Source organism: Muscardinus avellanarius (genome assembly GCF_963383645.1).
Source record: "Muscardinus avellanarius genome assembly, chromosome: 12".
Taxonomy (NCBI): Eukaryota; Metazoa; Chordata; class Mammalia; order Rodentia; family Gliridae; genus Muscardinus; species Muscardinus avellanarius.
The window spans coordinates 30,506,637-30,650,815 of record NC_137798.1 but is presented as its reverse complement, the minus strand read 5'-3'; the positions used below and the strand labels follow the sequence as shown (position 1 = coordinate 30,650,815).

Below are 144,179 nucleotides of genomic sequence, written 5' to 3'. Positions count from 1 at the left end.
CTTTGGGGCTAAAATTAAATAAAATGCACCTCTAAAGGACTGCAAACACAAGAATAAAAGACTAGGTGTTTCTTCTGGGTTGCTATATCAAAAATACTCACCAATACTTTAGTATCTAAACATCTCTTCCCATATTTTTATAACTTCTATTCAATAAATTGGATAAATCAAGTTTTAAGAATATACATTTAAGCCAAGCCTGATGGCACACACCTGTAATCTCAGTACTTGGGAGGCTGAAACAGGAGGAGCACAGGTTCAAAGTCAGCATCAGCAACTTAGCGAGAGCATGAGCAACTTAGTGGGATCCTGTTTCAAAAACAAAAAATAAAATCAGCCTGGGTCTTGCACTAATAGTTTTCTTTTTCCTAAATTGCCTCCTCATGCGGAGAGGGGGGGGTTGGGGGGGGGGTCTGCTCAGAATAGCATCATCTAGACGATAAGAGAACGTGGTCTGGACGCTAGAGGGCGCCGCGCAGACGTCAATAGACGCAGGAACTGAAGCGTTCTGATGGGCTTCCTTTCCTTGCCCTCATGTACAAGTCAGGGCTCCAGGGACCATGGACCCAGAGCATTAGCACCGGACCATTTGGGTCAAGAGGTAAAAGGGCCAAAGGTAAAAGGGCCTCACCACCACTTACTACACAGCGTGAGTATAATCAAGAAACATTCAGAACGGAGAGCAAAATTGAAGGTGTGAGATGTTTTAGCAGGTATAGTAATAAAATACTAAAGTAGTCTAAGTGGCACTAAATAAGCAATACATCGTGTTATATTCACACAATGAAAAAGTAAGAAATTGTTATAATTATTGGTGTAGAAAGATGATCCTCATATAGTCCAAAGGCAGCCTGCATCAGGGCCACCCTGGGGCTTGTTAAAACTCCAGTTCCTAGGAGCGAATCCCAATTACTGAATCAGAAGCACCAGGAATAGAACTTGGTATCTTTATTTTAACAGGTTATTTCAGTGATACTTAATGCACATGAAAGTTTAAAAACTTGTAACTATGGAAGTATAGTTGATTCTGAGAGAAAATGGTCTTGATATATGGTTAGACAGAACTTATTATAGAAAATAATTTACAGTAATTTCATTAAAATAATATGGTTAACTAGATGATAGATTAGATAGATAGATGGTAGAGATATATGAAGATTGAAAAAATATGTCAAAATATTAACAGTGGTTAGTACTGAGCTTACAAGATTTTTTTTACTTATTTGCTTACTGGATACAAGTTCTGAATTTCCAAAATGAATGTATATAGCATGTGTGCCTAGGAGAGCAATAAGGATCACCTTGCTTTTTACAGAGGTTTGTAAGAGATAAATGATACAGAGCTTTGATTTACTCACACTCTGTATTAAAAAAAAATACAAACAAGGCAGCCCTATAAAAATCTTGAATCACAGAACAACAACAAAAAACTTTCAAATGAAGAATTAAAAATGAAGAGTAGCCAGGCTTGGTGGCGCACGCTTGTAACCCTGCGCTTGGGAGGCGGAGACAGGAGGATCCCGCAGGTTCTAAGCCAGACGCGCTGGCTTAGGAGACCCTGTTTCCAAATAAAATATAAAATAGGTCTGGGAGTGTATCCCGGAGGTAGAAGGGCATCCAGGAACTCCAGTACCATATATATATATATATATATATATATATATATATATATATATAGAGAGAGAGAGAGAGAGAGAGAGAGAGAGAGAGAGAGTGTAAATACAGGTATGAATATAAAATGAAGCCAGGATTAAGATTAGTATCCAAGAATATATTGCCCTAAACAAGATTTTCCATCCAACAGACAACTAAGATTGGTTATCTGTGGAGATTCATTATTTATGTTAGTCTTTTACCTATCTCTAAATTGTATTATTTGCTTTAATTGTTGCTAATTTTTAGGATTTCTAGTTGGAATATTAATATACCTTCAGATATAGCATTTGGAAATATTTTATCCCATTCTATTAGTAACTTTTAACTCTGTTTACATTGTCTTTGGATATACAATATTTTTTTTAATTTTTAGGGAGTTTGTTTACCCTTCTGTTGCCTGTGCCATTGAAATCATATCCAAGAAATCACTGCTAATTTCAGTGTTGTGAGGTTTAATGACCCAGATTTTCTTCTAAAGGTTTAATAGTCTTAAGATTTATATTTAGGTCTTTTATCTATTTTGAGTTAATATTTGTATATGGTGTTAGGTAAGGGTCCAATTTTATTGTTTTTCATGTAATTATTATTTTTCAACAATATTTAGTTAAAAGATTATTATTTCCTCCACCAAATGTTCGTGGAAACCTTGTCAAAAATAACTTGACAATATATGGAAGAATTTATTTCTAGGCTTTTATTTAACTCCAATGGTTTATATATCTGCCTTTATACCAGTACTACACTGTTTCAATTATTGTAGCTTTATATGGTTTGAAATCAGAAAGTATACATCTTCTAACTTTGTTTTTTTTTTGAGATTGTTTTGGGTATCTAGAGTCCATATTCTACATTAGGATAGATTTTTTCTGAAAAATAAATAAATAAATGTATGATAGTTTCACCAAAAAAAAAGAAAAAAGAAAAAATAATTCTCTGGTAAGAAAGAAAGCAAAAAGAAATGTTATCTTTAAGTCATCAAAATCTTGGTATCAGACAAATGAAACTGTTCTGTGAGATTAGCATTGTTAATTTTGGATAAATTGCTATAATACTAGATGTCAACCACTAAGCCAAAAATGGGAAGGAGAGATGGGGAGGGTACAGGGTGGGGATCGGGTAGGGGCTAATTGGGCGATGTGTGCATGTATGTCTACAAAAGTTTTTTTTTTAATCCCATTATGATGTATGAATACAGTGCACCAATAAAAAATTAAATTAAAAAAATAAAAACCAAAAAATAAAAAAAACATTTCTCCAAAGAAGATACTCAAATGGCCAACAAGTACCTGAAAACAATGTTTAATACCATTAGTCATTAGGAAAAGACAAATCAAAACCACAATGAAATGCCATTTCACACCCACAAGGAGGGATAATTTTAAAAAAGAAAGAAAAAAAAGTACCAGGTGCTCCCCATAATGTGGAGAAATTAGAGTTCTTGCACAGTGGAAATGAAGTGCAATGTAAAATGGTGCCACAGGTACACAAGACAGTTTGACAGTTGGTCAACAAGGTAAACTTAGAATCACCATATGAACCAGCAATTCCACCCCCAGCTGTTTTCCCAAAAAGAATTTAAAATAGACATCCAGAAAATATTTTTACTCAAAATATTCATAGCAGTACTGTATGTAATAGCACAAAAGGAACTGTTTATCAACTAATAAAAGGATAAAATATGGTATATCCACCCAATGGAATATTATTCAGCTATAAAGAGGAATGAGGTTCTGCTTCATGCTACAATGTGGTTGAGCCTTTAAAACATTATGCTGGGTACCCAGGCATGGTGGCTCACGCTTGTAATCCCTGCGCTTGGGAGGCGGAGACAGGAGGATCATGCAGGTTCAAAGCCAGCCTTGCTTGCTTAAGAGACCCTGTTTCCAAATAAATTAAGTATAAAATAGGTCTGGGAGTGTAGCCTGGAGGTAGAAGGGCTTCCAGAAACCCCAGTACCACCAAAATATAAAATAAAAAAATAAAATAAAACATTATGCTGGGTAAAAAAAAATGCCAGGCACAAAAGGCTTCATATTTTATGATTCCATTTATGCTAAACATCCAAAATAGGGAAATAAATAGACAGCCAACTTCCATTGTCTAGGGGCTAAGGGAGAAGGGGGAATGAAGTTTTCTTTTGACTTAATGATAATATCTTGCATCTAGATAGATAGAGGTGATGATTTCAAGCTGTTACGAATGTACTAAGTGCCACTGAATTGTGTATGTTAAAATTATCAGTGGCTAGTTTTATGACATGTGAATTTTATGTCAATTTTTTTTAAAAGCCAGAGATTTTCAGGGTCACTTGAGAATGATTCGTGAAAATTTAAATCTGAGAATACTGAGGATTTCCAAAAGATTCTGTTTGGAGAAGGAATAAAAATAATTCATATAGACTTATAGTTTGAGTTTGATGTGACCAGGGGCATCCAAAGTGAAGATGCCAGAAGCCAAATAAGATTGCCAACATTGCCTGGTGTGGTGGTGTGCACCTATAATCCCAGTACCTGGGAGGCTGAGACAGGAGGACCGCAGCATCAAAGCCAGCCTCAGCAATTAATGAGTAAGTCCCTTAACAACTTAGTGAGGTCCTGTTTCCAAATTAAAAAAAAAAGTAAAAAAGGGCTGAAGGTGTAGTTTGGCAATAGAATACCCCTGGGTTCATTCCCCAGCAACACAGGCACACACACACACACACACACACACACACACACACACACACCAATATGAAGCTGGGGAGAGGCAAAAGGACTGTAGCTGGGGATGGAGGTCTAATGTAGATATGTGATGTGGGCTCTCCTCAGAACCCCTTAGGTAACTGGAGAGGAATATAGTCCCATGAAAGAGTCTCGTCCCTGCCCTGGAGAAGTCTCAATGAGGGAGCTTTGCATTCATTCACCACGCTTAATGAAAGTGGAGTGTGTAATGGAAACCTTGCGCCTATGATTTGTACATTACCCAAAAACCACGCACAGACACCTCCTGGTCTGCTTTCACCTTTGTGCCCTGTGAAGTGTGAAGAAGGGCCTCCCTCACCTTTCCCAGAACTCTGTCCAAGGTGCTCATGTGGCCTAATTGGAGACATCTGTGGCTGGCGTGCTCACAGCACAGACGTGATGCTGCGGCTGAAATAAACTCAGGCCAGGCCTTTCTCAAATCTTTCCTAATATTTGACTTGAAACAAATTTCAGGACACAACTAATTAGTATTTGTGTGTGTGTCCACATGCATGTACACATGTTACTGGGAATCCAACTCATGGGCATGCTATCTCTGAGCTATATCCCCAGCCTTATTCTTTTTTCAGTACTGGGGATTAAACCCAGGGGCATTATACCTCCAAGTCATACCCCCAGCCCTATTTTTTATGCTTTGTATTGAAACAGGGTCTCACTAAGTTGCAGAAGGTTTCACTAAGTAGCTGAGTCTGGCCACAAACCTGTGATCCTCCTGCCTCAGCCTCCCAAGTACTGCAATTACAAGCATGTGCCACCACACCTGGCTCAGAACTAATATTTAAAATGGCATTCTGATTCTGGGAAGATAGCAACCAATAGAGAGAAGCAGCACATACCAGTTCTGATGACATCCGATCTCTGTTGCCTTAAAAACAGCATTCTTACAAAAGCTAGAAAACACTACAACTTTAAAATGAACAAAGGTTGCAGGAAAAAAGGACTAGAAGGCCAATAAGTAGAAAAGAAACCTGCTTGCCTCGTTACTGCAGGCACCACAAGAGCACCATCTTGTCTCACTGCACCCAACTCCAGAGATGAACAGGAAAACAACCAAACCTGAAGTAAGCGGCTGCAGATCATCAGAATTATAAGCCACCAGTTCCTCCTGCATAAACACCAGCTACTACTTACAGCAGTGGCGGCCAAGCTCACCACACCCTCCAGAGATCCAGAGAAGTGGTCAGCCATAATGGAATGAAACTAGAAATCAACTATAAGAAGACCCAGAGAAACCACATAAACATGCAGAGACTGAACACCACACTACTGAATGAAGTAGAAGAAGTAAGAAGGTCATAGAAGTAAGAAGGTCATAGAAGAAGTAAGGGGTGAAATCAAGAAATTTCTAGAAACAAATGAAAATAGAGATATAGCATATCAAAACCTCTGGGACACTTTGAAGGCAGTATTAAAAGGAAAATTCATAGCATTGAGGGCCCACATAAGAAGAACAGAAAATCACCAAATAAATAACCTGACAGACCTCAAAGCCCTTGAAAAACAGGAACAGTCTAACCCCAAAGCCAGTAGAAGACAGAAAATTATTAAAATCAGAGCAGAAATCTGTGTGGTAGAGAATTAAAAATACAGAAAATCATCAAAACCAAAAGCTGTTTTCTCAAAAGAATTAATGAGAGATAAACTGCAGTGAACTTAACCAAAAAAAAAAGAATCAACCCAAATTATGAAGATAAAAGATGAAAAAAGGAGATATTACCACTGACAGTATAGAAATCCAGATGATTATCAGAAACTACTTTGAAAAACTATACTCCAAAAAAATAGAAAATCTGGAAGAAATTGGCAACTTTCTAAATAAATACAACCTTCCTAAACTGAGTTAAGAAAATATAGAAAAGTTAAACCAACCAATAACAATCAAAGATATTGAAATAGCAATAAAGAGCCTACCATCAAAGAAAAGCCTAGGACCAGATGGTTTCTGAAGTTAATTTTATAAAAAAAAAAAAAACCTTTATAGAAGAGTTAATCCCAATACTCCTCAATCTATTTCTCAATCTATAATAAGAAAAGGACTCAGCCGGGCAAGGTGGTGCACACTTGTAATCCCCGCGCTTGGGAGGCTGAGACAGGAGGATCGCACAGGTTCAAAGCTACTTAGTGAGGCTCTCAGCAACTTAGTGAGACCCTGTTTCCAAATAAAATATAAAATAGGTCTGGGAGGATAGCCCGGAGGTAGAAAGCCCCTGGGTTCCATTCCTAGTACCACAAAAAGAAAAGAAAAGAAAAGAAAAGAAAAGAAAAGAAAAGAAAAGAAAAGAAAAGAAAAGAAAAGAAAAGGACTCTCCCAAATACATTCTAAATGCATGAAAAAAAAAGTTCAATATCAGTAGCAATCAGAGAGATGCAAATCAAAACTACCCTGAGATTTCACAAACAACAACAGATGCTGGTGAGGATGTGGCGAAGTGGGAACTCTAAAACATTGTTGGTGGGATTGCAAATTAGTGCAATCACTTTGGAAAACAGTATGGAGAACCCTCAGAAGAATGGGAACAAATGTACCATATGATCCAGCAATTTTACTTCTGGGTATCTACCCAGAAGAAAGGAATCCAAACTACCAAACTAATGCATGTGTATCTATGTTCATAGCTGCACAATTCACCATAGCCAAACTATGGAACCAGCCAAGATGTCCATCTGAAGGGATTACAAAACTGTGGGACATGTACACAATGGAATTTTACTCAGCCTTATTAAAGAAAAACACAACTACATCATTTACTGGGAAATGAATGGAACTGGAGGACATTATGCTAAGTGAGATAGTCACAAAAAATAAGAAATTAGATACTCTCCCTATTATGTGAAAGCTAGGGAGAAAATGGGTCATAGGAGGAACTCTAGACAAAGAAGGAGATACTATAGATGAGTTATAAATAAGGCAACTGAGGGGATGGGAGGGGGAATGAGAGAAATTCTCTAATGCTCATGATGTACATTAACAAACATATCAAAATCAATCACTAAGCCAAACATGAAAAGGAGGAATGGGGAGGGAATGGGGTGGGAATTGGGTAAGGGATAATTGGGTGATGTGTGCTTGTATGCCTCCACCATCTTGTACTCCATAAGCTGTATGACTACAATGCACCAATAAAAAGTTTAAAAAATAAATAAGCTGGGCATGGTGGCACACGCTTGTAATCCCCGCACTTGGAAGGCTGAGACAGGAGGATTGCACAGGTTTGAACCCAGCCTCAGCTGCTTAGTAAGGCTCTCAGCAACTTAGTGAGACCCTGTTTCCAAATAAAGTATAAAATAGGTCTGGGAGTATAGCCCAGAGGTAGAAAGCCCCTGGGTTCCACCCCTAGTACCACAATAAATAAATAAATAAATAAATAAATAAATAAATAAATAAATGTAAAAAATGGCATTCTATACAGAAAAGATGATAATGAGGCATGGTGGCACGTGCCTGGAATCTCAGTACTTGAGAGGCTGAGACAGGAGGATCAAAAGTTCAAGGCCAGCCTCAGCAACATAGTGAGACCCTCAGCAACTTATCAAGACCTTGTTTAAAAGTAACTAATTTAGGCCGGGCATGATGGTGCATGCTTGTAATCCCAGCATTCAGCAGACTGAGACCAGAGGATCGTGGTTCACGGACAGCCTCAGCTACTTAGTGAGGCCCTTCACAACTCAGTGAGACCCTATCTCAAAATTAAAAGACAAAAAAAAAAATGGCCAGGAGTGTAGCTCAGAGGTAGATTTCCCCTGGGTTCCATCCTCAGGACTAAAAAAAAAAAAAAAAAAGTAACTAAAAAGTGCTTGGGATATAGCTCAGAGGTAGAATGTCCCTGGGTTTAATCCCCAGAACCACTCATGCATGCCACATGAAAGAGATATAAAGCTCACCATCCCCTATCAGCTAGGACTGCATCATAAAGTTAGTCCATCATAGCTACTGCGAAGTCATCTAGGAAAAGTACCTGCCCAGTGCCAAGACCTGGGAGTGGCGATCCATATGTCTTATTTAATCGTCTTAACAGTCCCGCATGCCAACATTTTGCATAAACAGACCAAGGAATTTAAAGAAATTGCCTTCTGTTTCAAAGTTTATAATAAATAGTCAAACTAATACTACACATAGTTCTATTTGATGCCCAAATCTATATGTTGTTTCAGGGGAGAGAGCACTCCGGCCTGTATATCTTTTCTCTATTCTTTGTGTTTTTGTTTTTTGACTGGGGTTGAACCCAAGGGCATTCTACCACTGAGCTACACCTCAGCCCTTTTTAATTTTTGAAACAAGTTCTCACTAAGTCCCTGAGAATCTCACTGTATAGCTGAGGCTGGCCTCCAATCTTTTGTATGCTTACCTCTTCTGAGGTTTCCTTTTCCCTTTTACTGTCAAGCTACTTGATAAGTTTTATTTCCGGCCACGAACTTAACAAAGCGGAGACTCATGTGGCAGTTTTGTCAACACGCCCAGTTCTGTTGTTCAGCTTGTATGAACACTACTTTCCAGGAGCAGAAGTTCCACCATAATGTGAATTAGCTTCTGCCGTACTCCAGAGAATCTCCCACGGCCTGCCCACAGAGCAGCGGGAGCACCTCCAGGATGTTCCGTGTCGGTATAGAAAAGGTCGCAGAGCCTCTGCAGCCTCCCGTTAGCGTGCCTTGTATCTAAACGTCCCTGTAAGCTGCGGCTATTGCCCCATCCTTGCACGGTACAGTAAGGTTTGGAGCGTTTGTGAGGTTGGTCATCTTCTATCCCTAGGCCGCCAGAGTGACCCAGGTTTCTTTTGCTAATTTCTCTTCTTGGCACTTCAGAGTCAGCCCTGGCGGCCTTCACACACTTCTGTCTCCACTACTTCTAACACTTCCGGCTGTTTTTCACCTTCATCCCTTTCTCTCTTGGTTTTCTTTTGTTTCTTGTTTCATCCCTTTCTCTCTTGGTTTTCTTTTGTTTCTTGTGTTATTCTGTTGTGCCGGTTTTCTCTCCTCTGCTCCTCTTGGGATTTCTTACTTTAAGCTAAGAACATTTGGCATTTATAGTTCTTCTCCCTCAATAACAAAGTGTCTTTCCATGAACTCAGAGAACTGTGAAGCCCCATTCCTTCTGGGAGGAAGCCAGGGTCCTGTGGTCCCTGTGATAAGCTTTTTCCTCTTACTTCCAGACGCATGATGCTCCCAGAGCTGGAGTCTCCAGGTGTCCCTGACCCCTGTGTAGAGAAGGCAACGCCCTCCGGGAAGCATGATGAGAGTGAATCCATGGAGTTATTCCATCACAGTGGCACTAACTACCTCGTGGACAGAAACTAAAGATTGGGAACAAGACGTGGAGGTGAAGTGAAAAAGAGCTGACTGCTAAGAGGAAAAAGGAGCCGGAGAAGCCTTCAGTCTTAGCATCTTGAAGTCAAAAGAGGACCTCTGTTTCTCCAGGCATGATAATTCCTAGCAGGATGAGAAAGGAAGCAACAAAAAGCTAAAGAGAAGATGCCCTATGAAAAATCTCTCCTGGAAATCCTGCTGGTTGACTTTCAGGCAGAGGATTCTGGGTAGGTGAGTTTATATAGCTGGGTGTATTTCTACTCTGAGGCAAATCAAGGTTTTTTAGTAAGAAAAAAAGGGACATTGGGCAGGACACCAGCAATGTCAGTCAGAAATACTGACATTTAAAAAATACTAAATTTTATATCTTTTTCACAAATACGGTTCAGGAAAATCTTTGGGCCGACCTGAATAAGACTCATCTTGTAAGACAAAGATGGACTTTGTAATGAAACTGTGTGCTTCAGATTTGCAACTAAATACAAGGGGACGCTGGCAGAGCCTGGGTCTTAGGAAACATCTTGATGTGGTTGTTCAGTCATAGGGGAGGGGACGCAGTCAACCAGAGCTGTGGGGGTGCACAGGAAGAAACCTGCCCACCCCACTCCACAGAGTCCTCAGGCGGGGGCTGCTGAAGAGTGAGCGGGAAACCCCACAAGCCTGTTATTTTGCTTCTTCACTGTAGTTTCCTAGGCATCTGTGGTCTAGTGGTATCTCCAAGCCAGTGACAGGAAGCCAGTTCTGGAACCACGACGAGGAGGTTTTCTATGGGGCTGGGGGAGGTGGAGCTGAGATCTCTTTGGTGTACTTGTGGGGGCAGAGTTGACTGTGAGCACGTACACTACAAGAAAACATTCTCCTCCTTAATCTCAGGGAGCAAAAACAAGCAGGGACAAGCCTCATGACCCACAGACCCTAACACCTCTGAACTCCCCCTTTATCCCCTGGCCTGATGCTCCCCATCCTAGCCCAGCCAAGCCACCCTTGTGTCAGGATGAGCCATAAAGTCATTGTTCTGAGGCTTTCCCCTCTTGATTTAGTTCCAAAAGTTGTGCTCAAGGATACAATACTCCTGGTAGAAGGACTGAGACTCTCCAGCATCACCTTTTGCAAGAGGTGCCGGAGAGCTGACCTTGTACTGGCTGCCAGGAGAGCTTTAAGGAGACAGGGCACCGTCAACAGGTGCAACTTGCAGAGGAAGCTGGAAGGGGGCGGGATTCCACAGGATACATGAGAGATTACGTTTTCCTAGAAGGAACTTCAACTTGGTTAAAGATTTTCACTGTAATTGATCCATTGCGCACTCTGTAAGCAGACCACATAGGTCTCAATCCTGGGTCAACCTGGGCAAGGCTGCCTCCTCTCCTCAACGCAAAAAGAGTGAGTATACAAGTACAACCTCCTGGGGCTTTTGTGTGATTAAATGGACTCATAGGAAGTACTCAACACCATAGCTGATGCAGAATGGGTACTCAATAAATATCATCTGCCCCTTATCATTCTCTTCCTATTTCGGGAAATGCACAAGAGCTCCCTGGGTTGCTGAGTCCCTCCAGGCCTCTTTGAGAAAACAAGATTGGTCTCTAAAGATGATGATCATGTTTGCTTCAGAAGGTGATGCTCCCCAGCAACCAACCACTCTGGTTGGTTCTACCCTGAGGCCTGGGTAGAACCAGAGCAGGCTTCAGAGGGTCCAGGGGACCTGGATGTCCTGTGAGAGGCCAGGAAAGGCCAGGCCTTACCCATCATGAGACATCAAGGGAAGATCAGGACATTCAACGGCCCCCAAAAGAAAGGGAGAATTTTCTTCATGGGCGCCTACACGGCTCAGCCTAGGCTAGTGGAAATCAAAGAAGAAGGGCTTAACAATAGAGAGGAGAGGCTGAACTAGTGATCGGAGACCCTGTCGAGTGAGTACAGAGCTTATACCTGGTCCTCTAGTTGGAGGGATTCAAGGAAGAGATCAGCTCCTCTTCACTAGAGAGCGAAGAGACACCAGGGCTTAGAAACCTGAAAGAATCTTCATTCACACTGCAGATGCCAATTTCTTTTCTTTCTTTCTTTTTTTTTTTTTTTTTTTTGGTAGCACTGGGGGTGGAACCCAGAGGCTTTCTACCTCCGGGCTATACTCCCAGACCTTTTTTTTATATTTTATTTAGAAACAGGGTCTCACTAAGTTGCTGAGAGCCTCAATAAGTAGCTGAGGCTGGCTTCGAACCCGTGCAATCCTCCTGTCTCAGCCTCCCAAGCGTGGGGATTACAAGCGTGCGCCACCACGCCCGGCAACATCAGCCAATTTCTGTGATTATGATGACAAAGTCTGCAACAGATCTCTGTCCTGTCCCCAGTATATTGTAAGTGTTTTCTAAGAGAAGAAAGTGTTTTCTAATAAAAGAAAGTAAGTGATCTTGAGGCAGGAACGCCCTTTCTAATGTGTAGCATGGCTAACATAGTATCACATGTTAGCATATATGACTTGCTATTTTGCCTTCTATTCTTCTAAGCATAAAGATGTTTCTGGGTTGGGGTTATTTGGGGGAATTGATAAAAATGTCAAAATATGGAATAAACTCTATTTAATTTTTTCCTTCACTAGTTAGTATCTGCACCACCAGTCTCTCCGCAGACAACGGGTATGTCCATCCCTCAGTCTGAAGGTTAAGTTGCTGGGGTTTCCCCTGAGAAGGCCTGTCCATTGTCACATCCCGACTGATCTGGTATACCACAGCCTTCCTACCCTCTCTGCAGGATGAAGGTGCAGCCTTCATCAAACATGAGCATTTTTTCATGTGTGGGTAGGGCTTGTAAGATGATCCTAAACTTTCTCTTTTCTGGAGGCCCCATACAGCCTCAGCCATGGAGGGTCAGACCAAGATACAGAGGGAGCTCCTACCTTCTGGGCCTGAGCTCAGAGCTCAGGAGCAAAAGGCTAATGACACAACTCATGGCCTTCAAGTCTTCACAGTGTAAAGGATGTATGCTGCCTGCAGGCGAGTTGTGATAATGCTACCTGATAAAGTTGTGTAAAAAAGAAGGAAAGATAGAATGACATAAGATATAAAAAAGATAGAAAAAGAGATAGACACAAGAATTTAGAGGAAGCTGACCCTAATCCTTAAGGGGCTTTTAGAGTTGAAACCTGACCAAAGAGAATCAAAGGGCTCAAGGCATCCTAGGTGGCCCAGACAGCCCAGGAGGGCACAGCTGGAACAGTAACTGAGCATTTTCAGTAACCTCAAGCTGTCCTGCGCTGTTCTAACACCAAGTGGGAGGTCAGCTCAGGCCAGGCGTAGCACCTTGATGCCTCTCCACCCACACTACCACACTTTGGGCCTTTCAAGAAACTTGGTTTTTATGTGATAGGAAATTTGAAGCTGTTAAAAGTTTTCTTTAAAAGGAGAAACACATAATTAGATTTTAAAATGAAAATCGCCACCAGGCATGGTGGTAGACACCTGTAACCCCAGTACTTAGGAAGCTGAGTCAGGAGGATTACAGGTTTGAGGCCAGAAATATTAATAGCTTTAAAAAGGAGGTTGGGAATGTAGCTTGGAAGTAAAATGCTCCTGGGTCCAATCCCCAGTAGGGAGGGGGAGGGAGTGAGGAAGGAAGGGAGAGTGAGAGGGAGGGAGGGAAGGAAGGAAGGGAAGAAGGAAGGAAAGTTGAGAGGGAGGGAGGGAGGGGAAGAAGTGCACACTGCTAACTCTGAGAAGGAGATGGTTGAGAAACCAGAGGCAAGGAGACCCAAAGAGAGATTCAGTCATGACCTGCCCAGAGCCTGCTGTGGAGAGGGGCAGGCTGGGACAGTCTGAAAGATGCTTAGATGCAGAGATTAACCATCCTTAGTAATAGAGCCGGTGTGGGTAGTGAGGCAGAGGGAAGGTTTCAGCACGCTAGTCACCAATCACCAAGCAAAAGGAAAAGGAAGGAGATCAGATTCATGGGCAAAGACCATGAGTTCTTTTTCCATATATTGAATTCTAAATACCTCTGAGATATCCTACTTGATGCACTTAGTAACCAGTGTGCTATATGGCCCAAGGGAGATGATTCTTTAGGAAATATAAATATGGAGACCACCTGAGCTCCTAGATTTCTAAGAAATCTAGAGAAAATTATCTAGGCACAGTGTCTGACAAGAAGCCAAGCAAAGGACTGAGGGGCTGAGGTGAGCTAGATGATAACATTCAGTTCCTCCAGGAAATGGCACAAATTCCCGCAAACTCTTACACATGCCAAGACCCCCTGTAGTCCTGGCAGGAAAGAGAACAGCCCACAAGACCAGCCCGAGGAGCTGACCTTTCCAAGAGGGCTGCACAGGGCACTCAGGAGTGGAAAGCTGGTGAGACGCTGACTTTCCCTGCTCCCATAGGTGCAAGGACCTCGCTATTCTTTGCTACATTTTCTTCCCCCGTTGTCCTTATTGTCAGAAGCCAACCATGGAAGGAAATGCTACTACAGAGACGCAGGTTTAGAAGCCACGTGAGAAGGTTGGATTGGAGAGTTAAACCCCGGGCAGTCTGGGCTGTTGACACAGGAAGCAGAAATGACCCCAGGTTTTCTTCATTTGGTTTTTCTTCGACTTTTTAAGGATGGTTTATCCTATACTACCCCTTGAAAACCTCATTTGCACTCAATATTTTTAATTAATTGCACTTCTTAGAGAAACTTGTTCACATTGTACAAATTCCAAAAGCATTAAAAAATAAAAACCCACTTCTCACCTCTGGCTTCTAGTCATCCTCTTTCCCTCCCTGGGAGACTTAAATCCATAAAATATTTTTGAATCTTATTCCTGATGATACATGTAAGTATAGTTCTTCATTTTAACTGATGTGTAATATTCCCATGTATAAAAATAACTACCCCTTCTTAGGCAATTTCTTTTGTTTCTAATTTTTGCTAACAAAGAAATGGCAAAGAGCATTCTTTAACATGTCTCATTTACATATGCCAGTGTTTCTCTAGGATATGTCTTTAAAGTAGAATCCCTGGATTATACAGGACACACACTTCACATGTCTTAGATAGCACCCAATTGCCTTACAAAGTTATTTTCCTAATTAATACACAACATTCAGTATTACAAAACAATGATTTAGTTAATTTAATAAGCAATGGTAGATGATAGCTGTTTTTACTATCGTTTCACTGACTATTGGTGAGGTTCATGATCTTTTCAAATATTTATTGGCTCAGCCGGGCGTGGTGGCGCACGCTTATAATCCCCGCGCTTGGGAGGCTGAGACAGGAGGATCACGCAGGTTCAAAGCCAGCCTCAGCTACTCAGTGAGGCTCTCAGCAACTTAGTGAGACCCTGTTTCCAAAGAAAGTATAAAAAAGGTCTGGGAGCCCAAAGGTAGAAAAGCCCCTGGGTTCCACCCCGAGTACCACAATACACACACACACACACACACACACACACACACACACACACATATTAGCTCTTTGAGTTTGTTCTAGGAATTGTTTGTCATATCCCTTGCACATTTATTTTTCAGTTGATTGTTTTCCTTAAAGTTTTTAAACAGTTCTTTATATATTCTTATGCCAATTTTTACAAAGTAGATCATTATAAACATTGTCTCCCAATGCAAACTTCCCTTTGCACATCACGATGCCTTGGGTTGAATAGAATATTTAATTTCCAAACACTCTAATTTATCAATTTCTGCCTATTGTCTTTGAATTCACATATTTGATGGAAAATAGAAGATGTAATTTAGGGCATAATTCCTCTTTATTTCTTATAATGCTCCAGAAGATTGATGTGCGAGCCTCACAATAATTTTCTTGAATAGATCAGAGAACATGCTCCACCTTAGACTGTTTCCTTGCATAACTGGCAAATAATAAGTCCTCAGGGAGGTCTTTTCTGGCCCCTAATAAAAGGTCAGATTAACCTGTCTCTTACAAATTTTTTTCTTTCTGGATACTTGCCATGTATGTATCCCTGTTCCCCAAGATTAGAAACTGAATCTGTTAGCATTTACCATTTAATTCCCAGGGCTTTGTAGAGTCCCATACACAAAGAAATTAACATATTCTTGGGAATGAGAGTTGCTTGGAGCTGGACATCCCAGCTCCATCTGTATAATGCAAAGCTCTTCCCTAGGGGCTGACCCTGCAATGTAGCTATGATTTAGCCCCCCCCCATATCAGTTCATACAGTGGAAATTTTCAAAATATGCAAGAAATGGCATCTGTGCACGTGTGCTCTAAGGCCCACGGTGATCGTCTCTCTCTGAGGTTCCTGCTGTGGTTCCAGTGACTGTAAATAGTCAACGGCTCTTTCACAGAGTGAACCTTGAAGGGTGACTCATGGTTGGGGCAGTTAGTTGCAAGTGTGTGGTTATTGAGCAATCACAATGAGTTCTCAGCCACAGCCCATCCCCCAGCATTTTGCTTTTTTTTTTCTATGACATATTTTCAAGGAATTACTATATTTTTTATTACATCTGGGGATTGGTAGGGGGTGACCATATTCATTATTGTGACTGACTCAGGCCCTATTGGAAAGACTTCCATCCACCTAGGAGCCACAGAGCAGGGTTTTCAGCACATGGGGCCCACCGTGCCCACCGCTGCCTGCTTCAGGTTTCCCTGAGAATCTTCTCTGGACCCTCCTTCCTTCTGTCCGGTCAGGGTTCAGCTTGGAAGCAAAATGACATTGATATGAACTGTCAGGCATGGGGTGTACAGATGTTTTCTGAAATTAGGGGAAGACTGGAATGAAAATCACATCGAAAAGAGGGATTTGAGTGGAATTCCTAATGGTAAAAATTAATTCTTTCTATAAAAGATAACACTGAGGAAATATAATTGGCCTCCACTTTTAGGATGTCATGTTTCTTGAAAGGAAACTTAATGGTGGAAGATGGAGACGTGCACAAAGGGGTCTGTCTGAACATGACACAAGTTAAAAGTAACCAAGAATTTAAAATAAGCAAAGGAGATGCAATCAAATAATCCAAAGAGAGACACAAAAAGTGAGCGATAAAGTTTATGTTGCATGGACAGGGAAAAACACAAAAGTACACTTGGAGACAACTAATTAGTTCAAAAATACTTCTCCAAACCTGCTTCCATGGAGATCCCAGGAAGTTCCTGGAAAGTTTCTTTACTATTACTCATTTTTAACCATCTTCAGATTAATTTTCTTTTTATAATGAAGGTTGAGCCCAGGGGCATTCTAGCTCTGAGCTATGCCACAACCTAAATTTAATTTTAATTTTAATTTTGAAACAGTGTCTCATTAAGTTGCAGAGGGACTTTGCTAAGCTGCTGAGGCTGGCCTCAAACCTGTAATCCTCCAGTCTCAGCCTCCCAAGTACGGGGACTACAGACATGGGCCACCACACCCAGCCACCTTCAGATGATCTAAGTAATTTATGAACTATCACTTTATACCTCACGCCGCTCCTAACATCCACATCATTTCTGCTCTGCATCCTTGCCTCCCATCCCCATCACTCGCTGACACCGCAAAGCTCTCCCTATCTGTGGCTTCAAGGCTGTCATTGAGAACCCCATGTGCCCATCCACTTATTCTTGGGCTGATATTATGACTATCTGGTTGCCTAATCACACAGCTCTAAAGCAAGGTGGACAAACCTGTGGACAGGTGAAGGAAGAGACCACCTCTTGGAGTTCGTCCAGCTTCTTCTCATGTCCCTGGAGGACTGAGCACCAGCAAGGCCTTTGTTATTGAGGAATTTACCAGGACAGGTGACTCATTTTCCCAGTGAGATGCTTTGCCTGTGGAAGGCACGGGATATGCTTCCTTCCCTCAGAGGAGCTGAGAATCTCTGAGTATTGTTTATAAGTCACCAGTGCTGGTTTTACTCTACCAGCAGGAAGGATACAAGTGAAATTCCTCCTCAGTTTCCCAGAAATTCATTGCAAAAGGGAATAAGAAAAAGCCCTCTGTCACAAACTTTGGTTAAACAGAGGAAGAACCAGCCAAAGACTACCAGGAGAGGATTCTTTTAGGAAAAATGGCTTAGTGCAAAGATAACCAGGGGAATTATCTTGTCATTTATGAGAGGACATCCTCTGAGCTTTAGCTTTTACCATGAGACAAAAGAAAGAATGCCCACAATTGTGCTTTCCCACTCGGTCCTAACCTGAAGCGAGATTCAGGTTGTAATTGATGGTTTTTTTTAACTGTTATTGGTGCACTGTAGTCTCACATCGTAATGGTGATCATGGTGACAGTGGCATACAAGCACACAGCACTCGGTGGGCTTCCCCAGCTCCCTCCCCACTTCCCCATCTTGGGTATTGAGACTGACATTGGTATTCTCACATATACATACAATGTCCATGGATGGGGTGCCTTCATTGGTCTCCCTCTTCCCCTTTCTCCTACACCACCTCCCCGGCTCCACTGGAGTTTCTCCTCTATTATCTGAAGTCCCTCTGGTATCCTGATTACTCCCTAAATTCCGCATAGGAGAGAAAACCGACCAGGAAGAAAAATGAATTGAGTGGAGGAAAGATGCAATGAGATGTAACGCATTCTATGACCACAACCAACCCCTACTTCAGAGACGTTGCCAACAGACCAGGCAATTTTCTCAAGCAAGAAAAAAAAATGATAGAAATAAAATGATTATTCACTCATTACTTAGGTAATCTGAAGATGGTTGAAGAATGAGTAATAGAAAAAACATATTTTTTCCGGGAACTTCTTGTGCTCTCCAGAGAAGCAAGCTTGGAATAATCTTTTAGGATGAATTCATTGTCTCCAAGTGCACTTTTGCATTTTTCTTGGTCACCCAGCACATGAGACTCCAAGAAGAAATGCAAGAGGCATGACAGGGAAGGAAGCACACTCAGCATCTGCAACAAAACATTGAGTTGACTGCTTTCTAGGGAAGGGAGAGCCGTGTTGTGGAGAAGAGTGCCTATGAACCAAGCAAGAGCTAAACGTATGTAGGACAAAGCAAATATGAAATCCAGAAATGAGTGGGAACCAGAAGTGATGCTGTTTGGGGGTGGGGGTTGGCTGCATTCCAGCTGTGGGAGCATGAACCCTGGGGTGAAGTCGCAGCTGGGCAGCAGCTGGGCGGCTTTAGCATGCCTCTCCCGGGTCCACATTCAGAGCCTTAATGTGCTGACTCACTGAAATCCAAAACCAGAGAGGCGACGTAATGTGGTTGGGGTATTGCCTGAGAAAGGAAGAGGAGGCGAGGAAGAGGAAGGAGAAGGAATAGGAAGAAGAATGTGAGAGGCAGAATAAAAGGGAATGAGCCAGGTGTAGTGGCACACACCTATATAATCCCAGAATTTGGGAGGCTGAACCAGAAGGATCACATATTTAAGACCAGCCTCAGCAATTTAGAGAGACTCTGCAACCTAGCAAGACCTTGTTTCAAAACAACAAAAGAAAAAATAGAAAAAGGATAGGGGTAGAAGCCTCTGGGTTCAATCTCCAATATGAGAAAGAGCATCATTGAAGTAGAGGGAGATTTACAGAGCCTGGCCCTGGATGATAAGTATTAGGATACAAACATTTCCAGGGAAAGGACCAAGAGGGGTTATCCACAGAGAATTATATCCCAGGATATCAGCTCTCCCTTCTGTTTTTCTTCAAAAATTAACAGAACCCTGGAGCCCACGCTGCCCCTGTCAATTTGATTCTGATTGCCCACAGCACTGAGACGCCACAGGCTTTTCACGGTGGACCATCAAGAGCCAGCTTGGCCTCTGCCCTGATGAACTCCCCTGAACAAGCATCCCAGGGCCAATCTCAGGAATACTTGAGGGCAGAGCAGCAGGGCCAGAGAGCCAGCGTTGAAGGTGGAGAAGGAGCCCCCAGGGCTGCAGACTCACCCCATCTCTGTCCAGTGCTGCTTTTAGACCTGCCCCCTGCATCTTTCCTCTTTAATGACTATGGGCTTCCCTGAAAGGCGACCATTGAAGGAAGAGAGCTGCAGGAGAATCCCAGCATTGTTGACTGTGAAGAGCAGCCTGGAGAGAAGGTGTGTGTGTGTGTGTGTGTGTGTGTGTGTGTGTGTGTGTGTGTGTGTGTGAGAGAGAGAGAGAGAGAGAGAGAGAGAGAGAGTGTGTGTGTGTGTGTGTGTGTGTGTGTGTGTGTGTGTGTGTGCTTACTGGGGACTGAACCCAGGGGCACTCTACCACTGAACTACATCCATAACTCTTTTCATTTTTTTATTTTGACACAGGGTGTCTCTAAGTTGCCCAGGCTGGTTTCAAACTTGCAAACTTCCTGCCTCAGCTTCCAGAGTCTCTGGGGTTACAGACACTGCCTCTGTTTTGCATTCTTGTGGAAAAGATGGGCCTTCTGACTAGATGAGGAATGGCTTGAATAATTTCTGTGGGTTTTACAGATGGCATTAATTAGGTTAAGGAAATTTCTCTCCATTTTGATCTGCTAAGCTATTTTTGTTATCATGAGTGGATGCTGAATCTTATCAAATGCTTTTTTGTTGACTGAGACAGTTTTGTGACTTTTCTTTTAAGTCTGTTTGTGTAGCAAACTATATTAATTGCTCTTTCTAGTGTTAAATAAGATTTGCATTTTTGTGTGCATGTATGTTATTGTCAACATGATTTACATTATGAAGTGAAACTATAATGCACCAATAAAAGCACATTATTAAAAATCTGCATTTCTGTGTGAACCTAATTTCCCCATGATATATTAACCTTTTTACACATCACCAGACTAATTTCGAGAACTGATATTTCATGTAGAGTTTTTGTGTCTATGAGTCATGAATGTTGTAGACCTGTAAATTTCCTCTCCTGTTCTGTTCTTTGTACTTGGATTACACCAGACATAAAATGAGATGGGTAGTATTTCTTCTCTTTCTCTTCTCTGGAAGAATTTGTTTGAACATTACATGTTTTTCTTTTTTTAACTTTATCAGAAACTAATAGTAAAAGTCATCTAGGCCGGGCATCGTGGCTCACGCTTGTAATCCCAGCGCTTAGTAGGCTGAGACAGGAGGATCACACAGATTTGAAACCAGCCTCAGCTACTTAGTGAGGCTCTCAGCAACTTAGTGAGACCCTGTTTCAAAATAAAGTATAAAATAGGTCTGGGAGTATAGCCTGGAAGTAGAAAAGCCCCAGGTTTCACCCCTAGTACCATCAAAAAAAAAAAAAAAGTCATCTAGGCCTTTTCCCTAGGTGGAAAATTTTTTGACTGCTGATAAAAATTTCTCTGAAATTTGCACTTTTTTTTTGAGTTGATGTTAGGCAGCGAGATTCCTATATTGTCTAAAACTTCAAATTTATCGGTATAAAGTTTTTAATATTTTTGGCTTCTCTTTGAAAGGTCTGCAATATTTATAAAAATATTCCCTTTCTCATTCTGATATTAAATATTTGGGCCTTCTCTCTTTTTTATTAGTTTCTCCACAGGTTTGTCAATTTTATTAGCTTTTTCAAATAGTTAATCTTTGCTTTATTAAATCTCTCTATTGTATGTTTTCCTGTTTTTTTATTAAATTCTGCTATCTCTTATTATTTCTTCCTTCTTCATCTCACTTATTAATTTCTAACTTCTTAATATATGTATAATCCCTCAATAATTTCAGTTTTTGTGATATGAGTTTTAAGATTAAATTTTCCTGCATCTATTTTAGGTATTCCACAATTTTAATAAGTACTGCTATTATTATTATATATAAGACATTAATTTTTTAATAAATTTTATTTTGACTTACGGGTTATTTTATTTTTTTAACTTTTTTATTGGTGCATTGTAGTCATATATCTTAAAGGAATACAAGATGGTAGAGGCATAAATGCACTTGTCACCCAATTAGCCCTTACCCAATTCCCATCCTATGGCCTCCCTGCTCCCTCCTTCTCATGTTTGGCTAAGTGGTTGACTTTGACATGTTAATGTACATCATGAACATTAGAGAATTTCCCTTTCCCCCCCTCCCCTTACAGGTTATTTTAAAGTTCATTACTTCTTTTCTAATATTGTGAAGATTTTTCCCAGCTAACATTTTATTAGTTTCCAATTTACTTATGTTGTGGCTAAAAAACATTTCAATGATTTTCTTCTTTGATATTTCTCAAGATTTACTCTGTGGCCCAGTATATGATCAATTTTGGCTAATGTTTTTATGTGTCCTTATAAAATAACTATTCTGTAGGGTGTGAATATATAATTCTAGAACTATTAGGCCTATTGTGTTAAAAGTTTTGTTTCCGTCATCTTTAGTGTGTCAATTCTGAAATCGTGGTGAATTTATTTATCTCCTTAGAGTTTTTTCAGTATTTGTTTTGTGTTTTCTGGTCATGTAATTTGATACACTGAAATTTTTTTACTTTTTTATTGGTGCATTATATTCATATATCATAATGGGGTAAAAAACTTGTGTGGACATACATGTACACATCGCCCATTTAGCCCCAACCCAATTCCCACCCCTTTCCCTCCCCATTCCTCCTTCCCATGCTTGAGTTAGTGATTGACTTCGATATGTTTAAGTACATTGTGAACTTTAGAGAATTTCATTCTTCCTCCCTTCCATCCCTTCATTTAGGTAGTCTTGATTGCTTCTCTATAGGATTTCATTTTTCATCTAGAGTTCCTCCTATGACCCATTTCTCCTTAGCTTTCACTTATTAGGGAAAGCATCTAATTTCTTATTTTTGTGAGTGACTAATCTCACTTAGCACAATGTCCTCCAGTTCCATCCATTTCCCTGAAAATGATGTAATTGAGTATTTTTAATGGCTGAGTAAAATTCCATTGTATATATATATATCCCACAGTTTTAATCCATTCATCTGTTGATGGACATCTTGGTGAGAAAGTGGGATTAATTTCCAATTTTCTGCATATGGTTAACCAGTTTTGCCAACACCATTTGTTGAAGAGACTATCTTTTTTCCAGTGTATGTTTTTAGCCCCTTTGTCAAAAATCAATTGGCTAAAAGTGTGTGGACTTGTTTCTGGGTCTTCTATTCTACTCCATTGGTCTATGTATCTGTTTTTTTTGCCAGTACCATGCTGTTTTTATTACAATGGCTTTGCAGTATAGTTTAAAGTCAGGTATTGTGATACCTCCAGCATGATTTTTGTTGCTCAGAACTACCTTGGCTATTCTGGGCTTTTTGTTATTCCAGATAAATTTAAGGACTGATTTTTCTATGTCTGTGAGGAATGATCTCGGTAGTTTAATGGGCACTGCATTAAATCTCTGGATTAGTCAGTCACAAAAAATAAGAAATCAGATGCTTTCCCTAATAAGTGAAAGCTAAGGAGAAATGGGTCATAGGAGGAACTCTAGATGAAAAAGGAAATCCTATAGAGGAGCAAGCAAGATAACCTAAATAAGGGGATGGGAGGGGGGAAAAAGGAAATTCTCTAAAACACGTAACGTACTTAAATATATCGAAGTCAACCACTGAGCCAAGCCAGGGAAGGAGGGATGGGGAAGGAATGGGGTGGGAATTGGTGTTGGGGCCTACTCGGCTAGACCGGGATGGGGCGGTGGCTCAAGATGGCGCCTAGGCATGTTGCCAAGTCACGGGGCTCACGAGGGTGGCGGTGCCCTGAGCCTGCGCAGTGAGCCCTATCAGGCGCCCTATGGATGATCAGTGACACAGCGCCTCGTGCTACCACCAGCCTGCCTATGAGAGGGTTAGAAATGTGCATGCCCTAGCTGTGGGAAGCTTGGGGTTGGTGGAGTGATGAGGGAGGGGTTATGAGACTGATATATATTTGCCTGCTGTGCGCATTGAAGGGGAAGCATTAAAGAAGAAGTATCATCAGCAGACTCGGCGTTTGTGTCTTCTTTCCCGGGGCTCTGCACGACGGAGCCTTAGGGATGCGACAAATTGGGTATGGGTTAAATCGATGATTTGTACATGTATGTACACACAAGTCTTTTACTCCAATAGGATGTATGAATATAATGCACCAATAAAAAATTTTTAAAAATAAAAGGAGCTGTATACATTTCCTGAACCTGTGTATCGATCTCTTGCTCTATGTTTGGAAAATTTTCTGCTATTACTTCTTTGAAAAGATTATTGTCCCTTTGGTTTCACCTTCTTTTCCCGCCTCTATTCCGATTATTCTTAGGTTAGCTCTCTTAAATTGGGCCCATATTTCTTCAATGTTCAATTCTTGCTCTCAAATTATTTTTTCTAAGTTATAAACTATGCATTCGTTTTTGGAGTGATCATCTTCTAGGAGTGAGATTTTATTCTCCATGTGGTCTAATCAATTGTTTATAGTTTGAATTGATTCCTTTACTTCAATGATTGCATCCTTTATTGTTTTCAGACTCCAAATTCTTTTCAAAATTTCTTTATTATTTCTAGAGTTACATTTCTGATTTGATCTTCTGGAGATCTCTGCATTTCTGTGTTATCAGGTTCTGATATTGTGGGGTTGTGGGAGCTCATTGCTCCATTGTTGTTCCTCCTTCCCATGATTTATGAAGTTTGTGCCTTCTCTGGCTTCTTCTTAGAGTCATCACAACTTCACTTATGGTGCTCTGGATCTCTGGGATTTGTGGTAATCTCAGCTGCCACTACTCCTTTACTGCGTTGTATCGCAAAGTCTCAGACCCGGGGAGTTTGTCAATGCTGCACGAGACCCTGGGGGCACCAGGTTGGCTGTTTTCCCATGGGGAGCTGCGATTAAGGTGTGGTATCTCTGCCACCACTACTCATTCACTGGGTTAAACTGCAATATATCAGATCAAGGGAGTTTATCAAAGCTGTGCAATTCCCTGGGGGTGTAGCGCTAGGATTTCTCCTGTAGGGGGCTGCAATTTCACTTACATTTTTGGTGTGCACTGGTCTGAAGCTCCCAACTGTTTTATAGGGGTTTGTTTACTTGCTTGTTTGTTTGTTTGTTTGTCTTAAAATTGTATTTTTAGCCGGGCTTGGTGGCTCACGCTTGTAATCCCCGCACTTGGGAGGCGGAGACAGGAGGATCACGCAAGTTTGAAGCCAGCCATGCTGGCTTAAGAGACCCTGTTTCCAAATAAAAAAATATATATAAGGCCGGGCGTGGTGGCACACGCTTGTAATCCCCGCGCTTGGGAGGCAGAGACAGGAGGATCGCGCAGGTTTGAAGCCAGCCGTGCTGGCTTAAGAGACCCTGTTTCAAAAAAAAAAAAAAATAGGTCTGGGAGTGTAGCCCGGAGGTAGAAGGGCTTCCAGGAACCCCAGTACCACCAAAACAAATTGTATTTTTAGAGGAGCTTTAGGTTTATAGTGAAATTGAGAGTAGGATACAGAGGTTTCCATGTACCCAGGACCCTGCACATTCACAACCTCCTTCATTATCAACATTCATCCCCAGTAGTACATCTGTTACAAATGATAAACAAACACTGACATATAATCACCCAAAGTCTGTATTTTATATAGGATTCAATACTGATATTTTACATTCTATGAGCTTAGACAAATGTATAATGACATATATTTATTACCTATAATCACACAAAATAATTTCACTGTCCCCAAAATCTTCTATATGTCACATACATATTCATTCCCACATCCCCCTGGCCTCCCCAACCACTGATCCCTTTACTGCCTCCTGAGTCTTGCCTTGTCCAGATGTGATATAGTTAGAATCATGTAGTATGTGACCTTTTCAGATTGGCCCGTTTCCTTTAGCAATACACATTTAAGGTTCCTCCATGTCTTTACATGACTTGATAGTTAATTTCTTTTTCTCTCTTCCTCCCTTTCCCCTTCTAACTTGCCTTCACTTGAATAAATTACTTTTAATTTTCTTTTTTTCCCATTCTACTTATTTGGAAGTTATGCACTCTGTTTGCATTCTTTTAGTGCTTACATATAAATATAGTGCATTTCCTTATCAAAGACAAAATTTAAGCAACAGGTTTGCCCCCATCCTTGAAAATACAATAAACTCAGCATCTTTAACCTCATTTATCTTCTCTCAACATTGCTGTATTTTAACTTTACCCTATTTTAATGCCTTAGGAATTGTGATTATCATTTTATATAAACAATTTTCATTTTCCTTCAATAGCTTTCAGTTATTAGATTATTTTTGTTTTCCTCCTGTGATGTATTCTAATAATTTTCTTCTGAGCTCTCTTCTAGTTAGTAATTCTCTTTTTTGTTTTTTAATCTGCAAGCAAACTCATTCATTTCATTTCTAACTTTATTTTGTTTTTTCATTTTTGAAATTTTTATTTAGTTCTTCATTGAATCTTGTGACACTTCATATTTTTCTGTTCTCCCCAATTATTTTCAAGTTTGTAGGACAATATATATTAGATGATCCCATAATTTCAACCATTTGCTGACCTGTCATGCTTAGAGTTGTTTCTGCTGGTTCTCATTCATAGCTTCATGTTTTCTGTCTTTTTTTTATGATATTCAGCTTGTTACTCTTAAAAAGGTTTTATGTTACAGCAGACTCCAGCGGACGCTACTTGCTCCATAGTCCCGCCAAGGAAGGTTGCTACTCCATGCAGCTGCTGAAAAGTTTGTTCCATAGTCCTGCCACAGAAGTAGCTGCTCCAGGAAGATGCTGAAAAATTGTCTCCTCACACAAAAATGACATAAAGTCAGATATGATCATTTGGGGAAAAAATTATATATTTAATATGTGGGGCAATTGGGGAGGAGTTAGCTGACAATTATCTTGAATCTCCTACAGTCAGTATTGCTCTTATAAAAAATATTAAACAAGTCATCATAAAAGTCAATCAAACACAGAAGTTAGCAATTGTCATGGTTACAATAAGGAAAGTCAGTGAGGCAGACGGGTAACAAGCTTAGAGGAAGGAGAGGTTAAACATTACTGGGTGAAGAAGACATCAAAGACCACACTTTATCAATTACATCAGGCCCCTTGAAAATTTGTATTCTTGCAGACAAATCTCACCGGCCAATGCCATGTATACAGCTTCGGTCAGTCCGAGATGTTAATTCCAGCGTGCAGTTCTAAGATGCTCTCACCATTAGGTGTGGTGGGAGACAGAGTTTTCTATTGACTCCCCATATTAATCAGACCCAGATCCTTGAACTTTTATCTCTTGTTCCTCAAGAAATTAGCAAAACCTAAGGCCAAATTGTTAGGTGGCAAGTATCTTTAGGGCAAAATTAACTTGGGTTGTCTTGACTTCTACTTAACTTTCTGGGATTCAGAATAAATCCAAAGTTTGACAGTAGTTCCCCAATATTTTGTCAGTTCATCAATGATTTAAAAGTGTCATTTTGCCCCTGACTATTTTTAATTGCTTTCATTTAGCTGGTTGGCCCAAATAATCTAGACTGCCAAGAAGGAGACAGAGGTCTTCAATCCACCTTGACTTAGTTTCTATTGTGAGAGACATTGTTTAAATATGTGCTCTAGTCAATGCCCTATAATTTTGATGATGATTCCTTACCGCACAAAGAAATAGTTAAGGGACTATATTAAATTGTACTTCCTTTCCTAAGCACATGTAAAAATAAAACTGGTGTTCCTCAGTGAAAGGTTCCTAAAATGCAGTCATCAATCTGTGCAAGGTATTTCTTGACTTTGAATTCATCTTCTTCCTGTTTTTTGTTTTGTTTTGTTTTGTTTTGTTTTGTTTTGTTTTGTTTTGTTTTTGGTGGTACTGGGGTTCCTGGAAGCCCTTCTACCTCCGGGCTACACTCCCAGACCTATTTCTACATTTTTATTTGAAAACAGGGTCTCCTAAGCCAGCGCACGCGGCTGACTTCGAACCTGCACAATCCTCCTGTCTCTGCCTCCCAAGCGCAAGGATTACAAGCGTGTGCCACCACGCCCGGCTCTTCCTGAATTTTAAAAATTCCCTTTTGCCAGGCGTGGTGGCGCACGCTTGTAATCCCTGTGTTTGGGAGGCAGAGACAGGAGGATTGCGCAAGTTCAAAGACAGCCTCACTGGCTTAAGAGACCCTGTTTCCAAATAAATAGTATAAAATAGGTCTGGAGTGTAGCCCGGAAGTAGAAGAGTTTCCAGGAACCCCAGTATCACACAAAAATTAAAAAATAAATAAATAAAAATTACCTTTTATGTATTTGGGGGAACATCTCCCAACACTTTGGAAAAATCTATGGGTAATGCATTATTCAGCTTTCCATCACTGGGAAAAAAAACACCTGAAAAAAGTCAACTTAAAAGGAAAAAATAATATTGGCTCACAGAGCAAATCTGCACTCCTCATGGCAGCTAGGAAGAGTGGGGGGAGAGAGAGAGAGAGGGAGAGGGAGAGGGAGAGGGAGAGGGAGAGGGAGAGGGAGAGAGGGAGGGAGGGAGGGAGAGAGAGAGAGAGAGAGAGAGAGAGAGAGAGAGAGAGAGAGAGAGAGAGAAGAAATAGAAGGAGGAAGAGGAAGAGGAGAAGGAGGAGGACTGGAAACAAGACACACCCTTCAAGGACATGCCCTCAATGATCTACTTCTTCCCACAGACCCCACCTCCTAAACTTTCCACCTCCTCCAATAGGCCATCACCTAGGGGCCAAGCCTTCCACTTATAAGCCTTCAGGGGACATTCAAGATCTAAACTATAGCTGGATGTGGTGGTGCACGCTTGTAATCCCAGCATTTGGGAGGTTGAGAGAGTAGGATTGCAGTTCGAAAACAACCTCAGCTACTATTTAATGAAGCCCTTTGTAACTCAGTGAGACCCTCTTTCAAAATAAAGAATAAAATATAGGGCTGGGGATATAGGTCAAAGGTAGAATGTTGTAAAACTAGGAAGCTAAGGAGCAGCTCAGACCCACCCAGCTCATCCAGCTGAGCCCAGATCACCCCCTAGCTCCTAATCCTTGTTCTTTTTGTAGTTCTCTTTGACCCTTAGCAAATCACTTAGAATGACCCCATTTGTAGCTCCTGCCCTCCAGATGACCTTGACCAGAGCCAACATCCTCTACACCTAGTGCTCCCTGAACCTGTATTTGTTCTAGCAGTGTTTTTCCAGTGAACAAGCAGGAACTCTCATTGAGCAGGACTTTGATCTGTCTCATGCCTTGCTTAAGAGAGGCCAGCACCTACCAGCTCCAGAACAGAGTCTTAAAAATGACAAGCAGGACCTTTCCCTAGAACGCTCAGCCCTGCCTCAAGGGTGCTCTGCCGAGGGACTCACATCCAGGCCACTGTCCTACCTGAGCTCAGAGTGCATTGGACAGCCCACTCACTCAGTAGCTTCATCCCCTCTTGACCAATACCTTGGTCACCAATGGTAATATGGCCGGTAGTCTAGAGCCCTTGTTGCATGCCTGGGCTCGAGCTACTTATTGAATAAGAAAGGAATTCTCCGCTGCAGGAAAATAAAACACTACTTTTGCTACTAATCTGCAAACAAATGGATATTGAATATCCATCCACTAAGTGCCAGGTGCTAGAGGTTCAAAATTAAGAATGGTGGGCACTGCCCATGCCTTCATGAAACTTAGTCAAGGGACTTTCTTCAGAATGTCTTGTTTCTCAGTCCAGGTTGATCTGATATGCCTGAATGTCTGGAAAATCCATGTAAATGACAATCGTCTTGTTAAAGGATAACATTTCTTTTTTTACAACTTATAATTTTCATACACATTGTCACACTTGAGCCTAGAACAGCCATGTATGGGATTGGAAATGACATGGAGACTTTCTGGCTTGAGGTTTCCAATTTGATACTCAGTGGAGCCCTGCCCCTTGCTGAGGCAGTGGTGCAAGGAGGAAAAATATGACCAGAAGCACTGTTTCTTTATTGTTTACATGTAGGGTACCCTATGGGGTATAGACTTCAGCATAAACTCTGACATGAAAGAGATACCTCAAATCCTATCATCCTAAATTAATACCATGTTCAAGGAAGCTTATGTGGTATCAGAATAAAATTGTTCCCAAGCCCACAGTGACTTCAGTGTCAGCCAGTTAGCTTGAAGGCCACACCTGTGCTATGAGACTCTGTTAACACTGGGTCCACCAGTTCCTGAGCCATTCTAGCCAGGCATGACCAGAAGCCATTCCCTGCCAGTCCTAGTGCCCATCTAGGCTGCTGCTAGGCTGTTGTGGATGCATATCCCATCACCAAAGTATACACATGTTACCAATACCCAACTCATTTTCACATGGCCAAATATCACCAAAATATACACATGTCACCAATTCCAAACTTGTTTTCACATGGGGGAAATATCTTTCTATAGGTCCCTGTCACCTCAGAGTTAAGCCCCCTCATATCTTGTTGCTCATCTTGATCACCCTCACAACTGGAGAATAGTTGACCGCAGACATTCTGTGTGAGTGCTGAAATTACTCCTGACGTAAGATGGACAAGACCATGCTTAAAAAGATAAAGTGAAGGAATTCGATCAAACAAAAATCATACAACTATACACATGAATGCACTAATATGTATGTATTTATGCATATGTACGCATGTGATGATACATAAAATTATGTGTATTTTAATATGTATACATATGTGTAAATACATATATAAAGATATAAGTATAGGTTTATGTAAACAGATATATAAAAATGGAACAGAGATATATAAGTCTGTCCAAGAGATGAAGAATTTCAAAAAGCTATCTTAGCCCATATATAAGCCATTTGAAGAAAGGATTCTAAAGTTTAAAATGTTTATATAAAGCCAGGCATAGTGCCATATGCCTGTAAACCCAGTACTTGGGAAGCTGAGAAAACAGAAAATAGGTTTGAGTTTATTTTTGACAACTTAGTGAGAACCTGTTTTAAAAATGTGGGGGGAGTTATCTCAGAGTTAGAATGCTTCTGGGCTAAAATCCCAGTGCCAAAAAAATTTATATGAACATATTATTTTGAATATCATTACACAATATAGTTACAATGTGTAAATAAATAAATAAATAATTTAAAAGATTTTACTGTAGACTTTTCATAGATTAAGATTATGAAGCCCAGAAATTAGCAATTGAGCCACATGATTAAAGAGAAGACCAGGGCTCTTAACTCCTAGATCAAGTTTCTTCCAGATTAGATTCAGACCTGTAAGAAGTCCTAAAAGTGATCTCATCCCCACACCCATGATACACTCTACAAACCATGATAAACATCCCCACACCCATAATAAGTACTCAAGTGTTCCCCAGAAACTGTTGCAACAGCTCCCTGAAGAAAACCATTTGGGCTCTCTAGAGCAGACATCCCCAAGAAAAACTTTAGTTTTAAGATAACTTTCCTTTACTAAACTTAAATCTGCTTACTTTGGCTTATTTCTTGGAGGTGGTAGAAAGGGAAATTTTTCAGTATGGATGTCATGCATTTTGTGTGTACACACACACACTTTCTAAAATCATGTGACTTTGGGCACATCATTTAATATCTTGAATTCTGTTTTATCTCAAAATGTGCCAAATGGTAACTCCTGTGTAGATTGTGAAGAATTCAATAAGAGAACACTGTGTGTGTGTGTGTGTGTGTGTGTGTGTGTGTGTGTGTGTGTGTGTTACCATAGGTCTTGTGGCTTAGTTCTTTTCTCTTTGAAAATCTCACCTTTTCTCCAGCTCCTCAAAGGAGCAGGGAGATTATGCTATATTGCTATATTCTTGTCCCTGTAGAGGTTATAACAGATTAGAGGGGGAGAAAAGAGCTTGTCCCAAGAGTATGCCCAGCGGGGGCTCTGCTGAGTGTGCTGGAGGCAAGGGTCTTCACTGTGGAACTAACTCCCAGCTGACTCATGCAGAGAAAAGACAAGCAGAAGCCTGGAGTACACCACTGTTACCCTGAAACAGCTGAAGGATGCCATTTGGTAGCAGAACTCTTTTAAATATAAATACGATGGAAGAAAAAAAACAAGGAAAGAGATAAGGCAAGAGTGTTGAGAAAATGCATGGTATGGTATTAGTCCATACCATATTTCAAAGTACGCATGCACGTGTGTGTGTGTGTGTGTGTGTGTGTGTGTGTGTGTGTGTGTGTTATTTACCCTTATGGGTAGATTCAATACTTTCATTAATTTAGAAACCTGAGACAAGGGAAGATAAAAATCATATGTTGGAAGTTTCCTTAAATGATTCAGCATAAGGGACACGGAGAATGGTGTTGTAACTAGTTCCCAATTAAGTCACCTGCCACTATGCTACTGGTACAGTGCTCTCACAGACCCAGAAAGTTTCTGCAGTAACTTAGTTTTCATAGATAAGACTTTAGAGGACTGCCCAGAAAGAGTCAGATCTCTTACTCTGTTCACGTACGTTTCTCCTCAGTTATTGGCCTAAAACAAAGAAACTAAATTGCAGAGGGGTATCTACGATGAGGATGTCATACCAATCATGAAGATAGAGAGGGAATGTGACACAAGGATTATTAAACATGAATTAGATAAATAGAAAGAAATGGCCATCCGTTTTGCCATCATATACTAAAGATTCTGGTAAGTGATTCAGCAGCTTCCCTCTGACTTACCCCAAACCAAACCATTTGCCACATCCTATGCAGATATGGTGTTAAAGTATACAGCATGAAACCCTGAGAAAGAAGATAAGAGAAAGAGTCCATCACTCTAAATGGTTAAGGTTCAGACTTAAGGCCCAGTGGAAATAATGCCTTTGAAAAAGAAGTGGCTTTGGTGAGCAAAGTTTCTAAAGTAAGCACATGACAATGTCTACGATGTCCACTTTCAACCAAAAAAAATTACAAAAATTACAAAGAAACAGAAAAGCATGACCCAATCACAATAAAAAGAAATCTATACGAAACAGTCTTGAAAAATATCATTCACCGAGAGACAAAGACTTTAAACTGACTACCTTAAAAATATAGGTAGCTCAGTGGCAAAGTGCCTGCTTTGCAGGTGCGGAGCTCTGGGTTCAATACCCAGTTCCAAAAAGACAAAAAAAAAAAAAAAAAAAAAAGAACTCCTTTAAAAACATTGAAAATGTTGAGGCAAATTCTGGGAATAAACAAAAGAAAATAAGAACTCATGTGTATTAGTCAATTTTTTGGTTGCTGTTCCCAAAATACCTGACAAGCACAATTTAGAGGAAGAAAGGTTTATTTGAATATAATGATTGTTTAGGTCAGTCCATGATAAGCCAGCTCTAAGGCAGGGACCATCGTGGCAGATCTTCAGAGCATGGCAGAGAAGGAAAAACCACACTTACCTTATGGCATCCAGGGAGCAAAAACTAAGAGAGAAGGAAGTGAGGGACAGACACAGTCCAAGCCCAGGTCCCCAGTGACCCACCTTCTTTTGTGGCACCCCGCTACCAAATCTGATTGTATTGCCCATATTTGAGGTGTGGTGGGATATTTTAAACCCAAACCACAGCACAATATATGAAAAACTAGAGAATATTCATAAAGAAATATAAATTCTATTTTGGATACGAGAAAGTGTAATAATTGAAATGAAAAATTTACTAGCAGTGTTCTGCTACTGCAGATTTGAGCAGGCAGAAGAAAGAATCCAGGAAGCAGATGGATAAATAAAACAATTTGAAAAGTAGAAAAAAAAAAGAATGAAGAAAATGAACAGTCTAAGGGACCTACAAGAAAGGATCAAGAGTACCGACATATGTATTGTGGCAGTCCTAGAAGGAGAAGGAAGAAAAGATAAAAATTTTTGGAATAAATTATGTCCCAAAACTTGCTAATATGATGAAATAAAAGGATATATATATATATATATATATATATATATATATATATATATATATATATTTCCAGCCAGGTGGGGTGGCACATAACTATAATTCCAGTACTTAGGAGGCTAAAACCAAAGGATTACACCTTAGTAAGACCCTACTTCAAAAATTAAATGCCCCTGAGTTCAATTCCCAATACCAAAAACTAATAATAATAAAAAGAATATACACAGCCAAAAACTCAAAAATTACAAGCAAGATAAACTCAAAGAGATCCACACTGAGTCACACTATAATATTATTGAGAGACAAAGAGGGCATCTTTAAAGAGGCAAATGAGAAGTGGTCCATCATGGATAACTCAACATGATTAACAGTTGATTTCTCAGCAGAAACCCTGAAGGAAAAAAGGCTGGAGAATGATACATTTAAAATTCAGAGCATGGGTAACTGTTGAGTAACACTTCTATATCTGGAAAAACTGTCATTCAAAACTAAAGGATAAATAAAGATATTCCCAAATTTTAAAAAATAAAGGGACCATCCATCCTAGTAAGAAGTGCTAAAAGGTGCCGGGCTTGGTGGTGCACGCTTGTAATCCCCGTGCTTGGGAGGCGGAGACAGGGTTCAAAGCCAGCCGCGCTGGCTTAAGAGACCCTGTTTCCAAATAAAAATATAAAATAGGTCTGGGAGTGTAGCCCTAAGGTGGAAGGGCTTCCAGGAACCCCAGTACCACCAAAAAAAAGAAATGCTAAAGGGTGTCCTTCAGGATGAAACAAAAGGACTCTAGATGGTAGTGTGAAATCAAATGAAGAAAAAATGCCTTTGGTAAAGATAACCGTGTGTGTGTGTGTGTGTGTGTGTGTGTGTGTGTGTGTGTGTGTGATAGTATTGTATTTGGGGTATGTAATATCTTTCTATGTCCTATATGATTTAAAAGAAAAATGCATAAAACGATAATTATAAACTGTGTTAATTGGCACATGATGTATAAGGATGTAGTTTGTGGCAATAACAACATAAAGATGGAAATAGATCTTCATAGGAATAGCATTAATATATGCCACTGAAGCTAAGTTGGCATTAATTAGAACTAAATTGGTATAAATTTTGGGTGTTAACTGTATTCCCCAAAATAACCATTAAGAAAGCAACATTTAAATTTTTACATAAAATGAAATGAAGAGGAATTTTAAGAAATAGATGAAAAAAATCAATCAAACACAAAAGAAGATGGTATTGGGAGATTGAGAAAAAACATATATAACATAAAATGACAAGTAAAAGAGCATAAGCAAGTCATTATCAATGGTCACTTTAAATTTAATTAAACTCACCAATTAAAATCAGACATTAGCAGAATGAATTTAAAGTATGATCCAACTAAATGTTGCTTTCAAGAGACTAACCTTAGATGCCACTACATAAAAAGGGTGAAAGAATGAAAATATATATTTCATAAAAATAATAATTAGAAGAGAGCTGGAGTGGCTATATCAATGTCAAACTAAATAGGCTATAAGTGAAAACTACTTTAAAAGACAAAGAACAAGCCAGGCATGGTGACCCATGTTTGTAATCCCAGTACTTGGGGGTCTGAAATAGAAAGATTTCAGGTTTATGGCTAGTCTTGACAACTCAGTGAGGCCCTCCACAACTTAGTGAGACCCTGTTTCAAGGGCTAGGCATGTAGCTCAGAGGTAGAATTCTATTGAATTTAATCCTCAGTACCATAAAAAGATAATGACATTATATGTTGGTTCAAAAAGTCAATACATCAAGAAGACTACATATATATTACATTTATACTTAATATACCATATATCTACATATGCATATATGTATATATATACACATGTACATATATACATATACATCTATAGATACAATATATAGATATATATGCACCAAACATGAGAACTCCAGAAATATGAAGCAAATACTGTCAAAAATAAGAAATAAATTTGACAATTCTATAAAAATAGTTGTGGACTTAGCCGGGCATGGTGGCACACACTTGTAATCCCCACGCTTGGGAGACGGAGACAGGAGGATCACAAAGGTTTGAAGCCAGCCTCACTGGCTTAGAAGACCCTGTTTCCAAATAAAAAAAAATATATAAAAAATATGTCTAGGAGTGTAGCCCGGAGGTAGAAGGGTTTCCAGGAACCCCAGTACCACTGGAAAAAAAAATAGTTGTGGATTTTAATGCTTTGCTTTAATAGTAGCTAGAACATCCAGGCAGAATATCAATAATCAGGTGTTGTGGTATGCACCTGTAATCCCAGTACATAGAACGCTGAGACAGGAGAGTCTCACTCAGATCTGAGGTCAGAATGTGGTAAATTAGAGAGACCTTCTTTCAAAATAAAAAGGGTTGGGGATGTACCTCTGAGGTAGAATACCCCCAGATTCAGTCCTCAGCATTATACACAAAAAAGATCAATAGAGAAATATAGTATTTGTACAGCACTATAAACCAACTAGACATAACAGTATACTGAAAGCAACAGAATGCACATTCCTCTCAAATGCATATAAAATATTCTCTAGGATAGACCACATATTATGCCGCAAACCAATTTTCAATATGTTCTAGAAGACTGAAATAATACAAACCATTTTCTCCAACTATACTGAAATACAGGTGGAAGTCAATAATATAAGTAAAATAAATTTTCACAAACATAAAAATATATAGAAATTGAACAACACAATTATATAGCCAATGGATTAACAAAGAAACCACAAAAGAAGTTAGAAATACTCTAAGATGAATAAAAATAAAAACAAAATATAAAAAATTGATGGACACACAGACTACAGCTGTGAATCTGTACATATATAGAAGAAAGGAAAGTATCTGCAAATACTGACTCCTTTGGATGTGCAAGAGATGCTTCTAAAGTCTCCACAACGTTCATTTCTTTTCATGTTCACTTTTTTTATTTTTATGTGGATCATACTGAAAATGGCATACACAGCTAGAGTCCATGTGTCCATTACAAAATAAAGTTGGTCTTCCCTTTAAAAAGAGTCAATCACTAAGCCAAACATAAGAAGGAGGGAGGGGGACAGAATGGAGTGAGAACTGGGTAAGGGATAATTGGGTGATGTGTGTGTGTCTGCTTCTACCATCTTGTACTCCATTAAGATGTACAACTATAATGCACCAATAAAAATTTTTTGAAAAATAAAAAAATTGATGGTATACAGCCAAATCAGTACTGAGAGGAAAATGTAAGTGCCTTTATTTTAAAAGAAGAAAGATCTAAAGTCAACAACAAAACCTTAAAACTGAAAGAACTAGAAAAAGATCAAACAACTCAAACCAACAAAAGGAAGGAAATCATAAAGATTAGAGAGAGGTGGGTAGTGGGTTAGGGCCTGAAGGGAATCACACCAAGACCTGTGTGTCTTTGTTTCTATGACTTTGAACCTCACTAAGATGTATGAGTACAATGTTCCAATAAAAGATCAAAAGAGATAAGCAAAACTACAAGGTGGTTGTTTCAAAAGATCAATGAAACTGACAAACCTTTAGCTAGACCAAATAAAAAACAAAAAAGATGACTCATTACTCAAGTCAGAAATGAAAGTAGAAACACTACTACCACTCTTAGAGATATTATAAGGATTAGAAAAGAACATTTGTACACCAATAAATTAAATAATCTACATAATATGGAAACCAGTACAGCCCAATACAAAGGGGTAAAAACAAGGTAGATTATCGACCTCTGCACTTAGTAAGTGAACTATCTGGAGACAAAGAGGCACTACCTAGCATAATGGTGCATGCTTGTAATCTTAGTATTTGAGAAGCTAAGACTCAAAGATTGAAGGTTCATAGTCAACCTCAGCAACTCAATGAGACCCGCTGAAACATAGTGAGATCCTGTTGCAAAATAAAAAATAAATAGGGCTAGGAGTGTATCTCAGAGATAGCATACCCCTGAGTTCAATCCCCAGTACAAAAAAAAAAAAAGACTGTCCAGCCAAACCACCCAGCAAACCTCTCTTGCGGCTGAATGCCTGAGGACCTAGAAACTACAGGCCTTGCCTACAGGGATCTAAATGGTGACAGTGGAGCTCATAAATACCGTGAGTTTACAATAACAGAGAGAGCCTGAATGACTGTAGAGACTCATGTGACAATGAGAAAATTCAAGGGATCTGTGAGTTTGCAAGCCATCCTTGTGTAGCTGGGAGCAGGGGCTACAATTGGACACAGCAGACATGTGAATTATCAGAAAGTCCCTGGGAACATTCAGACAGGACCTGCCCCTGTGGTGTCTCCAAAAAACATCACAAGCTCATCAGCAATGGTCTAAGGGGTGAAATAACTCAGTCAACCATGCCACAGGCTTGAGAGCTATAAATTCTCTCCCAGTGGAGTTTGGGCACCATGAATACAGAGGCCAGCATCCTGCAATGTCTCATGTGATTGCAGCTGCCCAGAACAACAGTGGCATCCCTAGGGCTAAATAACTCAGACATCCATTACCAAGGCTCAGAACTAAAAATTCTCTTCCCTGGTGGAGTTTTGTCCCCCAAGCAAGGAGGACAGGGACTTACTGGGTTTCACATTGTTACAGGGCCATGAGATTTCCTTTGGTTCTTGTCTCCCAGAAAGAAAGATTTCGTGAGGAGGATGAAGATAGGGTAGGCAGGAAAAGGCTTTATTGAGCAGGTTCCATATGAGGGTTGCCAAGTAGAGTAAAGAACAGAAAGGGGCCAAAAAGAAGTCTGTTGCATGGTGAGTCTTTTTATACTGTCCAGAAACTCTAACCCTCTTCATATAATTTGGGTTTCATGACACAGCTTAGTATGATTGCTCATTATTGCATCATTTGAGAAATCTAAAGCTACAGTGTAATAAGCTAAGAATCTCTGGCCACAGAAGGGCAGGGCAATTCCTGCACTTCCTTTCAGGAAGGATTTTCTATGTCCTTTTCTCTGTCCTGTTTATTTCTAACTACCTAATAACATGATCACAGCTGGAAGAGCAGCAATGGTGTCTGTGTGGCAATTTGAAACCAACAGCCATGCTACAGGCTTGGAATGCAACAATCTCTCTGCCAGCAGAGTTTGGGCCAGTGATCATGTATGCCAGCAGCTGGTAGTATTTCACATGATTGCAATCAACAGAATGGGGTATTGTTCCTAGAGCATTAAAACTCAGAAGGCTCAGAATGTTATAGTCTCTGGCCCTTTTTATTATAGGCCTAGACATAATAGAAGCCTGCCACCAAACAGAAACTTCTGCTTGCCTGCACTGACTAAGACTTTTATCCTATTGAAGAGGATCTCAGTAACTAACTCAAAATTCTGATTATATGATACAGATTGGTTGAGAAAAAATACATACTCCCAAGCACATAACTTATTATAAAGAAACAACAAATACTTGCACACAAGGAAGAGGATGTCAAGACAACAATAATGCAAACCTAAGAATCCTGAAAACAAAAGTACAACCACCAGTGAGGAAACTATAAAGTCCAACAACTCAAAAAGAATGAAGATCACCAATACAAAACTGTAGAAAATGCCAGAAGAAGCCAGGTATTATGGCACATGCTTATAATCCCAGTACTTGGGAGACCAAGATAGGATGATCACAGGTTTGCAGCTACTTAGTGAGGCCCTCTGCAACCTAGTGAGACCCTGTTTCAAAATAAAAAATATAAATAGGGCTGAGCTTTAGCTCAAAGGTAGAATGCCCCTGGATTTAATCCCCAGGAGAGAAAGAATTCTATTTTTCAATATGATCAAAGATATTAGACATGAAATCAGAGAAATTATACAGGAGAAAGTACACAGGATATGATAGAACATATCAAGAAAGAAACTGAGGCCCTAAATAAGAACCAAAAAGAGGTCCTTAGCAAGATGAAGGAGACAATACATGAAATAAACACCTCAATAGAAACCACCTCTTGAAGATTAGACCACATGAAAAATAGTATCACTCTGAGAAGACAGTTGATTCAAAACTGACCACACAGTCAACAACAGAGAGAAGACAATAAGACTATATGACCAGAAAATACAAGAAATATGGGTTAATATGAAACTACCTAATTTATGGGTAATGGGCATTGAAGAAGGTCTAAAAGCATAAATCAAGGGCATTAAAAACATCTTCAGAGAAATAATATCAAAATTTCCAAATATGAAAAACAAGATGAACATCTACACACAGGAGACAATCCGAACCCCAATAAGACAAGATCAAAGAACTTCTTCATGCCACATAATAATCAAAATTACCAAAATAGAGGTCAAAGAGAGAATCTTAAGTTCATCAAGAGCAAAAGGACAGACATCATTCAGGGGCAAAACAATAGAAATCATTCCAGACTTCTCAACCCAAATTCTAAGAACCAAAATGGCCTAGTTTGATGTACTACTCCAAAACCTGAAAGAAAAAAAAAAACTTCCACCCAAAACTTATTTAACCAGCAAAAATATCATTCAAAATAATGGAGATATAAAAACTCTTCAAGACAAGTAGAAACTAAAAGTTTTATGACTACCAAGTCAGCACTAGAGAAGATACCTAAAAAAAATGGAAGAAAAAATGGGAACCTCTGTAGACATCCTGCCCACGGTGATGGGGACGAGCCTGCCACACAGTGAGGCCGGGTCTGGAATCAGCGAGGCTGGGCTCAGAGCCTGCCACACAGTGGGGCTGGGACTGGGGCCTGCTCCACAGCAAAGCGCCAGAGGGTCCCTGTAACAGTGTGGCCAGGAAGCACTAGAAGCTGCTGCTGCCTTACCTCATCCCTCAGCAGATCACAAGATCCAAGTGACCTCTAGTTTAAAAAATTGGTTGTGAGTGGATCATCTTGTCAAAGTTACTCACTTTCTGGCTTTCAGGATTTCAGTAAGTGGGAATCAGTGGGGAAATTAAAAGAAGTACTTCCAAGGAAGAAAGAAACTGTAATTGATCGGATGTGGAGAAATAGAAGCTCTAATACATTATTGGTGGGATTGCAAATTAATGCAACCACTTTGGAAAAACAGTATGGAAGATCCTCAGAAGAAGGAAAATGAACTTACCATATGATCCAGTAAAACTACCTCTGGGTATCTACCAAAAATAATGAAAACCAAAACACCAAACTAATGCATGAACCATGTTCATAGCTGCACAGTTCACCATTGCTAAACTATGGGACCAGCCTTCAACAGATGAGACAGGAGGATCACATGAGTTCGAAGCCAGCCTCAGCTACTTAGTGAAGCTTTCAACAACTTAGTGAGACCCTGTTTCCAAATAAAATATGAAAAAGGTCTGGGAGTATAACCCAGAGGTAGAAAGCCTCTGGGTTCCAACCCCAGTATCACCAAAAATAAAAATTAAAAAAATAGGTGTCTGGGAGGGTAGCCTGGAGGTAGATGGGAGGTAGGAACCCCAGTACTACCAAACAAAAAAAAATGGCATTTACAGTGAAATGTCACAAAAAAATAAGAAATCAGATGCTTTTCCTAATGTACAAAAACTAGGGAGAAATGAGTAACAGGAGGAACTCTAGATGAAGAAGCGATCCTATAGAGGAGCAATTAAGGTGACCTATCTGAGAGAATGGGCGAGGGGAAGAGGGAAACTCTTTAAAGCACATGATGTACTTAAACAAACATATAAATTCAATCAGGAAACCAAGTATGGGAAGAAAGGAGGGAGACAGAAGGGTTTAGGGCTTGGGTAAGTGCTGATTGGGTGATGTGTGCATGTATATCTCCACAAGTCTTTTATCCCATTAAGATATACGACTAAAATGCACCAACAAAAAATTATTTAAAAAAAAGAAAAGGTGAGGACTTCCAGGAAGATGGTGACCAAGAAAAGCGGGGCTTAAGAGCTCCGCTAACAACAAATATCCATTACCACAAAATCAGCGCCTTTCAAAGCCAGAAAACAACATCACCAGAGAAACAAAAAAAATCACCAGGCTCCAGAGAGAAAGCGGACTGAGAACAGAGCCACAGAGGAGATCCTCACGCCCGAGGACGCGGCAGCGGCAGCAGCACCATACTGCCGGCGAATTCACGGGACGGCCACAGCAAGCCAAGGGGAGCCGCTGCGGAACAGCCAGGCGGGATTTCTCGGCGCAGAGGACATCTAAAGCTCCCAGTGTCTGAGCTCAGCACACTCTGCAGGGATTCAGAGTAGAAATCAAAACCAAGAAAAGAACAAAACGCCAGCCCAACAGCCGAGGGCGTAGCAGCGGCGCCATATTGCCACCGGCGGCAGCAGCACCGAATTCACTACAGCTACATCTGCGTACTCAAGAACAATGAGTCAAATTGCGGGCCACAGCGGAGAAATCCCAGTACTGTACTCACTAGGACTTGACCCAGTGGGAGAGGGGCGGTGGCAGTGATATCACACCATAGGAGAACGTGCAACCTGGCACCCCCCACAGTCTAAAGCAGCCTCTATCGACTCTCTGGGTCGGAGACTCTGTGATACAACCCAGTAAAGGAGTAGTGGGGTCTGAGATACCACAGACTCGAGATCCAGAGCACCTTAAGTGAAGTCATAGTGACCCAAGGGAAGAACCCAGAGAAGGCACAAACTTCCGAAATCATGGGAAAGAGGAATAATACTGGAGCAATGAATGCTCACAACCCCACAACATCAGAACCCGATAAAACAGAAAATCAGAGATTTCTAGAAGATCAAATCAGGAAAATAACTGTAGAAATAATAGAGGTGCTTCAAAAAGAACTCAGAGAGAGCCAAAAAGAGATAAAGGATGCAATTAATGAAGTAAAGGCCTCAATTCAAAGCACAAACAACCGATTAGAACACATGGAGAACAGAATCTCGCTCTTAGAAGATGATCAACCAAAAATGAATGCATAGTTTCTAATCTAGAAAAAAATATCCGACAGCAGGAATCTGATATTGAAGAAATATGGGCCCATTTTAAGAGAGCTAACCTAAGAATAATCGGAATAGAGGAGGGAAAAGAAAGTGAAACCAAAGGGATCAACAATCTCTTCAAGGAAGTAATAGCAGAAAATTTTCCAGACATAGAGCAAGAGGTCGATACGCAGGTCCAGGAAACTTATAGAACTCCCTTTAGACAGGATCGGAGAAGAGGATCCCCACGCCACATAATTGTCAAAATGACCAATGTGGAAGCCAAGCAGAGACTCTTAAAGGCAACAAAAGCAAAGGGCCAAGTGACATTCAGAGGCAAACCAATTAAAATCACTCCAGACTTCCCAAACCAAGTTATGAGAGCCAGAAGGGCTTGGAGTAACATATTCCCAATTTTGAAAGAAAACAACTTCCAGCCAAAAATTTCCTACCCAGCAAAACTTTCTATCAAATTAGATGGAGAAATAAGAAGCTTCCATGACAAACAGAAACTGAAGGAATTTATGTCTTCAAAACCAGCGCTAGAGAAAATACTCAAAGAGATTAACTACAAAGAAGAAATAGGTAACACACATCAGAACTAGAGAAACAAGATTTTCCATCCAACAGACAACTAAGATTGGTTATCTGTGGAGATTCATTATTTATGTTAGTCTGTTACCTATCTCTAACGGGTATTGTTTGCCTTTATTGTTGTTAATTTTTAGGATTTCTAGTTGGAATATTAATATACCTTCAGATATAGCATTTGGAAATATTTTATCCCATTCTATTAGTAACTGTTAACTCTGTTTACATTGTCTTTGGATATACAATATGTTTTTTATTTTTTAGGGAGTTTGTATACTCTTCTGTTGCCTGTGCCATTGAAATCATAACCAAGAAATCACTGCCAATTTCAATGTTGTGAGGTTTTATGACCCAGATTTTCTCCTAAAAGTTTATAGTCTTAAGATTTATATTTAGGTCTTTTATCTATTTTGAGTTAATGTTTGTATATGGTGTTAGGTAAGGGTCCAATTTTATTCTTTTTCATGTAATTATTATTTTTCAACAATATTTAGTTAAAAGATTAGTATTTCCTCCACCAAATGTTCATGGAAACCTTGTCAAAAATAATTTGACACTATATGCAAGAATTGATCTCTAGGCTTTTATTTAACTCCAGTGGTTTATATATCTGCCTTTAGAATAGTACTACACTGTTTCAATTATTGTAGCTTTATATGGTTTGAAATCAGAAAATATATATCTTCTAGCTTTTTTCTTTTTCAAGATCGATGTGGGTACCTAGAGTCCATATTCCATATTAGGATAGATTTTTTTTTTCTGAAAAATAAATATATAAATATATGATAGTTTCACCTAAAAATAGAAAAAAATAGATTCTCTGGTAAGAAAGAAAGCAAAAAGAAATATTGAAATGTTATCTTTAAGTCATCAAAAGCTTGGTATCAGACAAATGAAACTGTTATGTGAGATTATCATTTTTAATTTTGGATAAATTGCTATAATACTAGATGTCAACTACTAAGCCAAGCATAGGAGGGGGGGATAGGGAGAGAACGGGGTGGGGATCGGGTGGGGGCTGACTGGGCAATGTGTGCATGTATGGCTACAAAAGTATGTATCCCACTATGATGTATGAATACAGTGCACCAATTAAAAATAAATATGAAAAAAAAGAAAAGGTGATCATAACAGAGATTTTCTCTGGCTCTCTTCAAACTAAAAAATAAAAAATAACACACAAAGAATAAAAAGAAAAAAATTACCATAACCAGAAAAGGAATAAATTCCACCAGATGAGCAACTAAGCAACTAACTCTACTAAACAATATATAACTGAAAATATTAGAAAACAAAAATCATCTATTTATAATAACACTGAATTTTATGTCTCAACTCCCCAAATAAAAAGCATAGGCTGACGCCGGGCGTGGTCAGGTAAACCTCAATATATTAATAATGGGACACTATAACATACCTCCACACTACTAGATTGATCTTCCAGACAAAATATCAGTAAACACTCTTCATATCTAATGAACACTATAAACCAAATGGACCCAATAGATATATACAAAATCTTTTTTTTTTTTTTTCTGGTGGTACTGGGGTTCCTGGAAACCCTTCTACCTCCGGGCTATACTCCCAGACCTATTTTTATATTTTTATTTGGAAACATGGTCTCTTAAGACAGTGAGACTGGCTTCAAACCTGAGTGATCCTCCTGTCTCCGCCTCCTAAGTGTGGGAATTACAAGTGTGCGCCACCATGCCCAGCTACATACAAAATATCTATCCAACGATTGAAAACACATTGTCAGCTGCTCATGAAAGCTTTACCAAAATAGACCATACTCTCTGCCACAAAAAAAGTATCAGCAATTTTTAAATGTTTTAAAAGTATCAGAATTTTATGCATTTTTCAGATCATAATAAAATAAAAGTAGAAATCAACTAGCCAGGTGTGGTGGCATACAGTTGTAAACTCAAAGGATCATCAGAAACTAATTTGAAAATTTATACTCCAATAAACTAGAAAACTTAGAATAAATCTGTTGATTTTTTTTCTATGACACATACAACATATCTAAACTGAACCAAGAGGATTCAGAAAAACCTAAACCACTCAATAGCAAGTAAAGAGATACAAACAATTATAAACCTTCCATAAAAGAAAAGTACAGATCCAACAGATTCCTATCTGAATTCTTTATAGGAAAAACCTTTATAGAACTAAACCAAATCCTTCACAGATTAGTCCATGAAATAGAAAGAGATGAAATTATTACAAACTCCTTCTTTAAAATCAGTAGCACTTCAATACCATAACTAAATAAACATACCCCAAGAAAAGAAAGTTATAGACCAATATCCTTGATGAAAATAGATGTGAAAATTCTGAAGAAAATACTAATAATACACATTCAAAACCATATCAAGCCAGGCATGGTGGCACACGCTTGTAATCCCAGCACTTGGGAGGCTGAAACAGGAGGATCACACAGGTTCAAAGCCAGCCTCAGCTACTTAGTAAGGCTCTCAGCAACTTAGTGAGACCCTATTTCCAAATAAAATAAATTTTGGTCTGAGAATATAGCCTGGAGGTAGAAAAGCCCCTGAGCTCCACCCCCAGTACCACAAAAAAATCATATCAAGAAAATTGTACACCATAATCAAGTTGGTTTCATTCCAGGGATGCAAGTCTGGTTCAACATATGGAAATCAATATATATAATTCACTGCATAAATAGAATTAAGGACAAAAATATCACATGATCCTCTCAATAGATCCTGAAAAAGCATTTGAAAAAATTCAATACCTATTCTTGTTAAAACACCACAGAAAATGGGTATAGAAAGAACTCTTCTCAACATCATGAAGGCAATATACAATAAACCCAAATCCAACATCATACTGAATGGGGAAAATCTGTGAGAATTCCCTTTAAAATCAGAAACAAGAAAAAGATACCCACTATTATCATTCCTTTTTTTTTATTAATGCACTATCATCACACATCATAATGAAGTTCATACATGCACACAGCACTAAGTGAGCTTCCCCCCCTGGCTTCACCCTGCTCCCTCACCCTCTTTGTGCCAGCTATTACTCAGATAGAAAACTAATATCCAGAATATACAAAGAACTTAAAAGACTTAACACTAATAAACCAACCCAATCAATAAATGGGAAATTGAACTAAATATATACTGCACAAAAGAAGAAATACAAATAGCCAATGAATATATGAAAATATATTCAACAGCATTAGCAATCAGGAAGATGCAAATCAAAATTACACTGAGATTCTATATAACCCCAATTAGAGTGGTCATCATCAAAAAGTCAGACAATTAATGTTGGCATGGATGTGGGGAAATAGGAACTCTTATACACTGTTGGTGAAATTGCAAATTAGTGCTGCCACATGAAGATCAGTGTAGAGATTCATTCTCAGAAAACTGAAAGTGGATTCACCATATGATCCAGTTATACCAGTCCTAGGTAATCTCCAAAGGGATTTAAATCAGAATATTATGGTGATACATGCATATCCATGTTTATGGCAGCACAACTCACAATAGCCAAACTATGGAACCAGCCTAGGTGTCCATCAACAGATAAATGGATTACAAAATTATGAGATATAGACACAGTGGAATTCAATTCAGCTATTAAAAAAAAAGAACAAAATGTCATTAGCAAGAAAATGGATGGACCTGGCAAATATTATGTAAAGTGAGATGAGCCAGTCACGGAAAGTGAAGGGTCATATGTTTTCTCTCATATGCAGAAGCTGGGGAGTAATCAGGATCCAGAGGGACGGTAAGTAATGGAGGAAAACCCCAGCTGAAGTAAGGAGGGATCTAGTGGGGGTTAGGGGTGAGGGAGAATTGGTGAAGGAAACGTTTCTAGTGACATTATGTCCATATGTGAGAACACCAATGCCAATCTCAATGTCACGTGTGGGAACGGGAGGGAGAAGGAAGGGAACTAGGGGAAGCTCACTGAGTGCTATGTGCCTGTGTGCCCCTATCACTCGGAACTAGATTATGATGTGAAATAACACTGCACCAATAGGAGTATATGAAAAATTAATGAAGTATTCAGAGAATGAAGAGATAACCTATAGAATGGGATAGAGTATTTATAAATCAAGTGTCTTATAAGAGTTTAGTATTCATAATATGTGAAGAACTCTTAAACTCAACATTGAAGTGAAAAACAATGCAATTTCTAAAATGGGCCAAGGGCTGGAATTACCATTTTTCCAAAAATGGGCAAATGATCAGCAAACATTGGAAAAGATGCTCAAGGTTGTTAATAATTAAGGAAATGCAAACCAAAACCACGTCATCTGACTTCCCACCCACAGCAATTGATTAATAATAATAATAATAAAACAAGTATTGGCAACCATGTGAAGAAATAGCAACCCTCACATATTGCTAGTAGGAATTTAAAATATTTGGTGCTGGCACTATGGAGAATAGTTTGGCAGTTTCTCGAATAGTTAAATGCTGGATTACTATTTGGTTCAGAAATTCTATTCCTAGATATATACCCAAGAGAAATAAAAAGATCTTGTCCACAGGGAAATTTGTAAACAAATTTGTATTGTTAGTTAGGTGTGGTGACACATAATTTTACATTTATCATAATCTTTTTTTAATTTAAAAGTGTAGATATTACATGAGAAAAAACTGTTAGATCATATTTTCAGATATGAAAGATAGTTATTGAGTGATAAGAAATAGGAAAGTAATCTTGTTTTCTCTTTGCTTATTTTTTTATTTTACCACAACTTTAGAAATAAATTACATGTTAAATTTTAATAACTAGGAAAGACATACTATGGTGATATGCACTAATCGATTTTGTGAATGTGTGTACAGTGCTGGAGACTGAACGCAGAGCCTTATGTTTGCAGTACTCTACCACTTAGCTACATTCCCAACCCCTTTTTATATATTTATTTATGTGAGGGGGGGTACTGGGGTTCCTGGAAGCCCTTCTACCTCCGGGCTACACTCCCAGACCTATTTTTATACTTTTTTTAAATTTGGAAACAGGATCTTATTATGTCATCCAAGATGGCCTCAAACTCATGATCCTCCTTCCTTAACCTTCCATATCGCTGGGAATAATAGGTTTCTTCTTTCTGTCTTTCTTTCCTTTGTTCATTTGTTTGTTTTGGTTTTTGTTTTTGCAGTGTAAGGGCTCAAACTCAGTCTCTTGCATGTCAAGCAAGTGTGTTACCACTGAGCTATATTCTCAGCCCCTAACTAATCTATTTTAAGTGTGGAGAAAATGCTTGAGCTTCAGAGCTGAGGATAAAAGAAAATTGCATTTTATATACAACATTGTTCCAAGTATTTACAATACACTTCCACTGTCTATAAAAGACAGGCAAATAGTGTTAGTTTTCTTTGTAATTTCTAAATTTCCTTAATGAGCACATATAACTACAACCAGAAAAGTAATTTTATTACTAAATGGGTCACTGTTGGGCACATTAAGCTAAAGGCTTTGGTAGGTTCAGATGGCTGGCTACTAACAAGGAGGATGTTTACACTGGAATTATTTATTTTGAAACATAATATTCCTCCTAGAAAAATTGTAAAATACAGACTATATATGGAAACCAAAAAAAAAAAAAAAACAGAATCTGACTATTTCAAGATACAGTTGACTTTTGAAAAACATGGGAACAAACTGGATGGATCCATTTATATGTGGATTTGTTGGGGGATGGGAGAGACATTTGCAATAATTTGACAAAAGAACTTCAAAGCGTAGAAATATCAAAAAATAAGAAAAAGATTTTATGAATGCATAGAATATATTTAGATAGTCTATTTGACACTTCTTACCATAAAATATGCACAAATCTATTAAAAACAGTTAAAATTTAGCTGGGCATGGTGGCACACACTTGTAATCCCAGTACTTGAAAGGCTGTCAGGAGAATCACAGGTTCATTCCCAGCCTCAGCAACTTATTAAGGAGATATATATATATTTGGTGCATTGTAGTCATACATCTCAATGGGATAAAACAAAAACTTGTGGAGATATACATGCACATACCACCCAATCAGCCCCTACCCAATCTCTAACCCCTTCCCTCCCCCTCCCTCCTACCCATGCTTGGCTTCCTGATTAACTTTGATATGTTTAAGTACATCATGTGCTTTAAAGAGTTTCCCTTATCCTCCCTCTTATCCCCTCAGATATGTCACCTTCATTGTTCCTCTATAGGGTCCCTTCTTCATCTAGAGTTCCTCCTGTTACCCATTCTCCCTAATATTTTGCACATTAAGAAAAGCATCTGATTTCTTATTTTTTGTGTGAAATTTCATTGTAAATTCCATAATTTTGTTCTCCCTTATGGCCAGGCAAAATTCCATTGTGTACATATCCCATGGTTTTGAAATCCACTCATCCGTTGGCTGGTTCCACAGTTTGGCAATGGTGAACTGTGCAGCTGTGAACATGGTTGCTCATGCATTAGTTTGGTATTTAGGTTTTCATTCTTTTTGGTAGATACCCAGAAGTGGTATTGTTGGATCATATGGTAAGTTCATTTTCCTTTTTCTGAGGATCTTATATTCTCTTCTCCAAAGTGGTTGTACCAACTTGCCATCCCACCAACAATGTATTAGAGAATCTATTTCTCCACACTTATTCCCACTTACTGAAATCCTGAAAGCCAGAAGGTGAGTAACTTTGACAAGATGATCCACTCACAAGCAATTTTGTGTGTGTGTGTGGTACTGGGATTCTTGGAAACCCTTCTACCTCCGGGTTACACTCCCAGAACTATTTTTTATATTTTTATTTGGAAACAGGGTCTCTTAAGCCAGCAAGGCTGGCTTCGAACCTGCGTGATCCTCCTGTTTCCACCTCCCAAGTGTGGGGATTACAACCATGTGCCACCACTTTTTAACAGAGGTTACTTGGATCTGGAAATCTGCTGAGAGATTAGGTTAGGCAGCAGCAGCTTCTAGTGCTTCCTGGCCACACAGCTGAAGAAACCTGCTGGTCCTTTGCTGTATAGCAGGCCCCAGTTCCAGGCCTGCCACGCAACAGGCTCCAGGCCTGGCCTCGCTGGCTCCAGACCCAGCCTTGCCACGCGGCAGGCTCTAGGCTTTGCCTCACTGGCTCCAGACCTGGCCTCGACAAGCGGCAGGCTCTGGTCTGTCACTGTGGGCAGGATGTTTACAGAGGTTCCCATTTTTCCCTCTATCTATCTATCTATCTATCTATCTATCTATCTATTTTTTTTAAGTAGGAGAAAACAGCACATGTCATTTGTAGAAGCTGGGAGCCCAATTTCCTAGCAGCAATGGATTTTATCTCCCCACTGAAAGCAGAGGCTCATAGTCTCACCATGGAGAGCAGGATCCGCTGCTCCAAGCACACCCTGGCCCCCAGCACAGCACAGAGGAACACTGTGGCCATGAGCTGAGATCTCCCGAGATGCCCAGCAGAGCAAGCTGGCCCAACAATACGGGCGGGGCTCCCTCCAACTTGCCCCATTTTTCTTACATAGTATTTTTTCCAGAATTCCTGCACATGCACAGCAGGAGCAGTCTAGTTTTGGGGAGATTTCTTCAAAAATTCAAGGTGGATTGGATTGGATCTGTCTGCCTCTCTCGAATATTGGCTGCTGCTGCTGCCACCATCTCGGTCCATCTCCACAAAACTTTTTCTTACATAGTATCTTGTCCAGTGTTCCTGAGCATGTGGGGCAGGAACAGTCTACTTTTGGGGAGATTTCTTTAAAAATTCAAGGTGGATTTGATTGGATTTGTCTACCTCTCCTGAATACTGGCCTCTGCCGCCTTCTTGGTCTCTCCTAGAGTATGTTGTTGCTAAGTATTCCTGTGCATGTGTGGCAGGAGCAGTCTGCTTTCTGATCTCTTCTGGGATATCCCTCCAAAAATCACTTTTCTTGCAGTGACAGGCACTGTGCTGCCATCTTGCCTCTAATTCCTCCATTTTCTACTCTATCTCCTATATTTCAGATAGGAAGTCATGACTGGAAATGTTTCTGAGTGTTGTCCCAATCAGCTATTAAATCAAAATCTGTTGTCCAGGGTTTCATAGAGGGATGAATGTCCTATTTAGCCACTGCACTGCTCTGGCTGTGGTTGTCGTTGCAGCCACAGCCATCGCCATATTCCTCCCTCTTCTTCCTCCCTCTTCAATATTTTTCAATAAAACAGTACATGTCTTTCGCAGGAGCTGGGGCCCAAGTACTTAGTAGCAATGTGTTTTATCTCCCTGCCAAGAGCGGAGGCCCACAGCTTCACCAACGGAGAGCGGGTTCTGCTGCTCTGAGCGGACCCATCCCCAGTGCTGCGCAGAGGAACGGGGTGGCCAGGAGCACCCTTGGCTCCTGGGACATGTGGCGCCAGTCGAACCGATTGTGCAGGGCTCCATCTGACACACCCCGAACATTTTTTTTTTTATATAGTATGTTGTCCAGAGTTCCTGGACATGTGGTGCAGGAACAGTCTTTTTTTTTGGAAAGATTTCTCCAACAGTTCAAGATGGATTGGATTAGATTTATCTACCTTTCCAGAATACTGGCTGCCACCGCCGCCACCACCACTGCTATCTGTGCCATCTAGGTCTGTCTCTTCTCTCTTATATTGTAGGTAGGAAGTCATGGTTATAAATGTCTCTATATGTTGTCACAATCAGATATTAAACCAAAATCTGATGTCCGGGGTTTCTCAGAGGAATACATGTCCTATTTGGCCACTTCCAGCTATTGTTGCTGCAGCTGCCGTCTTGGCTCCTCCTTGTCCTGTTTCAAAATAAGAAATAAAATAGGACTGGAGGTATAGCTCAGAGGTAGAATTCCCCTGGTTTCAATCCCTAGTACCACACAAAAAAAGTTTAAACTTATCAGAACTTAACATATACAAACAGAGTATGTGTGCCACCATCCACAGTGGATAGAAATGCAAAGAAACACAAAGAGGCTGTATTAAATCCTAACTGCATCTGCATTTAGTACATCCTGTAACACTGTAATAATTCCATAGCCCCCTGCCATTGTGTCCAGTGCAGTATTTTTCTTTAAAAAATTGGTAAGGTTACATTTACCATGTGTATTTGTAATTAAATAAGGTTTAAAATTCCCCGGTAGCCAGGCATGGTGGCACATGCTTATAATCCCAGCATTCGGGAGGCCTAGACTGGAGGATCGCAGTTCATGGACAGCCTCAGCTACTTAGTGAGGCCCTCTGCAACTTAGTGAGATCCTATTTCAAAATAAAGAATAAAAAATAGGGCAGGGGGTGTAGCTCAGAGGTCAAATGCCCCTAGATTCCATCCCCAGACCTGTTTAAAAAAAAAAACCTGTACAGGCTATGATGATGAAGAGGTTTCCAGGGGGTTAGTAGGTGTTAGCCATGTTTTTTTGTTACCTTGTGTGTCACTCTGCTACTGCCCTTTCCACACTGTTGTCTGATCAATGATATTTCTATCTCTTCTGCAAACTGTGTTCAGCTCTCTAAGAGGAGACAAGGTCTCCAACATGATTGGACTAAGCACAAGAGATGGGTCTAAATGCACCTCTGCTTCAGAAATTATCCTGCATGGCACTGATGCCATTGATGATTCTGTCAATGGGAACTCAGGCTTCTGGGGCTCCAGGACCTCTGCTGGCCAGTACCACACCCTACAGTCTCCACCTTGTACCCATGGGTTTCTGCTCTGAGCTGACAATGGTGGTTCATCCTGAGTCATTAGCAGTGGGTACCAATGTGGTTTCTGTATGATTCTCACACGATTATTCTGAAGACGTCATCAGGCCAAGGCAGTGGGGGCAGGGAGCTTTCTTAGAAACCATCTGTAAAAAAGCACCATCAAACCAGAAGAATGGAAGGTCACCAAGCCCACTCCACCCTCTTCCTCTGCTTGGGGCTAAAAGAGAGCAAGGACCAAGCTCCAGGAGCTCTGAGCTGTGCAGCCTCCAGGAAGATGCAGCACCTCCTGCTCCTCTTGGCCTTCTTTCTGACATCCAGGGCAAAGGCAGGTGAGTGCCCGTCCCTACCCTCCAAGTCCCAACCCCATCCCACAGCAAGCGCAGAACTCCTGCCCCTTCTGCGCAACCCTGATTTGTCTATCTACCCAGAAAAGCTCTGCGCCCCAGACCCAGACCCACCGCAGAATCCCAGCCATGGCCCTGGGTAGGCTGTCAGCAGGAATGGGAAGCAGATGTATATTCTTAGAGCCCGAGAATATGAACCCACCCTCATCATCTGGAATGTGGAGCTTTCCTATAAGTGCATGGCAGAGGGAGGGAAACTGGAAAGGAGAAAATATTGACTTCTCCTGGACAGGGCAGAGCTGGCTTGGCCTGTGTCTGGGATGAGATATGCCCCCCACAACTGCAGGGGTGAGAAGTCTGGAGCTCAGTGGAACCCAGAAGGGGTGGACCTCTGTCCCCAACACTGTTTTTGCCTTTGCTTGGTCCCAAACCACCCAGTCCCTTTCTCCAATTCTCTTTGTGCCCAGGCCTTTTGTGCCACCATCCCCCATTTTCCTGTCTGAGCATCTGTGTCATACCCCAACTTTTCAGCTTTCCAGAATCCCACCAGCACTGCCCTACCAACGCTCACCCAGAGACTAACCAGAGCCAATAAGCTACATGCCAGGCACTAGGAAACAGGCTATGAGCACATCTAGATAGATACTCAAGTACTGGCCATTATTACTAACCCGCATCAGCCTAGACATCACAGGACTTGGATGGGTCTTAGAAACTTCCTACAAACAGAAAAGTCAGGAGAGGAATTATGAGGAGCCTCTGGGATGTCATTGTCCCTGGACAAGTGTGCTTACTTCCACATATCCAGGCAAGAAAATTCATGGCCAAGACCTGCTTTCCTTCCCTTTTCAAAAGAGAAAGCTGGGACCCCTTCCCTCAGCCCCTCCAGCTCTAGGCCATCCCAGTTACCCTAATGCCCAGCGTTTTAGACCCTCAAGCAGATGCCCTCCCATGGACTCAGTGGGTGTACACACAGACTGGCTTCTCTTTCAGTGGAGATCATCGGAGGACATGAGACCAAGCCCCACTCCCGCCCCTATATGGCCTATCTTCGGATCTTTGATAAAAAGTCTACAATGAATTGTGGTGGCTTCCTGATAAGAGAGGACTTTGTGCTGACAGCTGCCCACTGCTGGGGAAGGTGAGAGGCAGAGACCCATCCACACATGTGCCTGCAAACATTCCAGGACCCCTGCCTTCTTCCTGGGAGCTACCTGGCTCTCAGGGACATGTGTGCAGGAGATCCCTCTAGGGGTGGAAAAGAGGGTTGACCATGTCCTATTGGACGAGGGGTAGGTTGGGGCCAGAGGTATTACTGAGTAGAAAAGACCAGAGAGAAAAAGCTACCATATGCAGACCTAGGGGTATGTGTTGTCTTACTAGTGAAAGCAAGCAACAGATACCTCATGTGAGCTGGGCATGGTGGTGCACACCTGTAATCCGGATACTTGGGAGGCTGCGACAGGAAGATCACAGATTCTACACCAGCCTCAGGAACTTAGCGAGGCTTTCAACAATCTAACAAGACCCTTTTCAAAACAAAAAATAAATGAGTCTTTGGGTATAGCTGAAAGGCATAATGCCCCTGGGTTCAATTCCCAGTACCACACACACACCAAAAAAAAAAAACAAATTTCTCAGTTTTTCTGGGGGTGATCAACCTCGAGAACCTCTGATGCAGTCAATCCTGGCTTCAGAATTCTACCTCAACTGCTACAAGCCAAGGGCACTGTTCCAGCCCAGGATCCTCCTGCCCCTCAACCTCCTCTCAGAGGCAGCCTTGCTCTGCTCCCACCAGAGCCTGCTCTTCACAGCTCTGGGCTGTATCTTATCTTCTGTGCCTCCACGTCTTCCCTACCCTCTGTGCAGGTCAATAAATGTCACCCTGGGGGCCCACAACATCCACAAACCAGAGAGGACCCAGCAGGTCATCCCTGTAAGAAAAGCCATCCGCCACCCAGACTATAATTCTAATGACTACTCCAGAGACATCATGTTACTGCAGGTGAGCACACCCCGGCTGCCCCTGCCCTGCCCTGCTTTCCTTCCCACCTGGTGACCATCTCAGCTGGACTTTCTTGCCTCCTTCCCACAGCTGACAAGGAAGGCCCGGCTGACTGCAGCTGTGCAGCTCCTCAGGCTGCCCCCGGGCAAGTCCAAGGTGAAGCCAGGGACTGTGTGCAGCGTGGCTGGCTGGGGGCGCTTGGCCCTCATGGGAAGAAACTCGGACACACTGCAGGAAGTGGAACTGACCGTGCAGGAGGACCAGGAGTGCGAAGCCTACTTAAACAGTTATTACACCAGTGCCTACGAGATATGCGTAGGGGACCCGAAGACAAAAAAGGCTTCCTATAAGGTGAGACTGGACATCCAGCTGATGTAATTACTGCTGGTCCCAGAATTCTACTTCAACTGCTAAGAAGCAGAGGCACCGTTTCCCAGACCAGGGACTCTTCACAGTCTCCCCTCAGCCGCAGCCTTGCTCTGCTCCAGCTGAGCTCTGGGGAGAGGGGTGTTTGGAGGAGATCAGGAAACCCAAGCAGTGGGGGATTTCTTCACCCACTAAGCTGTGAGCGTTTTCCTTGGGAAGAGAATTGGGAGGGAACTAGGGCCTCTGCACTTACCAAGGGGCCTCTATGGAAGCTGCTTCCCTGGAACATGAGTTTCCAACACACCATGAACTCAGGTCACAGGTGGTAGAAACCTGTGCTCTCCAGGTGTGCAGTAATTACAACCAGGTGGCTCCTCAGAGTTGGTGGCTACCTTGGTCAGCAGGATCGTCCCCCGTGCCGGGTGTCAGCCCCACTCACCTGCCTCCATGTCCTTAAAAAGTAGCCTGGAACGCATGGTCCCTGAACCTATACAGGGAAAACTTCCAGGACCTGGGGGAGAGGACAAGGCTGGCTCCAGGGGCAAGGTGAATCAACAAGAATGTGCATGTCATACCTCACAGCCAAGGGCACCAAGAGCCTGCTGATCTCCCACACGCAGGCTGTCCAGGTCACCCTTGTCTGTGGTGGGTAAGGCAGAGAGGACAGGTCCAGGAGGAGCACTGACGAAGTCCTCCCTGCTCTCTATTTACAGGGAGACTCCGGAGGCCCCCTGGTGTGTAAAAATGTAGCCTATGGCATTGTTTCCTATGGACGAAATAATGGGACATCTCCACGAGTCTACACCAAAGTCTCCAAGTTCCTACACTGGATAAGGAAAACCATGAAAAGTCGCTATGTGGGAAGCTGACTGACTGAGCTCCCTATCTGTGGGGAGGAGGGGTTGTTGGGGATTGAACCCAGGCGTATTCTACAACCAAACTATACCCCCAGCCCATTTTATTATTTTTTATTTGGAAACTGAGTACCATTAAGTTACTGAGAGCCTCGCTAAGTTGCTGAGGCTGGCTTTGAACCTGAGATCCTCCTGTCTCATCCTCCCAAGTACTGGGATTACTGGTGAGCACCACCATGCCCAGCCGAGCCCCCGCTTTAACCACCACTTTGCTGGAGCTGAGTCCAGAATTGCATGGGGAAGGTACCAGAAATAAATGTCTCTTCGCTGGGAAGGCTGCTTCCTTTTTTATTCATTGTTCTTCATTCACAGGGACCAACCTTGTGCCCAGCGGGCCAGAGCCACATCCCGCTGTTTTCTGCTCCCCCAACACGCCTCCAAAGCCCCATGCAGAGCTGTGACCCAGCTCCTTCTCACCCACTCCATCTCTCCAGGGCTGCCACTGAGCACCACTGAGAGAAAGCATGGACAGCTCTTGTCCTGGGGCTCAGGGTGGACCTCTTACCTCCTCCCCTGGGTTGTATGGCAGAGAGGAAAGGGACAAGACCCTGGGTCCTGGAGGCCAAGAAGGAACTGCTCAGGGACTCAGCCCCACACCCTGGGCAGGATAAGGGCCCTCCTGAGTGGGATGTTTCTCTCCCACATCTTAGGGTGAAGTGGGAGGGTTCTGTGAGTAGCCCCTCATTTCCAACCTAGAATGAGTGTCTTCCCCTGCCCTCCTCTGAGATCAGGGCCAGCTTGGCCTCCCACCTCCTGGCTACCCCTTCTTCATGCCTGTTCTGAGTTCTCGGAGTCTGTCATCACCTCTCCAGACCAAGCTAATCTGAGCTGGCCCCTTCCTCATATTCCCCCACCTAGGACACCCAATGCCCCATAAAATTCCATTAGGGCCTTGCCACCAGTGTGAGCCCAGCGTGTACCCAGGCAGAGAGGGACCTCATAAGGACCAGGCCAGCGCTGCCACCATGCAGGGCCCATGGAGGACAGGGTTGGCAGCTATCTCTCCAAATTTTCTGCCCTATCTTTCTTCTCAGGACCAGCACAACCCCTTGCGTTCAGCCCAGTGCCCTCCCATGTGCTCAGAATCCACCACCAGGTCACTCAGCAGCTTGAGCCCCTTTCTGCCTGTCCCCCTTAGTCCTTGCTGGCCTCTAGGCTATGACTATGGTCACCTAGGCTACATACATTTTTAAGTTTAAAAGGCCTACCCTCAGCTACCATATGACCCAGGTATACCATTCCTCAGTATTGACCCAGAAGAATTAAGGTAGGCATACATACTATGGCAATACGTGCATACCCATGTTGACAGACGCACAGTTCAGAATAGAGAAGTTATAGAAGCAGCCTAGGCGTCCATTGGCATATCAATGGGTAAAGAAAATGTGGTATATGTACACAGTGAAGTTTTATTCAACCATTAAGAACAAGCCAGACATGGTGGCTAATTACACCTGTAATGTTAGTACTTGGGAGGCTGAGATAGGATTGCAACTTAGCAAGAATCTTTCCAACTTAGAGGAATCCTTTTTCAAAATAAAAGAGGGCTAAGGATGTAGTTCAGAGATAGAATGCCCCTGGATTCAATACCAAGTACCAAAAGAAGAAAAAGGAGAAGGAAGAAGAGAACAAGAAGGAGGACGGAGGAGAAATAACGTCATTTTCAGGAAAATGGGTAGAGCTAAAGAGCAGCATGTTAGGCAAAATAAACCAGTCTCAGAAAGTCAAGGACCTTCTGTTTTCTCTGTGGAGAAGTTAGACATAAGTGAAAGCTAGACAGAAAAACAAAAGAAAAGAAATGGGGAGACTTATGAAAATACAAGACAGGCCAGTAGAGTAGACAAAGGGGAGGAGGGGGAAGGAGAAGGGGAGGAAAATGAAAGGTACTGGGAAATTAAATTGACCAATTTACGTTATGTGCACGGACAAATATGTAACAATTATTCCCACTATTTTGTATAATTATAATTCAACAGTTAAAACAAAACACTTAAGAAAAGGGCTCCTTCCTCTCAGGAGAAGCACAACGTTTTCCATCAATCAGCAAACAAAAATCCACTGAGAGCTAAATAAACGCCACACCTTGGGGAAATACGGTAAATGCAGCGACAGACCCAAGTGAAACTGAAAGTGTTGAAGACTGCAAATTCTTCACATAGAATCAAAGTAATACAAGATGTTGCTTGTTTTTTGAGGGAGGAATAGACATTAGTATCTCTGTTTTTCAAGCTTAACATCATCTTTCTGGACAAATAGGAAATACAGGGTTACTTTCCTATATTGCTGTCCCATACACCACTGATTTTTAATAGCCCAGGAGAGAAGTACAGAAATGGGTTCAGGTGCCGTACCACGCAGAATCCGCCCGGCAGAGAATGGTGGAATAGGCTGCTGAAGACACCAATGGCAGCTGAGAGGCAGCAAGATTCAGATGCTGTCCGACAGGATGTGGTGATGCTTTGAGCCAGCAAGGGAGACATGGCGGTGTTTCCCCGCAGCTAGAGTGCAGGGTTCTAGAAAGAGAGGGGTGGAAGTAGGGGTTGCCCCTCTGGTTACTATGACACCTAATGACTCATGCACTAGGGTTTTTGCTTCTCTCCATAGTCTTGCTTTTTTCTGGTCTAGAGGTCTTAATTCCTAACCAATTGTGAAGTAAATGGGTTACTCGAGGACCTAGGTGATGGATCCTGATTTCCAAGTGAAGATGGGATTCACTGAGGTACCTGTCTTTTTTATGACTCTTAGCAAAAATTGGTGAAAGATTACTGTAGTCTAGTAGTGGAAACCCAGTAAGGCTCTTCAGGATTGAAATTTTGAGTCACTGTGTCAGATAAAGAATTCTACCAGGGAGGATACTTGAGGTGAGCGTCCTCTCTACAGCTTCTCAGAAGTCATTTCCTTCCACTCCTCACAATGATATCCCAGCTGCCTTGACCAGGGACCCTAACCACCTCTGTTTGGTCAACTCCCTTGAGAGTGAGGCCCTAGTCACCAGAAGACAGGGCTACGACAGCTGAGCTGAGATCTACGTACTGGTGACCAACACTGTCTATCACAGGAGGGAGTGGATAGTTAGGATTTTGACACAGGAGTGTACTGCTGATCCCCACTCTCCTTGACATGTTATTTAATGTTTCTTGGCCTGTCTGTCCTCTTTAAAAGTGGCTAATAATACCTATAATAATAGCTATAATAATATAATGATAATAAGAAGCCACATTAGAGTGGTTAATAATAGCTCATAGTATATCTCTTATTGCATATATTTGTGGAGTACAAATCAATTTTAGAATATATATATATATATATATATATATATATATATATATCAGAGTAATTAAACCAAGCTGAATTCCATAATCATCAACTCAAATACTCTTTTTGGTAGTAAGGGCATTTGAAGTTTAATGTCTTTGCAATTTTAAAATATACAATACCTTATTAACTTCAGTCATCATGCATTAAAATACACCTCAAAGAACTATTTCTTCTGTCAAACTAGAAGTTATACTCTTTAGAGTTTTTTCTTTTTTATTTTGTTTCTTTGGAGTTTATTTGTTGTTTGTTTGTTCGTGTTTGTTTTTGTTTTGTTTTGACTTTCTGTCCCTCCAAAACCCATTATTTCTTGTTTTATTTCTTGTCTTTTGAACTTACAGTCTTTAAGAACTAACTTCAGCAGAGGTGTAGTCTCCTAGCCATGCATTCTTATTTCTGAGTGCACATCCGTATTACATATGATTCATAAAACTGTGTATAAGTTGATTTGTCAACAAAATACTACATTTTATAAACAACTAAATAAACATATTAATTTTAATAATTTTTATTTTGCAAGCTTTGCTCATGTCCCAAATATATAAATCTAGTTCCTAAAAAATCTCAAAAGCCTATAGTACCTAAAAAAAATATATATCCTGCCTGGTATGGTGGTACATTTCTATAATCCCAGCTACTTGGGAGACTAAGGCAAGAGGACCACAAGTTTGAGGCCAGCCCTCCTCGCAAGAAAAATAAATTTGTGTGTGTGGTACTAGGGATTGAACACAGGGGTTTTCTACCTCTGAGTTAGCTCCCAATCCTATTTTATTTTTTACTGTTAAACAGGGTCTTGTTACATGGCTGAAGCTGGCCTTCGACCTGCAATCCTCCTGTCCAGCCCCCAAAGCCCTAGGACTAGAGCTAAGGTTTTTTTTTTAATTTTTTAAGGTTCAGAGATGTAGCTCAGTGGCAGAATGCATGCCTACCACGCATAAGGGCCTAGGTTCAATCCTAATGCCACAAAATAAGTCAAATAAACATCCCTGAAAATGATCGTCTTTGTCAAGGAATTCTTTCCACTGAAAAAGAAAAAAAAAAAATTTCCCCAATTCAGTTTTTGTCAACATAATGCAGTACTTAGTACTTAGTATTAAATGAGAAAATACCTAACAAACAAAACAGGCAGCAATTCTATAAACTGCCTATATTTCATCCTCACAGAATTCATTTAGGCAGATACTTAAAGACTACTTTATTTTTATTCTTTTTTTTTTTCAGTACTAGGGATTGAAACCCAGGGGCATTATACCTCCGAGCTACACCCTCAGCCCTATTTTTTTTATTCTTTTTTTTTTGAAACAGGGTCATACTGAGTTGCAAAGGCCCTCACTAAGTAGCTGAGGCTGTTCACGAACTGTGGTACTCCAGACTCAGCTCCCGAATGCTGGGATGACAAGCGTGCACCACCACGCCCGGCTCTTCTTCTTTCACTTAAACACCCTAAAGCCTATGGCAGACAGTTCTCTCCTAAATGACTGCACCTGGACATCTTCTGTTCCACCAGCTCTTCTTGCAGCATGACTTGAGCACTCCCCTCAGAGGCAAGGTCCATGGAAACCTCCTTTTTAATGTGGGCTTGGGCTTTAGAGTGTAAGGACATGACTTCTCCTTGGCTCCCATTACTGGGAAAACACTACTCTGGGAAAGCCAACCACCATGTTCAAAGGAACAACCCCAGGAAAGGAAAGGAAGCTCCCAAATAGCAGCCAACAGAGGCGCCCATGAAGGAGTGGGTGTGGCTCCAGCCCCAGGTCTCAGGCCAACCCTACTGAGGCAGAGGGGAGCAAGGGCGAGCTAGCCATCAACCCTGAACCATCCAAGCTTCCTGGACACAGGCAATGTTCTTACTCTTTGAACCCACAAAACTCTTAGCTGCTGCGATGCACCCTCTTCAGCAGTACACCCACACCACTGTGTCCACACCTGTGACCTCACCTTTGCCGTCCTTTTCTAATCTCTAATGTTTCTGTTGTGTCCTCTGTTGAGCTAAGGAATCTTGTCTTCATTATCCCTGAGCCATTATCCCTGAGCCTTCCACAAAAATCTCATCTCCAAAATCCCTGAGCCATCTGTAAATGATCATCTTGATGCCCAAGGAGATGAAGTTCTTTCTGGGTCTGTCCTAATGAGATCCAGGGTTCCGAGGCACAGGAAACACCACTGGCCATTACAATGTCTCCACCGCAAACATGGGGCGGTGAGTTCCTGTTCTCTGATTCTGTGGTCAACACTGAATATAAAGCTATGGGTGCTCATGTGGTGACTATGTCCTTACTCTTGGGTCTCAGGTCTTGATCAGACACTCGTGCAAGGCTGAGACAGTCTTCAGTCGAAAGCTCTACAACCCCAGAAGGGAACAGTGGGGATTAGAAGTCAAGAAGGAAGCACTCACCGCTCAAAGGAGGCCGGCCTTCCTGGGAAGATGCAGCCACTCCTGCTCTTGCTGGCCTTTCTTCTGTGCCCAAGGATCGAGGCAGGTGAGTGACCATCCCCACCAACAGAGGCCCAACCCCGTCCCCCAGCCCTCTCAGAGGCTGCCCTCAGACACATTGTGGCTCTGGCATATCTTCAGAAACTTTCTGAACACCAAGTCTGATCTTACCCAAAGACCACATCTCATGCTGGGTAGAAGCACATCAGGATGGCAGGGCAGAAGTCTAGTCTGTGCAAGCGCCGACGCCCTCCTCTGTCCATAACTTGTCATCTGGTAAGCAGGACCATCTTATAAGGCTCGAGGATATTGGAAATGGGAATAAGAAATGACTCATTGCCCTAAAAAGGGGAGCTAGAGAAAGGGGCTGGCATCTGTCATCAAGATAAGGCCCACTAAGTTTTTACCTGAATCCCTTAAAATCAACTCTCCATCTCTACACCCTTCTCCAAACTTTGTCATTCTTATATAGCCCAGGAAAGATGCCTAGGATCGATGTGATCTCAGAGTTGTGGGAATCCTAATCCCCACGACACATATCTTTCCCTTCCTTCAGCCTCAAGTTCTCTCTGGTCATTTTTGTGTTTCAGATGAATGTAATGGCCACTGTCAGGCCCCAATCTCCCTCCTGCCCACAATCCCACCAGTACTATCTGACTCAATTCTCAACCAGAGGCTAATTGGGAGCTGTTCTTTTATGCAGTTGTGACATTGACTGGGCCTGGCTCTAATAGGTAGAGATAAATGCCACTGGGCCTCTTGAGCTTTTATGCTCAGCAACCAGTAGCAGCTCAATGGTATCTCAGTGGAAAACAAGAAGGCACAGAAGACCAGGAAACTTCAGAGGCCTGATTCTCCAACATTATACAGACATCACTGCTTGATCCATACCTAAATCCTAGATGTCCACACAAAGGTCTGAAGCAGGAGTGGTCCCTGGGGACTCCCTTCTTGGTTGCTGCTGCCTGTTGTGGACACTACCACCCACCCTACTCCTTCCCTCCCTGTAGCTTATCCCTTCTCCTCTTCTTCAGCTTTTATTTCCGTGAACACCGAAGGCAGGATAAATTTCTCTTTCAGAAAAAATCATCGGGGGCCATGAGGCAGTGCCTCATTCTCGACCCTACATGGCATTTCTTTGGATCAAGACTTTGGATGAATGGGAAACATGTGGGGGATTCCTTGTGCGAGAGGACTTTGTGCTGACAGCAGCTCACTGCAAAGGAATGTGAGTTCACACTGGTACCCTCACCCTTCTGTACATATCCTATGGCAAATACTTTTCTTGGGAGCTGAAAATCTGAGCCCCTTAGTAGCACAGAAGAGGTCCTTGGAGAAGAGGATAGTTTGGAGAACGTTTGGACCATGTCAGTGCAAGTGCCTTGTTACATAGAAGGAACATAGTGATTAAAGATGGCTGGGAAGAGACTGAACTTGTGCCCTGGAGCCCAGCATGCAAAGCTGAGAAATTCAGAGTCTTACTGGAGACACTGGGCTCTGAGCATGACATCTGCTCCAAGAACCCACCTGGCCACCAAGAAGCAAAGGTTACAGGGATGCTCGTCCCCAGAGCCTGCATCCCCTACAGTTCCTCCTGCCCTGCCCTGCCCTGCCCTGGGATACCCATTTTCCTTCATGGTTTCTGGGCTCTATCCTCTATGACTTTCTTTCTCCCGCTCCTCTCCTCTTGACTCCTCTCCTCTCGTTTCTTATCTGTACAGGTCAATAAAAGTCATCCTTGGGGCCCACGACATCAGGAAGAAAGAGAGAAGCTGGCAAGTCATCCCTGTGAGAAGAGCCATCCCACACCCAGACTATAATTTTCAAACAAAATCCAATGACATCATGCTACTGCAGGTGAGGCCCATCGCTCCACTAATTCCTGCATTTCTTAAGCCTGGGATTTCTGCGACCTCCTATTTTCACCCCCCTTTCTACTAGGACCCCTTCTCTTGTCACAGAGCCATGAGAAAGCCAACCCCATGACTGTCTAGAATTTATGTGGGCCAGTGGTTCAATAGATTCTCCCTTCTCAGCTTGTCATGGTGGCGCACGCTTATACTCCCAGCATTCGAGAGGCTGAGACAGGAGGATCCCAGTTCTTAGACAGCCTCAGCTACTTAGTGAGGCACTCCATAACTTAGTGAGACCCTGTTTCAAAATTAAGAATAAAAAATAGGGCAGGGGTGTAGCTCAGAGGTTGAAAGCCCCTGGGTTCCATCCCCACACCCCCCCCCCAAAAAAAAATCTCCTTCTCTGCCTTTAGTTGGAGAAGCAGGCCTCCCTGAATGACAAGGTGAGGCTCCTCAAGCTGCCCACAAGCAGAGACCAGGTTACACCCGGGATGGTGTGCAGTGTGCCTGGCTGGGGACGCATCAGCATGGAGGAGAAAACAACGAAACTGCATGAGGTAGACCTTGAAATACAAAATGACCAGCTGTGCAGAGCTCGCTATACATACGATCCCACCATCCAGATATGTGCGGGGAACCCAAAACAGAGGAAGGATTCTGTTCAGGTAAGTCACCAGCGTTGTCCCTGCCCTATCTTGGGTGGGTACAGCAGAGCTTTGAGGAGATCCGGAGCAGTGGGAAGTAACTGCACCTCGATATGCTCAGCCCTTCCACTACTTCTGTGTCTGGTCCTTCATTCCTGGGGAGTGGGGCCAAGGCAATAGAGACTGACAGCACCATAGCCTTTCCATGGCCAGAGGCTTCCTCGGCTTGAAGAGATAGATCTAGCCTGGGTCAACCAGAAGGAATACTGAGGGTCAGGCTGGAGCACTGGGAAAGAGGGAGGTGGCAAGGTCTTCCCTACTTCTCTTACTTCTGTTTTCTCTTTCTCTCCTCTCTCCTCTCTCCTCTCTCCTCTCTTCTCTTCTCTTCTCTCTCTCTCTTCTCTCTCTCTCTCTCTTCTCTCTCTCTCTCTTCTCTCTCTCTCTTCTCTCTCTCTCTCTCTCTCTCTCTCTCTCTCTCACACACACACACACACACACACACACACACACACACACAGCCCTCTAACAGAAATCACCCACCCTGGGGAGACATACAGCTCAGTACTTCCCCTCTCTGCCCACAGGGAGACTCCGGGGGTCCTCTCGTGTGTAACAACATGGCCCAGGGCATTGTGTCCTCTGGAGATGGTGGGTCACCCCCAGGTGTCTACACCAGGATCTCAAGCTTTCTGCTCTGGATTAAAAATACAATGAGATAGACCCACCAAACTACAGGGACAAGACTGAGATGCCTCTTTGATTGGAGCTCGTCATCTCTGGAGCACAGGTCCAAGTGTATTGGGTGGAAGAAAGACTATCATGTACTTAATAAAATTTCATCTCTAAAGTAGAAGTGATTGATTCTTTTATTCGCCAAAATAACTTTCCAAAACTGACGATTTTACATCCAGCAGCCATCTGCTAACACTTCTGATTTGATATTTGTTTCCCCAACCAACATACCCCACTTTCTACCTCCAGAAAAGGAAATTATTTCATGTTGATACCAGTTGCCCTGTCCCGCTCCAACAAAAATAGGGAGACACGTCCCCAGGAAAAATGATGCTCTCTCCATGAACCACTCACCCATATTGCCCCCTTGTCTTAATTATTCTATAATTATAATCCTACCCAACCCCACTTCGGTGCCCATATGACAGCATAACTAACACAGAATGGGGTGGGAACTGGGTAAGGGCTGATGGGGTGATGTGTGCATTATGCCTCTACCATCTTGTACTCCATTAAGATGTACAACTGCAATGCACCAATAAACATGTTTTTAAAGAAAACTTTAAAATTTTTTTAAAAAAGAACACAAATTTAAGCCACGTGTGGTGGTACATGGCAGGAATCCCTGTACTTGGGAAGCTGAGACCAGAGATCACAGGTTCAAGGCCAGCTTCTGCAAATGAGCAAGACCCTGTTTCAAAACAAAAAAATAAAAGGGGCTGAAAGTATAGCTCAAGGTAGGATGCTCCTGGATTTAATTCCCAGTAACAAAACAAAAAAAAAGCAGAACAAAACATAAACGCAGATTTGGAAATCGAGTTGCCTGAGAAGCCCTGGGGCAGGAGGTCACTTTCTTAGCCTACTGTAAATTGGGGGAGAGCTAGAGATTAAACACCTGAGCTGCAGCCTCCTTTTTATGTTTACTTGAAACAGGCTTTTACTTAGGAGTTGTATTTATTTGTATGGATATTTTTTCACCTAAACTATATAAAATAATAAAACTTAGGGGTGCAGTGTCTTCGTTAATGAAAAAACTTAAATAGTTGAAATATCTGAGCCCATTAGGGTCACACAGCCAACTGTTTACAAATTATTAAAAATTATTAATACTTTGCCAGGCGTGGTGGCACATGCTTATAATCCCTGCGCTTGGGAGGCAGAGACAAGAGGATCACACAGGTTCAAAGCCAGCCTCAGCTACTAAGTGAGGCTCTCAGCAACTTAGTGAGACCCTATTTCAAAATAAAATATAAGATAGTTCTGGGAGTATAACCTGGAGATATAAAAGCCCCTGGATTGCACCCCTAGTACAATAAATAAATAAATAAATAAATAAATAAATAAATAAATAATTTTCTGAATTAAAAGCTTTTTATAAAGATTGATTTTAATGTAAGTTTAAAAATTGTTAAGACAAAAGGAAGCAAAACAGAAGATATTTATAGGTATGTGAAAGTATTTTAATGAAGAAAGTTAGAAGGAAGAGGGAAATGCTTTTAGATAGAAGAAGGAAGAGGGAAATGCTTTTAGATAGAAAAGCATTGAGATATCCCATAGTGGGGGGAGAAGGGGGGAGAACAAAAGGAAGAATATTAAGCAAATCATAGAGGGTTTGAGGAAGTTGTAAATGATTTGAAAGTATAAATTTTATAAAAGAGATTTTATATGTGTAATAAAGTTGGTTATAATTAAAAGAGATTATTTAAAGGGTTTTGTAAAAGTCAATTTTAATGCATCAGTTCTATGTTTAAAACAATTAGATTTTCTTGAGATTTATCTGCTCTTGGTAAAATTTTACAAAAACTGATCTAAAGAGAAAATTTTATTTTATTAAGATGATTTCAAATGTTCTTAATATTTTTTTTATTTATTTATTTATTTTTTTTTTTTTTGGTGGTACTGGGGTTCCTGGAAGCCCTTCTAGCTCCGGGCTACACTCCCAGACCTATTTTTATATTTTTATTTGGAAACAGGGTCTCCTAAGCCAGCGCACGCGGCTGGCTTCGAACCCGCGCGATCCTCCTGTCTCTGCCTCCCAAGCGCAGGGATTACAGGCGTGCGCCACCACGCCCGGCAAATGTTCTTAATATTTAAAACATGGTTTTCTGATCTTAATAACATTCACTAAGAACTAACGTAGAGAAAGATTGTGTTTTAATCAGGATAAACTCTTAAACCAGGTGTAGTGGTGCCTGCCTATAATCCCAGTACTTGAAAGGCTGAGACAGGAAGATTGAAGGTTCAAAGCCAGCCTCAGCAACTTAGCAAGACCCTCTCTCAACATAAAAAATCAAAAGGATTAAATGTGTAGCTCAGAGGTAGAATGCCCATGGGTTCAATCCCAGTGTCCAAAAAAAATACAAAAATGATGTTTTATGTTTACTGTAATGGTAGGCCTCAGATTACTTAGAAAACTTTATCTTAACAGATTCAAGGTTTAAGTGACTATTTTTCAGCCTATTAAACTCACGCTGAATAAAGAACTATTACTTTGGGTTGCTGTAGTATAGTATATTTGAGACCCTATATATCTATATATAGGGTAAAGATACATATATATACTAAAGATGTGTGTGTGTTTGAAAGCTAAATATGCTGTGTGTCATATATATATATATATATATATATATATATATATATATATATATATATATATATGCCAGGCGTGGTGGTGCACACTTGTAATCCCCGCACTTGGGAGGCGGAGACAGGAGGATCGCACAGGTTCAAAGCCAGCCGCGCTGGCTTAAGAGACCCTGTTTCCAAATAAAAAAGTATAAAAATATGTCTGGAAGTGTAGCCCAGCAGTAGAAGGGTTTCCAGGAACCCGAGCATCAATATATACCATGCAAGGTAGCCAATAACTGCCCTTTTATTCAATGTGCATTGTATATGACCTTAAGCATATAAAATGGTTAATGATGTTTTTGAAACTTCTGCCATCTATATATTTGCGAATATTAAAAAAAAAAACTGCCATTTTTTTTGGGGGGGGGTGTTACTGGAGATAGAAGCCAGGGCTTTCTATTTCTAGGCTTCACTCCCAGACCTATTTTTTATATTTCATTTGGAAACAAGATGTCACTAAGTGCTGAGAGACACAATAAGTAGCTGAGGCTAGCTTTGAACCTGTGTGATCCTCCGATCTCAGCCTCCCAAATACTGGGATTACACCATGTGCCACCACTCCCGACTAAAACCTGCTATTTAAAACCTAGTTTACGCCGGGTGTGGTGACGCACGCTTGTAATCCCTGCACTTGGGAGGCAGAGGCAGAGGATTGCACAGGTCCGAAGCCAGCCTTGCTGGCTTAAGAGATCCTGTTTCCAAATAAAATATAAAAAATAGGTCTGGGAGTGTAGCCTAGAAGTAGAAGCATTCCATCTCTAGTACCACCAAAAATATAAATAAATAAAAATAAATAAAACCTGTTTTACATCTGTTTGCTTTGACTAAATGTGATAATTTGAATTTATAATGTTCCCCTTGATCTCATGAAAACAAGGTAGCAATATTTTTTTTATTTTTTTAAATTTTTTATTGGTGCACTGTATTCATACATCATAGTGGGATACAAAAAAACTTTTGTAGACATACATGCACACATCGCCCAGTCAGCCCCCACCTGATCCCCACCCCATTCCCTCCCCATCCCTCCTTCCCATGCTTGGCTTAGTGGTTGACATCTAGTATTATAGCAATTTATCCAAAATTAAAAATGATAATCTCACATAACAGTTTCATTTGTCTGATACCAAGCTTTTGATAACTTAAAGATAACATTTCAATATTTCTTTTTGCTTTCTTTCTTACCAGAGAATATTTTTTCTTTTCTTTTTAGGTGAAACTATCATATATTTATATATTTATTTTTCAGAAAAAAAATCTATCCTAATATGGAATATGGACTCTAGATACCCAAAACGATCTCAAAAAAGAACAAAGCTAGAAGATGTATATTTTCTGATTTCAAACCATATAAAGCTACAATAATTGAAACAGTGTAGTACTGTTCTAAAGGCAGATATATAAACCACTGGAGCTAAATAAAAGCCTAGAGCTAAATTATTCCATATATTGTCAAGTTATTTTTGACAAGGTTTCCATGAACATTTGGTGGAGGAAATAATAAGCTTTTAACTAAATATCGTTGAAAAATAATAATTACATGAAAAAGAATAAAATTGGACCCTTACCTAATCCCATATACAAATATTAACTCAAAATAGATAAAAGACCTAAATATAAATCTTAAGACTATAAACTTTTAGAAGAAAATCTGGGTCATAAACCTCACAACATTGAAATTGGTAGTGATTTCTTGGATATGATTTCAATGGCACAGGCAACAGAAGGGTAAACACAAGGTAGCAATATTAAAAGCAGGGCTTCATTACTACAGAAGTATCCCTGGAGGTTTTGTCTTGGGTACTATATATGGTCCTCTCCTCTCTCTCTCTCTCTCTCTCTCTCTCTCTCTCTCTCTCTCTCTCTCTCTCTCTCTCTCTCTCTCTCTCTCCTCTCTCTCCTCTCTCTCCTCTCTCTCTCCCTCCCTCCCTCTCTCCCTCCTTCCCTCCCTCCCTCTTTGGCTTACAGCCTCCATGATGTGTGAGCAGAGCCTTGCTCTCCCTCTCTCTGCTTCCCTCTGCCATATCCTGAGCTTCAGACCCTGGTCCATATGGACTGAACACAGAATCTCCAACTAAATGTAAGCAAATAAATCTTCCTTCCTCTAAGTTGTGTGGTCAGTTCTTTTGGATTATAGTAGTAAGGATGTTGACTGAGACACTAAATAAATGTTTTATTATTGTATAATAGAGATAACACTATTCATCAGATAATAAGCCTATTTCTGATTATTAACACTGTTCCCTAAACTTATAATAGATCTAGATCTATTCTATGTGTTTTTTCAATGTTGTTAACCTACATAGAGCTGTAATTATAGTTATCTAGCTGAGCCATTACTTCTAAATTTTATCTCAATAGTAAAAGTTATGTTAATATAAATGTTAACTTCTTGAGAGGCTGAGCTGAGGATCGCGGTTCACAGACAGCCTCAGCTACTTAGTGAGGCCCTCCGCAACTTAGCGAGACCCTGTTTCAAAATAAAAACTGAAAAATAGGGCAGGGGGTGTAGCTCGGAGGTAGAATGCCTCTGGGTTCCATCCCCAGACCCACAAAAATAAAAAATAAAAAATAAATAAATATATATATAAATGTTAACTTCTATGCAACTATGATTTTAATTATTACGGGCTTCTTTGTAAGTTAAACATGTTGTGTTTCCCAAATATGTTATAAAATGTAAATTCTGCTGAGCATGGTGGCACACGCTTGCAATCCCCATGCTTGGGAGGCAGAGATAGGAGGATCACACAGGTTCATAGTCAGCCTCACTGGTTTAAGAGACCCTGTTTCCAAATAAATAAAAACAATATAAAATAGGCCTGGGAGTATAGCCCAGAGGTAGAAGGGCTTCCAGGAACCCTTACCACCAAAAAATAAAAATACCCCAGTACCACCAAAAAATAAAAATAAAATAAAATGTAAATTCCAAGAGGACACTTTACCAAGCTGATTATATATATATATATATATATATATATATATATATATATATATACATATATATATGTATATATGTGTATATATATGTATATATATGTGTGTGTGTGTGTGTGTGTGTGTGTGTGTGTATATATATATATATATATATATATATATATATATATATATAGTGATACTGGGTACTGGGGGGTCAAACCAGGGACTTTTCTACCTCCAGGCTATACTCCTAGACCTATTTTATACTTTGTTTGTTTTGAGGTTTTGTTTTTTCTGCGGGTCTGGGGATGGAACCCAGGGGCATTTGACCTCTGAGCTACATCCCCTGCCCTATTTTTTATTATTTATTTTGAAACCGGGTCTCAGTGAGTTGCAGAGGGCCTCACTAAGTAGCTGTGCTATCCTCCTGTCTCAGCCTCCCAAGCGTGGGGATTACAAGCATGCGCCACCATGCCCGGCTTGGAAAATAGTTTAACAACAAATACAAAAATATCCTTAAAATGTGCATAATTTGATTTACTGATCCTACTTGAGGCATTTTTTTGCAGTACTAGGTGATAGGTCAGATCCCCCCTTCGTTCCCCCATGTGACCCCTCAGCAGGGACAGGAGGCAGACCCCAGAAGCCAAAAGCAGAGATATCATGAGACTCTAGGTGTCACGAGACTCCAGATATCATGAGGCAGACTCTAGAGGTCGCAGGATTACAGATGTCACAAGAGAATCAACATGCCTATAAAACATCGGTACTTCTGATCCCCCACATGACTCAGTCAATCAATCAGGACTATGCACAGCTCTCCAGACATGTGGCCCGTCGCTCCCTTCCTCCATGGCCGGCTGACTCCCCAGAGGGTGTCAGGTCATGTCCGATAAAGCAGTGGTCTCTGATCACCTGGTTGGTGTTTTTACCTCCCTCCTAAACTGCCTAACTCTATTTTCATTCATGTAATTGGTGCCAAAACCCAGGACGTCTGAATGATTTTTTTGTATTTTTTTCCTTTTATTTTTCTTTCTCTCTCTTTTTGAGCCCCAAACTCTCCAACCCACCAGCTGCTCGCCCGTGAGGTCCTGTGCCAGTGCTTGGCCCACAGCCATGGCTCCACCCCCTGCCACCAAGTGCAGACCGCAGCCGCATTCGGGCTCCAAGCCTAGCGGTTGCTGCCAGAACCTCTGCCCGTGGCTGCAGCTGGCAGCTCCTCCTGCCCTGCACCAGTCTGGCTGGCCAGTGCATGGCTGCCACCACCACCAACACCACCACAGCAGCCTGTACCATTCACTTTTGCTGCCCACTGCTGCACAAGCTTTGAACTCTGGCTGCTGCCACCACGCTCTGGTGCCACTGCTCTGGCTGCCTGCCACACTGGCTGCCTGCTGCACCAGCCACTGCAGCCACTCAGGCCTCACCACGCACCCCACAGCTGTGTGCCCACTGCCGCTATTCAGGCTCAGTGCTCCTACATCCTGCAGAGGTCTTTCAAACAGGGTAAGCTCCCTCCCCTTCCCTTGGTCAGCAGGTTCTGGCTTCTTGGGTCCTCTGCCGATCCACTGGTACCCCCAAAATCCAATCTTTTGGTGACCCATTGTCCTCTGGATGACCAGGTCATCCTTCGGTTTTGAGAAGGTATTGAGATGTCTTTCCCGATCTCTTAACCCCCATTTCCAAATGATTGATCAAGAAAATGGAGACACCTGTTTCCTGTTCTTCATTCTCACCTGCAGACCAATTATGGGAAATAAAACCTCCAAACTAGCAGAGACATATGCCCTGAGCATCTGTCTGGTTAATATGAGTTGGATAATGGGTTGCAGTGGCCCAAGAATGATTAGCAACTTTTACAAGCACTCTGGTAAATGGTCAGAAGTCTTTATGTCCACGCTTTCTTTTTCCTGCACTCCTGTCCATGCAAATGCTCTCCCTCATCAGCCGCCATTTTCCTGTCAGCCGCCATTTTGTGATGGCACATTGTCACTACCTTATGATGTTACAGTCGCCATCTTGGTCACCACGTGACAGCGCACAGACACCACCTGGTGGTCTTTCTGGGTTACAGGCTAACTCATGGTCACCCGCTCCAGCCTGCAATTTTGCTGAGTCACAGGCACAGTTGTAATTTTGTGCTGATACGTGGATGCCAGTGTCTGACCCAGCTGGGTTACAGGCACCTCTTTCTGAGGATCCTGATCCACAGGATCTCTCCTCACCACCCTGGTCACCATCCTATTCTAGGACAGTCTCCCACTCTAACCCGCTTCCCCCCGCCCCGCCCCGCCCCAGTCATCCTCCCTTAAGGGACCAACTCAGGAGACTTTTACCCTCTATACACGCTTAGATCCATCTACTGAGTCAGGATCTGTGGTACTGGCAACTCATTCTATTGGGCAATCAGCCCCTGATATTCAGAATAAATTTTTTTTTAATTTTTTATTGGTGCACTGTATTCATACATCATAGTGGGATACAAAAAACTTTTGTAGACATACATGCACACATCGCCCAGTCAGCCCCCACCTGATCCCCACCCCATTTCCTCCCCATCCCTCCTTCCCATGCTTGGCTTAGTGGTTGACATCTAGTATTATAGCAATTTATCCAAAATTTAAAATGATAATCGCACATAACAGTTTCATTTGTCTGATACCAAGCTTTTGATAACTTAAAGATAACATTTCAATATTTCTTTTTGCTTTCTTTCTTACCAGATTATATTTTTTTCTTTTCTTTTTTTAGGTGAAACTATCATATATTTATATATTTATTTTTCAGGAAAAAAAAATCTATCCTAATATAGAATATGGACTCTAGATACCCAAAACGATCTCGAAAAAGAACAAAGCTAGCAGATATATATTTTCTGATTTCAACCCATATAAAGCTACAATAATTGAAACAGTGTAGTACTGTTCTAAAGGCAGATATATAAACCATTGGAGTTAAATAAAAGCCTAGAGCTAAATTCTTTCATATATTGTCAAGTTATTTTTGACAAGGTTTCCACGAACATTGGGTGGGGGAAATAATAATCTTTTAACTAAATATTGTTGAAAAATAATACTTACATGGAAAAGAATAAAATTGGACCCTTACCTAATCCCATATACAAATATTAACTCAAAATAGATAAAAGACCTAAATATAAATCTTAAGACTATAAATTTTAGAAGAAAATCTGGGTCATAAAATCTCACAACATTGAAATTGGCAGTGATTTCTTGGATATGATTTCAATGGCACAGGCAACAGAAGAGTATACAAACTCCCTAAAAAATAAAAAAAATTGTATATCCAAAGACAATGTAAACAGAGTTAAAAGTTACTGATTGAATAGGATAAAATATTTCTAAATGCTATATCTGAAGGTATATTAATATTCCAACTAGAATTCCTAAAAATTAACAACAATAAAAGCAAACAATACAATTTAGAGATAGGTAAAAGACTAACATAAATAATGAATCTCCACAAATACCTAATCTTAGTTGTCTGTTGGATGGAAACTCTTGTTTCTCTGGTTCTGGTGTGTGTTACCTATTTCTTCTTTGTAGTTAATCTCTTTGAGTATTTTCTCTAGTGCTGGTTTTGAAGACATAAATTCCTTCAGTTTCTGTTTGTCATGGAAGCTTCTTATTTCTCCATCTAATTTGATAGAAAGTTTTGCTGGGTAGGAAATTTTTGGCTGGAAGTTGTTTTCTTTCAGAGTTTGGAATATGTTACTCCAAGCCCTTCTGGCTCTCATGACTTGCTTTGGGAAGTCTGGAGTGATTCTAATTGGTTTGCCTCTGAATGTCACTTGGTCCTTTGTTTTTGTTGCCTTTAAGATTCTCTGCTTGGCTTCTACATTGGTCATTTTGACAATTATGTGGCGTGGGGATCCTCTTCTCCGATCCTGTCTAAAGGGAGTTCTATAAGTTTCCTGGACCTGTGTATCGACCTCTTGCTCTGTTTGGAAAATTTTCTGCTATTACTTCCTTGAAGATATTGTTGATCCCTTTGGTTTCACCTTCTTTTCCCTCCTCTATTCCAATTATTCTTAGGTTAGCTCTCTTAAAATGGGCCCATATTTCTTCAATGTCAGATTCCTGCTGTCGGATATTTTTTTCTAGATTAGAAACTATGCGTTCATTTTTGGATTGCTCATCTTCTAAGAGCGAGATTCTATTCTCCACGTGGTCTAATCGGTTGTTTGTACTTTGGATTGAGGCCTTTACTTCATTAATTGCATCCTTTATCTTTTTGTGGCTCTCTCTGAATTCTTTTCAAAACACCTCTATTATTTCTACAGTTATTTTTCTGATTTGATCTTCTAGAAATCTCTGAATTTCTGTTTTATTGGGTTCTGATGTTGTGGGGTTGTGGGCATTCATTGCTCCAGTATTATTCCTCTTTCCCATGATTTCGGAAGTTTGTGCCTTCTCTGGGTTCTTCCCTTGGGTCACTAAGACTTCACTTAAGGTGCTCTGGATCTCGAGTCTGTGGTATCTCAGACCCCACTACTCCTTTACTGGGTTGTATCACAGAGTTTCAAACCCAGGGAGTCGATAGAGGCTGCTTTAGACTATGGGGCGTGCCAGGTTGGGCGTTCTTCTATGGTGTGATATCTCTGCCACCACCAATCCCCCACTGGGTCAAGTCCCTGGGAGTGCAGTACTGGGATTTCTCCTCTGGGGCCCACAATTTGACTCACTGTTGTTTAGTACGCAGATCGCAGATCGAGCTGTAGTGGACTAGGTGAATTTGCTGCTGCTGCCGCCGGTGGCAATATGGCGCCGCTGCCACACCCTCAGCCATGAGGCTGGCGTATTTGTTCTCTGGTTTTGAGCTCTGCTCTGAGTCCCTGCAGCGTGTGCTGAGCTCAGCCACTGGGAGCTTTAGATGCTCCCTGCGCCGAAAAATCCCGCCCGGCTGTTCCGCAGCGGCTTACCTTGGCTCGCTGTAGCCATCCGGTAACTCGCCGCTGCCGCCGGCAGTAAGGCACTGCTGCCACGTCCTCGGGCGTGAGGCTGGTGTATCTCTTCTGTGGCTCTGAGCTTTGTTCTGAGTCCCCTTTCTCTCTTGAGCCTGGTGATTTTTTTGTTTGTCTGGTGATGGTGTTTTCTGGCTATGAAAGGCGCCGATTTTGTGGTAATGGAGATTAGTTGTTAGCAGGGCTCTTAAGCCCCGCTTTTCTCGGTCGCCATCTTCCCGGAAGTCCAGAATAAATTTTAAAAGGCTGAGGACGGTCCTCAAACCCCTATCTGAGATTTGGCAAACAATGCATATAAAGATTTTAGTTCCAGAGAGGAACAGGCAGAGAAGAACATATACTCCAACTTTGCCAAAAGGCCGATTTGCAGGCCTGAGGCCTGGTAGCTACCCTGTGGCTGGCAGTGGTGGCTCAGCCCTCTGGAGTGCTACCTAGGGGTGGAGGACAACAATGACAATTACCTTCAAGAGCCTGTCTCAAGTTCAGCAAGGCCACGCCCACCAATCAGACCATGCCCAGCATGCGGCCAGGCGGGCCACTGGAAAAGTGCCCTTGGAAAAGTGGTGAGCCCCAGGTGCCTCAACACAGGAGGACCACCCTTTCAGACCAGGCCCCGCCACTATCCCTACTCAGCCTGGCCGAAGACTGACAGCTCCCAGACTCCTCAACCTTGATCATCCTTGACAGCCCAGGGTAACTCTCAAGGTAGTTGGTAAGCCAGTTGCCATGCACTACAGGCCCTCTTTAATAGGACAAAATTGTTCTGCCTGAGCCTTGGGCCGGAGATAGTCATTAGCCTAATACATAATTCCCTACACGTGGGACCTACGGCGCTTAGCATTTCTTAAGCCCCTTGTTTTATTCTCCTCTCCTGTATCAGCTGATTAGTAAAGTCAGTGCCTCCTGTTCTACTTGTGCTGCTGTTTCTCCTCAAGGAGGCCTTTGCCCCTCTTTTCCTACTCACCAAATGAGAGATGACACCCTAACAGGTTGGGTAGAGGCTTTTCCCTCAAAGGACGGCACAGCCAGCATGGTGGCCAATGTTCTATGTTCGAACATCATCCCTCAGTTTGGACTCCTTAATTCCTTACAGTCTGATAATGAACCACCTTTTATTTCTAAGGTTACTCAATAGGTGGCACAAGCTCTTGGTGTTTCTTGTAAGCTCCACATCCCATACCGACCGCAGTCATCAGGAAAGTTAGAAAAGATGAATAGGATTCTTAAAAACCATCTAAAAAAAAAAAAAAACTCTGGAGCTGCGGGTATTGTGGCCTGAACTAACTACTACTAGCTCTGGCCACCCCTCAAAGCCCCACCTTCATGAGCCCCTTTGAATTGCTATCTAGTCACCATTTTTGCTTAATCACGCTCTCCTTTCAGACCCCCCTCCTTTGGCTTCCTGTCTCCCTTACTTGTCTTTTCTCAGGCATCTTCTTAGGCAAAATGCTGATGGATATCTTCCCCAACCTAGGACTGAAGAAGCAGCTCCACAACTGGCACTCAAGGCTCTTAAGCCAGGGGATCAAGTCTTCCTCAAGTCGCTTCAACCAAAACATCTCCAACCACAGTGGACTGGTCCTTTTACAGTGATCCTCACCACACCTAATGCAGCGAAACTGCTGGGGGACCCCAACTGGCATCACCTTACTCGGCTAAGAAGGGCTCCATTACAACAACCTCATGACAAATTCTCTTGTAAAGTGTTGGGGCCCACTAAGCTTCATTTTTCTCAGCATAATTCTCTTTAATGTTTTTATTTTAGCAGGTTGACTTGTTTATATAGTATGGTGCTCTCCCTCTCTGGATGCCAGACAGCCATAACTCCTCTTCTGTTAAAGTCTATTTGAACAAACATTACCAAGCTGTCCAGGGTAACCTCCAACTCCCGCTGCAGCCATACTCCCACCTGCCCACTTCCAAAGGACTTGACCTCTCATGGCCAAGGGGCCCCTATGATGTCCCCTGACAGCAGGAAATAGCTTGGAATCAGTCTCCACCCATTATCACCAAAAGGCCGGGATGATAGGTCAGGTACCCCCTTTCTCCCCCACATGACCCCTCAGCAGGGAAACGAGGCAGACCCCAGAAGCCAGAAGCCAGAAGCAGAGATATCGTGAGACTTCAGGTGTTACGAGACTCCAAACATCACCAGACAGACTCCAGAGGTCGTGAGACTACAGATGTCACGAGAGAATCAGCATGCCTATAAAACATCGGTGCTTCTGATCCCTTACACGACTCAGTCGGTCAATCAGGACTATGCACAGCTCTCCAGATGCATGGCCCATCAGTCCCTTCCTCCATAGCCGGCTGACTCCCCGGAGGGTGCCGGGTCGGGTCCAAATAAAGCAGCGGTCTCTGATAACCCAGTTGGTGTTTTTACCTCCCTTCTAAACTCCCTACCTCTATTTTCATTCATTCACTAGGGATGGAACCCAGGGACATTCTACCTCCAAGCATCACCCTCAGCCCTATTTTTTTATTCTTTATGTTTTGAAACAGGGTCTCACTGAGTTGCAGAGGGCCTCACTAAGTAGCTGAGGCTGTCCACGAACCACTATCCTCCTGTCTCAGCCTCCCAAATGCTGGGATTACAAGCATGCGCTACCATGCCCAGCAAGCACTTATTTTTTAAATTGGATAAATATTTAAAGATGTTTATAGAGAGTTGTTCAACAACATTGTTAATACGGGTTGAAAAAAAGAGAAAGTAAAAGGGGATTGCTTTAAGTAAATTATGTTGTGTTTACATGCTACATCCCTATTAGAATAAAATGTAATTATTAAAAATTATGCTATTTAACTCCCCACTCCTTAAGTGTGGGTTGAACATAGTAAATTTCTTCCAAAAATAAAAGTATAAAATAAAAGGAATAGCTTTACAGCAAAGAATCTGGCAGATGCTACCTCAGCCATGTGCTCAAGGTGAGTATCAGCAGCCATGAATCATGTTGACAGAAAGTAACCTTGACAAAGCATGGTGAAAATGGCAGCTTACCTCTGTGGTCTTCCCCTGAAGCCCCATAACTCCAACCTCATTATGAGAGAAGACAAATCCCAATAAAGGGATATGTAGAGGTCAGTAAAAGCAAGGAAAGTATGAGAAACTGTCACAGCCAAAAGGAGCCTAAAGAGACGTGACACTGAAGTGTGGCTTCCTGGATAGAAGCCTAGATCAGAAGAAGGAAACTAGGTAAAAACCAGAGAAAGCTGAATAAACTGTGGACTTTGGTTAACAATAATACATCAATATCATCACTTGTAACAATATACCTACTAAAATAAAAAATAATCACAAAATTGGGTGTGGCATTTATGAGAACTCTTCATCTCCATAGTTTTTCTGCATATGTGAACTGTACGAACCAACAAACTTTATTAAAAAGTAAAAACAAGCCGGGCGTGGTGGCGCACACTTGTAATCTCCGCACTTGGGAGGCGGAGACAGGAGGATGGCACAGGTTTGAAGCCAGCCTCGCTGGCTTAAGAGACCCTTTTTCCAAATAAAAATATAAAATAGGTCTGGGAGTGTAACTCGGAGGTAGAAGGGTTCCATCCTCAGTACCACCAAAAAAAAAATAAAAAATAAAAACAATAATGCTATAAATGGAATTATTCTCTTCCCTTAGAAAAGAATGCACTCAAAAAAAAAGAAAAAAATGCACTCCATATATTTTAACTAAATATCAGAAGACTTTATTAATAGCAGAAAAATACACCAAAATTTTAATGGTAGTTGTCACTGGTAATTTTAATCTTTTTATTTGCTTAATTTTAATATATTTAAATAAAAAATACACGTGGTGGCACACGCTTGTAATCCCCATGCTTGGGAGGCAGAGACAGGAGGATCGCGCAGGTTCGAAGCCAGCCGCGCGCACTGGCTTAGGAGACCCTGTTTCCAAATAAAAATGTGAAAATAGTTCTGGGAGTGTATCCCGGAGGTAGAAGGGTTTCCAGGAACCCCAGTACCACCAATAAATAAATAAATTAATTAATTAATTAATTAAATAAAACATGCTTATAATATATTTTAATACTATCATGAAGCACTTATTATGTTTTAGATTAAGTGATTAAATATAGCATACCAAAGAATATATCTGATATTATCACTAGCAAAAGAATATTTTATATAGAGATATATATACATACACATATGTGTGTTTTTCCATAGTAAATTTATTTTAATGAAAATTTGCCTTGATATCCTATGGATACTGGGTGATATTTTCTGTCACTTTTCAATACAACATCAACCTTATTTTTAAACCACCACCTTAGAAAAAAAACTTAACTGAAGATAATAAATGGTTTTGTTGAATATTTGCCATTGATCTGTGTGTTTAGACAATGGGAAATAATTCTGGGCATAAAAGTAATGCATATACATACTAAGATAGTTACATACAAAGCATGTAAATGAGAAAATTAAAATTACTGAGATCCTACCACCCAGAGATCTTCACTGATGTTCAAGAGCACTTCCTTCCACAGGTATTGAAAGGAGCTGCTCCTCCCTGTATTTGGATGGGACTAGAGTTCATGCCTTCCTGGCCATCACTTTCCCTTCTATCTTCATATGGGGGAAAGTGTTTAGATACATTGTCTGCAATTTTTAAGGACATACTGTGATTGGGAAGCTCAGGACCATCAGAGACAGAGCTGTCTGGACAATGGACAGACAATAGTTGGTGGACAATATTATTAGAATGATCAGCATCCATTTCTCCATTACCAAGTGACAGTAATTAGCGTTTCTTGAAGGGACTTTGCCAAGACATCCTGCTGCCTCGGCATCTATGTGTTGAGACCCCACTCCACATAGTTAATTCGGCAAAAAGCCCCGAGAAGGAGGTGTCGTCTCTGGCCAAAGTACCCCCCACTTTTACTATTATTCTTTTAACTCTCTACACGAATTGCTCCAATGATGTGAAATCAGGACTATGATGAAATTGAGTCCGTGGAAATAAAATCTCTAATAATTTGCCTAAACGTCCTTGGCTCTGCTCAATAATAATAAAAACTGGCCAGAATTCAGATGCTGTGATAAGCATTCCAGCTGCAGCAATCACAAATGGCCTCCGACCCTCATTCCAATCACTAATTTAGGTTAAGCTATTAACTCCGGTAAGGTAGCTCAGTTTAAGGTAACTTTGTTTACCCTTGAGATCCTGCCTAGAGACAGAAAAGATAAAAACCTTGTGTGTGACCTTAAAGCAATTTAGTTGATAAACAACTTAGTTGCCCAAATACAATAGACTCAAGGAGAAAGATTGGTGACTTTTACGCCCAGTGTAAATATTCCTGGAGACAGAGACTGACCGCAGGGTTATAAATGAATATGACAAAATAAAGGACAGACGTTTTAAGTATATATGTATGAAGGAAAGGAAATACCGTAAGAGTAAGAAAAGCATTTTTGCATGAAGAAGAGCTTATCATAAGAAAGTCCCAACTGGGAAAGAAAGGAACTAGAAAGTTAGAAGCAGGTTGCAGAGGGTTTGTGACAGGGAAATGGATTATTAAAGATGGATAGACCTTTAATAGGCTTGTGTCTAAAGAAGAGTGTTCAGCAGTTAAGGAAATACATCTGACAATTAAAACCAAGAACCTTGTGGTGTTGTTTGTGGTATTTTGTCTGCCAAACTGTGTTGTGAGTTTGCTTAAGCTTTCAGATTTAGAAGATAAGATGCCAACACCTGAAGAAACTCCATCACATCCACCTGAGTCACCACATCTCTCCACACTTGCTATATGAACTGAGCCCAAAAGATGGAAAGTTCCAAGAAAGCCAAAGAAGATTCCCCGAGAAACCCCCAAGCCTTGGCCATGCTTGTTTATTTTGGGAAGTGGCCCCCTGGGACTGCTTATCTGCAAAGACCTTGGAAAAGAATCCGGAGTCAATCTCTCGAAGGCCAACAGCCAGCTGAAGGACTAGTTTTATTACCTTTGTTTACATGTCATTCATTATTATTTCACAATGATTACACCCACCTCCCTTTTCTCTTATTATTAACTTTACTGGTGAAGGGTATAAATTTTGGAGTTTTTTGTAATATAGTGTCATTGGCTCAAGAAGCCTTTGTCCGCCTCAGATTCTTTCCCAAACGTCGTACCTAAAAACTTAGGGAATTCATAGAGGGGAAAGAATCGCTGCAGATAAGTTTCTGCAGGACATCACCTGCCTTTTGCCCCATCTTTCTGAGGCTCCCGGCCGCGAGTGGACTTGCCCCTCCCACAAGGACTGAGCCCGTCGGTAACAGGACTTCCCTCCCACATCCGCAGGCACTCTGGGGTTGGTCCGTCTCCCCTGCGGCACAGGCCACACAATTTTAATCGATTAGATGATCCATTTTGACCCAGTGAATATTGAGTCCAGGACTTTTATTCAAACCTGTGAAATAAGAGAAACTCACTTTGTCCCGGAATACTTATTCTTAAAGATTAAATTCTAACTATTTCAAACTTTGAGGCTGTGATGATGGTAAGATAGGAAACCAGGTTGTTACTTGGATGTGTTCAACTCCACATGTTCACAGAGCAAGGCCAGCCTCTGCCTCTATCACCAGGCAGACTTCACCATAGCCCAGTGTTCCACACGCAGATTTCCAGTCTACTTCAGCCAATTATTAGCTTTCTGAGGACAGGATCCATGCTTCTCTTATCTCTGGATCTAGCCTGCTAAATGATCATTCATGATCATATTAAAATGGAAGAAGACTCACAAGCTGAGACAAAAAGAAAGTCTTGGTTTCCTTCAGCCACTGAGGAGCTTGAGGGGTGTCAGCCCATCTACTAGCTGCAGCCACAGCCTCAACACCTACCATCTTCTTGTTCTTTATTCTTCCTTTCGCCTTGTGACTCACCTTGTGGCCACGGTGTCATTTTCACCTAAACCAGAATGCCTTGATGATGACGCCCATCAAGCCAGAGGGGCACAGGAAGGAGACATCTGTGAGGTCACTGAGCCTGTGCCTCCTCCGTGCCCCTCGGGGCTGTCTGCTCTGACCTGGGCATCTCTGACTGAGGCAGCCTTCCTGGGAGGATGCTACCGCTCCTGCTCCTGGTGATCTTGCTTCTGCCCCTTAGGGCTGAGACAGGTAAGTGATCACCCCTCTTTCAGAGGCCTGAGCCTTGTCTTTCAGAATCCCCTATACCCTTGATTTTTGCCCAGCATCGGCCAGGAATTTTTATTCTCAATCTATACCCAGAAACTTTCTGAACCCCAGCTCTTATTCCAAACCTAGACTTAGAAGTCTGAGACTGGCTAGAAACTCAACAAGATTGGTGAAAAGGAAGTCATTCCTTAGAAAGTTTACAGGTGTTAGCCTCTTCTCAGACTTGCTCTCCATCATTCGAAGAGTAGGTTGTCCTAAGAAAGACACTTGGTAGATGATAAGCTGCAAAAAGAGAAATAATTAAAATCCCTCACTCCAATCCAAAAAAGGGCAGTTCAGATAGCCTAGCCACAGGGGGGGAGGGGGTCTGTGGTTTCATTATTCAGTGTCCTCCACCCTCCCTCCTTCCCAGGAGAGAAGCTCAGGGTGCAACTGAGCTCAGAGGTGGCTAGATGCCTTGTGACAGGCAGAGATGCCAACATGGCACCGTCTACATGCAATTTCTTCTGTCGCCTTGGTTTTATCTAAGCCTTTGCAGTCAGTTTTGGTTGGCTTCTCCCTTCTGCCTTCTCAGGCCCCCGGCTGCACCCCAGTCTTTGACAACACCCTCCTCCCACATCTCTATGGCCCTGAATCCCACCAGCACTACTCCCACCAGGCCCTCGCCAAAGGCCAATTGAAGATCATGGATTCATGCAGCCAAGAACATTTGTGGAGAACCCAGGATGTGTTGGGCCCCAGAACATGACAATTTTAGAAAACCCAACTTCAAAAGCTCATCAGAAGGTTATTAGAAAATAACATCAATCAGGATGTTAGCAGCGGCTCAGAAAAGTTAGCTGGGCGTGGTGGTGCACACTTGTAATCCCATCATTTGGAAGGCTGAGACAGGAGGATCACGGTTCGCGGACAGCCTCAGCTACTTAGTGAGGCCCTCTGCAACTCAGTGAGAACCTGTTTCAAAATAAAGAAAAAAATAGGACTGAGTGTGTAGCTCAGAGGTAGGATTGCCCTGGGTTCCTTCCCCAGTACCAAAAAAAAAAAAAAAAAAAAAAAAGAAGTTGTGGAGGCTCACTAGGAAAGGAGGAATCAAAGCCTGCTGCCCAGGACCCTCTGAGGTTCTGCTGCCATGAAGGTAGAACCCATCGACTCCACATATGAGCCTACAGTAGAAGGTGGAGGACAGGCACAGTGTCCGCCTTCTCAAGCAGGGTTCTGAGGTTTGAGGTTCTGCCAGCAAAGAGTGCCGCCTACAGGACCTCACAGGCCCCACCCCTGCTGCCTACGGGGTGCATCCTCAGTCACCATTTCTGGGTCCCTCCAGACCACAGCCGCTCCCAGTCACCCCATCTTCCAACCTTTTCTTTCAGAGGAGATCATCGGGGGCCACGAGGCCAAGCCCCACTCCCGCCCCTACATGGCATTTGTTCAGTTTCTAGCTGAAGGGCACAGGAAGAGATGTGGTGGTGTCCTGGTGCGAGAAGACTTTGTGCTGACAGCTGCTCACTGCTGGGGAAGGTAAGGAGCGGCAGCCAGCCCTCAGTGCCGGACCCCCACATGGACCCCTGTCTTCTCCCACGGATGACAGCCTCTGCAGGGCTCCCAGGTGAGCCCCTGAAAGCTCATCAGAGAGCAGGGTTGAGTGGATGAAAGGTTGGGGAACAGGGCAGGTAAGCTTTGGGATCACGGGATGAGGGGCGAGAGCAAGTGTCAGGGCAGAGAGTCGACCGCAGTGAGGGAGGCTGAAAGGGTCTATTGAGGATCCCAGCGCTCGCTGGGGTAATTTCACAATGCTCCCTAACCACCAGAGGGAGCCCTGGGAAGCCCTACTCCTAGTGTCCTTGAGAAGTAGAGGGCACAGTCACTCAACCCTGGCGCTGGGGGCCTCAATTTCTCTCAGCTGCAGCCCGAGGCCTGCCCAGCTGGAGCCTGCTCTTCACAGCTCTGGGCGGTATCCTCTATGACTCTGGGTCTCCTATCCCCACTCTGCTCCCTGTGCAGTTCAATAAATGTCACCCTGGGGGCCCACAACATCAAGGAACTAGAGAGGACCCAGCAGGTCATCCCTGTGAGAAGAGCCATCCGCCACCCAGACTATAATCCTAATGACTTCTCCAAGGACATCATGTTACTGAAGGTGAACACACCCCTGCTGCTCCGCCCAGCTGGCCCACTTCCCTCCCCCATCCTGACCACCACTGGGTCCGGGCTCAGAGGCCACTGTCTGAGCTGGGCTTTCTTGCCTCTTCCCCATCAGCTGAAGAGAAAGGCCAAGCAGACAGCGGCTGTGAGGCCCCTCAGGCTGCCCCAGGGCAAGGCCCACCTGAAGCCCGGGACTGTGTGCAGTATGGCTGGCTGGGGACAGATGACCCAGACGGGCTCTTTAGCAACTGCGCTGCAGGAGGTGAAGCTGACCGTGCAGGAGGACTTGGAGTGCACCTCGCTCTTCCCCAGATATTACAGCTGCCACACCGAGATTTGTGTGGGGGACCCAAAGAAAAGCAAGAATGGTTTCAAGGTGGGCTTTCCAGTGTCTCTAAGACAGAACCCAGCAAGAGAGGAACTTTGGGGAGCCCGGGGTCTGAGAGTGGCCTTGCCTTCCTGCCCTCGGCGCAGAGCTTGGGCAGCCTGGGCTCCTCAGGAGTCACGAGACTGAGACTGACCTTCCTCCAGGGCATCTTTTCTGGAGCAGAGGCAAGAATCCTGTCTTTAGTCCATTCCCTGGTGAACAGGAGTGGGAGGTTGGGGAGGATCATTCATCCCAAAGAAACATTGTTGCCAGAATGTCCCCGAGATGGCAGGGAGAGGTATAGCCTGGGTCACTGGAAAGAAAAGTCCAGGTCAGGCTGGAGGCCTGTGGCTGAGGGAGGCAAAGGGGGCCCCGTCTCAAACGCCCCGGCCCCTCACAGAGGCCACCCAACCCTGGGGAGGCAGAGTGGGCAGGACCAGGAGGAGGCCAGCCCTGTGCTTCTCTCTGCCCACAGGGGGACTCCGGGGGCCCCCTCGTGTGTAACAGAAGGGCCCAGGGCATTTTCTCCTATGCACAAAGAAATGGGACCCCTCCAGGAGTCTTCATCAAGGTCTCCCAATTCCTGTCTTGGATTAAGAAAACCATGAAGCACCTCTAACACCAGGCACGAGACTGAGACTGACCTTCCTCCAGGGCATCTTTTCTGGAGCAGAGACAAGAATCCTGTGGGGGTGGCAGTAAGAGTTGCGGGGTTGTAATAAACACAGCTCTATAGTGAACGTGACTGAAGTCTTACTCTCTGCGTGGCTTTAGGCCTGTGCCAGCTCTGCTGCCCCAGGCTGCCCTCTGCTGTCAGCTCTGGGTTTTGCTTCCCTACCTCATACTAATTTTTTTTTCTTTTTTTTTTCTTTTCTGTATTGGGGATGGAACCCAGGGGCATTCTACTCTGGGCAACACCCTTCCCCCAGCCCTATTTTCTTATTCTTTATTTTGAAACAGGGTCTCACTGAGTTGCAAAGGGTGTCGCTAAGTAGCTGAGGCTGGCTGCAAACCGCAATCCTCTTGTCTCAGCCTCCCGAATGTTGGGATTAGAAGCATGTGCCACCACGCCCGGTTCTCAGTGACTTCTCAACCACACATTTATCTTTTATGCTCAGCATTCCAAGGCCGGCTTCCCCACCGCACAACCAGGCGTTCCAGGCATTAGCAAGGCGTCATTACACACTTAGTCACACACCGTGGCTACTTAGCTCTCCAAAACTGGGTCTCTCTAGGCCTTAGGAATTCCTTACCATCTCTAAGCCAACCACATTCATCAAGCCCCCATCAACAGGTCAGAGAATAAAGCAGGCAGTGAACGGGGCTGAGTTCACTTGTGAGGTCGGGGGCCAGGCCATAGGCACTAGGTTCCCTTTCCGAGGGGTGTATGTGTGAGTGTGTGTGTGTCTCAAGGGGCTGGCTCCCTACCACCCCTGCCAGGACTATCTGCAGATTCGGAGCTGAGATGCCACTCTGAGGACATCAGAGGCCCAGCATAGAGCTACGTCATCTTTCCTCTCTGGCTGTCCTTTCTACTCCAGCCCCAGTTTGCCATCTGAGTGCCTCTGGCCACCAGCTCCTACCCCTCCAGTCCACCCTGATTTAAGTCAGGCTTTCTCTCATCTCCCTGAGTCTGTCCCAGCCATACATGGGCTTCCAGCCCACCAGACTCTCCCACTTCCCACTTAGGTAGGGCCGGCTGAAGCCCTGGTTCCAGCCCAGCATCACTAAGAGGCTCAGGCAACACTTTCCAGGAATGGCTCTGCAGCCCCTTTCACCCTGGCCAGGCAGGAAACACATAATCCCTCCCTCTGCTGGCAACCTGGAGTTATTGCAGTCTGTGAGCCAGACACTTGATGCCCAACCTCTCTCTCTCTCTCTCTCTCTCTCTCTCTCTCTCTCTCTCTCTCGGGCACATAATAGGCTCTGCCCTCACCTTTGGAAAACTTACAGTAATGAGAAACATCCTCTAAGTTCTCCTGTTTCCTCACCATTTGGCACAAATAGATATTTATTTAGAATCCACAAGAAATCTGATTCTGAAAATAATTAAATTCTCTGGGCTCTCCCTGTGTTGTGCATGGCAGTGTCATATGTGTGACCTTCCTTGGTCACAGAATAGCAGTTGGAAGAGACTTGGAGACCCTCAGACCCTGAGGTTTCCAGCCTGTGCCCAGTGGAGCCCATGTCCAGAGGTGTGAGAGGAAGGACAGAGCTGGAGCAGCCTCGGGTTTGTTTATTCTGTATAAATAAAGCATGAACCTTAACCACAACTCTCCCAGCTCGAGCGTGGGACACATAATTGTGACCCCTACGGCTTTATTCCGGATCTTGTATCCCTCACAGTGGCCACTGGCGAAGTACATGTACTAGAGCTTATAATAAATTCACAATAGCTAGTAGGCACTGAATCAAGTGAGACCATTAAGAAGTGGATATATATTCTTTACAAAGAATAGCAGACCAAACACATGGATATGGAAAGCAAACCCAGCACACTGAAAAACAAGGGAAAAACACATGTCCAACTGCCAAGGGTCCCCCTGGGGATCCCAACTCCGGTGACAGCACAGGCAAGAGCTAAATGCAGGCACAGAAACGAGCAAGTGGGAAGCTAAGCACGCAGGAGCCAGGGCCAGTCACTCAACAGAAACACAGAGGCCCCAGAAAGCCAGCCACGGGGAGCTCCACGGGGTCCCAGGGTGCACGCCAGTGCCGGCAGCGGTGTCTGAGGGTTCTGCCGCCGGGTGCCAGGGTGTCGGCGTGGAGGAAAGTGCCTGATGGGTCAGTCTTCCCCCTCACACCATACAGAAACATGGAGCATGGGGTGCATTCAGAAGGAAAAAATTACCCTACAATGACCATAGATAGCATCATGAAAACTGCACTACCTTTGCTGGTACATGTTTCCTTACAAGGATCTCTACATACATTTACGTTCATTTCTCTCTCGTGATCCAGTGGCTTTTATTTCTAGGACTTTGTCCTATAAAAGATCTGAAGTGTGTGTGTATGTGTGTAGGGGCTGTTATCTGTAAGGTTGTTGACTACAATGTTGTCTATTTCAAAACTGAAATCTATTCATTTCCAAATAGGGAAATGATAGACTGTGGTACATTCATCTTATGCATTAATCAGTCATTAACACCTGCATTATCTACCATTGTAGAAAAGTAGGTTGAAAGCATTAAAAGAATAGATATTAAGCCAGGCATGGTGGTGCATGCTTATAATCCTAGTACTTGGGAAGCTGAGGCAGGAGGGTCACAGGTTTGCAGCCAGCCTCAGCAGCAATTTAGCAAGGCTCTCCATAACTTAGTGAGATCCTATTTCAAAATAAAATGTTAAATAGGGCTGGGGGGTGTGACTCAGATAGAATGCCCCTGGGTTGAACCAGTACCACAAAAAAAGGAAAAATTTTCACAAAAATACTTACAAACATTTGGGGAAAATTAAAATCTCACTAATTAATCCATACATCTCAAAATATCAATAATTTTTGTTTACCTGATTTGGAAAATTTTTCAAAAATAAAACATTTCAATTCAGTATAGATATTAAGAAAATGGTATTTTTATACCTTGTACACAAAGATCCATAAAAGACCAGAAATGCCAAAGACGCTGAATCTTTTCTCAAATCATTCTTTGCAGCCGTCATGATGGCACATTCCTGTAATCTCAGTATTTGGAAGGCTGAAACAGAAGAATCACAGGTTCAAAGCTTCAGCAACTTAGCAAGGCTCTCAGCGACGTAACATGACCCTGTTTCAATTTTTCTTAAAAAACCGGCCATGGTGGCACACACTTCTAACCCCAGTACTTGAGAGGCTGAGACAGGAGAATCACAGGCTCACAGCCAGCCTGTGCTACTTAATGAGGCCCTCAGCAACCTAGTGAGACCCTGTTTCAAAATAAAAAATAAAGTAGGGCTGGAAGTGTAGCTTGAAGGTAGAAAGCCCCTGAGTTCAATATACAGAACCACAAAAAAGTATTTTTTTAACATTGGTCTTGGTGTATAGCTCAGAGGTAGAATGTCCCTTGGTTCAATCCCCAGTAACACACACACACACACACACACACACACACACACACACACACACGACTGAAAGGTTTTGTGCATCCCCCATATACTTTAGGATTCTCCTGGGGTTTGGTCTTTCCTTTGTCACCTGCTGCTCTTCCCTGCAGGGACAAAAACATAGGACAGCTCTTGGTAGGAATGCATCCTGCTCCCCACAGACACCTGTGGTGAGAGGATGTCTCTCCCCAGCCTCATCCTAGCACCGACAAAATGGAAGAACTACTCGATCATCAACAGAGATTTCCCAAGGTGCTCCCAAAATGTCCTCTGAAAAGTGACATTATGAGCCGGGTGTGGTGGTGCACACTTGTAATCCCAGTACTTGGGAGGCTGAGACAGGAGGATCGCACAGGTTCGAAGCCAGCCTTGGCTACTAAATGAGGCTCTCAGCAACTTAGTGAGACCCTGTTTCCAAATAAATATAAAATAGGTCTAGGAGTATAGCCCGGAGGTAGAAAGCTGCTGGGTTTCATCCCCAGTACCACACACACAAAAAAAGTGACGTCAAGCCAGGCGTGGTGGCACAGGCTTGTAATCCCAGTAGTTGGGAGGCTGAGAGAGAAGGATTGCAGGTTTGCAGACAGCCTCAGCTACTTAGTGAGGCCCTTTGCAACTCAGTGAGTCCCTCTTTTAAAATAAAGAATAAAAGATCGTGCTGGGGGTGTAGCTCAGAGGTAGAATGCCCCCTGCGTTTCATCCCCAATATCCCCCCCACACACACACACACACAGTGACATTAAGGTAACCCTAATAAGGAAGGAAACAGTTTAAATAATGTTATATCCATATATGAAGGTGTCCCCACCAAGCTCACCAAATGCACGGGGGGGGGGGCACGTGGAAAGGAATACACCAGTGGCACACACATATGCATATACCACTTTGAATGTCACTATGATGGATAATTACAATGAACCAGTATCAGTATTAAAAAAAAAAAAAAGCCATGAGGATCCAGAGTGCCTCTGCAAAGACATGAGTCTTCTGCAAAGACATGAAGAACTAGATTGGTTATTAACTAGAGCAGAATCAGAGAGAGACTGGGGGATCTGATCCAGCAACAGCTGGCAACTGCCCGCCCAGAGGGTTTGCACTGCCTGTGGTGGCTGTGCAGCCAGGAAGGAGATAGGAAACACCTGGCCTTAATGTCCCAACATCCCAAAGGAGAAAAAACTTAACTGCAGGAAATGTAATAAAACAGTCACAGATAGATGTAACCAGCCATGGATATTGTGAAACAGTATTACTTGTTCAAGTATCACAATTTCAATTAAAAGATTCAAATGTTTAAGAAAGTATGTGCTCCAATGTACCTTATGTGTTCTCTTTTCCACTCAAATGTCCTAACCCCCCCACCCTGTGGAAAACATATTTTTTAAATGTAATGTACCATATACAGACATGAAATCTTCACAAAGTATAAATATATATATATATATATATATATTTTTTTTTTTTTTTTTTTTTTTTTTTTTGGTGGTACTTGGGGTGGAACCCAGAGGCTTTCTACCTCCGGGCTATATTCCCATACCTTTTTATATTTTATTTGGAAACAGGGTCTCACTAAGTTGCTAAAAGCCTCACTAAGTAGCTGAGGCTGGCTTCGAACCCGTGCGATCCTCCTGTCTCAGCCTCCCAAGCATGGGGATTACAAGCGTGCACCACCACGCCCGGCTAAATATATAATTTAAAGACTGACTATAAGGTAAGCACTACATTTTATGTCAAGAAATGCAGGATGACCATTTCAGAAGTCTCTCATGAATCTCCTTCTGGTGAAAAGACGCTCTCTGCCCTCCAGTCCCAGAGTTAAATATTATTTTGACCTGTGGTCGCCATTTTCTTGGTTTTTTGGTTTTTTTTTTTACATTTCTCAGGTGTGTATGCATTTCTATCGATATAGTTTCACTTTGTCTAGTTTTGAACACTATATAAATAAAATCATATTAAACGTAGTCTTCTTGGGTTCTGTCTACACATATCTGTGTGATTCCGTCAGGTAACTGCCTGAGACAAGCATTCAGTTATTTTCATAGTTACACAATGCTCCTTTATGTGAATATACCCTGCCTTCAAGAACAGTACTCAAGAACAGTGAGTCTAATTGTGGGCCACAGAGGAGAAATCCCAGTACTGTACTCCCTGGGACTTGACCCAGTGGGGGAGGGGCGGTGGCAGAGATATCACACCAGAGGAGAACGTGCAACCTGACACCCCCCACAGTCTAAAGCAGCCTCTATCGACTCTCTGTTCCCAGTGCAGGGCTATCATAAATAATACTGCTAAAGCCTTTTTGGACAAATATCTAATAGAAATCCATGTACGTTTCTCTAGGGTATTCACCCAGGAGTGGGTGGTAGAACCCGTATCTCACTGTATTTTAAACTGGTGCTTTCCTGCTACCTAGTGAGAATAACACCTTTTTATAGGGTTTATTGGTTATTTGGATTTTTTTTGTTTGAGATATGACTATTAAAGTTTCTTGCCTATTATTTTATTTAATTGGCTAATTTTTCATACTATCTTTTGAAGTTCGGGGGGCGGGGGGGTTGCTGGGGATTGAACCCAGGGGCATTCTACTGCCAAGCTACAACACCAGCCCTATTTTTTTATTCTTTATTTATTTTAAAACATAAGGTCTCACTAAGTTGCGATGGCCTTACTAGTAGCTAAGGCAGGCCATGAACTCGAATCCTCCTGTCTCAGCCTCCCAATACTGGGATTACAAACGTGTGCCACCACATCCAGTTTATTAAAGTTCTTTATAATCTGAATTTAAGTTCTTCATTGATTACGTGTTCCAAGTGTCTTTACCCACTCTACCAAAGACATTTGTTTCTCTCAATTTTAATATACCAAATTAATCAGTCCTTTTCTTCATGATCAATACTTTTACATGCAATATCTAAAATCTTTTTCTATCATGAGAATATTGTTATGTTTTCATTTTTTATTCACACTTAGATCTATAACGTACCTAGAATGAATTTTGGACGTGGTATAAGATATAAAGTCAGGCTTATAATTTTTCCACATTGAAAATATGGATCCCGGGACTTCCGGGAAGATGGCGACCGAGAAAAGCGGGGCTTAAGAGCCCCGCTAACAACCAATCTCTATTACCACAAAATCAGCGCCTTTCATAGCCAGAAAACACCATCACCAGAAACAAAAAAATCACCAGGATCCAGAGAGAAAGTGGGCTGAGAACAGAGCTCAGAGCCACAGAGGAGATAACCGGCCTCACGCCCGAGGACGCGGCAGCAGCGCCATACTGCCGACAGCAGCGGCAAATTCACCGGACGGCTACAGCAAGCCGAGGTGAGCCACTGCGGAACAGCCAGGCGGGATTTCTCGCTGCAGGTAAAATCTAAAGCTCCCAGTGGCTGAGCTCAGCACACGCCGCAGGGATTCAGAGTGGAAATCAAAACCAAGAAGAAATACGCCAGCCTCACGGCCGAGGGCGTGGCAGCGGCGCCATATTGCCACCGGCGGCAGCAGCAGAGAATTCACCGAATCCAGTACAGCTACATCTGCGTACTCAAGAACAGTGAGTCTAATTGTGGGCCACAGAGGAGAAATCCCAGTACTATACTCCCTGGGACTTGACCCAGTGGGGGAGGGGCGGTGGCAGAGATATCACACCAGAGGAGAACGTGCAACCTGGCACCCCCCACAGTCTAAAGCAGCCTCTATCGACTCTCTGGGTCGGAGACTCTGTGATACAACCAAGTAAAGGAGTAGTGGGGTCTGAAATACTACTGACTCGAGATCCAGAACACCTTAAGTGAAGTCATAGTGACCCAAGGGAAGAACCCAGAGAAGGCACAAACTTCCGAAATCATGGGAAAGAGGAATAACACTGGAGCAATGAATGCTCACAACCCCACAACATCAGAACCCGATAAAACAGAAAATCAGAGATTTCTAGAAGATCAAATCAGGAAAATAACTAGAAATAATAGAGGTGCTTCGAAAAGAACTCAGAGAGAGCCAAAAAGAGATAAAGGATGCAATTAATGAAGTAAAGGCCTCAATTCAAAGCACAAACAACCGATTAGACCACATGGAGAATAGAATCTCGCTCTTAGAAGATGAGCAATCCAAAAATGAACGCATAGTTTCTAATCTAGAAAAAAATATCCGACAGCAGGAATCTGATATTGAAGAAATATGGGCCCATTTTAAGAGAGCTAACCTAAGAATAATTGGAATAGAAGAGGGAAAAGAAGGTGAAACCAAAGGGATCAACAATCTCTTCAAGGAAGTAATAGCAGAAAATTTTCCAAACATAGAGCAAGAGGTTGATACACAGGTCCAGGAAACTTATAGAACTCCCTTTAGACAGGATCGGAGAAGAGGATCCCCACGCCACACAATTGTCAAAATGACCAATATGGAAGCCAAGCAGAGAATCTTAAAGGCAACAAAAACAAAGGGCCAAGTGACATTCAGAGGCAAACCAATTAGAATCACTCCAGACTTCCCAAACCAAGTCATGAGAGCCAGAAGGGCTTGGAGTAACATATTCCAAACTCTGAAAGAAAACAACTTCCAGCCAAAAATTTCCTACCCAGCAAAACTTTCTATCAAATTAGATGGAGAAATAAGAAGCTTCCATGACAAACAGAAACTGAAGGAATTTATGTCTTCAAAACCAGCGCTAGAGAAAATACTCAAAGAGATTAACTACAAAGAAGAAATAGGTAACACACACCAGAACCAGAGAAACAAGAGTTTCCATCCAACAGTCAACTAAGATTGGTTATCTGTGGAGATTCATTACTTATGTTAGTCTTTTACCTATCTCTAAATGGTATTGTTTGCCTTTATTGTTGTTAATTTTTAGGATTTCTAGTTGGAATATTAATATACCTTCAGATATAGCATTTGGAAATATTTTATCTCATTCTATTAGTAACTGTTAATTCTGTTTACATTGTCTTTGGATATACAATATTTGTTTTTATTTTTTAGGGAGTTTGTATACTCTTCTGTTGCCTGTGCCATTGAAATCATATCCAAGAAATCACTGCCAATTTCAATGTTGTCAGGTTTTATGACCCAGATTTTCTCCTAAAAGTTTATAGTCTTAAGATTTATATTTAGGTCTTTTATCTATTTTGAGTTAATATTTGTATATGGGATTACATAAGGGTCCAACTTTATTCTTTTCCATGTAATTATTATGTTTCAACAATATTTAGTTAAAATATTATTATTTCTACCACCAAATGTTCGTGGAAACCTTGTCAAAAATAACTTGACAACATAGGGAAGAATTTAGCTCTAGGCTTTTATTTAACTCCAATGGTTTATATCTCTGCCTTTAGAATAGTAGTACACTGTTTCAATTATTGTAGCTTTATATGGTTTGAAATCAGAAAATATATATCTTCTAGCTTTGTTCTTTTTCAAGATCGTTTTGGGTATCTAGAGTCCATATTCCATATTAGGATAGATTTTTTCTGAAAAATAAATATATAAATATATGATAGTTTCACCTAAAAAAATAGAAAAAAAAATATTCTCTGGTAAGAAAGAAAGTAATAAGAAATATTGAAATGTTATCTTTAAGTCATCAAAAGCTTGGTATCAGACAAATGAAACTGTTATGTGAGATTATCATTTTTAATTTTGGATAAATTGCTATAATACTATATGTCAACCACTAAGCCAAGCATGGGATGGAGGGATGGGGAGAGAATGGGGTGGGGATCCGGTGGGGGCTGACTGGGCGATGTGTGCATGTATGTCTACAAAAGTTTGTATCCCACTATGATGTATGAATACAGTGCACCAATAAACAAAAAATAACAAGGAATGCAGGAATCCTTGCTGGTAACTTCAAGGTGGCAGAAATTGCTTTTAATAGAAAGACATTGCAATGTACTGTGTATGAACACAACTGTTTACTTTTTTAACAAGTACTTATTGAGTTCTTATTGTGGATTAGATATTATCAAACTTGCAATTTAGCTTCAGAATTTAGATATGAAATAAATACTTAAAAACTCTGAAAAAAAATATGGATCCCTGTAGGATACCATAAGATTTTTATTTTCTGAATATCATTTGTTAGAGAGAAAATAAAAAGTGGTCTGTACAATGATGAAAGATGTAATCTCTTTCACAAATTAAATACCTGTGTGTGTGTGTGTGTGTGTGTGTGTGTGTGTGTCTGTGTCTGTGTGTGTGCATGTGCACACGCACCCATGTTCACACAGGTGTGGAGTCTTTGTTTCTGGTCCATTAGTCTGTCTCTATACCTCATCAGTATAACTTAATCACTATGGATTAATTTGCTAAAGCAAGTCCTCCCGTGTCACTCTCATTCTATTAACAGTGGCCATTTTTATTCTTTAAATATATTTAGAAGCTGAGTATGATGGTGCACACCTGTAATCCCAGCATTTGGGAGGCTGAGACAGGAGGATCCTGGTTCAAGGACAGCCTCAGCCACTACTTAGTAAGGCCCTTTGCAACTCAGTGAGAACCTGTTTCAAAATAAAGGATAAAAAAAAATAGGTCTGGGAGTGTAGCTCAGAGGTAGAATTCCCCCGGGCTCCATCCCTAGTACCACAGAAAAGCCCTGAGTAAAAAGACTTTAAAAAAAAAAAAGTCTTCAACTATCTCATAATTTTTTTTTTTTTTTCGGGTCTGGGGTTGGAACCCAGGGACATTCTACTTCCGAGCTACACCCCCAGACCTATTTTTTATTCTTTATTTTGACACAGTGTCTCGCTAAGTTGCAGCGTGCCTCACTAAGCAGCTGAGGCTGGCTGCAAACCTGAGATCCTCTTGTCTCAGCCTCCCAAGTACTGAGATTACAAACGTGCGCCACCAAACCCGGCTTGTCTTATAATTTTTTCTGAGGGTTTGTGAGGACTCAAGTGACCCAAGAAAGGAATTATCAGTGTCAGAGCCTCATTCTCCCTTTTTCTTTCTCGGGCAGCATCTTCCACCAACTCAGGAGAGTAGCTGCTCAATTCACTTTGGCAATTTCTGGAAAGAAGCGGAGGCGACAGGAACCTCGCAAGGAGCCTGGGGCCAGAGCAGGAGCCAGGCAGACCATCTTTCCTCCCAAACCCTTGGACTTTTTTCAGGTGTCTTCACTCCATCCCATACCACCCTATCACACCCCAACGTCTGTGTGTGTGTGTGTGTATGTGTGTGTGTGTGTGTGTGTGTGTGTGTGTGTGTGTGTGTGTGTTACTGGGAATTGAACCCAGGGGCATTCTACCTCCAAGCTACACTCCCAGCCCTTTTTTTTAAATTGGAAAGGCTGGCCTCAAGCCTTCTATCTTTCCTGTCTCAGCTATGCACCGCCATGCCCAGCCACCCCAACATCTTAAATTCACCATATATATATAAATAAGCAATGCAGGGAATTTGTATTCAGAGGGACCCTTGAAATTCCAAAGGACTGAAGCTCTAATCCCAGAGGCATAAGGAAAAAGAGAAGGTAGGCAGCATTCATGCCTTATCAGGGTTACCAGGGGCTTCAGTGGACAGAGGGTCCTGGGACACAGTGTTCAAAGGCTCCTGCCTGCTGTCCCGAGTTCCCATCTCAGCTGTCAGCACTGACTCAGCACTTGGAAGTCATGACCTTGGCTTGGATTTCTCCCTCCCCACCCAGATCACTGGCAGTTGGTGGTCAAACCCCCTGTGGAGCCCTGGTGATGAAACCTATCACACCCCCAGGAGAATGGGACAGTGGATTCTCAAGCCCCCTCCCACCCCTTCCTTCCTCTCTCGGGGACTAAAAGTCTGGCAGGAGGAGGCACCAGCGCCAAGGACGACGGGACGGCTTCCAGGCAGGATGCAGGGGCTTCTGCTTCTGCTGTCCTTAATCCTACTGCCTGGAGCTGAGGCAGGTGAGTGACCCCTCCTGACCTCAGAGGCCTCAGCCCATCCTGTAGACTCTGGAGCCACACCGCCTTGGCACATCCTAATCCTCTATCATTGAGCAAGTTATTCATATTTCCTCGGTTTTCTTGTCTAGAAAATGGGAATAATATTAATACCGACCTCACAGAGTTGCTTTGAAAGTTAAAGTAGTTAAAGTACAGAAGAGCCTTAGAGGTGGCCTCGGCACATAGAAAGTACTATATAAATAAGCTCTGTGTGAGTTCATTCTGCGGCCCATGTGGCAAAGCCCAGGAGGTGAGGGTGCTCATGCCTCCGTTCTTAAATGCTGCCCATGAGCTGGGAAGCTCCCTGAGGAACAAAGCACCAGGGAACCTCAAGGAGCGCCCCTGCTCACAGCAGAGCATCTTTCCTCCATGCTGGTCTAGTCTGGAGCAAGCCTTGTTCTTCCCTGTGGCGGAGGAAGAGCAAGCTGAGCCCGGCGTGGAAATGGGTCTTTCTTCAAGCCAGCAGGGATTCCAGCAGGGCCCCCAGGGGAGCCCTCCTCCAGGGCCTGGAGCCCCACAGACCCAGTCCTTACCAACAGCCCCTCCCTGCCATGCGTCACCTCTCCTGGCCTCCCCACCCTCCAGCCTTTCTAAAGCCACCAACCTGGTGGGCGCACTGCAGGCTCTCCACACAGGGGTAAGTATGGAATGCTCCCTTCCAGGGAAGATCATTGGAGGCCAGGAGGCCAGGCCCCATTCCCGCCCCTACATGGCGTATCTTCAGGTCCAGAGTCCAGAGGGTCGGCACTCGTGCGGGGGCTTCCTGGTTCGAGAAGACTTTGTGATGACGGCAGCTCATTGCTGGGGCAGGTGAGAGCTCGGGAGCTCCCCAGGGAGCCAGAGGCACTGGCCAGAAGAGTCCCAGGGAGGAGCCAATGGAAGCGTGAAGCAGAGACCAGGTAGGACAAGGCAGGGGGAAGGTAACCAGCCAGTGTAAATGAGAAACAAAAATCATAATCAAAATGAACTGGAGGAGATGGACAGCGCTCACTGGGGCTCGGCACAAACCCAGAGGATTTCTCAATTTAATCTGGAGGAGCAAAGCTTCAGGTCACCATTTCCAGCCCCAGCTCTGGGCTGCTGAGACACAGGGCAGGGCTCTGCGCCAGGGCCCTCCCGTCCCCCCACTCACTCCGGCTACGTACAGTCTTGCCCTGTCCACGCTGCACAGTGGCTGGCCCGTAGACCCTGCTGCTCATACCTTGCTGCTCCCGGGCTTTTCCTTCACAGCCTTATCAACGTCACCCTGGGAGCCCACAACATCCTAAGGCAGGAACGGACCCAACAGCACATCACTGTGCTCAGAGCCATCCCGCACCCCGACTACAACCCACTGATCATCCAGAATGACATCATGTTGCTGCAGGTACTGCGAGTCGTGCCTGGTTCTCCAGCCTAGCCGCTTCCCTCTGGGTTCAGTAGCATCACTGTTCCCTGAGACCACAGGAGAGGAAGCCAGGACAGGGTCCCGGGGTGGTGGTGGGGGAATGGAGTGAGCACTGTCCAGGCAGTCAGCAGAAATGCCCCCCACTCTTCCCCGCAGCTGAGGAACAGAGTCAGGACCAATGAAATGGTGAGTCCGGTGGCCCTGCCTCAGGATGAGGAGAGGCTGCAGCCAGGGACCCTGTGCTCCGTGGCTGGCTGGGGCCTGGTCAACCGGGACAGGAGCGCCAACAGACTCCAGGAGGTGGCGCTGAGAGTGCAGGAGGGCCAGGCTTGCAGCCTTCGCTTCAGAACCTACACCAGCCAGTCTGAGATCTGCGTGGGAAACCCTGAGGAGAGGAAGAACGCCTTCAGGGTAGGTGCATGGACATCTACCATAGTCCCTGGGACCAAGGGGCCTGGGCAGAACTGGGGCCACAGGAACAGACTCCAGCCCTACAGCTTCAGCCTGGGGGCCAGACCATCGGGGAGGGGTAATTATTTCATCAATCCAGTCTCTGGAGGAGTGGGTGGAAGACCCATAAGCTGTACAAAGGGGGAAAAGGAGGCACCTTGATTCAGACTGAGCTGCAGGTAGTAACCATAGTGGGAGGCTGAATCCCAGAGGCTGAAAGATCCAGAGTCTTTACTCCTGCTCCCCACACCCCATCTCACACACAGCAACTGCAGGAGCCCACCCGCCCTGGCCTTCTCTGGGAGCCAGGGCTTTGGTGTAGAGAGCAGGGAGGCCCGGCTCAGTGCCCTTTCCCTCTCTGCCCGCAGGGGGACTCCGGAGGCCCTCTGGTATGTAATAACAGGGCCCAGGGCATCGTCTCCTATGGCGACAGAAGGGGGACTCCTCCAGCTGTCTTCACCAGAATCGCAAGCTTCCTGTCCTGGATCAACAGGACAATGGAGCTCTTCAAACCACAGGATCAGACTGAGATCCCCTATGACTGATTCCTTTTCTCTGGGGCTTAGTACAGCTCCTGGGAATTGCCAGAGCCTAAACAAATGTCACATCTAGAGTGTAAATATTTGTTCATTAAACATCATTTTGTACTGTCTTAGTCTGTGTGAACTGCTATGACAAAATACCACATATTGGGTGGCTTTGAAAAAAACTTTTTTTTAACAAGGGATTGAAACTCTGAGCTATACCCCTGAGCCTTGTGTGTGTGTGTGTGTGTGTGTGTGTGTGTGTGTGTGTGTGTGTGTGGTACTGGGGGTGGAACCCAGAGGCTTTCTACCTCTGAGCTATACTCCCAGACCTATTTTATATTTCATTTGGAAACAGGGTCACACTAAATTGCTGAGAGCCTCACTAAGTAGCTGAGGCTGGCTTTGAACCTGTGTGATCTCAGCCTCCCAAGCGCAGAGATTACAAGCTTGCACCACCATGCCCGGCTTATTTTTTATTTTGAAACAGGGTCTCACTAAGTTGCTGAGAGTCTTGCTAAATTGCTGCAGCTGGCCTTGAACCTGTAGTCCTCCTGTCCAACTTCCCAAGTACTAGGATTATAGGTGTGCACCACTGCATCCAGCAAGAAAAATTATTTCTCACAATTTGAGAGGTTGAGAAGTCCATGATCAAGGCTCCGGCAGACTCAGTGTCTGGTGAGGGCGACATTTGTCCTGGTTCATGGACAGTCATCTTCTTGAGGTGCAGAAAGGGCAAGGGAGTCCTGTGGGGTATCTTTTATAAGAGTAGTCATTCCATTCACTAGGGCTCTGCCCTTATGACCTAACTACCTCCTAAGAGCCCTACTCCAAACACCATTACATTAGGTCTCAACGTTTAAATATTGGTCTGACAAAAACATTCAGTCTACATTAAGTATACAATAAATGTGTGCCGGAATGGAGCTGAGCTCCTCTAGGAAATGAGGTCTTTCCCCAGGGTAAGTGACTTGCCCCCTAGACCCTGGGTATCAGGATGAGTTTCTTCCTCCATTTAGCCATGCATTCCCCTCTCTCCTTTATCTCACCTTCCCCTACCAGCTTGGAGAGCATTAGAAGGACATTTACAGGTCTCAACCTGTGGGTGAACCCCCTTCTCCATATTGAGCTATGCCCAGGTTCAAGCAGTATGCCATAATTGCACAATTAAGACAGAACAAAGGGAAAGAAATGAAATTCTGTTAAAGGCTCAATTTAGTGTATGGTAGAGGCAGTATCTCAAATAAATAGAAAACAATACGCTTTTAATAAATGGTATTAGAATTACTAGCTATTTAGGTTTGAAAAGAGAGATAAAACTGGGTCCACTCCTCATATCATACTCCAAAACAAACCTCAAGTGGCTCAGAAATCTAATGCAAAAAAATTTAACTATACAAGTACTAGAAGAGATAAGAAACAAAAAGATGCACATATTTAAACAAACACTCATGTTCACAGGAGCACAATTCGTAGTAGCCAGCTGACAACCGTAGCTCTTGTACCATACTAACCCACTGTACTGCAAGTCAACACTGACATTTTTCAGTGTCATGAAGGTCTGTCTGCTTCACATTTTTGATACTATGAAGTTATACAAATTCCACATAAAACATTGACTAAAATAACAATTCATTTTCCCTAAACATTAGCTCATGACTGCTTAAATTAATATTATATTCAAATAAAAGATTAAACTAATCATACAATTTAAAACCAAGCTTTAGACCTTTTAAAGTAACTGTGCAGAATTAGCTGGGAGGTTTTCCTAGGTACATCAAAATATTAATTACCCCTTGCAGAGTGACATTTACCATCTGAACTTTTGCAGTTTCTATAATCTTAAGTGGAATAATCACTGAACAGATATTTTATCAAATCCAACTGGTTTAAGCCGGGCGTGGTGGCACACACTTGTAATCCCCGCGCTTGGGAGGCAGAGACAGGAGGATCACATAGGTTCGAAGAGAGCCGCGTGCGCTGGCTTAGGAGACCCTGTTTCCAAATAAAAATGTAAAAATAGGTCTGGGAGTGTAGCCCGGAGGTAGAAGGGCTTCCAGGAACCCCAGTACCACAAAAAAAAAAAAAAAAAAAAAAAAAATCCAACTGGTTACATACAGAACTGCTTCGGTGAATTTTGTCATTATTTTATCTGTAACTCTTATCAGAAATCCATTTGTCTAATAGTCAATGTAATCCATTTGTCAACAAAACTTTAATCAACAATACATCTTGCCGGGCGTGGTGGCGCACGCTTGTAATCCCCGCGCTTGGGAGGCGGAGACAGGAGGATTGCGCAGGTTTGAAGCCAGCCATGCTGGCGTAAGAGACCCTGTTTCAAAAATATAAAAATAGGTCTGGGAGTGTAGCCCGGAGGAAGAAGGGCTTCCAGGAACCCCAGTACCACCAAAAAAAAAAAAAAAACAATACATCTTTAACAATCCTCAGTCTTTCTGTGTTTGCTAACTGCCTGCCCATAGGAATTACCTATTACTTACATGTTCTGGGGGATGACAGTCTCATTATTAAATGTTTGCATTGGCAAATGGGAAGAACACTTGCTGGTGGAAGGGGAGGAGGGGAGAGCATATCCCCCATCAGTCTTTATCTCTGTGACAGTTACCTAGACCCCCAGAGCACTGCCTGGTCTCAGACTCCATCCTGCAGAAAACCAAGGGCAGAAATATCTTATTTGACACCTTTCTTGTGTGTGTTGTGGGGGGCAGTGTACTGGAGATTGAATCCAGGGGCTTTCCACTTCTGAGCTATACCCCCAGCCCTATATTATTCTTTACTTTGAAACAGGGTTTCGCTAAGTTGCAGAGGGCCTTGCTAAATTGCTGAGGCTAGCCTTGACCCTGCAGTCCTCCTGTCTCAGCCTCCCTAGTACTGGGATAACAAATGTGCACCACCATGCCCAGCTTCAATTTACACCTTTTTTCCCCAGTAAACACTTCCAAGGCAGCTTCTTGCCTGTGGCTGCCCCACAGGGAAGGTTTCTGCAGACTTCCAAAGGCACTCGATACCTACTCATTCCCCTTGCTTCTCCAAATCCTCCGGCAGCCCACCCCGTACACAAGCCCACATTCAGGCACAAGCCCAGGACTTACACACTCCCCTCACCGCCTCACCAGGCCCTGACTCTGACATGGGCGGGGCTGTGCTCCAGAGTAATCTTCCTCTGAGGGGAAATGCTTAGGTAGCATTTGGCTGCCTGCATGCACTGTTGAAAGCTTTATTGCCTTTAGAGAAGTTTCCCTGAGCTCTGAAGCTCAGCTCTGCCCTGCCCCCCTGAGCCCCCTCCCCGCCCAGTCTTCTGAGGCCACCTGCTCCCAGGCGCTTCACCCTGTGATCAATCACTTCCCCCTCCTGCTCCTTCTCCTCCCCCTCCCCCCTCCTCCTTCTCCTCCTCCCCCTCGATTCCTCTTCCTCCTCCTCCTCTCCCTCCCCTCCCCCTCCTCTTCCTTCCCTCCCCCTCCTCTTCCTCCCCTCCCCTCCCCCCTCCTCCTTCTCCTCCCCCTCCCCCCTCCTTCTTCTCCTCCCCTCCCCCCTCCTCCTTCTCCTCTTCCTTCTCTTCCCCCTCCCCCCTTCCCCTTCTCCTCCCCCTCCTCTTCCTCCTCCTCCCCCTCCTCCTCCTCCTCCTCCTCCTCCTCTCTCTCCCTACAGATCCCAACAAATGACTATGAGGGGCAGTCTCCTTTCTGGAACCTGTCTTAAAGGAGAAGAACACTGTATATCATTATGCTTTTTTCCCCCTTTAATATTGTGGATTGAACCCAGGGGCATTCTACCTCTGAGCTGCATCCCTAGCCCTATTGTATTTTTTAATTTTTGAAACAGGGTTTTATTAAGATATAGAAAGCCTAACTTGCCAAGGCTGGTCTTGAACCTGCAAATCTCTCTCAGTTTCCCAAATACTGGGATTACCGGCATATGAGACCATGTTAGTCTCATACTTTTCCTTTTTTTTTTAACATATGACTATTTTTCTCCAGGAAATAATTTCAGACATGCCACATATTTGTTTGTTTGTTTGTTTGTTTGTTTGTTTGTTTGTTGTTTGGTCTTGGGGACTGAACCCAGGGGCATTCTACCTCTGAGCTATACTCCCGACCCTATTTTTTGTTCTTTATTTTGAAACAAGGGCTTACTAAGTTTCAGAAGGCCTCACTAAGTGGCTGAGGCTGCTCACGAATCCTCTTGTCTCAGCCTCCCAAGTACTGGGGTTACAGAGCTTATTCCACATATTTAAAACCTGTGTTTTTGTGGTGGGGTGTGGTCTTAAACTCTTCCCTCTCCTCTTCCTCCAGGGCACTCCATGATTTGAGCTGGAGGACATTTGAGCTTGATAAGCTTTTCGTGAACTCAAGTGTATTTTCCTTGGTCATGTGGAATGACGCCAGCAGAGTATTGTGTGATTTATTTTTAAAAATGGAGCCGGGCGTGGTGGCGCACGCTTGTAATCCCCGCGCTTGGGAGGCAGAGACAGGAGGAGCGTGCAGTTCGAAGCCGGTCTTGCTGGCTTAAGAGACCCTGTTTCCAAATATAAACATAAAAAAATAGGTGTCTAGGAGTGTAGCCCGGAGGAAGAAGGGTTTCCGAGAACCCCAGTACCACCAAAAAAAAAAAAAAATGGAAATTGTAGTATTTATGTTTGAATTGTATAGCCTTACCTTTCTGTTGATTTCACCCCAATTGTAGTTACAGAAGAGTAGGAGAGCAAAGCCCAGGGATCTGCAGAGTGTAGATGGATGTCACCCCAACACTGGGTTCGTCGGTATTTGTCCTTCTTACTGTTGTATCTCCAGGGTCCAGCACCACCCCAGGGTGCACTACCACACACTCATGCTCACAACTATCTATATTTTATTTTGTTTTGTGTGTTTGTGGTAGTGGGGATTGAACCCAGGGGCATTCTACCTCTGAGTTACACCCCCAGCCCTTTTTATTTTTTATTTTGAAACAGGGTCTCACTATTTTTTTTATTTTTAAACAGGGTCCCACTAAGTTGTTGCTAAGTCTTCTCCAGTCTCAGAATCCCAACTACTGGGGTTACAGGTGTGCTCCACCATGCTCAGCAATTTTAATTTTATACACACACACACACACACACACACACACACACACACACACACACATAGATATATTGGCAGTACCACGGATGGAACCCAGGAGCATTGTACCTCTGAGCTTCATCCCAGCCCTATATTTTATTCTTTATTTTGAAACAGGGTCTCACTGAGTTGGTAAGGGCCTCGCTAAATAGATGCGGCTGTCCCTGAACTGCAATCCTCCAGTCTCAGCCTTCCAAATGCTGGAGTTACAAGCATGTGCCACCACACCTGGCAACCATTTATCTCTCTCTCTTTTTTTTTTTTTTTTTTTTTTTTTTTTTGGTGGTGGTACTGGGGTTCCTGGAAGCTCTTCTAACCTCTGGGCTATACTCCCAGACCTACTTTTATATTTTTATTTGGAAACAGGGTCTCTTAAGCCAGAGAGGCTGGCTTCGAACCTGTGCGATCCTCCTGTCTCCGCCTCCCAAGCGCGGGGATTACAAGCGTGCGCCACCACGCCCGGCACCATTTACATCTTGAGAGATGGAGGAGCAGAGTCTTCCAGTCAGCTGCCTTCCCCTGGACAAACTTCCCCTAAACTTAACTTCCAGGAGGATTCGTTTTTCACCCCTGGAGTAAGGCATCTCCAACAGATTCTTGAGATGAAAGGATATGGTATACATCAAGTTTATTACAAACTATCTGTTTTGCAGATGTTATCAGTAAATATTTACTCTCTTTTCTTGTCCTTTTACTTCTTATGTCCCAGCTCTGGAACCAGGAGAAGAAATCTGCACCCGGAAACCTAACAGCCCTTAGTTTGGGACAACTATCTTTCTTACTGTTCTTTCAGTGACAGTCTACCCTCCTCCCAGGGAAAACTCTGTTCTACATACACTGTCTTCAGGTGGTTAAGAGTCCATTCATCTCCCACGATCCTCTCTTTGGGGAATTCACCTTATAGGCCAAAACTGGGACTTCCTAGCCACAGCCTCCAGCTGAGCTAGCCTGTCAGGCCATGAAAAAAAAAAAACAACAAAAAAACAGACCGGAGCTGGGTGCAGTGGCTCACGCTTGTAATCCCAGCATTCGGGAGGCTGAGACAGGAGGATCGTGGTTCACGGCCAGCCTCAGGTACTTAGTGAGGCCCTCTGCAACTCAGTGAGACCCTGTTTCAAAATAAAGAATAAAAAATAGGGCTGGGGGTGTAGCTCAGAGTTAGAATGTCCCTGGGTTCCATCCCCAGTACCAAAAAAAAAAAAAAAAAAATAGACCAGTGGGAGGAGAAATCCAATCCTCTGACCTAGTGAGCATGCCAGGAGACATTTAGGGTTGGGGGCTTGGTTTCTGGAAGTGATGCCAGAGATCTATCCACTGCAGACACCATTGTACTCAGGATAGTGAGTTTTATAGGAAAGACAGAGGAGAAACACCACACGGTAGTAATCACCCTTAACTAGAGCCCTCCTTTCCTTAGAAACAAGAACGGGAGCTGTCTCAACAGGCCTCAACCCTCTCTCAGTTGACTCTGAGGGCATTCATTTCCCATCCAGATGAAGAAATTTGTTTCTTATCTCTTTATCTTCCAAAAATACCCAAAAGTACAAGGACCTGGGCCTCACTCTTCCATCAGAAAATGCTCAAGGGAATGTAGGAAAAAACTGCCTCCTCGTAGAGTCATTCTAGGGACTGAGGACCGAGGGCTGCGTGTGATCACCCAGCCCCGCCCCAGCTCGGCCTCTGCCCTCTCCACTTTCATCTCTGTGTCACCTCCGTCCTGAGTGTGTGAGAAGTTTTCTCACTGCCCAGGAGGCGCTGATTGATAAAGGAGGTCATGACCAGGTATGAGATATAAAGTATGACCATGTTGGAGAGTCTTGTATTTATGTAACAATCTCTTGCAAATCCATGGAGACAACATAGCATGATGTTTGCCAGGGTTAGGGGTGGGGTGGATGGTGGAAATATATTGTTGCTACAGTGGTGCAGAATTTCAATTTAGGATGATGTCTACAAAGGGTGGTGGAGACAGTTGTACAACAATATGAATGTAGTTATCGTCACTGAACTACACACATAAACAGTTAAAATGGTAATTTTTATGTTTCAGGTATTTTGTCACAATTTCTTTTTTTAATTTTAAAGAATCTCTTATAAAAAGAACTAAGATGATGAAATAAGATGTTATCTGGAGGAAGTAGGCAGCAACCACCCTTGCCCAGGGGAGGCATTGCTGGGCTTCTTTTTCCTTTTGAGCATAAATGACCAAGAAGAAGAGGCCCCACATCTGGTGAGTATCACGCACACCCTCACAGGACCTTAATTCCAACTTTCTCCCCATAAACATGATGCTGAACTGGCCCTGAGACTGGCCCAGAGCAGCTGTCTGAACAGGGGCTGGGCTGGAGAGGAGAAGGTGAGTTCAAGCGTGAGGGAAGAGGCATGGGGAAATCTTGTCCATTTTTCTGAATTTATCCTACTTAGAAATGACTGGGATTCATGGGTACACATACTGATTCTTTTCCATCAAATTTGATAAATACCCATCCATTATTTTTTTCAAATTCATTTCTGGTTCCTCTGTCCTCACCTTCTGGAACTCCCTTTACACATATATTGCATATAGTATCCCACACGTGTCTGCGCTCTGATTATTTTGCTTCTTTCTGTTCACAAAGTCCTAAGGCAATTATAAATTTGTTAGTAAACATGTCACAAAAGCAGCCAAACTTCTCTCCCTACACAATGGCTGAGCTCAGACACAGAAGCTCCTGCCCTTGGTCAGAGCAGCAGAGTTATAATCAGCCCAGTGTGGGTCCACCAAGACAGAAGGGGGACACACGAACACAGCTGTCTGCCATTGTTAACTGGTCCTCAGCAAACCCTGGGAAAATGGGTTCCTGAGTCACATGTAGGCTGGAAGCCCAGCCCAGAGACTGTCACAATAACTCAAAGGAAAATTATTTATCAGAAAAATGTGATAGCACTATCAAAGATACAAAAAAAAATCAGCTGCAGAAACTGTGAAAACACAGTTCTATGTGACAGGATGTGCTCGAATGATAAACAGCTGCTGTAGGGGAAGTGTTATAATCTATCATCTTTGATTTTCTATGCTCAGAAAACTTCATAAATTTTACTTTAGCAGATGCTTAGTAACCCAACATGCCATATTTTGCTATTAAGTAACAAAATATGTTATTTAATAATTACCCAACATTGCTGAATATACTTATGATTTGCAAAGTGTGGTGGAAGGGGGATGAAGGAAAATTAGTAAAGTTACCAAGGCAAGAATACTACAGTACCAAATACTACAATACCAAGGCCAGATGTGGGGCCTCTTCTCCTTGGTCATTTATGCTCAAAAGGAAAAAGAAGCCCAGCAATGCCTTCCCTGTGCAAGGGTGGTTGCTGCCTACTTCCTCCAGATAACATCTTATTTCATCATCTTAGTTCTTTTTAAATTACAAGAGATTCTTTAAAATTAAAAAAAACAATCAGGTCTGGGGCAGAGAACAAGAATGGGAGCATACTTTACATATTCTAACTTTGGTGTAATGATTGACCCCACAGTACAAGCACAGCAGACGTGCTATGCCTGGCTTCACATAAGATTTCAGAAGTCTTCTTGACTCTATGTTGAATTATAAAAGAATCAAGAAAAATAATCTAAAATGTCAGGCTGACTATAGTCTCTGTAGAAACATCCTTTGAAATACTACATCCCAAAGCTGACAGTGGTGGCCAGGCGTGGTAGCACACGCTTATAATTCCAATACTTGGGAGGCTGAGACAGGAGCATCTGGGTTCGCAACCAGCCTCAGCTACTTAGTGAGGCTCTTTGCAACTTAGTGAGACTCTGTTTCAAAATAAATAATAAAAAAAATGAGACTGGGGTGTAGCTCAGGGGTAGAAGGTCCCTGGGTTCCATCCCCAGTACCACACACACAAAAAAAGCTGACAGTGTCTGAACACCTGGGTACAGGGACCTGCAGAGGAAGCCGTGGCTGACTCCTCACCAGAGGAAGGAAGCTGGGAGAACAGTTCTGCAGGCAGGTAGGACAAGATGACAGGAGAAACTCAGAATGAGTAGCAAACCTGTTTCTTCTCTTGGTCTCTCCTTACTGTCCCCAGCTGAAACTGAGGTGTTTCAAACCTTTGAAATATCAAGAGATTGAGAAGAACATTGATTTTGTCAGAACGACCTGAGGCCATACAAGGTGCTCAAACACAGTTGCCTGTTATATCCCTCCTGTGAAGCTCTCTTGTTCCAGAATTTCCTTATCTCTAATTTCCTTATCAACACCCCACTCCTCACCCACCCTCACTCCTCACTCACCCTCACAGTTTGCTGGTGTTCAAATTGATCAAGAAATGTCTGGGGAGCATGCCAGACCTGGAGAAACTGGGCCCGGTCGTAAGACCCTGGGTCCCAGGCGGGGGTCAGGCAGGGCACGCCAGACCCCGGAAGAGCCGGAGCCCGGGTCACAGGACTCTGGGCCCCGGGCCGGACCCCACGGAGCACGCCAGACCCCTGGAGAAATCAGGGCCTGGGCATAAGACCCTGGGTCCCGCGCGGGGGTCAGGCGGGGCATGCCGGACCCCGGCGGACCCCGGAAGAGCCGGGGCCCAGAGCCCGGGCAGGATCACGCGGATCATGGCAGACCCCTGGAGAAACCGGGGCCTGGTCGCAAGGCCCTGGGCCCCGGACGGGGGTCAGGCGGGGCATGTCAGACCCCTGGAAGAGCTGGGGCCCAGGCTGCAGGACTCTGGGCCCCAGGTAGAGTCGTGTGGAGCAAGCTGGACTCCTGGGGAAACCAGGCACGGGTCACAGTGCTACTGAGTGCCTGAGCCCACAACCTCTTCAAACCACACATACTGTCTTCTCTTATTTTAAAAAAAAGGAAAAGAAAAAGAAAAAAGAAAAATATCAGAGAGGGGTCAAGAAGGCCGTGGCAGATGCCAGGGTACTGGAGATGAGACAGAACTTATCCAAATGAACTGGAACTTTTGGAAAAAATTTCTCGCGAAGGAGGACTGCTTCTTATCTACATTGTTAAGAATCTTGGACATCACCTGTAAGGAGAGAGTTTAGCGGAGACCTAGGAGAAAGGTGGTGTTGAAAGTGGTCTCCGCAATGGTGGTGGAGACTTGTATTCAGGAGAAGCAGAAATCGGATCCTACCAACCTTATTTTTTTGGAGAAATTACACCAAATGTCAAATGCTACCGTCACGCATGCTTAGGAATACTGGACAACATTCAGAGTGGAAAAAGAGCTTGGGAAAGATTTGAAATGGTGGAGGCAGTGGCAATGGCAGTGGCCAGTACTCAGGGGAGGCAGAGATCTGATACATTACACCTGGAACCTTTGAAGTAATACCCCAAGAGGCAGAATGCTACCACCACGCACCCTCAAGAACATGGGACAAATGGCTGGGCGAAGAGGGTGCTCAGATTGGAGCCTGCCGAGGGGTGAGGCTGGTGCTGGAGCCTCCGAGGCCAGGATTGGAGCCTGCCGAAGGGTTAGGCTGATGCCGGGGCCAGCAAGCCAGAATCGGAGCCTGCCATGAGGCAAGGCTGGTGCTGGGGTCTTCGAGGCTGGGATCGGAGCCTGCCGAGGGGTTAGGCTGGTGCCAGGACCAGGAGGCTGGGATTGGAGCCTGCCGTGAGGCAATGCTGGTGCTGGGGCCTCTGAGGCCGGGATCGGAGCCTGCCGAGGGGTTAGACTGGTGCCAGGGCCAACAGCCAGCATCGGAGCCTGCCGTGAGGCAAGGCTGCTACTGGGGCCTCCGAGGCCAGGATCGGAACCTGCCAAGGGGTTAGGCCGGTGCTGGGGCCAGCAAGGCCGGGATTGGAGCCTACCGTGAGGCAAGGCTTGTGCTGGGGCCTCTGAGGCCGGGATCGGAACCTTCTGAGGGGTTAGGCCAGTGCCGGGGCCAGGAGGCCAGGATCAGAACCTGCCGAGGGGTTAGGCTGGTGCCAGGGCCAGCAGCTGGCATCAGATCCTGTCATGAAGCAAGGCCGCTACTGAGGCCTCCGAGGCCGGGATTGGAGCCTGCCAAAGGGTTAGGCCAGTGCTGAGGCCAGCAAGGCCGGGATCAGAGCCTGCCGAGGGGATAGGCCGGTGCCGGGGCCAGCAAGGCCGGAATTGGAACCTGCCGTGAGGCAAGGCCGGTGCTGGGGCCTCCAAGGCTGGGATCGGAGCCTGCCAAGGGGTTAGGCCGGGGCCAGGGCCAATGGCCGGCATCGGAGCCTGCTGTAAGGCAAGGATGGTGCTGGGACCTCCAAGGCCAGGATCAGAGCCTGCTGAGGGGTTAGGCCAGAGCCGGGGCCAGCGGCCAGCATTGCAGCCTGCCATGAGGCAAGGCCGGTGCTGGGGCCTCTGAGGCCAGGATTGGAGCCTGCTGAGGGGTTAGGCCGGTGCCGAGGCCAGCGAGGCTGGGATAGGAGCCTGCTGTGAGGCAAGGCCGGAGCTGGGGCCTCCAAGGCCGTGATCGGAGCCTGCCGAGGGGTTAGGCCAGTGCCGGGGCCAGTGGATGACATTGGAGCTTTCCGTGAGGCAAGGCTGCTACTGAGGTCTCCAAGGCCGGGATCGGAGCCTTCCTTAAGGCTAGGCCGGTGGTGGGGCCGCCGAGGCCAGGATTGGAGCCAGCCGAGGGATTAGGCTGGTGTCAGGGCCAGCGAGACCAGAATCAGGGCCTCCCATGAGGCAAGGCCACTGCTTGAGCCAGCAAGGTCTGGATCAGTCCACCAGGTAGCCAGGCCACTACTGGGGCCGTCAAGAGTAGGATCGGTACTTGCAACATGGCATGCACAGAGAAATATCGCAGAAAATAAAAACCAGATGCTTCCCCTAATCAGCAATAACTAGAAGGAAAGGGGCACCAGGAAGAGGTCGAGCTATAGAAAGGGCCCTATAGTGAAGCAATTAAGGTGACCAATCAGAGGGTATGGAAAAGGGGAGGATGGAGCCTCTTTAAAAAGCAAGAGGTACATAAACATATGTATCAAAGTTAATCACCAAACAAGCATGGGATTGAGGGAGGGGGAAGGAATGGGATAGGGACTGGATGAGGGCTAATTGGATGATGTGTGCTTGTATATCCTCTCAAGTCTTGTATTCCAATGTGATATATGATTATAATGTACCAATAAAAATAAATTTAAAAAAAAAAAAAGAAAAAAAGAAATAGCTGCAGCACTAGCTTTTGGCTAGGGTGTCTTAAAAGAGACCAGTGCTTGGCATTGATAAATTTTTTAAAAATTATTGGGCTCTTGAAAAAACTAAGCTCCACAACAAGGGTAGGTTTGGATGGAGGACACTAATCTAGGAAATTGAATTACAGATTGCTGCTCTATCTGGTGATCAATTGAACAGAATCTGACCAAAGGAGAAAGGACCCTACATCTGCTTAACATCAGCACACCCACCCCGGTGGTCTCACCCTTCTGAGAGCCCAGTACTCCACCAGGCGGTGGTGGCCACGCTCACCAGAAATGGCCTAGAATTATGGGTCTTGCAACACATGAGCCACACGCCTTTCTGAGGGGAAGGGAAGGCAGATGGTGAAGGCTGTTTCTGGAGGATCACTACAAGTCAGGAGGAAATTAGTGGTCACTGAGTCTGACCTCATCACTTCACCTCAGGGATTAAAAAGCTGGAAGGAGCAAGCAATTGCCACTTTAGACCTGATCATGAGGAGGTAGAAGGAAATAGGCAGATAAGGAAAAGGCCTTGGTAGAAAAAAGTTAATTTCCTGAGTTTCCTGAGGGGCGACAAATGCCTGAAATTTCAAAGGCTCAGAGATAAGAAGGATCAGAGCTTCACAAAGCCATCCTGAGTTTCCTAATCAACAAACCCACTGAGCAAGTCTGGCATTCCTGAAAGGAGACCCTTCAAAGGACTTGCAAATGCCCTATGCAAATTCTCCTTGGCATCCCAAAAGTCACCCTAACCAAAAGCAAACTTGCAAGCGGTCAGGCATTGGCCAGTCAGATGGCAAAAGGGGGACTTTCCCGCTCTGGACCCCCTCCCCTTTTGGGGAGCTGTTCTCTCTCTCGCAGGTCAGGTCGTGTTGGCCCTGAGAGAAGGCAGAGTGCATCTGAGGGCACGTGGCTCAGGCGACTCTCGAGTAGTGACCTGAAGGCCTCTGCTGGACATCATGGCTGGCCAGGCCCCTAGGGGTGACCTGCACCTCTTTTCTGGCAGATCGCGTGGACTCTGGGAGAAAGTAGTTTGCAACTGATGGGCACTTGGCTCGGGCGACACTCGGGTAGTGACCCTGAAGGCAGCTACTGGACCCCGGAGTTCCGACCGCCCCTATGGGGTGTTCGGCCACTTTCCTCTATTCCCTTCTGGCAGATCGCGTGGACTCTGGAAGAAAGCAGCCTGCACCTGAAGGCAATTCGGCTTGGGCTACTCTCAAGTATTGTCCTGAAGGCAGCTGCTAGACCCAGAGTTCCAGCCCCTTTGCGGGTGTTCAGCCACCCTTGCCCCATTCCCTGCTGCTTCCAATAAACCTTTTACTCCCCTTCCTGAGGTCTGCGGGTGTCATTCTTTGCTCACCGTAGACAAGAACTCGCCGGGTTTTCTCTCAAGAAACCCCCGTTTCAATCAGACTGGGAGAAGATGCTGCCTCTCCTGTTCTTCTTGGCTTACCCGGCAGCACTGAAGGACGGAAGTTACTGCCCCCAGGCTAGAGGCCTGGTGTCTGGCCGCAGGAATGCTTCCAGAGTGCCCAGGCAGGCTATCTCGCTCTCATTCTCACTTTTTTTTTTTTTTTTTTTTTTTTGGTGGTACTGGGAATGGAACCCAGAGACATTCCACCTTAATGCCTTAATGTTATACCCCCAGCCTTATTTTATTTCTTATTTGAAAACAAGGTCTCACTGGGTTGACAGGGGTAGAGAATGGCCAGGTAGAGGTTGTGGTGGATCACAAAGCCTGCTCACCTCCCTCCCCACTCAGGGCCAAGGCAAATAGTGACTGTATTAGCCAGCACGTATTTATTTATTTATTTATTTATTTATTTATTTATTTATTTATTTTGGTGGTACTGGGGTTCCTGGAAACCCTTCTACCTCCGGGCTACACTCCCAGACTTATTTTTTATATTTTTATTTGGAAACAGGGTCTCCTAAGCCAACGAGACTGGCTTCAAACCTGTGCGATCCTCCTGTCTCCGCCTCCCAAGCTCAGGGATTACAAAAGTGCGCCATCACACCTGGCTAGCATTTTAACAGCTATAATCTAAAAAAACTGACCACGTAACTCAGAGGAAGGAAGATTTATTAGCTCATGGTCTGGTGAGGCGAGGGATCATGGATCTCAGGGCATGGTGGCAGGAACTGGAGAAAGGGAGGTACCAGTGCAGGCTTTGTTCTCACATCATGGAGACCAGAAGCAAGGGAGAAAGACAGGAGGAGGAACCATATATAATCCCCAAGGCTACAGCCCCAGGGACCCACCTTCTCCAACTATAGCCTACTGGCCTGGGCCACTGCCCAGACAAATCTATTACGATGGATTTTCCACTGGTGAGATCACAACCAAGCCCCACTTCCAACATTGCCAACCCTATTTCTGTGAAGACTGAGGAGCACCCCAAATCCAAACCATTACAGTGACCAATCACCCCTTCCCTTCTGAAAAGCCAGGCTCTTGGGGAGGAAAGCAAAGAGTCGGTAGAAAAAAAGCCTAAAAGGGGAGATGTGTCCTGACCCTATCTGTAGCCTTCTTGTCCATAGGGTTCCCCACACACAGCTGGATGGAGTTGTAGCCCCAGATGTCCCCGCATTTCTGCTCATCTTGCACTTCCAGGTTCAGTTCTTGAAGTGTGTTTGAATTTTTGCCATTAGCCATTTCCTCCCAGGCTGTCACAATGCACTGCACTTTTGTAGCAGACAAGCTTTTCCTAAGCAAGCTCTATGTAGCCTCATCATCCAGTATTCCTGCCCTTCTTCCATTAATCTTAATACTGAAGACTTGAAGTGTCTCCAAACACCGTCTTTGCATAAGCCATTATTACCAGTGATGAAATCTAAACCATTCAGATCTCGGCTCAAATGAAGCTGTTGCCCCCTTGCCAGGACAGACCCCCAAGAGCTTCTCTTTTCATCCTGCATATCACACATCTCTCCATTGCAGTATGGTGCTAGTTGTACTGTAATTAGGGGCTTGCATTTGTATCTCCAGGGACACTAGTGTTTATCAAGCTACTTTTTGACTGATAGATCATGTGCAGGAGGGAATGAATGGCATTTGATTCTGAAACCCACAGTCTGGGAGAAATGGAGAAGTGATAGTCCAGCCAACACAAACATGGTCATTGAACGATCTTGTATGATAGCAAAGGAAAAGGAATAGAAGTTCCAGTCTCGGGAAGATGGTGTTAATTGTGTGTCATGTGACTATGAAGGAATCCAGACCACATAAAAAAGGTCATAAAATAAAGGGAGTGGGGCACCTGAAGGAATATGCAAAGTAGTGGCACATGCAATTCCAAAACACAAACTGAGGTTGTACTAACTACCGCAGCCTTCAATTCCCTAAGCATATATACTCAGGTATCAGAGTATTTCTCTCACAGGGCTGGGAAGAGCACAGAAAAGCTGCTCCATAGAACAAGGGCTGGGAGCAGAATGGAGGGTCCTCTGATTACTCAGATGTCCTAATAGGATTGGGACAAGTGCCATGAGGTGTTTTTTTTCCCCTTGGCTCCTTTGACTCCTGGTAAAAAATAAAGGAAGACAACGTAGTCCAATAAGTCCTAGAAGAGGTTAGTGATCATGGGGTGAATAATATAATAATACACTTGGGGTATTTACTATGCCTAATACTCTAGCTCCCCCCCAAAAAAGTGTCTTATATAACAGATGGGAGAGGGAGGCACTAACAGTAATGTAGAAACTTGTTCAAAGTCAAAAAGGTAGTAGGAGTGCTGCCAGGATTCCAGTGTAGTCTTATTCCAGAGCTCCTAGTCATGTACTTCATCCGGTTAGCTCCCAGGTACATGGCCGTATCAATGTGATCTTTACCTTTCATTGTGATATTTGTTTTGGCAAATCCACTTATCTCTTCTCCTATGTCATTCCCTTTAAAAGTATTGATCCTTCACAAGAGATCTTGGTGCCTAGAACATTCCACCATGGCAGCATCAATAGATCAACAAAATGTTCAAAACAAACTAGAAAAGATTTTCTGGATGGTTGTGTTAAGACAAAAGGAAATCCCAGAATAAGGAGAAGAATCATTATCAGAGAAGCCATTGTCTTCAAATACTGGGTGGGAGGGGTTAACGGAAAAGTCCAAAACTCGCTCTAATTGAAATTGCAGAAGGGGAGAGCACAGGAGGTGCCCTGAGGCTGGGTCCTCTGACTCCTCCCACAGTGTCACACTCAGCTCATCCTGGCAGCAACCACAAATCATGAGTTCCGTGCAGGCACATGAAAAGCACAGCTGGTGCCCTACAGACCTCCTCCAACAGACCCTAGATGTGAGACGATCGCCACTGATACAGGATTCTAGGTTGTGGGGAACCGTCAGTTGCTGGCCTGGCCAAAGGTTGAGAGATGATAAAGGGACAGACAGCATCACAAGATGTATAAGAGAAGCATCCCTAAAGGAAGAGTCTTCAGACAGATCTATGGACAAGAGGTAGTTGAGAAGTCCCTAGCATGAACACTCCATGAATAGAATGAAAAGAGATGATACAAAGCAGGGAACATTCAAAGACAACGGTCCCCAGATGTACAGTGAGCTGGCAACCCAAGTGGGAAAGCAAAACAAGGAACTCTCCCCAGGATCTCACCCTGCAGGAGCACTCCCACCAACATAGAAGGGGCCTCCCCGTCTTTTATTTCCCGGGTTACCTTGTTCACTGTCACTCACTAACAGAGACACAATTTAAGGAAGAGAGAGATATTCAGGCATAAAGGAAGGAGCCCAGAAGTCCAAAGACTAAAAGCTCATCTACAATGAAGATCAGAAGCAAAAAAAAAAAAGACTTTTGAGTAAGACTAAATAAAATAAAACTACAAACTATAGAAAAAACAAATTACCCATTCCCTATCCTTGAAAATAGAAGGTCTCATTGGGGGAGGCTGTCTTTATACATGAAACAAGCAAGGTGTCCAGTAGTCAGCTTTAGTTTCAATATAAAATTTATAGAAATAATAAGGAACTTCTGGAGAGGGAATGTTCACTGCATCCCATAATCACTAAGGAAGATGTACAATCATGGGAAACGCCAATGCGGATGGAGCCATCAGGGTCAAGCTCATTGCCTTCCTCTTACCTGCATGTGTTAGCCTCTCTAAAGAAGCCTACAAGGAGCAAGGTACAGTGGTTCACTCCTATAATCCCAGCTACTTGGGAGACTGAGGCAGGAGAATCACAAGTTTAAGGCCAGCCTGGGCAACTTAGCAAGACCTTGTCTCAAAATTTTCTAAAAAAGAATTTTTAAGGGGCTGAAGGTGTAGCTCAGTGATAGAATGCTTATCTGGTACCAGGTTCAATCCCCAGTATTGAAACAACAACAACAATAAAAAGATTAGTGGAATGGAAAATTTATGAGGTTCAGAACCTGACAAATTAAATTTTGAATCTTGCTGCTTTGTAACATTCTGAGCTTCCACTAAGTGTTTCATAATTGTGTATAGTAATACCCAAAAGGTATGTTATTAAGATTAAGTGAGAGCCAGGCGTGGTGGTGCACGCTTGTAATACCAGCACTTAGGAGGCTGAGACAGGAGGATCGCACAGGTTCGAAGCCAGCCTCAGCTACTTAGTGAGGCCCTCTGCAAATTAGTGAGATCCTGTATCCAAATAAAAATATAAAATAGGTCTGGGAGTATAGCCCGGAGGTAGAAAAGCCCCTGGGTTCCACCCCCACTACCACAAATAAAAAAAGATTCAGTGAGAGCCGGGCATGGTGGCGCACGCTTATAATCCCAGCATTTGGGAGGCTGAGACAGGAGGGTCATGGTTTGCAGACAGCCTCAGCTACTTAGTGAGGTCCTTTGCAACTCAGTGAAACCCTGTTTCAAAATAAAGAATAAAAAGCTGGGCATGGTGATGCACGCTTGTAATCCCCGTGCTTGGGAGGCTGAGACAGGAGGATTGCACAGGTTCGAAGCCAGCCACGCTGGCTTAAGAGACCCTGTTTCCAAATTTAAAAAAATATAAAATAGGTCTGGGAGTGTAGCCCGGAGGTAGAAGGGCTTCCAGAAACCCCAGTATCACCAAAAATAAAAATAAAAACAAAACAAAGAATAAAAAATAGGGCTGGGGGTGTAGCTCAGAGATAGATTGCCCCTGGGTTCCATCTCCAGTACCACACACACACACACACAAATTAACTGAAATATGCATGTTATTAAGATTAAGTGATAATGCCCCTGTCAGTGCCAAAAACTTTGTGAATATTCAATAAATTTTCCCTCTTCCTTCCTACCCTCGCTGCTACATTTTATTCTTTTTGTTTTTCCTTTTTCCCCAATATTTTTTTTTTCTTTTGGTGCTCCTAGGGTTCCTGGAAGCCCTTCTACCTCCAGGCTATGCTCCCAGACATATTTTTATACTTTTTTATTTGGAAACAGAGTCTCTTAAGACAGTGTGGGTGGCTTCGAACCTGCGCGATCCTTCTGTCCCCACCTTCCAAGCGCAGGGATTACAAGCATGCGCCACCACACCCAGGTCCCCAATATTTTTTAAAGAAGGTGCCACATGCAACGCCTCATGTGGATGTGTCTGGAGTCTTGGAAGCTTGACTACCCTATGTTCTCCTACAAATTGGCCTTGAGAGTTTGTTTGGAGGTTCTAGCAGGAGAGCGTAGCTACTCATATGCCCTTGACTGAAGACTGGTGCTCCTCTATTTGGAGAAGGTCGTCCTCGTCAACCGAGCATGCAGCTTTGGGAGGACGCACAGGAAACGGTGAGGGAGGAAGGGGACACCCACCTAGCCAGCCAGATCAGCCGAATCAACCCTGGCAACCAATGTGGTGACAGATGTCACAGCCAGATCACCCTCACATCCCTATTTTTCTAATTCTTTATTTGGATACAAAGATGGGCTGATCTTCCACTTTTGCCAGCATAAACAATGGCCTGCAGGTCATATCAGGCTTCCACCTCTTTTTGTAAATGAAGATTCACTGAAGCCCGGCTGCCGAGACCACTTGCTGCTTCTCAGCATCTGTGATGGTCTCCCATGCAGTTAATCGGCTGGTCCTCAACATGAGTGAAAAAGCCCTGAGAGAGAGTCATCTCTGGCCAAAGTACTCCCCCACTCTTAGATATTCTTTCATAACTATTATTCTTTTAGTAATGATTCTTTTAACTTTCCACACAAATTGCTCCGGTGATATAAGATCAGGACTGTGAGAGAAACTGAGTCCGTGGAAAATAAACTTTCTGGTAATTTGTCTAAGCCTCTAAACATCCTCGGCCTTGTTCAAATGGTAATAAAATCTAGTTGGAATTTAGATGCAGTGGCAGCATTCCAGTAACAGTAATTACAAAATGCAGACTTCCCCTCTATCTCTGACCTTCATTCTAATCATTAACTTACAACAAAAGCCCTAAGAGGGAGACAACCTGGTGCCTCTGTTTACCCCTCTCTTTGTGATCCTGCCTAGATACAGAGAAGACAAACATTGGGTGTAACATCAAAGCAACCTAGTTTATGAGCAACTAATACTACCCAATAAAATAGAGCTGAAGGCTAGGAAGATTCTTGACCTTTACACCCAGTATGAGTGCTGCCCGAGACAGGGAGGCACCACGTGGCTAAGAAATGAATATGTCAGAACAAAGGACAGATATAATAAATGTGTAAGTGTGAAAGAAAAGAAATATGGTGAGAATAAGAAAGGATTTTTGTATGAAGAAGAGCTTATCATAAGATTGTCCCAAATGGGAAAGAAAGGAATTAGAAAAATTAAAAGCAGGTTGCAGAAGGATTGTGGTATGAAAATGGATTATTAAAAGAGGAATAGGCTTCTAATAAGCCTATCGTTTGAGGAAAAGTGTTCAGCAGCTAGAGAAGTACATCTGACAACTAAATCTAGAAACTTCATGTTATTTTTTGGTGGTTACTTGCCAAACTGTGTTGTGAGTTTGCTTAAGCTTTCAGATTTTAGAAGGCAAGGCGGACGACACCTGGGAGAATTCCATCACATCCACCTGGATCGCCACATCTCCCCATGCCTGCCATATGGACTAAGCCCTAAAGATGGAAAGTTCCAAAAAAGTTAAAGAAGATTCCATGAGAGGCCTATTCTCCAAGCCCTGGGCGTGCCCATTTCTTCTGGAAGTTGCCCTTTGGAACTGCCTGTCTGCAAGATCTGGAGAAGATCCAAGCTAATCTCTTGGAGCTAATCTCTTGAATGCCGGACTAGTTTTTTTACCTTTGTTTACATGTCCTTCACTATTGTTTTGCAGTGATTGCACTCCCCTCCTTTTAATTACTACTAATCTCACTGGTGAAGGATATAAATTTTCTGGGTTCTTGTAATAAAGTGTCACTAGCTCAAGAAGCTTTTGTCCATGTCAGATTCTTTCCCAAAGCGCTGTGAATAGGAGCTTAAAGAAATTTATTTCATAGAGGGGAAAGAATCGCTGCAGATTAGTGGCTGCAGAACGGCACCTGTATCCTTGCCCATCTTTTCTGAGATAAATCGATCCTGAGTGGACTCATGGCCATTCCGATTGAGCAGCCCTCAGCACCCGGCCACACCCAGTTGTTCACAGGAGACCTATGACTGTTTTTGTGTGACAACAGCAAAGGTGAAGAGTTGCCAGAAAGTCAGTATGGCCCTCAAAGCTGAGAGTAACCTTTGCAGAAAAACTTTGATGGTTTCTCTTCTAGATTCTTCTCCATTTATGTTGTTGTTGTTGTTGTTGTTGTTGTTGTTGTTGTTGTTGTTGTTTGAGGTTCTGGGGATGGAATCCAGGGGCATTCTACCTCCAAGCTACATGAACAGCCCTATTTTTTATTCTTTATTTTGAAACAGGGTCTCACTGACTTGCAAAGGACCTCACTAAGTAGCTAAGGCTGTCCTTGAACCATGATCCTTCTGTCTCAGCCTCCCAAATGCTGGGATTACAAGCGTGCACCACCACGCCTGGCTTCCATTTATTTTATGTATTACTGTGTCTTTGGAGAGTGGCTTTGAAAGAGGAAGGTCCATGCCTCATCCCAAGAGTCAGAACTCTTTAGATCTGACCACAGCTTCAACAACAGTAGAGAAGAGAATGGAGCCATGAAAATTTCATTCGTGTGTGTGTGTGTGTGTGTGTGTGTGTGTGTGTGTGTGTGTGTTATATCCTGATAAGGAAGGAAACCAGCCCAGAGTAAAAAACAAAACTGGACGAGGCGGTTCTGTGGTTTCCAGCCCCCCCCCCATGTATTCTACTTCTGGGGCTATAAAAGCAGGGGCCAGGGAGAGGAGAACACACAAAGCTGATCATGGGCAGCTTTGCTGGAAAAACACAGGCCCTGCTCCTCTTTTTGGTCATTGTCTCACCTGGTGCAGCTGGAGCAGGTGAGTCTTGCCTGCCCTTCCCTGTCCTCTGGGTCTTCAGCTCTCATCCCAGATTTGTTGTCCTGGGCCAGAAAATAACCTAACAGGAGGATACAGGGTCCCTTTGCAAGTGTTCCAGGGGAAATCTCTGCCTGGAGGGGTCATCCTCTTTCCTGGAGTTCATGGCAGTTACTTCAAAATCAGAAAACTGATTCCCTTTCACCTCCTTTCCTCAAAATACCTACAATTCTGGTTCATGGCCCTTCTCCAACCTTACCCTTGTATTGAGGAGGTCAGAGTAAGGACATGAAGAAATGTCTATATGAAATGACAGCTCAGGTACAAGACAGATCATCCTGAAAAGTGTTCTAAAAAAGTAAGATGATGATTCACAGGCTGGACTGGGATAGAAACAGAGAAAGAAAAAAAGAAGGCATGCGGAGGGGCTGAGCTACCAGATGAGGATGAGGCTCCGGGGCAGACCCTCAGCTTTAAGCCCATCTTTCTTGCCCAGTTCTCTGTGGGCAGGCTCTGTAAGCCTGCAAGCAGGGCCCGGGGTTTCTCTGTTCCAGAGGAGATCATCAGTGGCACTGAGTCCAAGCCACACTCCCGCCCCTACATGGCTCACCTGGAAATCATCACCCCCTGGGGTTTTGCAGCCACCTGCGGCGGGTTTCTCATAAGTCAACAATTTGTGATGACGGCCGCTCACTGTAAAGGAAGGTAAGACACTTTTGACTTATTCTGTCGTGGTGTGAGGAAATAAAGAAAGCAAAATTTGATACAGCTGTGAGGCTGCCTGAGGAGAGGTCCTCTGCCCTGCTCACCTCTGGGTGGCCGGCCATGTGTGTTGGGAGGGCTTGGGCAGCTCTGCTTGTCATCTCCATCTTCAGAGGCAGCGCTTTACACAAGGCAGCCTGGGCTGGGCAGAGCCAACACTGGCCCTCTCACCTGCAGAGCCCTCTGGGTCCTGTGTCTGCGGGAACCCTGCCCTTCCTGAAAAGGCTGTGATCCCTGGGAGGGACTCTGTCCCATGTGAGCTACTGCTTCTTTTCTCTGCATCCTCCTCTTCCTCTCCCTCCTTCTCCTCATTCCATACTAAGGACTGAACTCAGGGGACATTCTACCTCCAAGCTACACCCCAGCCCTATTTGTTTTGAAACAGGGTCTTGATAAATTGTTTAGGCTGGCTTCAGTCATGTCATCCTCCTGTCTCAGATTCTCAGGTACTAAGATTACAGGCATGCGCCACCATGCCTGGCTTCCATGTGAACCCTGAGTCCCTTGAGTGGCACCACACTTGGAAAGAGAAGGATCTAGTGTCCCTTTGATCAGAATGGGCCCTTCTCAGGAGATAGGCACATTTCACTGCCTCTCTTTTCCCCCTCCACAGGAAAATTACTGTCACCCTTGGAGCTCATGACATAACACGGGAAGAATCCACATGGCAGAAGCTGAAAGTCGTAAAACAAATTGCTCACCCAAATTACAACTCTTCTGCTGGTCTCAATGACATCATGTTACTGAAGGTGCCATCGCCTTTCTTCCCTTTTCAATTCCCCTTCCCTTAGCCCTTCTCCTGCCTGGACCCTTCTCATTCTCGCTCTTCAACCTACTTCCTCGGGGGCCACCCTCCTGCTCCATGTCATCAAAGCCCTGCTGGGGAGAAAGTCTGGGCCCTGCCCCAGGGAGCCCTGCCCACAGGGCCCGCCCTCCACAGGGCTGGCAGTCCATCTCCTCTCCCTCCCCCCACAGCTGCAGAGGAGAGCCACTCTGACCCATGCTGTGGGGACAGTCCCCCTGCCTGTCCAGTCTGCTTTTATTCGACCTGGGAGAATGTGCCGGACAGCTGGCTGGGGGAGAACAGGAGTGGCCAAGCCAGCCTCGGATGCTCTGAGAGAGGTGAAGCTGAGAATCATGAAGAGCGAGTCCTGCCGCCATTTTCCATTTTATGATCGTAACCTGCAAGTCTGTGTGGGCAATCCCAGGAAGACAAGGTCGGCATACAAGGTTAGTACATGCCTACACTTCCTCCCTGCACAGGGCCACAGCACCCTTGGGTGGGAGCAGGTTGGAAAGTAACTCAGCATGGTGACTTGATGTCCATGTTGGTGGGTTCCTAGCACTCAGAACGGGAATCCTCCTTCTGGGTCCTAAGTTCCACCTCTAAGCCTTCCATCCAGTCTGCTCCCTGAGGCTCCAAAGGAGAAATGAAACGGGGCAGGGCCTGGAGCCTTACCTGGAGAGAGGACGCAGCACTAGACCCCTAACTGAGGGCTTCATGAGAGCCAAGACTCCTGAACAGACTCAGTAGCTTGAGGCTAGCTGGAGTCTGACTAAACCAAGCTGAGGAGAGTATAATGGGAAGGGTCTCTGCTAACAGTCTGCTTTCCTCACCCACAGGGAGATTCTGGGGGCCCCCTTCTGTGCGCTGGGGTGGCCCACGGTATTGTGTCTTATGGGCGAGGAGATGCAAAGCCTCCTGCAGTCTTCACTCGCATCTCCTCCTATCTGCACTGGATTGACAAAGTCTTAAAGAACTATTAGCTGAGGACCCTTGCCAGCCTGAGGAGAGTCCCCACACCAGCGCTCTCTCTCTGGGTTCCACGGGGACCCCTGGCCCCAGCCTGAGCCCAGGGAGGCTCCCAGAGACATGCATGCAGACTTTGACGACTATTTCCCACTGAACCTCAATAAAGACTCAGCCTCCACCGTGTGTGTGACTCTGCTCTGTGATCCCTTCCTAGAGGGTGGTTTGCTTCCTCACCCACGTCCACATCCTCTCCAGCTTGAGTGAAGAACTGTACTGGGCCCCTTTCTTGCCAAGTTTTGTTTTTTGTTTTTTTTTTTCCTAGAGATTGAACCTAGGGGCATTCTACCTCCAAGTTACACTCCAGCCCTCTTTATTTTTATTTTGAAACAGGGTCTCACTAAGTTGCTGAGGCTTTTGCTAGGATGCTGAGGGTGGCCTCAAACCTGCCATCCTCCTGTCTCAGCCTCCCAAGTACTGGGATTACAGGTGTGTGCATCACCACACCCAGCCCAAGTTAATAGGCTTGACTACTAATTTCCCTGCACATGATGTGGTGCAGTTGATTATTGAAGACTATCTAAAATAGGTAGGTCCACCCACCTATTCAGTTACTGAAGAATATTGGCACTGATTTCACTTTCTTCCTCCACTATCCTCTCTTCCTCCTCCTGTTATGTCTCCTCCTCCCACAAACCCCATGCCTCAGCCACTGCAATGCATCCATGCAGCATAACAAACTTCCCAGGACCACGCCTGAGATGGCCCAGGGCCTGCTTGCTGGTCCTTGCACCATCATCACTGCCCCCATACTGTGTCTGCAGCCAGAGGAGCATCTGCCCTCCTAAGTCCTCAGGATCAGTCTGACCGCAGTGCTCACAACAAGAGGGGATCGCCCTCCCCGCAGCTGTACACAGGGAAAGCCCAGCCTGGCCCAGGAGAGGGATCCCCAAGAACAAGTGTGATCCTGGACCAAGAACTACATCAGAGCCACCACTTCCACTGTCAAAATCCTCGAAAATGGCACAGTATCAGCCAGGCATGGACACACACATCTGTAATCCCAGTACTTGGGAGGCTGAAAGGAGGATTGCAGGTTCAAGGCAAACCTCAGCAATTTAGTGAGACTCTCGGCAACCTAGCAAGATCCTGTTTCCAAACAAAAAAAATTAAGAAAAAAAAAAGGATTGAGCGTATAGCTCAGAAGTAGAGTGCCCCTGGACTCACTCCTCAGTAACACACACACACACACACACACACACACACACACACACACACACACACATCATAGTATCTCCAGATATTCCAGAAGAAAAACATCTGAGTTAGGTCAAGATCTCCAAAATGCCCTTCTCCAAGTGGCCTACAATCCTCTGAGCCCCACAGCCAACAGTGGTCAAGCAGGTATTAGTACACTCACAGCTATACATCCTAGTACAAGGGGAGCAGGGTATGAACACCAGGTAACTCTGTGGAGTCTGCAATTAAAGGGCCAGCCAGGCATGGTGGCACATGCTTGTAATCCCAGTACTTGGGAGGCATTCCCAGTTCAGGAGGATCGCAGGTTCACAGCCAGACTCAGCTACTTAGTGAGATTCTCCACAACTTAGACCCTGTTTCAAAAATAAAGAATAAAAAACAGAGCTAGGTTGTATAGCTTAGAGATAGAATGCTCCTGGATTCAATCCCCCGTACTGCAAAAATAAATAAATAAATAAATAAATAGCCACACAGAAGTCCCATCACAGTCCCTAGGATGCATAAGAAAATAGGAGTAGCCCCCTGATTGGCACACTGTAAGGAATAGCTGGTACTACTGGCCCCAGAGCAGGGACCCAGCACTCCAACCCCCCACACACACTGCCTGCCAGCCCACTAATGTGGGCTTCCAGTTTTACCTTGATAAACTCAAATGTGAAGGATGGAGAACATAATACACAAGACTGAATATAAACTCTCCTCCATCTCTTTGTGAAAAAACAAATACATGTGAAAAGCAAAAAAAAAATTATGAGACTGGATCTCAAAATTAAAGAATCTATATTGGACCATAACTAAAATGTCTTTTTTATTTTTCTTTAACTCTGTTTTACATTTGTATAATAATTGAATATGTTTAAAATGTACAATATAAAAATCAGAGACTCCATATGCATATTTGCTTAGAAGTCCCCAACCCACTAATTTGCAGCCCTGTCACCTCTTTGTCCTCCTAGGGACAGCACATGCTCAGGGCAGCACTTATTCCCAGAAAGCTGGTCAGTTGGAAGTGAAGACAGAGCTGTCCACTGACCCTGAAGTAGAGGGGCAGGTGGAGAGTGCTGAGAGGTGGGCAGAGCCCTCAGGCAGAACTGGCATCCAAGGGCTTCTAGGAAGGCCACCACTGCAGACCAAACAGCATCACATGGACCCTGGGGAGGGGAAGAGCAGTTAGTGGCACAGTCACTCACAAAAAAGAAAAAGATAAGAGCATCATTATCTACAGAGTTAATTCTGAGATGTGACAAATGGAGCCCAAGTAGTGGGCCTGCCTGACAAACTCAGAAAGATAAGGGAATCATAGCATCACAAGGTCTGCAGGAGAAACTGTCCAGATAAGAGTGCTCCCAGCATCACAGCTTCCTGAAAGCTCTCAGTGCACCGTAATCAGCAGGTACCCTCTGCACCACCAAGGTGCCCGTGGGGAGGGCAGCTCAGCCAGCTGAAGGCAGGGCAAAAGGACAGTCCAAGGGGAAGTCAGGGAGCCACCAGCCCCACCTGTTCCAGAAAAGATGAAAGCAAAGCCCAAGAAGGAAGCAAGAAAAGATAAATCTTCAGACACCGTGCAAATAAAAGGGGAAAGGAAAGTAAAAGAGGTCAAAGAGGGTTAGCCAAGGACCCAAAGATTTAACTTCAGAAAACAGAGAAACTAAAACCAAGGAGAGACCAGCCTCTGGTGAAGCAGGAGGGAAAGAAGCCAAGGCTGATTAATCATGTACCATGTCTTATCTCTGGGCCCTATCTCCTACTTGTATAGCCCAAGGGAGTATTTTTATCTGCTATTTTGCCAATGCAAGGCTTTTAGTCACTCTCAAAACATTTTCAAGAAGGAGGGAATCATACCTCATGTCATTTTTTAAGTGTATGTGATTTTTAAGAGGTGAAATAATTCATTGTTTATTTGAAGTACAATCAGAAAATAGAGACATACTGGATTATGAGGCTTTGACTGTGCTGGAGGTCAGCTTAGCATTCGATAGGAGTAGGGACTCATTTTTACCATATAATACAAAGATAACGAATGGTAATTTTGAATCACAGTCATACATTAAATATGTCTTGAGTATTTGTAATGACTTCTATTCCCATGTTGTAGTATGGTTTCATCAATTAAGGCAGAGCATTGAGTTCTCCACCTTTGGTGATACTCAAGATAATTAGGGGAATGTTTGTACAATTTGGGGGAAAAAGTTCAAGCTTGAGGAGAAAAAAAGACAGGTCTCCCTGACCTGCACTGGCCTGCAGATCTCTCTCTATTCTTCACATGCATTCCCACAATCCACATCAACCATAACTATCAATTCCATCTCTTTGAACAACCTGGCTTTGGCCTTACACTGAAGGCCCTGGTGCTGTCCTTGGTGCTGATTTGTGCACTTAACCATGGTTGGACAGAAGCACCATTGAAAACTTTTTAAATGACCCCTGAAGGGTTGACCTACTATGTAACTGTTAATACATGCTTTTGTATTACCTGTCTCTTTGTTCTCACATAACTTGGCCCTTTACACTACCTCATCTGCCTTACCAAAAACATTCTGGTCAGCATCTGCCATTGAAGAAGCAGAGGTAATAAAGATCTAAGATGTGGAGGAGAGACTAGAGCAATGAGATAGCCTTATAAGGTCCCAATATAATATAAAAATCCCAGTAGAAAGAGCATCTCATATAGAACTATCTAGAAGACAATCATATCTAATCCAGAACCATACCCACTTAGCTTGGCTCAGAGGAAATGGGAGTGGAGATGGTGGGGAGCCAGGCTAAGTCAAAAACTTTGGCTCCACCATTGGCAACCACTACAGATTAAACAAGCATCATGTGGACCACAGGAAAAGGAGGAACATTGATTGCCTGGTCAGCCTCTCCCGTAGCCCACTCAGAAAAGAGTATCGTGGCCATGATATAAATTCTGAGATCTCGAAGATGATGGCCCAAGAAGATGTGAGCTGCCTAACTCATTCTGAGAGTGGCAGGAAGAGTAGGAAAATCCCAGAGTCTAGAAAATTCCAGGTAAAGGGCATTTTCAAACTCTTTCTCCTCCATTACTAACCTATTACAAGAATTGTGAATCTTGAAATTCAAGAACAAGAATTATGATTGAAAAATACACAGAAATAAACTCCCCAAAGTTAATGATCTTATTCAGGTTCTTTTTGTGTGTATGTGTGATACTGGGGATGGAACCCAGGGGCATTCTACGTCCAAGCTATACTCCCAAACCTTTCTTTATTCTTTTTTTTTGTTACTTTTTTAACTTTTTTTTATTGGCGCAATGTATTCATACATCATAATGGTATAAAGAAAATACTTTTGTAGACATACATGCACACATCACCCAGTTAGCCCCTACCCGATCCCCATCCCGTTCCCTCCCCATCCCTCCTTCCCATGCTTGGCTTAGTGGTTGACATCTAGTTTTATAGCAATTTATCCAATATTAATGATGATAATCTCACAAAACAGTTTAATTTGTCTGATACCAAGCTTTTGATGACTAAAAGATAACAGTTCAATATTTCTTTTTGCTTTCTTTCTTACCAGAGAATCTATTTTTTTCTTTTCTTTTTTTTTAGGTGGAGCTATCATACGTTTATTTATTTATTTATTTTTCAGAAAAAATTTATCCTGATATGGAATATGGACTCTAGATACCCAAAACAATCTCGAAGAAGAACAAAGCTAGAAGATGTATATTTTCTGATTTCAAACCATATAAAGCTACAATAATTGAAACAGTGTAGTACTGTTCTAGAGGCAGATATATAAACCATTGGAGTTAAAAGCCTAGAGATAAATTCTTCCATATATTGTCAAGTTATTTTTGACAAGGTTTCCACAAACATTTGGTGGAGGAAATACTAATCTTTTAACTAAATATTGTTGAAAAATAATAATAAATGAAAAAGAATAAAATTGGACCCTTACCTAACACATATACAAATATTAACTCAAAATAAATAAAAGACCTAAGTATAAATCTTAAGACTATAAACTTTTAGAAAAATCTGGGTCATAAAACCTCACAACATTGAAATTGGCAGTGATTTCCTGGATATGATTTCAATGGCACAGGCAACAGAAGAGTATACAAACTCCCTAAAGAATGAAAAAAATATTGTATATCCAAAGACAATGTAAACAGAGTTAAAAGTTACTGATAGAATGGGAAAAAATATTTCCAAATGATATATCTGAAGGTATATTAATATTCCAACTAGAAATCCTAAAAATTAGCAACAATAAAAGCAAACAATACAATTTAGAGATAGGTAAAAGACTAACATAAATAATGAATCTCCACAGATAACCAATCTTAGTTGTCTGTTGGATGGAAAATCTTGTTTCTCTGGTTCTGGTGTGTGTTACCTATTTCTTCTTTGTAGTTAATCCCTTTGAGTATTTTCTCTAGTGCTGGTTTTGAAGACAAAAATTCCTTCAGTTTCTGTTTGTCATGGAAGCTTCTTATTTCCCCATCTAATTTGATAGAAAGTTTTGCTGGGTAGGAAATTTTTGGCTGGAAGTTGTTTGTCTTTCAGAGTTTGGAATATGTTACTCCAAGCCCTTCTGGCTCTCATGACTTGGTTTGGGAAGTCTGGAGTGATTCTAATTGGTTTGCCTCTGAATGTCACTTGGCCCTTTGTTTTTGTTGCCTTTAAGATTCTCTGCTTGGCTTCCACAGTGGTCATTTTGACAATTATGTGGCATGGGGATCTTCTTCTCTGATCTTCTCTAACGGGAGTTCTATAAGTTTCCTGGACCTGTGTATCGACCTCTTGCTCTATGTTTGGAAAATTTTCTGCTATTATTTTCTTGAAAAGATTGTTAATCCCTTTGGTTTCACCTTCTTTTCTCTCCTCTATTCCAATTATTCTTAGGTTAGCTCTCTTAAAATGGGCCCATATTTCTTCAATGTCAGATTCCTGCTGTCGGATTTTTTTTTCTAAATTAGAAACTATGCGTTCATTTTTTGAATGATCATCTTCTAGGAGCGAGATTCTATTCTCCATGTGGTCTAATCGGTTGTTTGTACTTTGAATTGAGGCCTTTACTTCATTAATTGCATCCTTTATCTCTCTTTGGCTCTCTCTGAATTCTTTTCAAAACACCTCTATTATTTCTACAGTTATTTTCCTGATTTGATCTTCTATAAATCTCTGAATTTCTGTTTTATCAGGTTCTGATGTTGTGGGGTTGTGGGCATTCATTGCTCCATTGTTATTCCTCTTTCCCATGATTTCGGAAGTTTGTGCCTTCTCTGGGTTCTTCCCTTGGGTCACTACGACTTCACTTAAGGTGCTGTGGATCTCGAGTCTATGGTATCTCAGTCCCCACTACTCCTTTACTGGGTTGTATCGCAGAGTCTCAGACCCTTGGAGTCAATCGAGGCTGCTTTAGACCATGGGGGGTGCCAGGTTGGGCGTTCTCCTATTGTGTAATATCTCTGCCACCACCACTCCCCCACTGGGTCAAGTCCCTGGGAGTGCAGTACTGGGATTTCTCCTCTAGGGGCCACAATTTGACTCACTGTTGAGTGCACAGATGGACTTGTCGTGGACTCGGTGAATTCACCGCTGCTTCCGCCGGTAGCAATATGGTGCTGCTGCTGCACCCTCGGCCGTGAGGCTGGCGTATTTCTTTTCTGTTTTTGAACTCCACTCTGAGGCCCTACAGGGTGCGCTGAGCCCAGCCCCTGGGAGCTTTAGATGCTCCCTGCATCGAGAAATCTGCCGAATCCCGCCCGGCTGTTCCGCAGTGGCTCACCTCGGCTCGCTGTCCACCGCTCCTCTCTGGAGCTTGGTGGGCTTTTGAGTGCGTTGGTCTGGTGCCATCCAGTGAACTTGCCGCTGCCACCAGCAGTAAGGCACTGCTGCTTTGTTCTCGGGCGTGAGGCCGGCTTATCTCCTCTCTGGATTCTGAGCTCTGTTATGAGTTCCCTTCCTCTCTGGAGCCTGGTGCTGCAAGGCAAAATGGCGCCCACCGCTTCACGCCGCGGCTCCGGCTGCAGCACTGCGGTCTGGTTTCTGGTGTCTCGTTTTTCCAGCCCTCTTTTTCTCTGTCCCTTAAAATTACATTTTTTGTTTCTCTGCTGATGGTGTTTTCTGGCTTTGAAAGGCACTGGTTTTGTGGTAATAGAGATTGGTTGTTAGCGGGGCTTGTAAGCCCCGTTTTGCTCCGTCGCCATCTTCCCGGAAGTCCCCTCTTTATTCTTTATTTTGAAACAGGGTCTCACTAAGTTGCGGAGGGCCTCCCTAAGTAGCTGGGGCTGGTTACAAACCTGGATCCTCCTGTCTCAGCCTCCCAAATGCTGAGATTATAAACATGTCCCACCATGCCCAGCTTATTCAGGTTCTTGATGAAAATCCTGACAAAATATAAGCACACAACCCTGGGATATCTTACTTCCACTCCAAAACATGAGGTCATCTCCCAGACTTCCCCATTTATCAGTCTTTGGATCTCCTGTCCACCCAAGAAATTTGCACAAAGTACAATAGTTCAAATGTGAAATACTGCATTGAGTTAAGGCAAGAACAGAGTAAAATAAATTGGAAGTAATTTTGTCAACTTACTTTATAGACATTGGATGCTATAGTGTACACTTTAGCTTTAGAAAAATTTAACTGACACTGGTGTCAGTTAACTGTACGCTTTAATTTTAGAAAAATTTTGTCATTTAGAAATTTCAACTATAAGCCGGACATGGTGGTACATCCCAGTCCTTGGGAGGCTAAGACAGGAGGATTGCAGGTTCCCGGGTAATCTCAGCAAGTAGTGAGACTCTCATTAACCTAGTAAGACCCTGTTTCAAGATAAAAATTAAAAATGGGTCTGGGAGTGTAGCTTGGAGGTAGAGTGTCCCTGGGTTCAGTTCCCAGTATGAGAGAAAGAAAGAAAGAAAGAAAGAAAGAAAGAAAGAAAGAAAGAAAGAAAGAAAGAAAGAAAGAAAGAAAGAAAGAGGAGGGAGAAAGAGAGAGAGGGAGGGAGGAAGGAAGAGGGAGGGGGGAAGGAAGGGAAGTAATAAATCAACTATAAAAGTACATAGAGATTACAGCAAAAACAGAGTGAGCTCCAGACTGCTTTAGGAACACATGGCCATGAAGGATGCTGTGCCTGCTCCTTTCACTGCTTCCTCAGTGTGATGCAAGAGGGCATGAGCCCATGTTAGCAGCTGTCTCTTATCTATGAGGCTTCAACATTTATGAAAGCTCACAGGTGTTACATCCCTACCTGGAAACTTGACAGTTGAAACAACATTTTTATGCATGCTCATTCGAGAAAGATTTAGCTATTACTCAAAGAACAAGATATAACAAACACTGTGCAACTTCAAGTTGAATGACTAGAAAGAAGATGGCGTGAAAAACAGAGCATATCTAAGTCTGCAGCCCTGTGAATTTGTAATGTGTTTGGGAGAATTTAGAGGAAGTATAAAATTTATTCTTTGCTCAGAAAAATGTATTGCCCCATTGAAGACATGCCCACCGTTTACTCCTCACATGGTTATATAGCAGCACAAGGTATAACTCAATTAAAGGAATAAATCCTTTAAATTTAAAGACTAACCATGTAGCATTTCATATTTAGCACCATAGTTAGCTCTCAAAAAATACCCTGTGCTATATATATATATATATTTTTTTTTTTTTTTTTTTTTTGCGGGTCTGAGGATGGAACCCAGGGGCATTTGGCCTCCGAGCCACATCCCCTGCCCTATTTTTATTCTTTATTTTGAAACAGGGTCTCACTAAGTAGCTGAGGCTGTCCACGAACCGTGATCCTGTGGTTTCAGCCTCTCGAATGCTGGGATTACAAGTGTGCGCCACCACGCCCAGTGAAGATGCAGTAACCATGGCTGAGAGTATAAGGAACTTTCCTAAGGTCAGAAAGATAGTTAAATGACAGAAGCAGGATCTGAGCTTGCTCTGTAACTTAAAGCCAGCTGCATACCATAATTGTCAAGGCATATAATGGCACAGAGAATCAGTGTTTTGGGAACTGAGAAAAGGGATAGTTCCTCTAAGAAATGACTGCCATCACTTAAGTGTCAAGGCATCTAAATCTAACATTTCCTTCCCACAAAATGAACCATAAAAAATTCAACCTCTGCTTGAATATTTATAGCAATGGGGAAATCACTTACCTATCCTGACCATATATTCATGTCATAACAACTGATTATTAGTAAATTCTTTATGCATGCTAAATTGCTGCTCCCAAGATACTGTAGAATTATGTCTAGAGGCTACCTAGTCAGACACAATGCTCCAGCCACACCATGGAACTGTCCAGCAAAGTAACCGCTGCTGCTTGATTGACCCGTACCTGTAGGCAGCAGCAGACACCTAATTCATCAACTCTTCCCCCCAAGCCAGACCCCCCTGCCTCCCACCCTCAATAAAAAGTTAATTCCACGTGACACCTAAAGTTATTCTTTTCTGAATCAAACTTCATACCTCTGATTGATAGTGCCTACCTCACATGACTGACCCCTGGTTGCAAAAAAGCGGGGAGGAAAAGTTTGTGGATTCTACCCTGGGAAGACAAAGTTATAACTGGAAACTCCCCTAATACAGGAAGAGGGTTCAAAGATACTACAAAATCACATATAAACCAAGTGTCCATTATAATCTGTCACTTGGCTACCCAACATCAACACTCTTTATCTATACTTAAACTTCCAAAAATAAATCTTCCCACAAGATATAATACTGTACTGAGGATAGAACTTGGGGGTGCTCATTGGGTGTGGTGGCGCACGCTTGTAATCCCCGCGCTTGGGAGGCGGAGACAGGAGGATCGCGCAGGTTTGAAGCCAGCCGCGCTGGCTTAAGAGACCGTTTCCAAATAAAAATATAAAATAGGTCTGGGAGTGTAGCCCGGAGGTAGAAGGGTTTCCAGGAACCCCAGTAGCACCAAAAGAGAAAAGAACTTGGGGGTGCTCTACCTCTAAGCTACACCCCCATGCCAGGGGTCATTCCACCTACAAGCTATGACCCTAGACTTGTTGTTTTGAAACAGAGTCTCACTAAGTTGCTGAGGCTGATGCTGAACCTGAGACCCTCCTGATGAAGCCTCCCAAATACTGGGGTTACAAGCATGCACCATAATGCTCAACCCATTGGATATAAGTGTGTGTGTGTGTGTGTGTGTGTGTGTGTGTGTGTAACTGGAGATAGAACCCAGGAACATTCTACCTCTGAGCTACCCCTAGCCTATTTTATTTTTTATTTTAAAATATGGTCTTATTATATCACTGCTGAAGACCTCATTTAATTGATGAAGCTGGCCTCCAAATCGTGGTCCTCCTGTCTCAGCCTCCCAAACTTGCCTGGGATTACAGGCAAGTGTTACCATGCCTAACTTTCACCATCTTTTATACAAGGGAAAATGAACTCCCTTGAGGTAACTAAAATAACGGATTTCATTAGTTTCTGCCTTTAACTCCTTTATCTCTCTTGGTGATATCCATTTCACTCTAGTCATTCTGTCATCTGTAAAATAAATGATAAAGTATACCACCAACATATGACACAGAAAACTGATAAGGGAAGGCAGAAAAGAGAGATTTGTTTAAAAACACACTCATGACAGACAAAGAAAGAAATATAGGCAGATGGTACAGCCAACATTTCTGAGGTTGATCCCCGACAGGAACTGACCCTGCTCCACTCCCTCACGTGGGCCAGGCAGGTGAAACGCAGTTGAGTTGTGGGGGATCTGAAACGTAATGCTATGGAGCTATATCATACCTCCCAGTTTCCAATTACAAGAGTGAAAAACAGAAACCATTGATTTAAGCCTTGGCTATTTGGTCTAGCTGATGCATGACCACAAGACAAGAATTCTCCAGCTCCAGATTCTCCTCCATTCTGCTGGTGGTAGAATGTCCAGGGTAAGGTTGCTCATTTTAGAAAACAAAACAAAGGACATTAAATTTTAATTAAATTAAAATTACATTAAAACAAAGGATATTAAATTTTAATATAGATTTTGATATAGGTATGTCATTATTTATACTTAAAAAATAGTTTGTAGCCAGCCATAGTGGCGCATGCTTGTAATTCCAGCATTCAGGAGGCTGAGACAAGAGGATCGCGGTTCGTGGACAGCCTCAGCTATTTAGTGAGGCCCTCCTCAACTTAGTGAGACCCTGTTTCAAAATATAGAATAAAAATAGGGCAGGATGGTGTATCTTGGAGGTCGAATGCCCTTGGGTTCCATCCCCAGACCCACAAAAAAATAGTTTGTTGTCCATCTGAAATACATATTTAACAGGGCAATCTGTACCTTATTTGGCAATCCTAGACAGTAAAGAAAGTAGTATGGGGATTCTAAGATGATTGAGAATCCAAAAATGCCTACATGTGAGAAGATGTTAGGAAAATGTATAAGTGTCTTATTCTACAGAAGGTCAGAGCTGTGGATGGGGCATAGGAAATTAAGCTGAGGACAACAGAAATCTCACACATGTGTACTAAGAAATGAATGGCCCCAGCCATAAGCCCAAGATGGCACCAAGGCACGGTGAAATAATTTAAGCAAAGTATTTTTTCTGCAGGTTCCTGTTTCTGAACTAAACATCTTATAATTCTCCGAGAGAAATTATTCTCCACCATATTACCTGCTCTCTCCTGGACTTCCTCCTCCAAGCCCAGGGAAAGCAATAGCCAGGTTTTGAAACCCAGTTCTGATTGTTGGGGGTTGTAAAGAGGCACTAATGGTATCACCCAAGGTGGTTGTAACAACAAATATATAATCTTGGATACTGAACTTGTATATATTTTAGCAAAACCAAGCTTGATTCCTAATGAGAGAGTAGGAAACCCCCATCCTCCTGAAGCCAATCACCGTCCTCCTACATCTGCATGTTCCCTCCCCACAAACAGGGCTCTACTTCTCTATTGGGGGGGGGGGGTGGAACAGAAAGAATCCTTGATTTGGAGTCTGAAAAATCTAATTCTGCACCATACGCCTTGATAGATCAATAAAATTGAGATAGTAATACCCATTTTACAGGGTTGTTATAAAAGTAATCCATATCTACAAAGTGACAGAAAATTATTTGCACAGGCTCTGAGAAAATGCTAATTCCATCCCCTCTGCTCTCATAATAAAAGCCAAGTCTTAACTTAGGGTTTGTTTCCTTCCCCATCCACTCTTCTTGGCTCTCTCTTCCTCTGTCTATGAACATTGTGTTGGGGTGGATGGGGGCAGAGAAAACACAGCCCGACGGCAGGGAACAGGCTTTATTTAGGAATAAAGCCTGGAAGGAGGTGTCTGACCAGGAAGAGAGCCCACGAGAGTCAGAAGGCGTTCCTCCTTACAGGCCAGGGTCTTTTTATGAGGCAAGGGAGTGGGGGGTACAGGAGTGGTTGTGTCAGCCACTATTTGGCGTGCTAGTGGCCAGGTCACCTTGGGGCAGGGCAGTGGTAGGAGGGCATTTCTCTTTCTTTGTTCTTTTGTTCTCAGTCCTCCTTTTGCATGATCTCACGGTCAGACTTTACAGTGCCCACACCTTGGTTCAGAGGAAGACAGAGATGCAGGTCGATGTTTTTGAGATTACAAGAACTTATCCTTTAAGTGGGTGTTGCTCAAGCTCTACCGTTTAGTGGGATGGAATGGAAACAGATACTAATGCAGTAATTAACTGGCATGTATGTATAATTGTGCTCATTTATGTACATACATGTGGATGTACATAGGGTCTTTTTGCAAAATTCATTCCCTACTATGGACCATAGGCATAAGGGCATTGGTGCTTCTAAACGCTCAGTGCAAAGACCCTCCCCAGCCCACATTTCTGAGCGCCTTTAGCAAGAGGTCCTAACTGGGAAATCAAGGTCCCTCCATGGCTTGTCCCCATACCACCACTCCACATAAGGTGCATATTTGAGGATTCATCTGGGGAACAGGGCATTAGAATTCAGGCCTCAACTTTACCTCAAGAAAAACAAAGTGTAGTTCTGGGGGAACTCCTGCTCAGAAAGACAGACAACTTAGAGTGACAGAAGAAAGCATGGCCACGCGGTTCCTGTGGTCACCAGCCCTGCCCCTCCCTTGCCTGCTGGGAGTAATAAATCCCAAGACTGAGAGATAAAATCACCTACCATGGGCAGTGTCTCTGAGATGGTGCATCTTCTTTCTCTCTCTCTGCTGCTCTTTCTCCTGGGCTCCAGAGCCAAAGCTGGTGAGTATCCGGGTCCTTCCCTGTAATCTCCAGGATCAGCTCCTAAAATAAAGGGAATTAGTCTGAATATAGCTGACTCTTAAGCAAGGTTCCAAGACCTCTCTTCAAGAGTCTCAGAGTAAAATCTCCACTTGAGATATGCTCACCCATTCTCTACCGCTTACAGCAGTTCCCAGGAACAAATAATCCTACATTGATTGGGGAAAAACCCAGGTGGGAGGAAGAAGGGAACCCCAGAACAGTGGTACAGTCTTGTCATCTTCTGAGCCTCCGAGCTACAGACTACTGTGGGACTAGTTGCTCTGTAGCATTGCCAATGGGCTGTGAGAAGGCTGATTACAGGACCCTGGACAATATGTCCTGCATAGAGACAGAGGAAGGATAAACCAAGACTGAATGGGAGTGGGGGGGGGTGTCTAAATAAATGTCTAAATGAAAAGATGTCTAAATGAAGCTGGGCATGGTGGCCCTTGCCTGTAATCCCAGTACATGAGAGGCTGAGACATAGATGTACAGGTTCAAGGCCAGGCTTAGCAACTCAGTGAGACCTAACTTAGCAAGATCCTGTTTCAAAAAATAAAAAGGGCTGGGAGCTTAGCTCGGAGGTAGAATCCCCCTCGGTTCAATCCCTAGTACCAAAAGAAAAGAGTCAACAGAGCATCTAAGGCAGCATTAGCTATTGTTTTTGAAAGAAGAAATTAGAATTTATAGAGGAAGTTGTAGGTGGAAAAGCGGGTAGGAGAGACCTGAGAGGCGACGGGGAGAATTCAGTGCGAGGATGAGATTCAGGAGAAGTGTCTCTCAAACTTGACCCAACCGTGCATTCCCTGTTGAGAGCATCCATGCCTGTGTTGAGGCCCTGGGGTTCTCTGTTCCAGGGGAGATCATCGGGGGCACAGAATGCAAGCCACACTCCCGCCCCTACATGGCCTACCTGGAAATTGTCACTGCTCAGAATCAAATGATGGCTTGTGGTGGTTTCCTCATAAGACGAAACTTTGTGCTGACGGCTGCTCACTGTGCAGGAAGGTGGGACGACAGAGCATATACCAGGGACCTGGGATATACCCCGAGGGGGGCTGAGGGGAAGCTGGACCTGGGTCAACTTTCAGGAGAGAAGGCTTGGGCTTGAAGAAATTGGTTTCACCAGCCATGGTGCACATGCCTTTAATTCCAGTACCTGGAAAACTGAGACAGGAGGATCACAGGTTCAAGGCCAGCCCCAGCAACTTAGCAAAACTTTCAGCAACCTAACAAGACCTCGTTTCAAAAAAAAAAAAAAACAAAATATAAAAAGGGTTGGGGATGTAGCTCAGAGATAGAATAGAATGCCCCTGGGTTCAATCCCCAGTACAAAAAAAAAAAAAAAGGAAAAAAAATTGGTTTCATTGAATAGATGCCCTGAGCCTCAGTCACTGTAAGCTGGACTCCCCTACAGAAAAAAAGGAGTCCCTTCCCAGATCCTCCTCAAAAGGTAGCTCCCCTCACTCACATGGGCCTCCCCGACTTAGGAAGAACTAACCTCCCCCTGGACCCTCAACAGCCTTTTCATTTCCCAGCAATCCCCAGGGATCCTGCCCTACAAATTATATCTGCTCCAGAGAAGCTCTTCTCTGATTAAATCCTAGCCTCCCCTCCCCCAACCACCATGGCCCAGAAAGGGGGATGGGTAGAGTCCGGGGCCCCAGTGACGGTTCCAGACCCCCCTTTTCTTCCAGAATAGACATATTCCAAGAGAAACCCTAAGCATTCACTCTTTCTGCTTGTCCTTCCTTCTTTCTCAAAACAGGTCTGTAACAGTCATCCTAGGAATGCATAACAAAAAAGAGAAAGAAGACACATGGCAGACGCTCGAGGTTATAAAGCAATTCCCTCATCCAAAATATGACCCCTCTTTGCTTCACCATGACATCATGTTATTACAGGTGACGACATCTTTCTTTCCCTTTTCTACTTCTTCCGCCTTTCCCCCTTGCCCAAGATCTCCCTGGCCAGCCTCTGGCTGGTTCTGCCTGTGCAGCACTCCCAGCATCGGGCTTGGCTCCAACTTAAGGCAATTTACCCGTCCTTCCCGGTTGCCTCCAACTACCTCTAACCCATTTTCTGCACCGGCTGTTCCTCATTCTTTTCACAGTTGAAAGAGAAAGCCAACCTGACCCTGGCCGTGGGGACGCTCCCCCTCCCACCCCAATTCAACTTCATCCCTCCTGGGAGAATGTGTCGGGCAGCCGGCTGGGGGAAAGTGAACGTGGAGGGGCCCACTTCTGACACTCTGCGGGAGGCGAAGCTGAGACTCTTGGACCCCCGGGCCTGTAAACACTTTGGAAATTTTAGGCACAATATCCAGCTGTGCGCGAGTGCTCCTAGGAAGAGAGAATCTGTATTCAAGGTGATCTTCCAACTAAGTTCTTCATAAATCATGATTCAGGGGGCAAAATTATCCTGGAAAAAGATGTGGATAGAAGGTTGTCAGCCAGTGACAGGGTGGGGGTTACATAAGGAAAGAGTCCCAAAGTGTCCATCTCCCCACGGCCCAGGACAGTCTGTGACCATTCATCCCAGACCACTGCACAGGTCATGTGGGGTGATATAAAGAAGGTGGCACATCAGAAAAGGAGGAGGGGCATTAGACCTAGAAACCCCGTGAGGAGTCAGCTCCTGGGTTTGACTGTAGACCTGATTGTAGACCAGCTGGGACCTATGGTAGGAAAAGAAAAGAAGACTGCCTGGCTCACCATTCTCTCTCTCTCTCTCTCTCTCTCTCTCTCTCTCTCTCTCTCTCTCTCTCTCTCTCTCTCTCTCTCCCTTCACCCCACAGGGAGACTCTGGGGGCCCCCTTCTGTGTGCTGGGATAGCCCAAGGCATTGCATCCTATGTACACAGGGATGCAGAGCCACCGGCCGTCTTCACCCGAATCTCCCAATACCGACCCTGGATCAACAAAATCTTGAAGGAGAATAAACCCTGGAGCTTGGGCCAGGCTGAGAGGAAATTCTGAACTGGACCTGAGCAGGTTCTCTGAGTTACTTGCTCTGGGTGGTCTCTGCTCCTGCTGAAATCCTGCCACATGCCTGAGCCTCCAGAAAATTCCTTCAGGTTATAGAACTCTCAATAAATCTCAATAAAGAGGCAGATTCCAAGCTTAAGCGTGTGTCTCCTCTCTGTTGATGCTATCTTCTCTCTGCACATGGTTCCAGCCCACACGACTCGAAGATTTAGAAGGTGTGTGTGTGTGTGTGTGTGTGTGTGTGTGTGAGAGAGAGAGAGAGACAGACAGACAGACAGACAGACAGACAGACAGACAGACACAGAGAGACAGGGAGATACCAACACAAAAAAGGGACAGAAACAAAACAGAGAAAAAAAACAATAAAGAAAAATAGAGAAAGAAGAGAAAGGGTTTTTCTAGAAAGACAATTTTTTTTTTTTTTTTGCAGTACTAGAAACTGAACCCAGGGGCATTCTACCTCTGAGATACACACCCAGCCCAAATTTTTATTCTTTATTTTGAAACAGGGTCTCACTAAGTTGCAGAGGGCCTCACTAAGTAACTAAGGCTGGCAGCAAACCTGCAATCCTCCTGTCTCAGCCTCCCAAGTACCAGGATTACAAGCGTGCGCCACCACATTCAGCTCCCCAGAGTTCATACTTTTAATTTAAGCAAGAAATTACTTCAAATACTTTTTTCTTTTTCTTTCTCTCTTTCTTTTGTACTAAGGATGGAACCCAAGGAAATTCTACCTCTATGCTACATCTCTAGTCTTATTTTATTTTTTTATTTGGAAAGAGGGTCTTGTCGAGGCTGGCCTTGAGCCTGCAATCCTCCTGTCTCGGCATCCCAAGCATTGGGATTACAGGTATGCACCACCACGCTTGACTAGATCCTTCCTTATCTTAAGTAGCAACTCTGTACCCACTCTGATTTATCTTTAGTAATACTTGGAATTACTGAGGATCTTTTGCATTGCAAACAAAGTATGTAATCCTGAGAACATCCCTGGCATCTCTACACTAGAAGCCAGTAGCATCACCCTCCTCTTCACCACCAAACGGTGACAAGCAAAATGTCTGCAAGCCTTGACAATGTCCAGGGTTGTGTGAAGGGAGAACTTCCCTCCCCGATATATCTACCAATTTAGATATATGATATGAAGAAGGCAGTTAGTGCCACACAGCATCCTCTTCACAGTCCACCTCGATAAGAGAAGGCCTCCCATCGTGAAGCTTTAATATGAGATCTGGAGGAGATTGCCTTTGACTCACTGTCACAAAACAGATGCCAGGCACAGAGAAGAGGAAGGGCAGCATTGCAAGGTCTGCTGGAGCAGCGCCATGCACAAAGGGCTCTGCCCAAAGAAAGGAGGAGCCCAAAACCCAGAGCCAAACACTTGTCAGGGGCAAGACTGGCTGGAGGACAGAGACCCAGGCAGGACACACCACACCAACAGGAGGCTGAGCCTGACAATACCCATGGCTTCCAAGGGTGTGGAGAATCCCTTTAACCAAGTGAATTGTTTCTAGGAATTTATCTTTAAGAAATAAGAGAAACTAGGCATAATAATGGACACTTGTAATACCAGTACTGGGAGCCTGAGACAGGAGGATTGTGGATTCAAGGCCAGTCTCAGCAACTTAGCAAGACTCTCAGCAATTTAATGATAACCTGTTTCAAAGCAAAAAATAAAATAGGGCTAGGAGTGTAGCTCATAGGTGGGATGACCCTGTGTTCAATCTCCAGTACAAGAGAAGGAAAAGAGGAAGGAAGGAAGGAAGGAAGGAAGGAAGGAAGGAAGGAAGGAAGGAAGGAAAGGGAAGGAGGAAGGAGAGAGGAAGGGAAGGAAGGAAAGAGAGACAGAGGGAGGAATATTCATGTATAATGTTTTTGTGTGTGCGTGTGGTACTGGGGGTGGAACCCAGGGGCTTTCTACCTCTGGACTATACTCCCAGACCTATTTTTATAATTTATTTTGAAACATGGTCTCACTAAGTTACTGAGAGCCTCACTAAGTAGCTGAGGCTGGCTTCGAATCTGTGCGATCCTCCTGTCTCAGCCTCCCAAGCACGGGGATTATAAGCGTGGGCTACCACGTCCAGCTGTATAAAGATTTTTATCTCAGCATTGTTAATTATTTTTAAAAAAAAAACTTGAACTCCAGCTATGGAACAGCATTTAAGTGATAAATTCACATGCTTGAATATTTTGAACTCATTAAAAAAATGTATTTTAAAAAACATTTAATAATATAGGGAAATTCAATAAAATATGCTCTTTAAAAGCAATGGAAAATCTCCCTATAGTATAATCTCAATTTGTTGTTGTTGTTGTTGTTGTTGTTGTTGTTGTTGTTGTTGTTACTGGGGATGGAACCCAGGGGCATTATACCTCCGAACTACACCCTCAGCCCTATCTTGTTTTTTTTATCTTGGAACAGGGTCTCACTAAGTTGCTGAGACTGGCCATGAACGTGCTCCCGTCTCAGCCTCCCAAATACTGGAATTACAAGCGTGCACTACCACGCCCAGCTCAATTCTTAATTATATATTTTATGTATGCATAAGAAAAACTGGAAGTCATTACACAAAAATAATTATAGCGGGCCCACCTCACTAGCTCTTCCTTTGTTTCTTTGCTTGCTCATCCACTAATATGACAGAGCCCAAGGTAACAGAGTGAGAGTCACAACTTCAAGTTCACTGGAGTGTCAGTTCTACTCTGACCCCTTGGTTCCTAGACTCCTCTTCCAGCTGTGTGGGGGCACTGAACTACAGATTGCTTACGATTCCACACATTTACCACAGCTGGGCAGCAGCTCTCAGACCTCAAGGGTGTTGTCTCTGAGCTGACACCTTAACTGATCTCTCAACAGCCCGTTCACCATTCCAGAAAGCTGGCTGCTTTGGGGTGCATGGTGTATGACAAAATCAATGGACCCATCATTGTTCCTCCTTTGCCATAAAATGAATCCCTCAAGCAGTGGTAATATTGTGTAGGAATAAGGTTGATGAACTGGCAGTCTGTAAGTCCTCAGGTGGTAGTGGTGCCGGCAGAGAAACATCAGGCAGAGAGAAAAAAACTCACATTCAGAAAAGTTATGGATGCTAATATAGATGAATGATCCCCTCCAAAGCAAAGCGGTCTGGTGTACTCAGCCTCCCACAAGTGACCATCTGGTCTCTGTAAGAGAAATGCCATCTCAAGGGCTTGGTGGTGGTTTCTGCAGCTGGCAGATCAGAGTCAGGCAGGGCTCAAATCAACCTTGCTGAGAGAGCCATGTCCCTTGGACCCATGCACGGCCTATGTCCTGCCTCATGATCACCCTGTTCTGTTCATGGTCCATTGTCCCAGCACTGGAGTGCTCGAGAAGAAGCTCTACCCAGTATCTCCAGGCTGTCTCCACTCTCCATTCAGGCGGGTACAGCAGGCTCTCCTTAGCAAGCAGCACTGTGCATGAAGCATCCTCGGTCTGCGGTGGCACTGGCAGCGATGACCAGGGGTTTGTTAACAATGTGAGTTGTCTCTAGAAGCTCCTCCAGGCTAAAAGCATAGCAGTAATTGACAAAAATTGTATCTCGTGGATCCGGGGTGTGCACGCCCTGAGAGCTGCCCCAGAGATTTAGTTGGGTCCTTCAGTGAACCAAATTTACCTTTCTTCCTGATGACAATTAGATCACCTGGCCACGGCATATCATCAAGTTTGGGGCCTAATTATGAGTGTTAATGTCATGTGTTAGCAGGGGCAAGGAAGGAGCTGGGGAGTGATGCCAGCGGAAAGTGAGAAAATGAAAACTTCCAAGATAAATGCCAGGAGCAAGTGAGACTCAGTAGTGCAAAGGGCAGACTTTAGAAGAAGAAGCCATTGATGCCCTTCCCAGAGCCTCTTCATCAGCCAGTGCAGCCATTCCCCTGCTGCTGTGACTGCTAAGCCATTCACCAGTGTCCGTGCATAGCCTTTCCTTGAGCCAGTTCTCACTCCATGCAATAAGCATGACCAAATCAATTGAGCTACCAAGAATAGGCAACAGAGAAAGGGCAGTCTGTTCAATAAACCATGTTGGAAAAACTGGATGTCAATATGCAGAAGAATAAA

The 144,179-nt window shown here is 43.5% G+C and overlaps 4 protein-coding genes across 5 annotated transcripts; all 4 read left to right on the top strand.

Moving 5' to 3' along the window:
* Positions 1–52,670: 52,670 nt before the first annotated feature.
* LOC308270978 (granzyme B-like) lies at positions 52,671–55,980 on the top strand (the record flags this gene model as incomplete). The annotated part of the gene is made up of 5 exons (XM_080707125.1): positions 52,671–52,725; positions 53,734–53,881; positions 54,610–54,745; positions 54,836–55,096; positions 55,825–55,980. The coding sequence occupies 5 exons, from the start codon at positions 52,671–52,673 to the stop codon at positions 55,978–55,980; spliced, it is 756 nt and encodes a 251-aa protein (XP_080563251.1).
* A 5,785-nt stretch (positions 55,981–61,765) lies between these two features.
* On the top strand, positions 61,766–85,786 carry LOC308271133 (granzyme H-like; the record flags this gene model as incomplete). 2 transcript variants are annotated; one of them, XM_080707275.1, is made up of 5 exons in its annotated part: positions 61,766–61,820; positions 84,029–84,176; positions 84,660–84,795; positions 84,916–85,176; positions 85,643–85,786. In XM_080707275.1, 5 exons carry the CDS (start codon positions 61,766–61,768, stop codon positions 85,784–85,786), a joined length of 744 nt encoding a protein of 247 aa, XP_080563401.1. The 2 variants fall into 2 exon arrangements, with proteins under 2 accessions (XP_080563401.1, XP_080563400.1); XM_080707274.1 differs by lacking the exon at positions 61,766–61,820 and adding an exon at positions 82,586–82,640.
* An 11,286-nt stretch (positions 85,787–97,072) lies between these two features.
* On the top strand, positions 97,073–123,658 carry LOC308270976 (uncharacterized protein; the record flags this gene model as incomplete). The annotated part of the gene is made up of 11 exons (XM_080707113.1): positions 97,073–97,127; positions 97,829–97,976; positions 98,397–98,532; positions 98,710–98,964; positions 99,372–99,505; positions 102,489–102,697; positions 116,811–116,924; positions 121,684–121,834; positions 122,505–122,640; positions 122,867–123,121; positions 123,515–123,658. 11 exons carry the CDS (start codon positions 97,073–97,075, stop codon positions 123,656–123,658), a joined length of 1,737 nt encoding a protein of 578 aa, XP_080563239.1.
* A 13,354-nt stretch (positions 123,659–137,012) lies between these two features.
* On the top strand, positions 137,013–140,089 carry LOC308270975 (chymase-like; the record flags this gene model as incomplete). The annotated part of the gene is made up of 5 exons (XM_080707112.1): positions 137,013–137,091; positions 137,970–138,120; positions 138,881–139,016; positions 139,226–139,480; positions 139,910–140,089. The coding sequence occupies 5 exons, from the start codon at positions 137,013–137,015 to the stop codon at positions 140,087–140,089; spliced, it is 801 nt and encodes a 266-aa protein (XP_080563238.1).
* Between the last annotated feature and the right edge of the window lie 4,090 nt (positions 140,090–144,179).